The sequence below is a fragment of the Schistocerca americana genome, chromosome 2 (assembly GCF_021461395.2).
Source record: "Schistocerca americana isolate TAMUIC-IGC-003095 chromosome 2, iqSchAmer2.1, whole genome shotgun sequence".
In the NCBI taxonomy this organism is placed as follows: domain Eukaryota; kingdom Metazoa; phylum Arthropoda; class Insecta; order Orthoptera; family Acrididae; genus Schistocerca; species Schistocerca americana.
The window spans coordinates 171,699,298-171,843,476 of NC_060120.1; the positions used below are offsets into that span (position 1 = coordinate 171,699,298).

The 144,179-nt window shown below is 40.5% G+C and overlaps 1 protein-coding gene across 1 annotated transcript; it reads right to left on the reverse strand.

The window, feature by feature from the left end:
• Positions 1-17,193: 17,193 nt before the first annotated feature.
• On the reverse strand, positions 17,194-103,841 carry LOC124594922 (tetratricopeptide repeat protein 39C-like). Its single transcript, XM_047133414.1, has 10 exons — positions 103,314-103,841; positions 92,552-92,689; positions 75,876-76,080; positions 75,436-75,622; positions 75,014-75,217; positions 74,257-74,425; positions 44,629-44,827; positions 40,179-40,430; positions 26,824-27,044; positions 17,194-18,860 (listed from the first exon to the last, which is right to left on the reverse strand). Exons 1-10 carry the CDS (start codon positions 103,467-103,469, stop codon positions 18,747-18,749), a joined length of 1,845 nt encoding a protein of 614 aa, XP_046989370.1. The 5' UTR covers positions 103,470-103,841; the 3' UTR covers positions 17,194-18,746.
• Positions 103,842-144,179: the final 40,338 nt, after the last annotated feature.

A 144,179-nucleotide genomic window follows, 5' to 3' on the forward strand; every position in this document is an offset into this window, starting at 1 on the left:
TAATAATATCCTTGTTCCTTGCTTGTGGTAAACTCAAGCGACGTTCCACTTGGGGCTTTGCCATTTCTTTGGCCAACTTCATTAGAAAAAGACGTCTCTCTGTTTTTTCAACAGCAACACAGAAGAGTCTGTAGGCATTGAGTACAGCTAGATCAACAAGATCATAAAATACTGCTAATGGCCAACGTTTTGTACCCTTTTTCACAGAATAGTAAGAGCTCATTTGATCTAGCGTATCAACAACTGATTTTGTTGAGTTGTAATACAACACTACTTCTGGTTTTCGTTTCAAGTTGTTTTCTTTGGGCACTTCAAATGATTGATGTTGTGTTGATACGAGTAGCACAGCCTCATTTCTTTTTGGAACATACGAAACTAATAGGGTTTTACCACTGTATGCAAATCTGGTAGTGCATTCTTCCCTAGTTTTTGAAGGCAAAAACTCTTTTGGGACTTCTTTTCTTGTAGAACGTAGAGTACCTATGAGTGTCAACTTCATTTTCAACAATTCTTGGCCAAGGTCATAGCTCATGAAAAAATTGTCAGTGGTAATATTCCTACCACTGACAGCCAGATGATGCACTAAATCTAAGACCACTCTCTTGCCTTGATTCACTTCTCTCACATCACCACTCCTTCCAGTGTACATTTGAAGATTTGTCAGATAACCATGTTCACAGTCTACTGCGCACCATATCTTGATGCCATACTTTCCTGGCTTTGAAGGAATGTAGACCTTGAAACTGCACCGACCTCTGTATACACAAAGATGTTCATCAACAGTAATGTTGCTGGAAGCTATAAATGATGTTTGACATTGCACGGCAAACAAATTAAATATTTCCTGTACAGCTTCAGCCTTATTTCCAGTCCTCTTTCCTTTCAAGTCTTGTGATGCGGTCGTCAAAACGAAGTGAACGCAGAATGTCTTGATATCGCCTCCTCGACATAGTAGCACGGAATAGAGGAGTGCCATATTCAGAGTCCCAAAATTCGTCAATAGGTTTCCCCCGGCTCTTCTGTACGCCATACAGAATCAGCAAGCCTAAAAATGAAAGAAGCCCGCATCTGTCTGTATCACGCCAGTCAACTAATTTTCCAGACACTTTCAATTCATTTCTTCGTTGATTTGTGAACTGAACTATTATATCCAGCAATTCATTAGTAATAGACTGCCTGAAACAGTCAACAGCTGAGCTAACACTAACTGTACTAGGAATACCTGCTGAAAATCGTTGTATGTTGCGGATTGGAAATCTACGAATTGACCCCTGCTTACCAGTACTGCACTTTCATCTTCTCCACTGTCATCATTTTCAGCAAGAATATCATTTTCTTCTAATTCATGTAAACAAATTTCATCACTTTGGTCTACCTGTGTCTCTGTTCCATCATCTTTGGCGTCACCACCTTCTGAATCACTACTGCTACGAAATGAGTCTTCCATAGCTTGTTCTACACTATAGCCAGGAGCAAAACGTATTCCATCCATGCTGAAATTACACTGCAACAACAAACGTACAACGAATGTACAAACGAACTTCCAGTTTGAGGTTAGTTCTGAGTAACACCTGAATTCAGTGTTACCAACTCAAAATACCTAAGAAAGAGATTGATAGTTGATAATCTATACATTCTATGAATGTTACATATAATCTATCTGGGGTCATAATTGACCCCAACAGTAGTTTTTGTTAATTATTGATTTAAATGTTGCGTCAAGCGCTTGAAAAATTTTTGTGAGAGAACTACAATACTGTGTGGTAAAAGTCATAAAATTCTGGATTTTTACAAGAAATAGAAATATTATTTTATTCATAGTAAAGATGATTGGGGTCACCTATGACCCCAGAGTGAGTCCTAGGGTTAAAGTATGTTCCTCTGACTAAGGGCTCACCTTCACGGGATGTCATGTTTCCAAGTAGAGAAGGAATTAGCATATTTCATCAAAATACAAGAGTTATTAGAGATAAAGTTAGTGAACTGCTTATAGATGTTGACTCTGAAAGTATTGGTATATCAGAGCACCACTTAAATAATTTGACAATTCCGAGGCTTCCTTTACCAGGACACAGACTAGCTGGCTATTTACAAGGAGTTCCTTGTGGGGTGGGGGAGTGGCTATGTATGCAAAAAACAGTATTCTGTTTGTGTCCGTAGGCGTATCATGGCACTGCACTGAACAGATATTTGAATGTTGTGCAGGGGCAGTTGAATTTAGTGAAACTAAATTTCCAATTGTTGTTATTTATAGGTCCCCTAACTCTGCATTCAGAGCATTTTTGTTCAAGCTAGAAAGGGTTCTTGATTCATTTTGTAGGAAGTAACAGAAATTAGTTATATGTGGTGACTTCAATATAAATTTTGTATATGATGGTGCAAGAAAAAGGATGTTGGTGGATCTCATAAATTCATATGATCTGATGCAGATTGTGTTTTTTCCAACTAGGGTGCAGGGGAACAGTAGCACAGCCACAGACAATATTTTTATTCATTCTTCATTACTAGATAGGCATTTTGTTAGTAAAAGGGTGAATGGCCTTTCAGACTATGATGCACAAATTTTAACACTAAAAGGCTTTAGTACTCAAACAAATGTCACATTTAATTACAAACTATGTAGGAAATTTAATCCAACAGCAATAGAGAGTTTTTTAAACCTTGTCAAGGAAGAAGAGTGGCAGGATGTTTATAGTGCCAATAACATAGATGATAAATATAATGCTTTCATTAACACATTTCTCATGCTCTTGAGAGTTGCATTCCAGTAGAACGTTCTAAATGTGGTACTAGCATTAATAGGCAGTCCAGGTGGCTGACTAGTGGGATAAGGATATCATTAGAACAAAGTGGGAATTGTATCGAAATGTTAGAAGTGGTCACAATCAAGCTACAGTAGCCCATTACAAACAGTATTGTAAGGCACTTAAAAATGTTATTAGGAAGGCAAAGAGTATGTGGTATGAAAATAAAATAGCTAATTCACAGGATAAAATTAAAACCATATGGTCAGTTGTGAAGGAATTGTGTGGTCAGCAGCAGAAGGTCAACGATATAAAGTCAGTTCACAGTAAAAATATTTCTGTTACTGATAAATCAGATACATGTACAGTATTTAACTATCATTTTCTGAGCATTGCCGGTGAATTAAAAGGACTCTCACGGTTATGATGGAGTGCCTAGCAGAATATTAAAGTACTGTGCTGCACATGTTAGCCCTGTATTTAGCCATATTTGTAATTTTTCCTTTGGGAATGGTCAGTTTCTGAGTGATTAAAGTACTCAGTAGTAAAGCCGCTTTATAAAAAAGGAGAGAGAGATAATGTAGATAATTTTAGACCTATTTCTATGCCATCAGTGTTTGCTAAAGTTATTGAAAAGGCTGTGTACGTAAAGATAATTGATCATTTTGTATCACATGATTTGCTATCAAACGTGCAGTTCGGCTTTAGAAGTCTAACAACTGAAAATGCTGCATTCTCTTTTCTCTGTGAGGTACTGGAAGGGTTAAACAATAAGTTTCAAATGCTAGGCATATTTTTTGATTTAACTAAGGCATTTGATTGTGTTGTTCACAAAATAAGTGATGTGGGGTCTAAATGGGGTACAGTGAAGTGGGGGTGCCCCAGGGATCAGTGTTGGGGCCACTCCTGTTCCTTCTTTCTATAAATGATATGCCCTCTACCATTACGTGTAACTCTAAAATTTTTCTGTTTGCTGATGATACTATCTGGGTAGTAAAAGGCTCGGTTTCAAGTAATGCAGTTCATGACGTAAGTTCATGGCTTGTAGAAAATAAACTAACGCTAAATCACAGTAAGACTCAGTTTTTACTGTTTCTAATGCACAATTCAACAAAACCTGACGTTTTAATTTAACAGAGAGGGCATATGATTAGTGAAACTGAACAGTTCAAATTTCTAGGTGTTCAGATAAATAGTAAGCTGTCATGGAAAGTCCACATTCAGGATCTTGTTCAAAGACTTAATGCTGCCATTTTTACTATTTGAATGGTATCTGAAGTGAGTGATCGTTCGACATGAAAATTAGTCTACTTTTCTTATGTCGTATGGTATTATATTTTGGGGTAACTCTTCCCATTCGAAAACGATATTTTTGTCTGAGAAACGGGCAGTTCAGGCAATAAGTGGTGTAAGTTCACGAACCTGTTCACAAGGCTGGGTATTTTGACATTGCCCTCTCAATATATATATAACTTACTGTCATTTCTTGTTAACAATATTAGCTTATTCCCAAGAATAATCAGCCTTCGCTCAGTTAATACTCAGTAGAAATCAAACCTGCATTTGGATTGGACTTCCTTAACTCTTGTGCAGAAAGGTGTGCAGTATACTGCTGCATCCTTTTTCAATAAGCTACCACTCAAATTCAAAAATCTTAGCAGTAATTCAAATCAAAACTGAAGCATCCCCTCTTTGGTCACATTTTCTATTCTGTCGAGGAGTTCCTTGAAATATTAAGCTGATTCTTGTTGTATTGTTGATTGCATTTACTTAAACTTATGGACTGACTTTTTTTGGGTTCATAAAGATTTATTTTTATCTGTTATTACTTTTATGTTGTAATTTCATGTACTGACATGTTCCATAACCTTGGAGATTTGCTCCTCAATTTGGTCCTATGGAACTTGACGTGTAAACAAAATAAAATAAAAACCTGACCAACAAGGCCTTAGTCAAGAAGTAGATGACACACACACACACACACACACACACACACTCTCTCTCTCTCTCTCTCTCTCTCTCTCTCTCTCTCTCTCCATGCAAACACAGCTCACACACACATGACTGCAGTCTCTGGCAGCTGAGGCCACACTGCGAGCAGCAGCAGCGTGTGTGATGGGAGAGGCAACTAAGAACTAAGGGGGGGGGGGGCTAAAAAGGAGACTGGGGTGGGGAGGGGAAGGTTAACAGGGGAGGGGTGGGGATGGTGAAGTGCTGCTGAGGAGCATGCATGAACAAAGTGCAGAGAGGGTAGGGCAGCTAGGTGCAGTTAGGAGGTTAGACGAAGGGCAAGGGAGAGGTTGGGATGGGGGAGGGGGGCGGGGGAGCAGAAAAATGAGAGACATAAAAAGAGTGGGTGCGTTGGTGGAATAGACAGCTGTGTAGTGCTGGAATGGGAACAGGGAAGGGGCAGGATGGGTGAGGACAATGACTAATGAAGGTTGATGAAGGTTGAGGCCAGGAGGGTTACGGGAACAAGGATACATTGCAGGGAGAGTTCTCACCTGCACTATTCAGAAAAGCTGGTGTTGGTGGGAAGGATCCATATTGCACAGGTTGTGAAGCAGTCACTGAAACGAAGAATGTTGTGTTGGGCTTGGGCGGCATGCTCAGCAACAGGGTGATCAAGTTATTTCTTGGCCACAGTCTGTCGGTGGCTATTCATGCAACAGACAGCTTGTTGGTTGTCATGCCCACTTAGAATGCTGCACATTGGTTGCAGCTTAGCTTGTAGATCACTTGACTGGTTCTACAGGTAACTCTACCTTTGAAGGAATAGAGGGTGTTTGTGACCGGACTGGAGTAGATGGTGGTGGGAGGATGCATGGGCACAATGAGAGGTAGTCGAAACCCTAGCCAAGAATGTAATTCAGTTGTTCCAGTCCTGGGTGGGGAATGCTTCTCTTTGGCCAGATGATGAGATTGTAGGAGGTGGCGGAGACTGGAAATATAAGGCACAGGAGATTTGTTTTTGTACAAGGTTGGGAGAATAATTATGGTCTGTGAAGACCACAGTGAGACCCGCAGTATATTTTGAGAAGGACTGCTTGTCATTGCAGATGCAATGACCACTGCTGCTATGCTGTATGAAAGGAACTTCTTGGTATGGAACAGGTGGCAGCGGAGGTATTGCTTATGGTTGGTAGGTTTGACATGGACAGAGGTATGATGTAGCCATCTTTGACGTGAAGGTCAACATCTAGGAAGGTGGCTTGTTGAGTTGAGTAGGACCACGTGAAATGGTTGCTTGGCTCATGGAATTCCCACAAGTGGCCTTACCATCAAATTACCTATCTCCGGCTGCCACTCCTCCTTCCACAATGATCTCCTTCTGTTCAGATTCTGCCAATCCTTAGCCCTCCTTCCCTGTCCCCACCTCAACCTGCTCCTTACTCCACCCAGTTGCCTCTCCCATCATGCACTGCTGCTGCCACTCGCAGTGTGGCCTCAGCTGCTAGAGACTGCAGCCATTTGTGTGTGTGTGTGTGTGTGTGTGTGTGTGTGTGTGTGTGTGTGTGTGTGTGTGAGAGAGAGAGAGAGAGAGAGAGAGAGAGAGAGAGAGATAATTTTTTGGCAAAGGCCTTGTTGGCTTAAGCCGAAAGGTTCTATCGTGACAGTCTTCTTGCTGTGTTTATCTGCGACTCAGCATCTCTGCTATATCATGAGTAGCAACTATCCTTTTTATAATATTGTTATATTCCTTCCTGAAATTTCCATCGTTTAATACTGAATAATCTAGGTAAGTCACATTATTGATTTCAAAAATATATAAGTTCATCTTTACACATGCTTGTGGCAGATCAACTCAAATGAAACACTGAAGCACATTAAGTGATGCTAAACACAGCCACATCCCAAATCAGTAGAGCTACTGTAAACATTAAATATGCCATTTTTTGTGTGCGCTGAATATGAAGTCCAGTCATTTTTGTCTTTGTCACTACTGCACTGCACAGTTACGGTATGAGAACTTTCTCACTGTGCAACTATTCCAGTGCAGCACAGATCCCGAGTTTCTAAAGTTGCAGCAAAAGCTGCAACTGCAGCAGTGGACCTGTTTCTCTGATAGTCCAGCAATATGTGATTCAGTAGTTAGTGATCCCTTGCCCTCGCCATTGAGAGACCTGAACAAATCAAATTGCTGTGTTCATCGTCTGCATGTCCCCAAGATAGCAGAGGCTCATTCCCTGTATTGTCGATGGACCCAAAAACATTTGTGTCGTCAGAAACATCGTCTGTCATCATGTTATGTTGGTGATGCCCAGAGCAGCAACCGATGAGATGCAGTGTCTCATTGTGTAACTGGACATTCATGTCATAATGGTCGATTTCCAATTGGGCACATGTACAGCCTGTAGTTGTAGTTCAGCAACCTTATGGATCACTTCATATTTGTGGTGATGTAGTCTACTGTTGACACTCCAGCAAATATCAATTTGTAACCTTTTCCTCGACAGGATGAATTGTTGACTAAATTGGACGGGGGGGGGGGGGGGGGGGGGGATTCAATATTTTTCAAAGACAATCTCACTGACGCCTACTTTCAGTTGCCAGTAGATGATAAGACAAAACAGTTTTTAGGGCTTAATATTCCATTTGGGTTTGCAAGTGCTCCTGCGATATTTTGGAGATACCTCAAGCAACTCATACAACTGTGTCAGTTGTTAAGACAATGTATCACTTATTGAGGTCATGTGGGAGAAACACCGGTGAAATCTCGAGATGTTGAGCTGCTCCAAGAAATTGGTCTGTACTGTCACCTTGACAAACATAGTTCTTTTGCGCTGTGTGTCATGTACTTGGGTTGTATATTAAGTCGACATGGGGTTGTCCCAATGCAGAATCACATTGCCACAATTGCTGACTTTACTGGCTCCTAAGAACCTCAAAGCACTACAGTCATTTCCCAGCAATGTACATTATTAAGCCAAGTTTATTCCAAGTGCGACCCACATTTCTCGTCCCTTCAATCGAATGCATGAAAAAGGAGTTAAATTTGTGTGGTCAGAGGCATGCAAGAGGGCCTTCATGAGTGCCTTTGGCACGTCAGATCATGGCGTGGATGCTGCGCTGTCCCACACGTATGCCTGTGGAGCAGAACAGCCCATTGTATTTGCATCAGAATCATTAAGTGTGGTTTAGGGGAATTATTCACAAACTGAGGAGGAGGTGTTGGCTATCAGATATGGCATTTAGAAGTTTCATGTGTTCCTCTGTGGTGCAAGTTTCACCTGATCACCAAAAACAAGTCTCTTTTCTCATTGTTTGGCCTCCATCTGAAACTTCTCGATAAAATGGTGCAGCAGTTGCAATAATGGATGTTGTTCCTCAGTAACTATATCTAAGAGATCCATTATCAACCCACCATACAGCAGTCCAATGCAGACACGTTTTCTGGTTGCTGTGTGGCCCAGATGGCACACCTAATAGGAAGGTGGTGGTGTATTTTGCCTTCCATATAAACCAATGACACATCCTCAACAGATTTCAGATTATGGAGCATGAATTAGTGGCAGAAATAACCTGTGATCCACTTCTCCTACAGTGTTGTCCACTGTATGGTTGGGGTGGTCAGAGCATTCACCGAAGGCTTTCTATTTTAGGCTAAGATCAGTTTCCAGTGATACAACTTTGAAAGGAATCAAGCATAATGAGAAGCAGGTAATAAATATTTTAAAATATCACGATTCTTATAAAAGTACAGTGAAAAATAATGTTAGGATATTGCATCAGAATACCAGAGGATTAATAAACAAAGTAGATTAGCTTCTTTTTGTGTAGGAGATTTAGAAACAGAGGGTGGAATAGATGTACTGTGTCTGTACATAATATGGTGACCAATATGGAAAAGGTAACGTAGGTAAGTAGGGACAACATGGAAAAGGGGGAGTTGCCATATATGTTAAAAGTTATGATGGTGTGAAAAATTTAGAAACTAAAAAATATTGTGTAGAGCAACATATGTGCCTGTGAGCTTTAAACTACATAATCATAATTTTATAATCGTAACTGTGTATACGTCCCCATTGGGAAATTTTCAACTATTTCTGAAAAACTTGGATTCCTTGTTATGCTATCTGTTGGACAGAGGGAAGCAAATTATTATTTGTGGGATTTCAATTTAGATTTTCTGAAAGAGTCTGACAGGAAGAATGATCTTGAAGTATTACTTCATTGTTTCAATTTGCCATCAGTTATTGATTTTCCTACTTGGGTAGTACAGGGGAGCAGCATATTAATAGATAATATTTTCATAGACCAAGATAAATTTAATTAAATAAAAGTTTATCCTGTTTGAGAATGGCCTTCCTGGTCATAATGCACAGCTTGTTACAGTATATGATGGAGCTCCATAAAGTAATGGAAAACGTCCTCCAAAATAGTGTGTTCAATTAACAGTTGCAAATTTTAGGGAAAGCTTGTAGCAGTTTATAAGATATAAGTTATTTCATGATAAATTTGTGAGAATTTTTGAAAGCAGTTTCCCTAAGAAAGTAGTGTAATATAATTGTAAGAAACCACATAAAAAACCGTGGCTTACTAAAGGGATAAAAATGCCTTGTTACCAGTAAAGAAAGATGTATCTAACAGCAAGAAAGAGTAATGACCCAGAAACAGTCAAACATTATGAAAACTTTGAAGCCATTTTGACTATTTTTTGATCGTGACTGTCTCAAGAAATATGTAAAGTTTAAGTGGTTTTTTTTTTTTTTTTTTTTTTTTTTTTTTTTTTTTTTTTTTTGTTAAATTACTGCTACCAGTAACGTAAGTATGACCTTATTGTAAAGTTGTTTTTGTACTGCCATTTAGCCTGAAGATGAGGTATTCCCTTGAACAATGTTGCTAAATAAATAAGTAATGCAATAACTGACAAGTTTGTGACTGGTAACAATAATTTAATTAAAAAACCTTTACATATTATGAAAACTACTGCGCTCTATGAAGGAAAGCTGTTAAAAATGTCCGGAAGTATATATACAGGGTGAGTCACTAACTATTGCCACCTAGAATAACTCTGATAGTATGATAGTAGCTGAAAAGTTTGTGGGACAAATGTTGCATGGGACAATGGGTGCCATAATATAACATTGGTTTTTTGTTGCTAGGCTGTGTTGCGTCAGATATATGAAGGTCAACTTTGTTGTTGTGGTTGTTGTTTTTATTATTATTATTATTTTTTATTAATGGGATGCTATAGTTTCGTACTTATTTTCTGATAGCGGCTATCAAGATGAATCCAGTGGTTGGTGTGTAATAGTAAGGTCTTTGAAGGTCACCGTAGGTCACAAAGGGGCCATGAATGTCCATTTACAGAAGGTGTTCGAAGTGATGACCATTGGTATCAATGTAGTGTTGCGATCTTCTTATCATGGATTGAGTGGTATTCTTTATCACTGCGGTACTTATCGAAGCACATGCTCTGACAATTCTCTTTCACGTATCGTGCAAATATTAAATATTCACTGAATATGGCATATCCATCTAATGTGCCATTGACATGTAAACACCATTCGTTGGTTTCGCAGTACAATACTAATAGGAATGGTAAGACTAGTATCATCGAATCAAGTGAATGTGAATGATGTATTCCTTCAAAGAACTAGTCGATATGCTTCTCATTTACGGAAAATGCCAATGAAATTCAGTGAGGGCTAGAGACTTATACGCTGAACAATATCTTCAACATACTCAACCTACACATCATACATTTAAATATGTGTATGATAAATTGAGAACAACTGGATCTGTAACACATCGAAAACATATCTGGCCACAGGAAAGTTACTAACGAGAAAACAGAAATTGGTACTCTTGCCACTGTGGTTTAAGATCCTTGTGTTAGATCACATCAAATCGCAAGGGAATCTGGCATGAGCCAGAGTAGTGTTGTCCGTGCTCTGCATCACCATAAATATCATTCTTACTATATCAGTCTCCACTGAGAATTACTGGTACGGACTGCACATGTCGCATTGAATTCTGCCGATGGGCTCAACTTCAGATTCAGAGGATGACACATTTATTAATTTGATTTTATTTACTGATGAGGCTACATTCATGAACCATGGAAATGTTAATTTGCGTAACATGCAATACTGGGCAACTGCAAATCCATGTTGGCTGCAGCAAGTTGCATACCGAAAACCATGGTCAGTGAATGTATGGTGTGGGATTCTGGAGGACAGAATTATAGGCCCCTATTTCATCGAAGGAAATCTTAATGGTAGGAAGTACACCACATTCCTGCAAGAAACATTAGGTCTGTTATTGGAAGAAATACCTTTAGGAACAAGGAACAGGATGTGGTATCAGCACGATGGGTGTCCGGCACATTTTTCGCTGATGGCTAGAAATGAGTTGCAGAGACAATTCTCAAATCGTTGGATTGGACGCAGAGGAGATGTGTCGTGGCCGACTCATTCATCAGACTTGACACCTCTAGAGTTTTCTTGTGGGGATTTGTAAAAGACATTGTTTTATAAAGACGTTCCAACTACACCTGAAGATATGTGAGAGAAAATTGTCAGAGCATGTGCTTTGATAAGTGGTGATGTGGTAAGGAATACCACTCAGTCCATGACACGAAGATTGTAGCACTGAATTGATACCAATGGTCATCATTTCGACCACCACCTGTAAATGGACGTTCATGCCACCTTTGTGACCTTTGTTGACCTTCAAAGACTTTACTGTTACACATCACTGGATTTGTCTCAATAGCCTCTATCAGAAAATAAGTACCAAACTTAAAAAAAAGTTGACCTTCCTATCTCTGAAGCAACCCCACCTAGCAACAAAAAACCATCATAATGTGGTCCCCACTGTCCCATGCAACTTTTCAGCTTCTGTCATACTTTCAGTGTTATTCTTGGTGGCGATAGTTAGTGACTCACCCTGTATTATGTCCGAGACTCGCAACTCTGGTAATAAGATTAAAACAACTGGAATATCGTTGGAAGGGAAACACAGCAACCGAGGACACAGGACAACTGTATTACCGACAAACTGAATAAAAGTTTCATTGACAAAAAGTCAGAGGTTGAAACATTTTTAATAATCATTTTTTAAATGTTGTGGAGAAAACAGGATCCACATGCTCATTAGTAAAGGCAAAGCTATATATGGAAGAGGAAATACCTGAGCAATTTGATGAGACTAAAATTCTACCCACCTCTCCTGACATTAGGTAAATAATAAACTCATTCAAATACAAAAGCTCGCTGTAATTGTTGGCATCTCTAGCAAAGTACTAAAAGCTTGTTTCAAACAGGTAAGTTACATTCTCAGCTACCTATGTAATAGCCCACTGAAACAGGGTATTTTTCCTGATAGATTGAAATATGCTATTTTTAAAGCATTGCATAAAAAGGGAGATAAGGCCGATGCCAACAACTACCACCCAATCTCGCTTCTGACAGGTTTGTAAAAAAGTAATGTATTCAAGAGTAGCTTCACATACTTGAAAAAATAAAGTAGTAACAAAATACCAATTTTGTTTTCAGAGAAGGCTTTCCAACAGAAAATGTTATATATATGCTTCCACTGATCAAGTATTAAATGCTGTGAATAATCAAACATCAGCAGTTGTGATTTTCTGTTATTTCCCAAAGGCCTTTGACTGTGTAAATAATGGAATTCTTCTTGATAAGATTTGTATTCTGGTGAGAATTGAACAGTGCACAAATGGTTTAATTTTTACTTAGCGGGAAGGGTACAGAAAGTTGAAATAATCAGTTCACATGATGCACAAATATCAGCTAGTTCCTCAAATCAGCGAGGTATCAAGAATGCAAACAATCCTGTCGGAGGAACATCTGCAACTGAGCATTATACCAGAGGTTGAAAATACTGCTACAGTTGTAAGGTTCTTTTATTTAACACATGGGCTCTTATACACCGATCTTCAGGTGTCATGACTTGATACTGTGACCCCGAGCACCGCAGTGGATGAGTACAAGATGCCGTGTGCTACCAACAAGCGCAGAGCATGCTTTGCGCCCATTGGTAGCACACCGCTTCTTGTACTTGTCCACTGTGGCGCTTGGGATCACAGCACCAAGTTACAACACCCGAAGATGGGCGTATAAGAGCTGGAAACCGATAATGTATTAAATGAAAGAACCTTACAACTGTAGTGATATTTTCAACCTCTGGTACCAAGAATGGGGTTCCACAAGGTTTAGTCTTGGGTTCATTTTTGTTCTTAATATATTTTAAGGACTTGCCACTCTACATTTATGAAGATGCTAAGCTAGTTCTTTTTGCTAATGATACAAGTATAGTAATCACACACAACAAAAAAGAATTGGCTGAGGAAATTGTAAATAATGTGGTTCAGAAAATTATTTTAGAAAATTGTTAAGAGGTTCTCTGCAAATGGACTGTCGTTAAACTTTGATAAAACACTGTACACACTGTTTTTTACAGTAAATGACATAACACCATTAATAAATATAAAGTTTGAAAGAAAGTCTGCTGCAAGGCAAAATGTTCCTCTTTTTATTGGTGTGTGCACTGATGAGGGATAGAAGTGGAAGAAACACTTTGATTATCTGCTTTTGAGTTCAGCTACTTATGCTATTAGGGTTATCGCAAATTTTGGGGATAAACATATAAGAAAATTAGCTTCCCAGTCCTACTTTTATTCACTGGGGCTATTTTTATTCACTGCTTTCATATTGCATAATATTTTGTGGTAATTCATCATTAAAGAAAAAAGTATTCATTGCACAAAAGTGCATTGTCAGAATAATAGCTGGAACCCAGCCAAGATCATCTTGCAGACATTTATTTAAGGAACTAGGGATATTCACAGTGGCTTTGCAATATATACAGTCACTTATGAAATTTGTTACTAATAACCCACCCCAATTTAAAAACAATGGCAATGTGCATTGCTTCAACACTAGGAGAAAGGCTTAATGTCACTACTTTGGGTTAAATGTAATTTTGGCCCAGAAACGGATGAATTATGGTGCCACAAAACTCTTTGGTCACTTACCAATAGCATCAAAAGTTGACAGATAACCAATCGACATTTAAAAACGGATTAAAAGAATTTCTGAATGACAACTCCTTCTACTCAATAGATGAAATTTGAGATATGAAGTAGTAATCTTACAACTAAAATAAAGAAATAAATAAAAAAACTTGAAGTGTGGCATGTAAAGAAATCTTTTGTTAAACTGACCTGTTCCACTTCATGAAGAAGTCTCATATTCAGTATTAATCTAATCTAGTGATGCTGCCCGGAATGGCACACCTATTTTCCCTTGCAGCACAGGCTTAAAGTCACCCAGGGAGCCATTTTGCGGGCTACGGATGGTGATGAATTCTGGGCGGTAGTTCCTCTCATGCTCTGTCCCAGATAATGAAGCTCCTCCACACTGTGCGTTGGAAAATATGCAGAATGAAGGCAGTATCACCATGTCATGTACTGGACTGGTGTTGATACGGTCATTGAACACACTGTCCTGAACTGCCATTCTGCGCCCACAACCAGTCTGCCCCACTGCAACAGTTCAACCCATGGCAGAACCCTGACCAGTCATGACACGTTGATTTCTCTGGTCCATTCTGGGGAGTGATACAATAGCTTGTTGTTGATGCCCCCTCTAACTTTCCATATGCCACACGGATGGCTACAACTACTATGGCAGCTACTGTCTGCACTCTGCCCATCATACTTGTGATAGAGGAGGACCCTTCCACCCTGGTTTCCGATAGTGGCCCTCATTCACAGCATCGGCATTGCAGGATTTTTGTTGGCACAGTGGCACTGAGCAACCGACAACGTTCCTTCCCAAGATGCAGACGCCTGAACTACTGATGACAGCTGACTCTTGGGAAACACTCACCAGCTTTCTCGATTCCTATTGGTCCAAATATTTCAAGGCTAAAATTTTACACGGGCACAGACCCCACACTTTGTTCAAACTGTGGTGCACAATTCTGCATGTCCCCTGTGCATGCATGCAGCCATGTTACTATGTAGGTACCCCAATCTGGGCTCATACTTAACCTCAGGTGAACACAAGTCATTGTTAATAGCAATGGGGGGGGAGGCAGATGTATGAGGCTGATGCCAGATGGGGCAGCTGGATCAGCACTGGAATCAGCTCTGCCCGCAAAATGACATACCATGCCCTCATATTCTCCACTGCCAGGTGGGCATGGTGCCTGTGACCACCCAAGGAACCAGCCCCAACCTCTTACTACCACCACCACCACCACCACCACCACCACCACCACCATCACCATGACTACTACTACTACTACTACTACTACTACTACTACTAACTCCACCCTTGTGTTAGGCATTGGAAGGAAGTCGATAATGATCAGAATTAGGAGCCGATGGAAGTCACCCCCCCCCCCCACCCCCCTCACGCTACTTCCACTACTTCCAGCTCTCATTCATCATTCCCGCCATCTGTCGCTCCTTTACCTCACCATCAGTGGAGGTTGAGCATTATTGGCCTGTGGTGCCCATGGAGTCCGGCCTGTTGGTCCCACCTCCGACACTTCCAGCAGCCACTCCCATGCAGGCTGGTAAAAGTTGTGCCCGAGATCATCAGTCTGCCAAGACTCTCAGAGATGGCACTGCCTCCCATCCCAGCCAGTCACGATAGGGATCCTCCAAGGCTACCTTTGGCAGGCTTTCCGGCAATCCTCTCTCCCTTTCCTCCATGAAGTTTGCAACAGCTAGACACTTTTGACCCTATGTTCAGGTGAAAGGGGGCAAGGGATATAGTATCCGAGGATGATTTGGCTTCCCTGCCTAGCCCAAGTATTAATAGAGAGACAATGTCAGGAATACTCAGGCTCCAGGCGAAAGCCACAATGCATGCAGCTGCAGCCACTGCAGTAAGCACATGAGGTGCTGATGCGCTCTGACAAGTGTTGACCGGTAAACCACAGCCTGGCAATTGCAGCCAGTCTCTTGCAAGCAACTGAAGCCTCATGTACACGCCATTGGATAATAGAGTATTTTGATCTTGCCTGGTTAATGTTTTTTGCGATTTGGAGTTTTCTCTGAATTGTGATATATGGTTAGATGAATCGGTTATGCTCTGGACTTGTGTGGTTATTAATTCCCCTTGTGATCACCACCAGAACTGCCTGTGTTCTGTCAGTCTCCTCATTACCACCGGGGCGACTAATCATAAACTGCATTTCTACCTACACAGAGTAAGATAATAAGGGATATCAGAAGAACTAGTTTGGTCGAAAAAGGAATAATTTGTGTTCACACTATTCTTCTATTTTCACACAATGATATGAATTTTCTGAACTCCAGCATCGATTATACTGCAGGTTTATGTAGGCCAATAAATGAAACAATGCATCAGAAAAAAAGAGCAGTTCAGTAGCAAGCTAAAGCACTAATATTGAGCAACAGTATCTGAATTAGTAAGCTGATGCAGTACTGTTACTTTCTACGATTTCTGTTTGAGTTTTTTGACAATTCTATGAACAGATGCAACTGACATCAGCCCGAAATGCTAAGTGGCACAACAGTTTAGGCTTCTTTCCAATGTTACTTGTAACTCATCTAGTTCAGTCACATTCAAAACTCAGCCGTCAATGTCTGAGGACTAGGCTAAGTCATATGTGCTGATCGGTGCCTGCCTCCTTATTATTGGTTCATTTGCAGTGCCAGGTGTAGTATGTGCAACTGTATGTGGAACACCTTGTATTTTGACAGTGCTCAGTGGCTTCCCAAAATCTATAGGGAGAAAAAGGTTAATGAAATTATTTTAAAGCTGTTCTTGATGCATTTGTATTGTGGTGTAATATATCACTTTGGTAAATTGGCATATTAACCAATGTCCACCTAACTGAAGAATGATAATCTCAGCAGTTAAAGTATTTTATTAGTTTGGAACGGCAAATTCTTTATAAGTTTTGTTATTATTTGGGCATGTAAACTAGTACATCTTTATGATGGGACAACAGCGGCACTTCACTACACGTTGTGGTAATTACTATCTTGGCCATACTGTGGTGTCTTGGCTTGGAGAGACACAGTGTGACATTAGATCAAAAGCATGCCATGGCAATGGAGATGACACAATTAATGACAAGAAAGACTCATTATCTGTCAAATTATCTGACAAATCAGCCTCAGCTGTCAGTTGTTACTGTTGTATAGAGTTCGTACAATACTGTGTTGGGTATACACACTGTAACTGTACTGGCAGGTTTTTTTTTTACATCCACAAACTGTAATGGAAGATGCAATATCGATATTATTAGAAGTAGTACTTTCTATTATTTAGCAGAAAGTATCAAAAGTTTCCAGAGTCCAGTCCAAGAGCAACTGCAGTGGAGAAGTCAAAAACTTATTTTTATGATTTGTATTAATTCTTAATATGATTATACTTTCTTAATAAATGAATACTGTTATCTCAATTTCTACATTCAGACAAATTTTTATTGACTGTTATGAATGGGAACATCAAGTTAAGGAAATGTCATTTCACTTTTTTGTTTCATAAAGTAAAATCATAAAAATTAGGATAGCAAAAATTATAAATAACACACACAAATATATGACAGGAATGACACGTACTTCTTCTCAGAAACCGTGATATGACTAGAGATTAGACTATTACATAAAATGTGCAAAAAAATGGATGCCTACATTTTTTATCATACAAAAAACACGTCAATTGTAGAAAAAGATGTTAAATAACAATGGTTTTGGTAAAGACCATATCACAATTGTATATAATAACAACCACAGTTGTAAACAGTAACAGATTTGTGATGTTAATATTATTGACAACACACCGGTAATATGCAGGTATGTCTACATGGTACTGAACAAGGAACAACAATTTATATTCTTGTACAAGCACGTACCTCATTTTATTAAGGGACATTTTCAGTGGCAAAGTGTGTTGCTTATGCACTACATGTGCCCATTACTGTTGCTGGAACTACTTTAATGGTGGAAAAGTGCAAATGCATTTCATGTACTGTACTAATAATGGTATGTAGTGATGGAAAACAGAAGACATGTGGAGCTTGCGCTATGTACTTTGCTGCTGAAAATGTTTCAGAATAAAGTAGTATATATACTCTGCTTCTTCAGTTGCACAGAGAAACTTTACTGTATAACCAGTATTATAAATAGTAAATGAGGATAACAAGTCACATGTAATATAGAGATTATCAATCATCTTACTAATATAAATAAATAAAAAACTAATACTGTTGAAAAGATATAAATAGTTGATGTAACATTTAATTTCAATAACAGGGACCAAATTACGCAGAACACTGTAAAACTGTCTGATAAATATTATAAACAACACATATCAAGTGACAATGCATTCAACAGTACAGAGTACAGTTATGTAAAAAATAAATAAAACAAGTCTTCCTTCAGTTAAAATGTCACAAAGTCTGGAATTCTGCACAATTTTTAATTACATGTCAACATTGTAGTAAGTTATAGTTGGCATGAAATGTGAATATTTGACAATACAATGCAAAAGAATTACAAAGTTGGATAATATAAATACCTCCAAAGGAAAATATGTCAAAATTTTCTGATGTAAAATCACATTTAGGCCCATAATATATAAACAGTAGCAGCTTTGATATCATGCACCCACAACATATGTAGTTCATTTGTCAATAGTCATGAGACTGTTTATGTAAAGGTGACCGACACATTTTCATGTAAAGTTTTACTAAATACAAAACACGGAGTTCAGTTTAACATGAGACAGTTTACCATTCACACTGAAATTTAAGATTACTAAAATTCATGACATATTGATAACATGAAACTACTGAGTACACAGGTTTCCTTTAAGATTGGTAATGTGTAAGTGTGATTTAGTTCCCATGTGCACAATTTAGTGGAAAAAAACACAAAATAAAAACCGGAAGCACATTGAGAGTGAATCAGTATGGTAAATTACAATGACTAATACTTGGACAGATTCAGTGCTCGTATTCATTCTTTAGAATACAATCAAAACTTTATTATTCGAGGCTTCTGAGAGCTGCATGAATCCGAACATTCAGTCTGTTCTCAAAATCATATGCCTTGTACTGTGTCTGTGCTCGATGTAACAACAGTTTGCCTTCCTCTAATGACTGAAACAAAACAAGAAAACACTAGATATTTTTAAACATTCTTCTAAGAAAAAATAGAACACAGTTAAACATTCATTCTTCAATAAATCCATGTTGTACATAAAAACATTGCACAAAGTCAAAACAACAAAGTGATGTTTAGACATACAGCTACCACACTATTGGCATCTAACAGCTGTTATTACAGCACTTACATGGTTTTACAACAATTTAAAAGAGATGGACTGAGCTGAAATTCATAAAAACATCAGATACTCATGTCCAATTTAATGTACTTCATTACTAGTTCAAGTTATGATTTGAAAATAACTTTTACTGGTAAGGCAATTAGGAAGAACACTAAAAAGCCATGGGCCGCAAGTGGGGAAAGATTATATTGTAAAAATAGAGAGAGATGTTGATGTGTTAGTAAAAACAACTAAACAGTCTGCTATGGTTAAACACTATAAATATCATTCAAATTTGTTGAATTATATTAAGAAATATCTCATCTTCAAGAAAGTAAGTTTCCACTGTACAAAACTGCGGAGTAAGAACAATTTGTGGTTTTCACTGAAGTTTTCTTCTAGGCAAGTGTTTAAAATATTAGATGTGTTAGGTTTAGATTAGATTAGATTAGTACTTGTTCCATAGATCATGAAGACGACACTTCGTAATGATGTGGAACGTGTCAGGATAACGAGAATAAATCCATTAATTAATGAGCATATGGCATTGGTGGCCGGGAGACCCCATGCGGGGCTGTTCGGCCACCGCTCCACAAGTTCTTTAACGCCACTACGGCGACTTGCGAGTAAATAAGGATGAAATGATGATGAAAGACACACAACCACCAGTCATCTCGAGGCAGAGAAAATCCCTGACCCCGCCGGGAACCGAACCCGGGACCCTGTGTGCGAGAACGCTACCACAAGATCAAGAGCCGCAGCTCAAATATCTTGAGTACTTCGTAAACATAGCAAGATCTCATTTAGATGTAGCCAATTACGAGCAGAAAGAAAACAGTTTTGGGTTGAAAAGTAATTTCAGTGAATATCTTAAAAAATTCAGCACAGTCTCAACAAAGGTTGTTGAAAATCTCATATTGTCCCTTAAAAACAAAGGCGTCTGGAGGTTGAGATGGAATACCCACCAAATCAATTTAAAAAGTTTATAGCATAATGGCTCATCCTCTCTCTCTCATAATAAACAAATTGTTTGATGAATATTACTTCCCTAATCTTTTAAAGTACGCAGACATAAACCATGGTTTAAAAAAGTTTCAAAAGAAGATATAGAAAATTATTGCCCAATTTCTCTACTCCTAATCATATCAAAAATATTTGAAAAAATTGCTGCTTTACAGGGATAAAGTTTCATTACACAGTACGGTATCATTTCAAGTAGGCAATATGGCTTCCAACAAGGTAAAAGCACAGTAGACGCCCTAAATAAGTTTACTGAAAAAGTTAGTTAATGTTTAGATAGGAAAATTAAAGTCGCAGGAATATTCCACGATCTCACAAAAGCATTCGACTCTGTAAATCATGCTCTGCTGCTTTTCAGTCTCAACAGGTGTACAATAAGGAATATTGCTTTGAAATGGTTTGAATCATATTTCATGGAGAGAAACAAAGTGCAATAATCACATAAAATGGAGCAGATTACTTCTCATTGGTGAGAACTATATCACAAGGTGTTTTCAAGTGTCAATCTTTGGGTCAATTTTATTCCTGTTCTATATAAATGTCTTGCCTCTCAATATAAATACTCATCTAACCTTGTTCGCATCTGCCAAATTCAGAATGAAAATGCTGACAATATACCACACAGTGCCATGAATATATTCAGTAACTTGGAAACATGGTTTAGTCTAAATGTAGTAATGTTAAACATTTCAAAAACCCATGTGATGAGTTTTAAAACCAAACAGTAAAAGACTGAAGAAATTTGTATTATTCATAATAATAAAAAATGGAAGAACTTAACTCCATCAAATTCATAGGAATAAACTTGATAGAAATATACAATATCTAGCAAATAAATTAAACAGCCTTACATTTACCACAGAAATTTCAGTCAATGCTACTCATGTAGACACCAGGAAACTAGCATACCATAGCTATTTTGAATCCATTATTAGATATGGCATAACATTTTGGCAAAACTCAGGAAATGTTATACAAATCTTGAAGCTGCAGGAAAGAATCATTCGTAATGTGAACTGCACAGCCAAGGGCATCATGTCAACTGTTATTTAAAGACCTAAAAACATTCTGCCATCTCTTTATATACTTCTCAGGTGATTTTGTATACAATGAAGCTGATCTATTCAAAGAAAATCATTTTGAAGACACATGAAATAAAGAAAACTTGATGCTCACCTCACATTGCTTCAAGTTGTATGCTCAGACTCCTCAGTACACAGCCATGAACATTTTCACAGCAAAATAAAAGGGTGCAACATAGTGAATGTGAAGCTAAATATTTTAAAAAGTAAGACCAGAGCATGGTAAAGATGGAGAAGAGTGGAACGGTTTGCACCCCAAGGGGTGTGGGCCAGGAGACGGAGAGCATTAAGCTTCTGCATACATGTAGTCATAAGGTAACGAATGTGGGGCAGCAACGTCAACTTATCAAAAATAAGGCCCAAGAAATGTGACTGTGCTACAACATTGAGGTGGTCGCTTAAATTAAGTTTTGGATTGGAGTGTATTGTAGGTCGATGACAAAAATGCATAACCTGTGTTTTGGAAGGAGAAAACTGGAAGTCAAGGGGGAGGGCCCACGCAGAGGCCTGTGTGTGGGCACTGTGGAGCACAGCTGCAACAGATATAAAAATCGTCAATGTACAAGGCCATGGTGATCAGAGGCCCAACAGAGGTAACAAGGAAGAGTGTGACACTTAGCACAGAATCCTGTGGGATACCATTCTCCCGAATCTGAGGGGTGCTGAGTGAAGTGCCAACTCGAACCCGGAAGAGCCAGTGAGATTAAAACTTGTGGATAAAAATCTGAAGGGGACCATGGAAGCCTCAGTCATGGAAGGTAGTTAAAATGTGATGGCACCACACCATGTCGTATGCCTTATGAAGGTCAAAGAAGACTGCGACAAGGTGCCGGTGGTGAGTAAAAGCCTGTGTGAGGACCGTTTCGAATCTGAGTAAACGGTCAGTTGGAGATCGTCCTGCTCGGAAGCCACACTGATACACGGACAAAAGGCACTGAGATTTGAGTACCCAACATAATTTGAATCTGACCTTGCACTACTACATCAATGGAATTTGAGAGGGGTGTGTTGAAGTATACAGTAGAGGTATATAAAGGACAACTGGCCCTGCAGAATGCCCAACGTGGGGGCCTGTCTGCCTGGCGGCAGCAGGGGAATGACAGAATCACCGGGACGTGGTCACTGTCACAAAGGTCATCATGGGATGACCAATGTAGGGAAACCATGAGGGCAGTGGAGGTGATTGTGAGATCGATAACAGAGAAGGGACCATGAGCGGCACTGAAGTGGGTAGGGGAACCATCAGTGAGGAGACACAAATGAAAGTCCATAATATGTTGGTCAATTAGGATGTCCCTACCCATTGAAGTGACACATTCCCACAGTGGGTGGTGGGCACTGAAGTCACCGAGGAGGAGAAACGGAGGCGGAGTTGCTGGATTAAGGTAGGCAGTGCAATGTGAGGAGAGCAGGGCACAGGGAGAGTACAGGCTTCTGCAAGATCTGGAACTGAAGGACAGCAGGCGACCTTGAAGCACACAGATGGTGCTTCTTGCGGCCAAGTGGTGGCAGGAGTCTTCCAGCCTGAGAGACGCTTGGGAGAGGGGTCTCGGGAGGGAGCCCATCACTGGCAAAGAATGGGGCACTTCTTTGAACGGCGAGTGGGACTGGCTCCTGGATTGGAGGTAGTGGGAACTGGAGGGAGGGGAGAAGGGGACGGGGTTGGGGCAAGGAAGAGGTAGGAGGAGGAAACAAAGTAACAGAGGCAAAAGTTGAAGATTGAGTGTCTCATACTTTTGGCGAGCCTCAGCAAAAGACAGGTGATCCAGGACTTGTATTCTTGGATCTTCTTTTCTCTCTTGTAAGCCAGGCAATCTGGTGAACAAAAGGAGTGGCTGTCACAGGTGGTGGAACACAGGGGCCTCCCTCATGGAATGGTGGCCACAGTTACCACACAAGAGGGTCTGCCATACAGCGGGAAGACATATGTTCAAAACACAAGCACTGCATAGGTGAACGGACGTACAGCTTCATGTCACATCTGTAGCACATAACCTTGACCTTCTCTGGGTGGTTACCCCCTCGAAAGACAGAATGAAGGCGCCAGTATCGGCACGGTTGTCTTTGTGACACTTCTGCACACGTCAAACAAAATGAACATAACACCACTCCTGATTAGTCCAGAGTTCCTCATCTGTTTGCAGGATGAAGTACCTATGAAAAACTACTCCCTCAACCGTACTCAGAGATTGGTGAGGTGTATTAGACGATCACAGGCATGAAAAGCTGTGGATGCGGTGGCAGAAGAAGCTTTGATCAACATGGAGCCCGGCCGCATCTTACTAAGAGACTCCATTTCACCAAACTTGTCCTTGACATTCCCCACAAAAAAACAATGGCTTTGTGGCAGTGGATGTGTCGCCATCTGTCCTAGTACAGATGAGGCAAAGGGGAAAGTGTTTCATCCCAAGACGGCGAGCCTGGCCCTCTTCCCATGGTGTAACCAGGGAAGGGAAGGTTGCACGGTAATATGAAGCAGCATACAATGATTCTCCACCATTCGAAGATACAGCTGTGTGAGAACAGCCGGATTTTTGCAGCCTGATACGCTTCATGCACCAAGCATCCATCCTGATACCACCCACTCTGACCGGGGCTCTCCCCATGGGCGTCATCCAGCCACAGCAAGGGCAGCCTGGCACGGCAGACATTGCTGGGCATTCTAATGTTCCAAGAAGATAAGCATCCACTCCTTGGAATTCATGGGTAGGGAAAAGCTTAGGTATCAGTAGTGTGATCCCCGAGTTGCCAGGGGGATCAGCCATATGAGTACATAACAGCCCCACCACACCGACTGGCTACACGTGCTGGTGACCTAGCAGGGTGGATGGGGGCTACAGTGGGGGAGATATAAGAGAAGGAAGGGGGAGAGGAATTCACACCGCAGATGCTAGGGAGGGAGTTTTTCCCCAAATGGCTCCCAATAAAAATACGAAATTTTGATTTGGAGGTCAAACCTCAAGCAGAGACCTAAATGCCAAAAAAGGATGACAGGACGGAACAGGAAAAAGGAATAAAACTGCAACCAATACAGGAAAACTGGTGGGTAGCCAGGTCGACATAAATCAGAATGCTGAGAGAGGGGAAAGAGGGGGCAACAGAGAAGGAGCAAGGAGAGAGAGAGGGAGGGCAGCGTAAAGGAAATGCAGCCAGGGAAGGAAGCTTTGGCTTGCAACAGTTTGGGGCCATGTACGAACTCATGAGAGAACCATGAACCCCCTGAGGGGTATCAAGATTTAAGTGAGTTTGAAAGTGGTGTTGTAGTCAACGAGTGATGGGGCACAACATCTCCAAGGTGCGATGAAATGGGGATTTTCCCCTATGACTGTTTCATGAGTGTACTGTGAATATCAGGTCTGGTAAAACATCAAATCTCTGACATTGCTGCGCCCGGAGAAATGTCCTGCAAGGATGGGACCAATGACGACTGAAAAGAATCATTCAACATGACAGAAGTGCAACCCTTCTGCAAATTGCTGCAGATTTCAATGCTGGGCCATCAACAAGTCTCAACGTGCAAACCATTCAATGAAATGTCATTTATATGGGCTTTTGGAGCCAAAGGCCCACTGGTGTACCCTTGATGACAGCACGACACAAAGCTTTACGCCTCACCTGGACCTGTCAACACCAACATGTGTATCAGTTCCACCTGCTTTTAATTCTTCATTTGTTGATGACTGTTCTCGGTGTCAACTTACTGCGTTGCTACACTGGCTGAAAAAATTGGTTGTGGATTCCGACACTGACTACCTTAAATGATTTAGCCAACAGAGGCACAGTTACATTTTACAGTACTTTAATTTCACTGTTCACAACCCTCTAATAATACACAGTTATATGCGTATGGCCAGTGCACTATTGTTTAAACCTTCCATAAGCCCCATTAATAATTTGCAGGCAAAACTCCACATATTACTACAATAGTTTCTTGTTGAACATCTAACAACAGTAAAACCTAACCACAAAATTCACAGTTCTTGAATAATAAACAGGTACATATGGAGCAGACACTGTCACTGTTTTTACACATGGTCTAATTGTTTAACACTTATTCCACAGTTAATTTGAGGCATTGTTTTTGTTCTAACCAGCACAGGTTACTTGTCTGAAACTCTGCCTTGGACTGACTGTCTCATGACCAAAAATCAGGCCCTTATATGTCATCACAATGATAGGTGCTGAAACTATACATTGTTTGAAGTGAAATTTACAGAAATTACATTTAAAACTTAACTCACTCAATTAACTGAATACGTTGAAAAATTTTGTCTTTTTAACAGTCTCTTCTACTGCAAGAGTTAGGGCGAATTATTTGTTTAAATCATGAAATTAACATATATAATTATGTACACAATACTTTTGACAGAACTGTTAATTACTTTGGAATTAATGAAGGACTGGTTTTGCTAACATGTTTTTGAATGGAGCTAAATAAATACTTAAAGATCACTAGTACTTCGTCTTCTAAATGTTTACAATTATTACAGAATTTATACTTTGTTATATGTCAACAATAAAATTTAAGTTATGAAACAATCACTGATTTCACCCTATAACAAACGATATTAACTAGGACTAGTCAAAGTAAATTAGAACATCAATTACATACATAAAACTAAGCACAAAATTAGATCTGGCGTTATATTCTTTAAAACTGAGGACCAATATTTTCCTTTTATGAAAATTCAGATTATATCCACGTATGTTAATGGTAAATGGTTAAAAGTAACAAAACAAATTTAAGGAGGCAGATGGAAAAACAAGAGGGGAATTAAAATTATCCCAGCTTGCTTCATCACAATTGGACTGTTGATGACTGGAAACATGTTGCCTGGTTGGATGAGTTTTGTTTCAAATTGTATCGAGCAGATGGATGTGTACAGCAATGGAGACAACATCATGAATCCATGGACCCTGGAACCCTGCATGTCAGCAGGGGACTGTTGAAGCTGGTGGAGTCTCTGTAATGGTGTGGGGCATGTGCATATGGGACCCCTGATACGTCTAGATACAACTCTGACAAGTGACATGTTTGTAAGCATCCTGTTTGATCTCAGCTGCATAGTCCATGCCATATCGTGTTGCAGCATTTCTGCATGCTCGTGGGTGCCCTACACAATATTATGCAGGTGTACCAGCGTCTTTGGCTCTTCAGTGTACATTACCTATTAAAAGCTGAGGGAATAAAGATGTCTATTATTACAACATTAGCGTAAGAAATTACCTTCATTAAAGCTGATTTTTGTTCAAAAAGGTGTGAATAGTGCAGTTACCAAATTTTTTGAGCTTTAAGCTTAACTGGTTGGTTGCAAAGCAACAACTTAAAGTAAGTTCAAAATGTTGCTTCTGGCCAACTACATCTATTCCATTGTTTTACGAACAGCATGTTACCTCAACGAAGAAGGAAGGAAAATAGTCCCAGCATCCTACCAACATCGAAGTCATTAATGAGTAAATCACTTGCACAAAGGAAAAGGAACTCCGTCAGTGTCTTACGTATTTATATATTTATTTATAACCATCCATTGATAACCATCATCTTAATGTTTATTTTACGTGATACAAAAAAACAATGGCTTTCCTAAATCGGAAAGGTTCAATGGCAGTCTGAGCCACAGTCTTCACAAATTCTCAAAAAGTTTCTGATCCAGAGAACAATATCATAGAGTTAAGGGATAATAAGACACCTACCTCAGGATTCCTGCACAGCAGCACACCCAGCTCATAGAGAGCAAAGGCAGAAATGTGATGATCTCCCACCAGATTGTCAACATCAACATTCTTACGTCTGGCCAAGCAAGTTCGGAAGTTGGCTATAGCCTCCTCAGTGTGTCCCAAACAACACTGTGCTGCACCCATCACCAGATGCCGTAAACCAGTCATTGGTTCCAGGCCTGTAGTTGACTGGCAGTCTGGGAAAACAACAAATTGTAACTGAGAAAAAAATTATACCATAATTTTAACAGAATGAGAATACCTCAATATTATTAATATTACACACACACACACACACACACACACACACACACACACACACACACATAAACTACAGCCTCATAAAAACAAAAATCTTTATGGGGCAATTCAAATGGACACATACATACAAATAACAGGAAGAAGTTATGTAGGACACATAGTGAGAAATTTAATTCTTTATTTAAAGTATTCTTACAACAAATGAATCCAGTTTTCTTTTACAAAACGTCATGAATAATTAGAGTGGAAGAAAAAAAGGAAGCATGTAGGGTCAAAGAATTTTGTGATGGCAAGATGGAGCTTTATTTAATGCACAGGGCTACTGAAGATCAATACTTAAAGGCACACTGCAAATCTGCGTAGTCTACCATATCATAAAATTCAGAAACAAGGCAATAAGCCAAAAAATGCAAGATTTCAAGACCAGATCATTGTAGAGACAATCTGGCATATGCTTGATATGATTAAACTAAGAATGGGAAAATGTTTAACCCCATGATGATAGCAGTGAGACAGATGTTGGATTCAAATAATTGGCTCCTAATTCCATTGTAATACACTGTATATTCTATCTGCCAACATCAATTATGACAAATCAACTTGTTAAGATTGTAAAAACCATTAGGTCATTAAAAAACATTATCTCTTTTTGTCATGAAGGTATTTCAACCAAAATACTACACAATAGTAACACATATTCATGAAAGTGGAAATTTTTGATTAGTCTCAAATTAGAGACTCATCTCCCTCCTTCCTGGGTCCCCAATTCTTTTTTTAAGAGAAAACTTATAACAGAGTAGTACATCACATTTCTGATGATAGCCTTATAACAACAGTTCAGTTTGGCTTCCATAATGACTTTTCTACGCAGAAAGCAATATATGACCTGTTCTGGTAGAACTAAACAATAAAATTTGTCAAGCTGAAATTTTCTGTTATCTTGTGAATATGATAAGAAATACAGGGTGTTTCGCAATTCATGTTACACACCTCTAGAGGCTGTAGAGGGGTCTTTGTAGCTCAAGTTTTACTTAGGAACCCATTCCGGAAACATCATCCAGTGACGCTATACAACATCAGAGTTGTAGATGGTGGCACCTGTAAATGTACGTATTTATTGGGTGATTCCATGATGATGTTACAGACTTTTTAGGATGATGGAGAAGGATAAATGTATTAATTTGAAGTAAGGGTCCATGTACAGGAAACAAATGAGTCGAAAGTTATAAGCAGAAACCATTCTGATACCTCTGACAGTGTAATAATGTACTGGTACTGTTGTTGCTAAGAATGTAGGGTGAGCAGCTTTCAGAGGTGGTAGTATGGACTGAAACAAGGTAAAAAGTCCAATAAAATGGAATCTAAAATGCATAACTTAAGTGCTATGAGCACACAATAGAGGAGATGTGTTTCACAGCAGCGAAGATGAAAAAGTACTCATAGTTCCTCAGGTATGCATTTTAGAGCCCATGTTTATTGGACTTTTTTCTTGTTTTGGTCCATATTACCACCTCTGAAAGTTGCCTACCTGACAACCTTAGCAACAACAGTACCAGTATACGTATTCCACTATCAGAAGAATCAGAATGGATTTTTGCTTATAACTTTCAACTCGTTCATTTCTGGTACAGGGGGCCTTGCCTCAAATTGATGCATTTATCCATCTCCATCATCCTAGGAAGTTTGTCACTTCATCGCGGAATCACCCTGTACACAAACACATTTGCAGACGCCTATAACTTTGACACTCTGTAGCCTTGTTGGATGATGTTCCCAGACATGAGTTCATACGTAAAACTTGAGATCTACTAAGTCCCCTCTACAACCTCTTAGAAGAGTGTAAAAAGGACTGTGAAACACCCTGCATTACAAACCAAGTTCAAACGAATGAATGAATCAATCAATCAATTGCCCTAGGGCTGCCTGACCTTTGCCCTCAGGTGCTCCTCCTCTGCAGACTGTTTACAAGTATCTTGAGTACATCATATGTTGTGGACACTGTACAGATCACAAAAAATCTGTTGAAAGGGTAACTGTCAGCAGGGTCCACCAGGGACGCATGTCACACTCAAAAGCATTAACAGTGGCACCGCCACCACAGAGACTACATTGCATCTACCGTCACATGGTCACCGAGGACCACTGTGACATTTCTCTACTTGCATATTTAGGTCATGGCTCAACCTCCAGAATGCAGCTCTGCTCATCCCTCTGTTCTGAGCTCAATGCCAGCCACACCACAACTCATCAACTGGAGGTGATGTCGAGCACATGCAGGTCGCTGCTCACTCGTGCCAACCTTGTCCTGCCACATCCAGTGGCTCCATCTCTCTGATACATGGCTCGCATCTACACTTCACAGCAAGCATGATGTTGCTACAGCAGCCACCAGGGGAAATACTCCACAATGGGACTGGTGTTATTACTGTGACTCTTTGACTCTACTTGTGATAGTGACCAACATCACTATGGACTTTGATTATGTTACTCATATATGATCAAGGACGATCTTTCAGTTTTTATTCAGACTCTGTCTTAAGTGTAACTTAACTTCTGGTGTTCTGTTAATAAAGTACTGGTAGACTACATGGAAATCGTCACTGTTATACCCTTATGAGTCAGCTCATGGTTCGCTGGCTCCAGTATCACCTTACAGTTTCATCTGCCACCCATCTGCCACTGCCTTCCTCCAGCTGTGGCTGACACTATTGCACCCATGGCGGGTTCTCTTCTCAAAAGTGGCACTGGCCCATAGTCATCTGGCATCAGAGCAACCAGACCAGGTTACCGCCATGACCTTCCCACACATTGCTCTCCCAGCCGCTTCAGGAAGATGCAACCTTACTCACAGGGATAGTGAAACACTTCATACAATCTACTTCTGGTTAACTGTGTCTCTATATAGTTTTCCTCACTTCCCCTGATGTTTTGTCCTCCATTATTTTAATTTTCCTGCAGTGTCCATCATTTCATGTTCCTATGCATGTCTCCTTGTGTTTTCATTCCTGCAGTGTAGATCACGTCCCCATGCACACAAATTCTTGTACTCCAGTGCACACCAGTTTTCAACTAGTGTGGCATCTCTGCTGCCTCGAGTGTATCGCCACTATTTGAGTACGTTTCCCTTCCCTTGCCGGCACCATCACACCTCTGGCCATCCTCCCCCTACCGAGCCCGACGCTTGCATGCCGCTTCACGATTTTGACTGGACAATGCAGCCACAGCCAGCCCTTTTCCTGAATGTGGCGCAGCACCTTGTGCCCTGAGCACTGCAGCCACGATTCTGCCATTTGTTTTCTTTTCAGGCACACTCAGTGCCAATGTCCTCTTGTAGGCAAGCTCAAATTGTCCACGCCTCTTTGGGAACCACTTCACAACCTCTGGGACTGGATTCCTTGCCTAGGTCACAGCCACCGAGCTTCCCCACATGCTGGTTCAGTGAGGAACGCACCCCTTCTTTGTGGACACCTATCAGCCCTGTCAATTTGGTACTTCTGTCTCCCTCCATGGGGTAAGGGGAGGCAAGATCTTGTATCCACCATCAAGATGGCTTCTCTATCTTTTCCCCAATGGGGAAGGGATAATACACACATCCATTGTTGACCACTTCAGCTTTCCTGCTCAATGTCCATGCCCTTTGGTAGCCTGTCCTTGGACCACAGGCTCTCCTCCTCCAGAGATTGTTTACAAATATCTCAAGTCCACCAAATGCTCTGGACACTATACTGATTACAAACAATCTGTCATGCTCACCAAGCAATGCACACATCAATAATAGTGCAGGGACTAATGTGTGTCCATGGAGTGCCACTGTGGTTTTTCTCCAGCTGCTACTTAATTAAATCGTGACACGCGCTCGAGCAGGCAATGCTCATTGATCAGCTACATGCTTGAAGCTAGCCACGCCATGACCCATTGAGCTCTCGCTCAGTATGCCAGTTGTGCTAACTCTGATCCCTCGCATCCCTTGACTCCGTTCCTGTGATGTCTCGCTCGCCCCTCTACAACAAACCGCACTATGATGTCACTCCAGCAGACACCTTGGACATAACTCCAGCAGCAATCAGGGATGATATTCCACAATGGGACTGGTATTACTACAGCAGAACATTTGTCTGTCTTCTTGTCCTAGTGACCATCATGACCGATGTCACTGTGGAATCTTTTTGTTGTGCCTACCTGCGACTCAGCATTTCCACTATTAGCAACTTTTCTTCTTGTTATATTGGAATTTGATTCTGTTACTCATATCTGATCAAGGGGATCTTTCATTTGTTGCTCAGACTGTCTTAATGTGGAAGTTAACGTCTAATGTTGTGCTATGAAGTACTGGCAGTCTACCTGAGAATGGTCACTTTATTTATGTGCAGCCTTAGAGCTAAGGAAACACACTCAGTCACCAGTGGAGATTGTCGGTGCAATATCAGAGCAGCCAGAAATGAAACATATTACCATCAAAAGAAAATTAATAAGTGTCTTAAAAGAAACAGTGCCAATCTATTACAAATATCAAGAATTTTGAGAACATATCAATTATCTGGAAAAGAAATGCCTGGAACTTCATGCGAGCAAACACAATGGGTAAGTATAGTTCTAGAGATACCACTATAAAGTAAATTTCTAACTTTAGTCTCTGCAGTAACAAAGCTTCAAATGAGAAATTCTGATACCAAGAAGCACAAAAACATCCTTACTTTATACCAACAGCCACTGAAAAGACCTATCTCCAACCATCTGTGAAAATATATGTGTAAATCATACTGTGTTTACCAATGCCATGTTAAATGCAGTAGTAGAAAGTTTCACTGTAGAAATAAGTAAACTGAAAAAAGATGATCTTGTTGAAATCAATGGCAATAGTGTCTATAAAAACAACAGCAAGGCTGCACTTCAAAAATCTAACAACTTACTGCCTGAACTGTGCAATACAAGCATTGTTGCAAACTTGGTAGAATGACATGATTTACAACAATCACCATGTATTAATTGGAAAAAAAAAACACACACACACAAAGCCAAAGGTCAGCGCCAAGCAACTGTGTTATAAATATGATTGCTCGATATAACTAAAAATGAACTGCCAGGTAAAATCAAACAATGCAAAATTCAGGACGCACTGTAACAATATTATGAAAAGGATAGTTGCTTTTCACCATATAGCAGAGATGCTGTGTTGGACAGACACAACAAAAAGACTGTCAGAAAGTAAGCTTTTGGCCAAAAGGCCTCCTTCAAATTACACAACATACACACGCTTGACCACTGTTTCTGGCTGCTGAGACCAGACTGCGAGCAGCTATGCATATGAGAGAGGCAACCAGGTGGTGGTGGTGAGGATGATGCCACGGAGGTGAGGGGGAGGGATAGCAGGTTAGGGGTGGGGAATGATAAAGTGCTGCTTGTGGGAGCATTAAAAGATGAGATGGAGAGAGGATAGGGGAGCTAGTTGCAGTTGGGAGGTTAGACAGAGGGCAGGGAGTGGAGGGTGAGGAGGAAAGGAGAGAAGTAAAAATACTGAGGGTGGATTGGTGGAATAGATGGCTTTGTAGAGCTGGAATGGTAAGGACAATGACTTATGTAGGTTGAGGCCAGAAGGGATACAAAAATGTAGAATATATTGCAGGGAGAGTTCACACATGCACAATTCAGAAAAGCTGGTGTTAGTAGGAAGGATCCAGATAGCAGAGGTTACGAAGCAGTCACTGAAATGAAGAACGTTATGTTGGGTGCCATGATCAGCAATGGGGTGGTCCAGCTGTCTCTTGGCCATAGTTTGTCAATGTAGAATACAGCACAGTGGTTGCAGTTTAGCTTGTATATCACATGACTGGTTTCACAGGACTACCTTTTGTCATGCCCTGAAATGAAAAATGTCCTACCCACTATCCTTTCCACTCCTCCCACAGTGGTATTCTGCTGCCCACCGAACCTACACAACATCCTTGACCATCCCTACACAACCCCTGCTCCCAACCACTTGCTTCATGGTTCCTATCCTTGTAATAGACCTAGATCCAAGATGTCCCATATATCCTCCCACCACCACCTACTCCAGTCCAGTCACAAGCATCACCTATCCCATCAAAGGCAGGGCCACCTGTGAAACCAGTTATGTGATCTATAAACTAAGCTGTATGCCACATGAATGGCCGCTAACAAACTGTGACCAAGAAACAGCTGGACCACCCAGTTGCTGAACATACCACCCAACACGACTTTCCTTCATTTCAATGACTGCTTCACAGTCCGACCCATCTAGGTCTTTCCCACAAACAACAGATTTTCTAAATTGCACAGGTGGGAACTCTCCTTGCAATATATCCTACATTCTCATTACCCTCCTGACATCAAACTTCATTAATCATTGTTCTTACCCATCTAAGTTTTGTGTGTGTGTGTGTGTGTGTGTGTGTGTGTGTGTGTGTGTGTGTGTGTGTGAGATGTCTAATTTGGAAGAAGCCCTTTTGGCTGAAAGCTGACTTTCTAACAGTCTTTTTGTTGTGCCTACATGCAACACAGCACCTCTACTATATGGTAAGTAGAAACCATGCTTTTGATAATATTGTTAAAATGAACTATGGCGAACATACATACTGTAGTAAACATGAACAAAAAGGGAAAGAAGGCAATATTAAGAGACCCAGATGATAAACCTGGTAAAGTGGAGGATCCAATTACTACAGATTCCAATAAAACTTCTGTAGTTTCCTTTAATTGCTCTTATAAATAAGTACCTATCTATGGAACACAGCTTTGAAGGACCTGGTAATACAACATACTATTGGAAAAACAATAACTCAAATACATATGACTCCTGGAGTGGTAGACCAACAAGAAGGGATAAAATAATTGAAGATTATACATTTAAATATACAATATGGTAGAAACAAACTTGAGTTATTGTAGTTATTTGTGGAAGAACATTCAACCACACATGTTGCATATCAGCGCTCTAATCTCCATAAGAATAACATGTACCGGAAGTGAGTTTTTCTGTAACACTGGTTAAGTAAATATACGACACGCTGAAAATTTCTAAGTCCGAAAACGAGGTCACACGCAGGACTAAAGACCTGAAATGATGTAATACAGATTAAAAGGTTACTCACTACCAGTTATTAAAGGTAGAATAATGCCAACTTTGTTTATGAACATACTGTAATTAAAAAAAAAATAATTTCTTGAACATTACTACAAGTAGGTAGAATTGAAATGGAGCCATAGTGTAGTTTGTCAGATTGATTCTGATGATATTATACTGTATTTGTGATGAAATGAATTTGCTTTGACCTTTAAGGAAGACTGATCTTTATAATTATCTAAATGAACCGTAGAATTTGCATTCTTGGTAACATTTCAGTTCATTTGAAAATTCATCTGGTTCCATTTTTATTGTCATTGTCAGATCTTAAAAAAGCATCAACACAAAGGACATGCAGTACTAAACTGTGTGTCCATGTGTTGTCTTTTTTTAATCTTTTAAACTAAATTGAAGTACAGCCATGACTGTGAATTCTACAGTATATTTGGTAAGTTACTTATTAGTACAATAGATATGAACCTCACTGATATATCAAGCTCTCATAATTTTATAAATAAGATGAGTATAGGTATCAAAATAATTGAGACAAGCTCTATCACAACAGATTTTGCAAAACTCAGGAGAAATATTAAATTACAGTAGCTCAGATTTAAATTTTCTGACCACTTTTGTCACATGACAGAGTCCCTAAATTTAGCTAACCCGAAAATAATAAAACTGTTCAATAGAAAGAAACTCTGATTAGCTGTAATACCACCACCTTTAAAAGTAAGCCAACACAAGAGTACAGGAATACTTTTTACTAGGTGAAAAGATCCGTCAAATAATGAACAAGTTTCATCCAACCCTGCTGAGACACTACAATAACTGCTGTTCTGTCAGAGACATCAAGATGGTTTTAAGATACTGCAAAACTTGAAATAATGCTTGGCTGAAACTTCCACTCATTATGAATGGAGCCAGGCAGGTATATATGATCAACCTTCTCCACAATGCAATTAATCAGCAGATTTTTAATGAAAAATGTAATAAGGTAAGAAAACCTTTAAAATAGGACTATCAAACATTGGGAAAAGAAAGCACAGCAAAGAGCTAAACCAGTCTGATAATCTAAGTAAGTATCTTGGGAAGTAATTGATGAATGTAAAGCTGTCAAAACAATGAACACAACAATTACTCTTTTTTTTTGCCCAACCAACTTATATTAATACACCTTCATGCCAGGACTCCATTTCACCCCACACAATATACTGATTTTGAATTTGTGAAGGCAAATGAGCAGGAAGTATGCAAAGTAAAAAATATGTTAAAAGAAGGAAGTACCAAATGACTTCAGTTTATTGGGAGAATTTTATAAAAGTGTAAGTCATCTATAAAGGAGAATACGTACAGAACACTTGGGCAACCTATTTTTGAGTACTGTGCAAGTGTTTCAGGTCCTCAAAGACTCAGATTAAAGGAAGACATCCAGTACTGGTACTGGAACTGTACTGGTAGGCTTAATCAACACTTGAGTGTAGCAGACATGCGTCATGAACTCAAATGGGAATCGCTGGAGGGAAGAAGACATTGTTTAAGTGAAACACTACTGAAACAAGCATACACCTCACATAAGGACCATGCAATGTTATGCACATTTAGGGGAGCTAATCGGCTGCCCAGTAGTGCTGTGAGGTAAGATGAATTTGTTGCACAGTTGAACACCAGTGGGTCCACGGCTCAGGGTGCACTGCAGCCAGCCTGGCTAGATGACTGTTTCTGGTTAGCATGATGACTGTTTCCGGCTAGTATCACTGGGTATGGGCAAATCCTGGGAGTTGGGAATTGGCACAGCTGTCACATGGATGGCCGTTGTCCAGGAGACAATGCTCCAAAAAACTGTGTAGTGCCATACAATCTCAAAAATAGAATGTCAAATCAAACACTTTTCAACCACCTAAATTTCCGAATTGTTTCATTGGGCTATGAGGCAGGTGATGTTTGAAGTGATCGCTATCTCAAAAAAATTCACGGATACCAGTCTTTAAATGCTGGCCCCTATTCCGACTGGATCAAATGATGGCATCTTCTTGCATGTCGGTCAGGGAGTCTGAAGATGGTATAATACATCGCAGAAACTGGTAGCCCAATAAAACAACAATTTGAAAATTTAGACAGCTGAAAGGGGTTTGATCTGACATTCAGTACTGAAAAGCAAAGGTCCCGCAAACCATCTGTCGAAAGGTGGACATACAGAGAATCTTAAAAGTGGCTAAGTTACAGGGCTCTTTGAAATCCAACAACTCACAGTAAAATATTAATGCACATCTGAATACATCTGCAATCTCAGAAAAATTAGGCACGTCTGATGACACAACAATATTTTCAATATATTTAAAATGACAGAAATTAACATTTCACAGCTTATACACATTTTCACAATCAACCTCTGCATTAACAACTTTTAAATGCTTCAAGTGATTTCAACAAATGGTATCTCAGACAACAGCACTGCAAGATAGCTATCATCCCTGAAAGCCACTCATTTGTAACCATTTTATATACTGACTAACACTGTCTTTTTATATCTTTTTTATTACATAAATGTTTGTCAGAACATCGTGTTATCCACATTTACACAGCAAATGAAGACGGCATCAACACCTCATATTTTGCCGTACTCATGTCATTATGTCTGCAGCTTGGGGTCTTGCGGTAGCATTCTCGCTTCCTGCGCACGGGGTCCCGGGTTCGATTCCCAGCGGGATCAGGGATTTTTCCTGCCTCAAGATGACTGGGTGTTGTTGTGTCATCTTCATCATCATCATCATCATCATCATCGTTCATCCCCATTACAGTCAGAGGAAGGCAATGGCGAAACACCTCCACTAGGACCTTGGCTAGTACAGCAGTGCGGGTCTCCCATCGTCCCCTACACTCCTCGGAGTATGGGACCTCATCATCATCATGTCATTATTTAATGAACAGTTTATTATTTTGCCAGTAACTTGATTTAAATGTTATTTGCAAGTGCTATTAAAAAGCTGTGCTGTTTAAAAGTGGTAAATTGCTTTTGTTAGCAGACACCACAACTGAAGAGAAAACTGAAAGATGCTTCAGTTGAGGGGCATAAATAATTGTTTAAACAAGATTTAACTACAATTATTTGTCAATTTAACATGAACACACTTGTGCAAGAATGCTGGGTTATTTATTTATGCACAAACTATTACTTACATTTACTGTAAATGATCTGAGCGTAATCAAATGTTTATTTCTTTTACTTGAGTATTGTTGTAATATATTAGTTTAATGTGAGAAAGTGGTCATGATGAGACAAATCATGGTTGTAGAGTGTAAGAATGATGTGGGCATGGCCTTCAGCCAATGGAAAAGCAAACAGTAGCCGAACACTACAAGAGTCAAGAGGAGACTGTGACTTTTTGAGGGAGGAACTCAAGGGAACAATTCTGAACACTTGGTGTTGAGTGTAACATGCATGATTCAGTCATATAAGTGATTGATTCTGGGTGGTGAATGGCTCCCAAAATCTCTAACTTTTGGAGAGACTCTGAACTCACAAGAGGTCTGAATGTGCTGCTCCAGAGTAGGACTCTAATCTATTTCCATGTGATTTATGGAACTGACAATAGACAAAGAATGAATTACTATTTTTTTTTTGTATCATATGCGATAATTTGTAAATCATCAGGTTAAACTTTGGAATGTTTTGAGCTGGTGAATATTTCATATATTGTGATTATGAAATGGACTTAGCTTTTGTGTATCTTCAAGGACTGTTTAGTCTGGGGGGACTTAGCTTTTGTGTATCTTCAAGGACTCTTTAGTCTGGGGATTTTATTACCATTCTCATAACTCTTTCAACATAGCTTTACTGCACTTGATAAGGAAATTTTTTTGTCTGAATATCATACGGCCACTTCCTGTTTACCTCAGATGTCCTTTCTTGAATAAACATTATTCAACATAATTCTCTGTTGTCTACATCAATTACAGATGTTAGAATAAAACCCTTGTTATTAAATTATTCATTTAACTTTTATTTTGTATTTTTGTGTATTTTGTTAACTTGCAATTCTAGCCAATGCACAAACTATTGGACTGAAGGATCACAAATACAGGTTATTATTTTCAATGAATTGGTTGCGAGACATGAAAGCAGACATGTGCGGCTTGACCCTAAGGCTAAATTGAGCTATTCTTTTCATACAAAGCCATTGATTGTCCAAACACCTAAGGAATGAGCAATATCAGGTGAAGTCCCGACTGGTTTGCTGATGTGGGATGCTTTTAGGGAGAGCAACTACTCAGCAGCAGTTGCAATTGGAATTTTCTCATCTGGGATATGAGTATAATCCCTTTAGAGTTGCAGCTGTAATTTTAATACATTATTCCAGGAGCGGAGATCTTGACGGTGGCATAGCAGCAGTGGCATCCATGGGAGTGCTGCCCACTAGTGGCAACTTTTGAGTTCATCAGCAATGACACTTCATGCAGCAGCAGTATGGCAGAAGCAGCCAGCATGACCAATAATTTATATACTTGCGCTCAGTACTACCCAGGACTGCAGCAGCTGAATCATATTCTCCGTCAGAATTTTGGCAACCTCTCATCGTGCCCTGAAATGAGGAATGTCCTACCCACCATCCTTCCCACCCCTACCCCAGTGCTATTCCGCCACCCACTGAACCTACACAGCCCCTGTTCCCAATTCCTTGCCTCATGGTTCATATCCTTACAATAGACCTAGATGCAAGACCTGTCCCATACATCCTTCCACAACCAGCTACTCCAGTCCATTTACAAGAATCACCTATCCCATCAGAGGTAGGGCTACCTATGAAACCAGTCTTGTGACCTACAATTTAAGCTGCAACCACTATGATGTGTTCTATGTGGGCATCACAACCAACAAGCTGTCTGTCCACATGAATGATCACCAGCATGCCAAGAAACATGTGGACAACCCAGTTGCTGAGCACACTGCCCAACACAATGTTCTTTATTTCAATGACTGCTTCACAGATTGTGCCATATAGATCCATTGCACCAGTACGAGCTTTTCTGAATGTGCAGTTGGGGAACTCTTCCTGCAATACGTCCTATGGTCCTGTAACCCTACTTGGCTTCACCTATTGTCCTTTACCCACCTATCACCTTCCCTGTTCCCATTCCAGCACCAGCACTACACAGCCTTCTATTCCACCGATGCACCCACATTCTTTTCACTTCTCCCCTTCCACCCCTTTTCCTTTGTTTAATCTTCCGAATGCACCTATCTGCCCTAACGTCTTTCCACCTCACACTTGTATGCTCCCACAAGTGGTATTTTACTGTCCCCCACCACTACCCTGCTATCCTCATCCCAGCTTCATTCTTACCCCTCTCCCCCCCCCCCCCCCCATCCTCTTCTCCCCCAGATGCTTCTCCAATTATGTGCAGTTGCTCACAGTCTCCAATTATGTGCAGTTGCTCACAATCTGGCTTTGGCAGCCAGAGATAGTGGTTTTTGTGTGCGCGCGCGCGTGTGTGTGTGTGTGTGTGTGTGTGTGTGTGTGTGTGTGTGCGCGCGGCAACTGTATCATAATTTCAAATAATTCAAGTTCACCAACATACTTCAGTTTTCATTTTCTTACATTAGGGGGTCATCTTTTTAAAATATTTCATTTGAATTACAATCAACAGAAATGCAAGTGAAATTAAAATAAACCATACTCCTTGGATACCTGAGAATCCATAAATTAAATAATGCTTTGAAAGACAAATTTCTTTTCTAATGCCACAAGCAGATATTTCAGATGGCATAAATGGCTATGGAAGAGACATAATTATCTAGACAAAGGCAACAATTTTTCACTACAAAAGCAGGGGAAAAAAGAGTATCAGAAGAAATGGCTTCAAAATTCACCCACAATAATAATTGTTCCACAATTAGCTACAAACATCCCAATTTTACTCATAATTACCCACAGCTTCGTTCCATGCATGTAAATGCTACTGTGCTGGAGAGACATTCAAAAATAACTACCTTCCAGTAGCTGATGAATGTGGGTTTGATCACAAGATGGCAAAGCATTCCACAAGAAGAGCAGCTCAAATGCCAGCAGGCAGCAGTAGGCAGTATCAAATACTGGTGTAGTTGTACTAAAATGATGCGTCCGTCGTATGATGAAAATCTCAAGTTGGGAGCTTGAACGGTGGTTTCCAGAGGAAGCCAGCAAAGGAGCTTCTGCTGTCAACTGAGCAGCCTCTTCCAAACGTCCTGCTGCACCTGCACAGACTATAAACAGAGAAAACTTGAAAGATGGAGACTTTTTCTCACATGTAATGCATTCAAAGATATAAAAAATACATGAGAAAACTACGTAAGGAAATGGAATGAAAAATCAAAATGAAATGTTTAAGGAGTAAAGGTAAAAACTCATTGAACAGTTTAGGTACTGAGTTGTATAGGTCAAAAGGTGGGTGCCCCTTCCCCCCCCTCCCCCTTCCAAACACATACCCACATCCTGGCTGACTACATTGTGCCTGCAGTGCAGCTCGACAGGTGTGAGGGCATTTCGGGTGGAGTGAATAAGGGGAGAAAGTAGGCAGGGAGTGGTAGAGACAGTTGGGGAATAGTGGCTGATGGCTAGGTAGGAGAGGCAACAGGTGCACATAACAGCGATGTGGCACTGGTTAGTTTGCTCTGGTCCAGTGTCAAGAGAGTAACGTGCAGTGCACAATGACATGGAGTAGTAGACTGGTAAGTGGAGATAGAACAGATAATGAGGCAGCCTGTGGAAAGAATGGTTGGAGTGCAGGATGAGTGAAGTTATGATTAGTGGGCAAGAGTTGGGTAGGGGTGATTGAGGTCAGGAGGATTACAGGGTCAAAGGATGTGTTCCAAGGACAATTCCCATCAATGCAATTTATTGAAGCTGATGTTGGCAGGGGATGGGGTTTTGAGACAGCCATTGAAACAGATCATACTGTGCTCAGCAATGTGCTTTGTGGTTGAGTAATCAACTCTGATGAAGGAAACAGTTTGGGAGTAGCCATTTATTCAGGTGGAGAGCTGGTTGGTGGTCATGCCTACAAGAAATGCTGTGCAGATATTACAACAGAGCTGGTGGACTGGAGAAGGACATGCTAGATGGGTATATGGAACTAGTCTTGCACCTCGGCCATCCACAGCGATGCAAACCATGTGGCACAGGAATCGGAATAAGTTTGGTATAAGGCTGGACTAGGATATTACTTAGATAGGGTCACAGAATACCACATTGGGAGAGGTGAGAAGGATCGTGGGTAAGGTGTTACTCATTTTCAAGGGTGATGACATGTAATTGAAGTCTTGGCGAAGTGTGTGTATCTCCTCCCAATCCACTCCGCCACATCATTTTTTGCTATGCAATATTTTCCCCAGCCTGTAGCCAGAATGAGCTCACCAGTGCCACATTTTTGTCCCATGGACGCGATGCCTTCCTTCCAGCTGTCAGCCACCCTTACCCAACCTGCCTCCTAATCCCTGCCTTCTTCCTCCCCTCATCTAACTCATGTTAGAGAAACCCTTATCCTAGACAAGCTGCAGTGCTGGTACTATGTAATCACACAGATGTTTCTACAAATGTGTATGTGTACTCTACAGCTCTAAAGAAGGATTCATCTTAAAACTAGCAATGTTCTCAGTCTTGTGCATGAGCCTATTGACTACTCAGACCTCAGTTATTCAGTGAGTTGTGACCATCACTTCCTAAATTATTTATATTCCACCAAGGACTTTCCATTACCAAAGCAAATATTTTATACTGTTAACCTGTCATCAAAATAGGAGCATCTACTAACGAGCCGTCAAAGCAAGAACTACTGCAGCAAGGCTGACAAATCCAAATGTCAATTTTGATTGAAACCGGAGGTTTTTTGGCATTTTGTAAAATTTGTTAATAGTGCATTTCCTTCCTTTCCCTTCTTCCCTTTCCTTTTTTTAGCTGAACAAAACAAACCAAAACTGAAAAGTTCAAGATTAAACTGTACTTTTAATCTAGTGTCTGTCAGGCCTGATTTAGTAGTTGCTCTTTTGAGAAGGAGACATTTTTGTCATCAATACAGTCAGTATTTTTGTTTTCCGTCCACATAAATAGTTTTACTGTTTTTTCTATTAAATCAGGTTTACATATAACACATGAAAATATTATGTACTTTATCAATAGCCAGTGTCTTGGTCTCCTATGCTGATCCATGTTTCCAAGTCTTTATCTGCCTGGCTTCCCTCACCTTAACCTTGGGTAGAAAGAAGTTCATTATTTCAACATTAAAGAATCCAATGCTCTACTCTCAAACATGGTTTGATCATTTATTTTATCAACAATAAGGGAAAGCTGAGGTTCCTGCTGCTTCTCTTGAGCAGAAATAAACATACATTACATTCAACACCAGACCACAGTGTCAATAACCTGTGATTTATTGATCACTTTTTGTTCTTAAATGCCTTATATACACTACTGAAGGGTCTTCAGTTCTCAGTTTCATAATACTGTACAGAAATACTTAAAATAACTACAAATATTGACAAAGTATACTATCTTAACAAAGTATAGGGTATCTAAAATAGTAAGGCAAAAGTTAAATTTAATAAATGAGGCAAAAAATTTAACACCCAAGTAATCAAGGCTACCTTAATCCAAGTCATTTTAGAACATGCATTTAGGAGAGTAACTGAAATAATTATGAACTCACCACAGGACGAAACAAACTAAATCATCTGAAACATGCAGATGCCACATATATCTGCGGAAAACGTATTGAGGAACTTGGCAAGCAAGCATTCTGGTCTACACATTAATCTCACAAAAGCAAAACTCTTAGAAATTAACAGGATAAACAATAGCTAAGAATAAAAAGTACTTCATCTGATACACATTGCAGTTCACAACTGATATCACAAAGAACACTTGGACAAGAAGGGTGGGATTTTGTCTGGAGAGCAATTCACTTTTGTGCCTGAAAAGAAGGTAAATCTGCCATTAAACTGAGGGATGGTGAGAACACTGCAGTGCTGTGATTCTCTTGGAGGATGTATGCCCTTACCTTCTTCTGACTTTTGAACTGATTTACCTAGCTGGTTTAACAGGCACTGAACTGTTATACAGCTTGGCATTTTTCATATACACAAGTCATTGTAAGAGGTGAAAGGAATGGTAACAGAAAAAATCCTTTTACAAACTGGGAGTTCAGTCCTGGAACTTTGTATTTTAGCCCAGAAACTACCCATAGATTTACCGAGCCACCTATCTAAAGATAAAAATCTAATTCTATATCAGTGCTATTCCAATGTAAACATTGGAAAATCCAGGATGGAATAATGACAATATTATGAGAGGACAGACTGCCACTCACCATATAGTGGAGATGCTGAGTCACATATAGGCACAACAAACAAGTGAGCTTTTGGCCAAAAAGGCCTTCATCAAAACTAGACAACGAACACGCAACAAATTCAGGCAAACGCAACTCACACACACATATGACCACAGTCTCTGGCTGCCGAGGCCAGACCATTCTGAAGTGACTTGAATGATTGGGTTTTAAACCACAAGCAGGAAAACAAAATCAGAAAGCCATAGAGGGAATTAGCAACAAACTACACTAAATGTATATATAAGAGAGAGGAGAGGAGAAAAAGATACAAGGAATAAAATGGGAGTAAAAGGTGCATTATCCCAATCTACATCACTGTAATAGGCAGCAGTGTAACATTACACTACACCAGATGGCGTTGACTACAGATGGATAAAAACGCAAGGAAAAACATGAGGACAATGGAAAAATATTTAATATTAATAAGTTCAAGTGGATAATTGTTATAGTCAACAACAGTATCAGGCAGGCGCCTACAGAAGAGTTGTAAAAGCACACAGCACTGTACTGAGAGACTAAACTGGCAACAACTGTTGTCAGGCCTGTTGGTCTAACAATAAATCATGCACATGGAAACCAAGAGGTTGCGGGATTGAATCCCAGGTGAACAACGGAAATTTTCCAATCTGGCTTTAACTTAGCCTTCACCTCTTTGTGACATGAAGATTTACCCGAAATGTGGTTTGGATTCCAAGTGAAACTATAGGTCACTTTTACCTATTAGGATTACTGGGGTAGGTAGGGACACACAAGATTCCAAAGTGGCAACCAACTGAACAACTTGTACAAGGTCATTGAGCCACACAAAAAATTTATTACAGCAATTGTCTGCTGCCTTTTACTTCAGTTCAGTTGAATCAAAATGACAGAGTTTGTGGAGTGGTGACAATTTTTTGTGACATTAGGCAGTTGTGCGACTTTTGTAATGGCTGGGACAGCTTTGGCTCTAAGGCCTTTCCAGAAAATTTCATGCTCAAATATACAAGATTTAACAAAAATATGTTCTTCAAACAAATGTTAACATAATATTCATTTACAAAATGCTACTAAATACCCATACCCTATGGCCTGTGTGTTACCTGCTGCAAGGTATGTGTAGAAGCTTTTAGACCAGCGAGACCGTGTTTTCAATTGCATGAAGCAGCGATGGGCATTATTCCAGTCCAGCTGTATCAGGTGACACCAGCCCACTTCATGCAGGCAGAGAAGCTGTATTTCTCGCTGGGGTGATCTCGTAACTGCAGCTTGATAGGCTTCAAGAGCTCCATCAATATTTGACTGTTGAAAGAAAAATAGGCCATTTACCTTGAAATAGGGCTTGATTTTGGATTACCAAATAGCTATTAGAGAGTATTTCCCAATCAAGACTGAAAAAGGATCTTGCATTGACATTTCCATTATGTATTCACAAAGTTATCATGTTCAAAATCATGATTTTTGACATATTCATTGCATCCACTAACTTAATAATGTAGTGAATAAAAATAATAATTATTCCCTAATAAGAAGTTAAAATAGATGATGCCAAATGGATACCTAAAAGGTCTATTACTACAAATATACTCATTATTTAAAGTAACTACAATATAATTAGTGTCTATTGGCTTTCCCATTCAATTCTATTAATTATTTCTTACTTTTTCTACCCACATTTCAAGTATTTCCATTTTGTATTCTGTAAGCATATCTATATATTGTCACGTAGAGGAAGGTGTAATTCGATGAATGACGAACACTAATTTCACTTAAGGAAGGTTTATTCAGCACTTGGCACATACAAGAGCGTGGAGTGAACTGCCTCCAGCCAGAGCACATACAGTTACAGAACATTCCAGTACAATGATTCTTGACATTCGTGGATACTTCCAGAAATTAAAATTTTACAGTCACGGTGAGTTTTGAACTCACAACCCTCCATGCAACAGTCCACCATCACAACCACCACACCACGGTGACAGCACCACTCAGCCTCTTCTGCGACATTGCTCCCTCCTTAAGAGAACAGTGTCTCGGTGTTACATCCTCCTAGTCTGGGAACAAGTCATCGGTCCTGCACACTCCAACTCCCAATGACTGATGCTCGCCCTGGTGGTGATCTTCTTAGAACTTCTTTTGCCGCTACGCTCTTCATCACCTTTCTGCTTGTTGCCTGTTGCTGGAGCTCCAAATTTACGCCAGGTTGCAGAATCCTTATAGGGCTTCATTCGAAGGGTGGACCGTATCTCTAATCTTTCGTCATCTTGTGTCTGGGTCAAAATCTTCAACTTCATAAGTAACATCAGACAATTGTCTTACAACTTTATACGGTCCAAAGTAGCGCCTGAGGAGCTTCTCAGAGAGACCAACCTTCCGAACTAGAGTGAAGAGCCAGATGAGGTCACCAGGCTGGTAGACAACAGGGTGGTGGCTCGCATCATACCTTCGGCTATTGTTTTCTTGAGCCTACAGCGTGCGGAGTCTAGGTAATTGCCAAGTTTCCTCAGCTCTGGTTAACACCTGGCGATGTAGTTGTCATTCATGTCATTAGGATGTAACGGAAACACAGTGTCCATGATTGTAGTCACCTCACGTCCATGCCCAAGGAAAGAGGGTGTATCCTGTGGTGTTTTGTTTGGCGGTGTTATAGGCAAACATCATGAAAGGTAGCACCTCATTCCAGTTGCTCTGCTCAACATTGACGAACACTGATTAGATGTCGGCCAAGGTCTTATTAAGGTGTTTGGTAAGCCCTTTAGTTTGCGGATGTTAGGCAGTCGTCATGTGATGACTAAAGTTGCACGCATGGTTTATCTCTGTCACAATTCGACTGAAAAACTTTCTCTTGATCTGTAATTAATGACCTTGGGGCACCGTATTTTAATACAATGTCTTCTATGATGAATTTGGCTACCTCGGATGCTTTGGCCACTTTCACAGCTTTTGTAATGGCATAGCGTGTCAGATAATCAGTGCAAACAATAATCCATCTATTGCCACTAGTAGACATTGGAAATCATCTGAGGAGGTCAATCCCAACACACTGGAAAGGCATTTCGGCTAAAGAATCTTGTTGAGCACCACCCCAGATAAACTTAGCATCAGATTTTAACAACTCTTGGAGTGGCCTGGCTTTGATACAAAAGTCTTTGATAAAACAACGGTAATGAGAACATAATCTGAGGAAGCTTCTCACATCTCTAACACTTTTAGGAATAGGAAATTCCATTATAGATTTCACATTTTCTGGGTCTGGCTGCACACCTTTGTTTGACACAAAGTGTCCAGGTATTTTGATTTCTTTTGCTCCAAAGAGACTGTTTATTGGATTAAGTTTCAGTCCACCTTGTTGGAGACACTTAAGAACAGCCCTCAGTCTTTTTATATGCTCATCAAATGTCTCTGAGAACACTATAATGTCATCTAAATAACAAAGACACATCGTCCACTTCAGGTGACTTAGAAGATTATCCATCATCCATTCAAAAGTTGCTGGTGCATTACACAAACCAAACGACATTACCTTAAACTCATACAGGCCCTCAGGGGTGATGAATGCAATTTTCTCACGATCAGCCTCATCTACTTCGATTTGCTATTATCCCGAGTACATGTCCATGGTTCAGAAACACTTAGCACCCTTCAGACAATCTAGTGTATTGTCAATTTGTGGAAGAGGGTAAACGCCCTTTTTAGTTATCTTATTAAGCTTCCTGTAATCAACACAAAAGCGGCAACTGCCATCCTTCTTCCTGACGAGAATCACTGGTGATGACCAATGGGCTCTGTGAAGGCTGAATGATGTCATTCCTAATCACTTTCTCTACCTCGTCGCAAATTATTTGACATTCTGTTGCTGACACACTGTATGCTCTCTGGCTTATTGGTTGATGGTCTCAGGTGCTAATCTGGTGCTTCACTGTCGATTTGTCTAATTTGCTCTTCACCCATGGATTGAAGCTTTCAGAAAACTTTTGAAGAATGGCAGGTAGCTTCTTCTGTTGTTCTTTAGTGAGATCTTGTGATAGTCGAGCTAGAAGATCTTGTCTCATAGTGGTAGTGCTAATTTCACCCACAGACTTGGTATGGGAGGTTTCTATGACGCGCAGCTGTTCTCCAATTAATGGCTCAGTGTTTGCTACGCACATGCATCTTGGAAGGATCTGCAGTTCTCAGCGACATAACTATCCACAATTCACCAAATCCGTTCTTAAACGAGATGACAGAGGCTGGGATAACGAAGTTATTCTGCAGTGGTATGGTTCTCTTACATTCCACTGCAAGATCCATGGGTTGATGCATGGCATGACACATGGCAGTTACCTTTCTGGCGCTGACTGCAGGAATCATCACTTCATCCAGCACACAGTCTACACACACTCTGATGCGCATCTTCCTGTCCACAGTAACTCATCTTGTCTAGCATAATCTTCAAGCGACCACACTCTACAATTGCCTGAGAAGCGTTCAAAAAGTCCCATCTGAGAATGATGTCATGACTACACTCTTTTAGGATGATGAATTCTAAGGGCTGTGTTGTTGTTGTTGTTGTTGTTGTGGTCTTCAGTCCTTAGATTGGTTTGATGCAGCTATCCATGCTCCTCTACTCTGTGCAAGCTTCTTCATCTCCCAGTACCTACTGCAACCTACATCCTTCTGAATCTGCTTAGTGTATTCATATCTTGGTCTCCCTCTACGATTTTTACCCTCCACGCTGCCCTCCAATGCTAAATTTGTGATCCCTTGATGCCTCAAAACATGTCCTACCAACTGATCCCTTCTTCTAGTCAAGTTGTGCCACAAACTTCTCTTCTCCCCAATCCTATTCAATACCTCCTCATTAGTTACGTGATCTACCCACCTTATCTTCAGCATTCTTCTGTAGCACCACATTTCAAAAGCTTCTATTCTCTTCTTGTCCAAGCTTTTTGAAAGCTTCTCAGGCAATTGTAGAGTGTGGTCGCTTGAAGATTATGCTAGACAAGACGAGTTACTGTGGACAGGAAGATGCGCATCAGAGTGTGTGTAGACTGTGTGCTGGATGGCTAGAGTACAAATGTAAGGATATAGAGGCTTGTCTCACTAGGGGTAAGATAGATACTGCCTACAGGAAAATTAAAGAGACCTTTGGAGAAAAGAGAACCACTTGTATGAACATCAAGAGCTCAGATGGAAACCCAGTTCTAAGCAAAGAAGGGAAAGCAGAAAGGTGGAAGGAGTATATAGAGGGTCTATACAAGGGCGATGTACTTGAGGACAATATTATGGAAATGGAAGAGGATATAGATGAAGATGAAATGGGAGATAAGATACTGCGTGAAGAGTTTGACAGAGCACTGAAAGACCTGAGTCGAAACAAGGCCCCGGGAGTAGACAACATTCCATTAGAACTACTGATGGCCTTGGGAGAGCCAGTCATGACAAAACTCTACCATCTGGTGAGCAAGATGTATGAGACAGGCGAAATACCCACAGACTTCCAGAAGAATATAATAATTCCAATTCCAAAGAAAGCAGGTGTTGACAGATGTGAAAATTACAGAACTATCAGTTTAATAAGTCACAGCTGCAAAATACTAACGCGAATTCTTTACAGACGAATGGAAAAACTGGTAGAAGCGGACCTCGGGGAGGATCAGTTTGGATTCCGTAGAAACACTGGAACACGTGAGGCAATACTGACCTTACGACTTATCTTAGAAGAAAGATTAAGAAAAGGCAAACCTACGTTTCTAGCATTTGTAGACTTAGAGAAAGCTTTTGACAACGTTAACTGGAATACTCTCTTTCAAATTCTGAAGGTGGCAGGGGTAAAATACAGGGAGCGAAAGGCTATTTACAATTTGTACAGAAACCAGATGGCAGTTATAAGAGTCGAGGGGCATGAAAGGGACGCAGTGGTTGGGAAAGGAGTGAGACAGGGTTGTAGCCTCTCCCCGATGTTATTCAATCTGTATATTGAGCAAGCAGTAAAGGAAACAAAAGAAAAATTTGGAGCAGGTATTAAAATTCATGGAGAAGAAGTAAAAACTTTGAGGTTTGCCAATGACATTGTAATTCTGTCAGAGACAGCAAAGGACTTGGAAGAGCAGTTGAACGGAATGGACAGTGTCTTGAAAGGAGGATATAAGATGAACATCAACAAAAGCAAAACGAGGATAATGGAATGTAGTCAAATTAAATCGGGTGATGCTGAGGGGATTAGATTAGGAAATGAGACACTTAAAGTAGTAAAGGAGTTTTGCTATTTAGGGAGTAAAATAACTGATGATGGTCGAAGTAGAGAGGATATAAAATGTAGACTGGCAATGGTAAGGGCTGTGTATGGCCACTTATACCAACACGAATGATACATCTTCCTGTGGGTTTTACGTATTTCCCATTAGCCACCTCCAGTAGACATGTCTTGTTGTCGATGACGAATACGGTTTTTTGCAACTGGTGATGCTACTTCTCTGAAATAAGTGAATATGATGCTCCAGAGTCCACAAGAGCTTGGGCTGGTCGGCCATCCATGAGGATATTGACATAGTTTCCTATCATTTTTGTAGTGATCGACGGCAGAGGATTTTTCTCTCTGGCAGCCTCACCTCCAAGGAAGGTCGCACCCATTAGTTTTCCAGGTTGCGGGGTCTAGGTGATCGGCTGGAGCTTCTAAACGGCAATGGAGATCTTGTTTGGCATGTTGGGGCTAGCTTGTGTCGATGGTTACCTACATCGTCCTGCACCATCTTCTTGTTTATCTTCGTCGTCCTGGAGTTGGTGTCGGCTAAGATCGGTCTGCTGTCTTCTGGCGCGGGCATCATCAAATATCCGCCACATGTCCCGGTTGTCCGCAGTGGAAACATACTGGTTGGTTATCCTGGGTGCTCCAGACATCAGTCTTCCTTGGTGCTGAAACAGGTTATTTATGCGGTATTGTAGGAACGTAACTCTGCCTGGGTCTCGACTTTTTCACTGTTTTAAAGGGAAATGAAGGACGAGAGATTGGGTTCAATGTGTGTTCCACTTCCTCCATTATGACCTCTTGAAGCGTCTCAGATTTTTGCTCGCCATGCAACCCAAGTGCCTTCTGAACTTCCTCTCTCACCATCTGATGATGAACACTTGTGAAATTAGTTTCTTCCTCCATCAGAGACATTGATATGATGGTCAGAAGCCGTTCAAACTTCTTGTGTGTAATTCTTTTTTGATGCATTGTCCTGATATACTGGCACCATTTTATGAAGTAGTCTCCTTCAGAAGTAGGGTTTGATACATGTCCTCAGCAACACCCTTCATGAGATGTGCAACCTTATCTTCCTCCTTCATTTTAGGATCCACTGTTTTACACAGCTCCAAGACATCTTGAATGTAGGATGCTGTAGTTTCTCCTGAATGCTGTGCCCTGCACTTTAATTTATCTTCAGTCTTGCACTTCTGTTGTCGTGTGTCGCCAAAACACTTGCGCAGTTCTGCCTGGAATACTTCCCAGTTTGTGAACTTCTCCTCGTTGTTCTCATACCATTGCTTGGTACTGCCCTCCAAGTAGAAAAATACATTAGCCAAACACACGGTGTCATCCCATTTGTTAAATTTGGCTATACGCTCATCATAACGTCCTCTTCTTCTTCTGTCTCTGATAGATTGCAATCTGTTGAATATGGCTCGAACTTCTGTTTCTCGCCTTGTAAACATTGGTTCTGTCACGGCCTGATGGGAGCCACTGTGCCACTGATAATGTGCGAAGTTCCAATACCCAGCGCCTCCACCAGAATAATTTCACATAGAAGAAGGTGTAATTCAACGAATGGCGAACACTAACTTCACTTAACGAAGGTTTATTCAGCACTTGCACATACAAGAGTGCGGGGTGAACTGCCTCCGGCCAGAACACATACAGTATATATACAGTTACAGAACATTCCAGTACAATGATTCTTGACATTTGTGGATACTTCTAGAATGTACTCGAATCGAATATAGAAATTAAAATTTTACAGTCAAGGTGAGTTTTGAACTCATGCAACAGTCCAGCATCACAACCACCACACCACGGTGACCGCGCCACTCAGCCTCTTCTGTGACAATATATTATAGAGTAATTTCAAAATCCATACACAATGATGCTGAATAAACATGAAAATCTAATCTGGTTAGAATACAACAAGTGCTCCATCTAGCCATATGTCAACCCAGTGTGTGAACTATTGCGGTATCCATGAAGCAACCCCATTTCTTCAAATAAAAATAATAATTATAATAAAATAATTTTCTGCACAGTGTTGTGGACTGCAGCCAACAGGGAAAGGAGAGATCCTATAGTACATTCGATAGTTTGACAAATTATAAGTTCAGTTTGAAATGTACCTACACTGTATTACAGCAAGACAAAGAATATTGTTTACAGATGCTTGCTCACTAGAACATAATGTTGACCCATACAGTGTGTAACACATCACACTCTCCCACCACTCATTAATAATATGAACAATACAGAAACACTTCACAATGCTTTACATCCACCCACAGTTACCTCCCTCTGTTATTTGTATATTAGGCAGAAAATTTGAGCTTGTACAGTGGACAGCTGTTAAATATTTGAAGAAAAATCAGTGGCAGCTGTTAAGAAAAGTCACTATATTTTGATACCACTTTTGAACATAAATACAGAAACATCACACACACACACACACACACACACACACACACACACACACAAATCATTAACTCAGAGATGATTATTCAGTGTCCAATTAATTAGTCTCTTGTCAAATTTGCTTCCGCAGGGAAGCGTGATAGGACCTTTATTGTTTACAATATACATAAATGACTTAGTTGACAACATCGGTAGCTCCGTGAGGCTATTTGCAGATGACACGGTTGTCTACAAGAAAGTAGCAACATCAGAAGACGCGTACATACTCCAGGAGGACCTGCAGAGGATTAATGCATGGTGCGACAGCTGGCAGCTTTCCCTAAACGTAGATAAATGTAATATAATGCGCATACATAGGGGCAGAAATCCATTCCAGTACAATTATGCCATAGGTGGTAAATCATTGGAAGCGGTAACGACCGTAAAATACTTAGGAGTTACTATCCGGAGCGATCTGAAGTGGAATGATCACATAAAACAAATAGTGGGAAGAGCAGGCGCCAGGTTGAGATTCATAGGAAGAATTCTAAGAAAATGTGACTCATCGACGAAAGAAGTAGCTTACAAAACGCTTGTTCGTCCGATTCTTGAGTATTGCTCATCAGTATGGGACCCTTACCAGGTTGGATTAATAGAAGAGATAGACATGATCCAGCGAAAAGCAGCGCGATTCGTCATGGGGACATTTAGTCAGCGCGAGAGCGTTACGGAGATGCTGAACAAGCTCCAGTGGCGGACACTTCAAGAAAGGCGTTACGCAATACGGAGAGGTTTATTATCGAAATTACGAGAGAGCACATTCCGGGAAGAGATGGGCAACATATTACTACCGCCCACATATATCTCGCGTAATGATCACAACGAAAAGATCCGAGAAATTAGAGCAAATACGGAGACTTACAAGCAGTCGTTCTTCCCACGCACAATTCGTGAATGGAACAGGGAAGGGGGGATCAGATAGTGGTACAATAAGTACCCTCCGCCACACACCGTAAGGTGGCTCGCGGAGTATAGATGTAGATGTAGATGTAGAAGTCTTTTTGCCTTTATGAAGAGGCAATGCATTTATAATGATAAACTAGTGAAGACAGCAAAGAATCATGAAGGTAAAAAGGCGAGAGCTAGTAGAAATCCTTGGGTAACAGAAGAGATATTGAATTTAATTGACGATAGGAGAAAATATAAAAATGCAGAAAATGAAGCAGGCGAAAAGGAATACAAAAAAATGAGATCGACAGGAGGTGCAAAACGGCTAAGCAGGGATGGCTAGAGGACAAATGTAAGGATTTCGAGGTGCATATCTCTAGGGGTAAGATAGATACTGCCTACAGGAAAATTAAAGAGACCTTTGGAGATAGGAGAACCACTTGTATGAATATCAAGAGCTCAGATGGAAACCCAGTTCTAAGCAAAGAAGGGAAAGCAGAAAGCTGGAAGGAGTATATAGACGGTCTATACAAGGGCGATGTTCTTGGGGACAATATTATGGAAATGGAAGAGGATGTAGATGAAGATGAAACTGGAGATATGATATTGCGAGAAGAATCTGACACAACACTGAAAGACCTACATCGAAACAAGGCTCCAGGAATAGACAACATTCCATTATAACTACTGGTAGCCTCGGGAGCCAGCCACAACAATACTCCACCATCTGGTGAGCAAGACATTTGAGACAGGTGAAGTACCCACAGACTTCAAGAAGAATATAATAATTCAAATCCCAAAGAAAGCAGGTGTTGACAGGTGTGAAAATTACCAAACTTTCAGTTTAATAAGTCAGGGCTGCAAAATACTGACATGAATTCTTTACAGACGAATGGAAAAACTGGTAGAAGCTGACCTTGAGGAAGGTAAGTTTGGATTCCATAGAAATGTTCGAACACACGAGGCTATACTGATCCTACAACTTATCTTAGAAGACAGAGTAAGGAAAGGCAAACTTATGTTTCTAGCATTTGTAGACTTAGAGGAAGCTTTTGACAATGGTGACTGAAATACTTTCTTTCAAATTCTGAGGATAATATGGGTAAAATACAGGGAGTGAAATGCTATTTACAATTTGTAGAGAAACCAGATGGCAGTTGTAAGAGTCAAGGGGCATGAAAGGGAAGCAGTGGCAGACAAGAGAGTGAGACAGGGTTGGAGCGTATCTCAGATGTTATTCAATCTGGATACTGAGAAAGCAATGAAGGAAACAAAAGAAAAATTTGGAGTAGGTATTAAAATCCATGGAGAAGGAATAAAAACTTTGAGGTTTGCCGATGACATTGTAATTCTGCCAGAGACAGCAAAGGACTTGTAAGAGCAGTTGAATGGAATGGACAGTGTCTTGAAAGGAGGATATAAGATGAACATCGACAAGAGTATAACAAGAATAATGGAATGCAGTCAAATTAAATCAGGTGATGCTAAAAGAATTAAATTAGGACATGAGATACTTTAAGTAGCAGATGAGTTTTGCTGCTTGGGGAGCAAAATAACTGATGATGGTCAAAGTAGAGAGGATACAAAATGTAGACTGGCTATGGCAAGGAAAGTGTTTCTGAAGAAGAGAAATTTGTTAACATTGAGTATAGATTTAAGTGTCAGGAATCACTTTCTGAAAGTATCCGCATGGAGTGTAGCCACGTATGGAAATGAAACAGTGTAGACAAGAAGAGAATAGAAGTTTTCGAAGTGTGGTGCAACAGAAGAATGCTGAAGATTAGACGGCTAGATCACGTAAATAATAAGGAGGTACTGAATAGAATCTGGGAGAAGAGGAATTTGTGGCACAACTTGACTAGAAGAAGGGATCAGTTGGTAGGTCACATTCTGAGACATCCACGGATCACCAAGTTAGTACTGGACGGAAATGTGGAGGGTGAATATCATTGGGGGAGACCAGGAGATGAATACACTAAGCAGATTCAGAAGGATTTAGATTGCAGTAGTTACTTGGAGATGAAGAAGCTGGTACAGGATGAAGCAGCATGGAGAGCTGCATCCAATCAGTCTCTGGACTGAAGACCACAGCAAGAAGAACAATGAAGCAAGATTTAATGATATCCACAACAACCTCAATTTGTGTTTGATTATAAATGTCATTATTGAGGATTTTCAGTCGCCCCCAAACAGTCAATACTGCTATGCACCTTCTGCAAATGGTTGGTTGGTTGATTGGGGGTTAAGGTCCTAAACAGCTAGTTCATCACTACCTCAATCCAAGGGTAGTTTCTCTGGAATTTGTGACATCTGTGTAGTACATATTCTAATGATGAAAGGATGAAGGAGGGGTAAGATCAAGGCATTGAAGACAATGCTAATGCCGTAGCTAAAAAGGAATTTATGGATAAGTCAGGGTGTATACGACCCGGGACAACCGGGAGATCCGGGAAAAACCCGGGATATTTTTAGAAATCCGGGAATTTTTCATTGTTTTAGTTATCAGTTAAATTTTTGTAATTTCGACTGGTAAGAACCAATACTCTAACAAAGGATATTACTTATCCGCTACTGCAGAATAATACTTCAACAATAAAACATAAACGAGAGGAAAAAGGAAAATAACTTAAATTGCAAAGGAAATGCGCCATATACAACAACGACACACAGTGCTCATGCAAGCCGTCTGCCAATTGAAAATGTGTCAAAGGCTTTAGGAAGACTATGCAGTGCTTCATAACAACAAATTGCCTCCAACGAGCGTGAAGTCGCAACTGTTTACATTCGATTTGTTTTAGCAGTTATGCACGGGCTCATGCGCAGTTGAGTCACGTTTGAGTAGTAGATCCTCCCGCTTCTGGCAACAGGAATGTGGCTGTGGGCTGTGCAAGCAGTCGCAGCAAGCAGCTAGATGCTACCCGGAGAAGGGGGTGCCAAATTCATATTCTTGAGGAAAAAAACTTGTTTCACAAAGCACCTAGCATCCAGCTCACGTTTGCCTATCGATTATTCATACGATTTGGAAACGCTTCCCTGTTGGTTTTTGAACATTTTCGAACACATTTTAAGTTGATTTCTGAATGAATCATAAGTTGACTTTTGAATGCATGCATAGTGTACGTGATGTCTCTGTCAGGAGAATCCTCGTCACATCTAGAAATAAACTTTCCACAGACAACAGGGGACGGGGCTATACGAGGTGAAGGAGTAAAGCCGAACGGATGGATGCCAATCGCTGTCTGATTATGTGGTTGATTGGGTTTGCGAATGATCAGCGTTGTTATAATTACTAGCGAAATCCATAGATTCGGACTACCAGAATGGAAATAAACGACTGACAGGAATAACAGGTGAGAAAGATTACGTATTATCTTTTCGGTGTATCCAAGAAAACGAAATTTCTACAGAAAATTTTTGGCCAGATCGCTACACTAATAAGGACCAGTAGTACAGTCCCCGGCTAGCAGCCGCGTTGAGTTCTATTCTGGAAATAACGCGGAAAACGTGTTGTTCGAACACGTAATAACGCCTAACCGGAAAATAATCGCAGGATAACTAAACCTGTGATTCTGGAAGGGTTAGTGAAGTTAATCGGCGAACAAATTTTGACAGTGACAGCAATAGCTACAGAATTGGTGATGACAAGATTGTTTGTTAGGACGAGGAAGGAGAAGAAGTGGGTACATCACACCAATTATGGAAGAATAAGACGATTCCAAATTTATATAAAAATTTCATAATACTACTTTTCGATCTCATGCTTGAGAAGCTGGTGCGTATGAATGAAATGTGAAACTATTTCCTAACATAAAGCTTTTTGCTTGTAGTAGGCCTAATAGGCATTTGATATTGGTACTTGTTGGATTATATTCTGTCGTGTTATAAAAATGGCCATTTGTGCCAAAAGTCTCGTTTATTTGGTGTGTTACAAAATTGCTGCCATATTATAAAGGCCTATTTTGTTTTATCTAGCAGACAGTGACAAAATAGACGTAATCAGATCGAGAAACCACACCAGTCTTGGGTATTATTTGTATTAACAGCTTTTCAGTATTAGATAACGACATTTCGATTTTTCATTTAGCAAAACGTTTGACGAACTCTGATGAGGTAATAGATTCTTTCGCAGAAAGGAAATCACGCCATGTAAAGCTGTAGCAAGATTAGAGAGAAAAAAATGCTAGGAGCTAAGATTTGAAGAAATGTGTAATTTCTTGCTTATCTCTTGTCAGTATTGGTTTTATATAACCTATATTTAATTTTACGTCACACAAAACAGCAAGTTATTAACTAATAGGCAATGAAGAGTTCAGATTTTCTGAAGAGTTCTTGTTCCCTCGATTACAAATAATCCCATCCGCTATTAATTGCGAGATTTTTTTAAAAAGAGGAGCAGGCTGTCAAACCGGCCGACTGGGAGCAGGAGAGGCACCACAGGACATTTCAATTTCCACTCTCCTGAATATAGTTTGGACGTGCGGTAGAAAAATGCTTTATGAAGAGGCGTGGCACTGCACTTTGGCATACTTAAGACCAAATAATATGTCTCACATTTCCTCGAATACATATGTCTTATGTTTCAGACTTTTCAGAAAGATGTGCGCTACAAGATGAACATATTTTGAAAATTCGATTTTTTTAGTATTGACCCGATTGACCCGGTTCACAAATGTTGTAGATCCGAGGCTGATCCACAGAGTAATCTGAGCTATAGTGGGTCGTCTCCACGTGACCCGTGTTTACGTTTAGTGATTTTGCTGTTTCCCCTTCGTTTACTCTCACGTCAAATGAAAACAAAACGGACATCTGTGGTCGGGAGCTATAAAGTGAATTAAAACACATTCACATAATTACGGAAGGCTGAAATATGTCATTAGTTTCAGATTTTATTTAATTCCACCTTTCTGACAGTCAAGCATTAATCGCCCTGCGGAACAATGAAGTTATTTTTGTCTGTTTGCTAAAGAAATTTGACTTTAGTTAACCTTTTCCGCAGAGGCAGTCAATGTATTTGAAATGAAATGTTTAATTCCACAGTACTGGCTAGTTTCAACTGTTTGCTGCATTTCAAGTGCACATTTTCATTTTCAAGCACGTATGCCATTATCCCATAATAAAGAACCAAACATGATATAATACAGTACAGATGCTCCAAGAAAATTTACATCCCGAAAACCACACTGAAAAGCTTAATATCAGGTCGAGGTCTACTTCATTGGGAATCTGGATATATGAATGTGCCCTGTAAGTATTCACTTTACATGTGCACAATTTAATATGGTTCACGAAATTCCGATGCTCTTGCAGTACCCTGTGGTGTCTTCTTTCTTTCATGACATAATTTATGATCTTTCAATGTTTTACACGTACATACATACGGGCTTCCTACGTCATGATAGCTACCCAAGCCTGGTGTCGCCTGTTATCTGCGCTCTCTGACAACTCCTGAAATGAACCTATTTCCAACAGGTCGCGTGGGAAGTATTGCGAATGTTGGTTTGAAAAGCGTTACTTTCAAAGTAAATATCCTTTTACGTAAGTTGAGCTATGTGCAAGAATGTACCATGAATCACAGAGCGTTTGACTCTCATTTAAAAATCAACTTTTTGATGATGAACCATTTAGAAGAATTTCGAACCCTGAAGATCAGACATTTATGCCATTATTAAAAATTTTACAGGCACGTTTGTGTGATATATCTTAAAGTGTAACACACGCAAAAAAGATCAACGTATATGCGAAAGCTTAGCTTCTCTTGCAGCCTGAGACCAACATTATATATGAAAGCTTTGCTTTCTTGTAACAACACTATGTATATTAATTTAAACTATTAACTTTCCCTGTTTGTGTGTTTGTGTTACATAACAGTGATGTTGCTGTTGGCTGATTGCATCACGTGTCCTATGCTCTGAATATCTGCTGTCATCGGCTGGCGAGATCACGTGACGTGAGCTACGAACTTCTTACAAAAGCGCATCGAAATCTTGATTTCAATGATTCGGAAAATAACATGCGGTGTTTGGTGGAATTCCAATGTCTGTTTTCATAATATGAAAGTACGCAGCATACATGTTGCTGCACATCAAGTATATTTCCAAAATGTGTCTTTTTCCCTGAGTTTTGTTTTCTAAAGTGCAGGGAAATTGTACAATCGTGTATAAAACCATAAACATTCAAATAATTGATAAGGGAAAATATATTGTCACCTGGGAGAAACTGTATTTTTAACCGGGAAATCCGGGAAAAATCTGGGAATTTTTTTCCTTGTCCACGTATTCACCCTGGTAAGTGTACGGGCTGGTACTTAGGTCGAAGCAGACGAGAGGTCTCCCGAGGCTCATCCAATGGTGAGAAAAGGCCTCTCCTCCCTGATTCTGATGAAGTGCAAAGGCTGTTACAGAGCACGAATGTCTTCTAATCAGCGTATTCAGAACAGTGAAAGTGAGAAGGCTAAAAATGTGATGGATATCAGTTGGACCACCAATAATAAAAACAAGAAGAAAGAAATATGTTAGGAAGCATGTAGACATCCTGAGACTCTGCATATAACAGGAATCATCCCATTCATAGCATCCCAACCATCATTCAGTGTAGTCAAGGTGTTAAAGAACAATCCACTATTCAACAAGGTGCTACCTCTAAAATAGGGTGTGACAGAAAGGGAGACAAACCAAATCTACAAGCAGTAAAAAATAGTATGAGAGGGATGAAAGAGTGTGCCCATCAATGAATTAGGGTTGGGGCTCCCCCAAACCCAGCAAGCAGTGGAAGATGCCCCAATCACCATGACCTGTCCTGGAGGTAGCTTAAAATATTACATCCGAATATAAAAATCACTTTCACAGAGAAAATGGGGAACCAGTTCAACCACCCATGAAAGGAAAGCTTTACTTAGTTTTGAGGGCCAGAAGGAGGTGACCTTCCACTAGGATATGAGCTGTTGTCTGCAAGGCCCCAAAACTACAATGTTGGGGTGGCTCATTATGTAAAACAAAACTGTGTGTTAGCCTTGGATGACCAATGCAAAGATGACATAGGACGGTAGATTCCTTCCGGAGGAAAAGAAGGAAGAGCATCACGCAGCAGCAGTCTACTTGACAGTGCAGAGTTCATTACAGGAGGCAGTAGCAAACCAGATGCCACTGCATCTCTGAGTGAGCAGAGGTGTTATCTGCACTCGCAACTCTGCCTCTGGCATTGGCAAAGAGAATTGGGGGGATGTGAGTAACCACCATATGGTCGGCCAGTTCATTCTCTGAGATACCCATATGACTTGGGGCCCTGAAAAAGACAATCGAGCAGCCAGTATGACTAAGTTCCGTGAGAAGGTCATGATAGCTAGGTGACAGGAGTAACATCAGTCAATGTCCTGAACTCTGTTCATTGAGTCACCACACATTAAAACACATTCAAGGGAGGCCTGTTTTATAAAGTCTAGAGCTCTGTTGACAGCTATCAGGTACACTGTAAAAACCGCTAAATGTTTCTGGCAACAAATGATGTTCCAAGCTGGCAGTGGATCTTATCTGCAAATGAGGAACAGGGGATGAATAAGAGTGGTATACACTGAAGTACCCTGTATTCACCACATATGCTGTATATTGACTTTCAGAGAATAAATCTACATGTACATGTAACTGTGATTACCTCAGTCATTCTTAATTTGTTTAGTGTGATGTTGCTCAGTCACATCACACTGACAGATTTACAGTGGAGTGCCTTCCTGAAGGCACAGATCATTACTGAAGATTTTGTGTTCTTGTAATACCCTTGTGGAGGCTTCTTCAGCCTTTTGGTCTTTATGTTTACCTTGTGGGATAGTCACATGACTAGCAAGCACTGTGATACACATCCATTATGTAACCGTGATCTGTTGGCCGGAGGCTTCATCTGGTGCACCTTAAGTATAAATGTTTCATGGTCTGCATGATAGCTACCAACATGACTGAAAACATCACTTTTCTCATTTGTTGGTATGCACATGCACGTAACTCTATATTTCGTCTTACACATCTCTATAGATCACATTGAAGTTGGGGTATTTGTCACTTAGGTAGAGGTATGAACACAAGACAGTCTGTGTTCCCTTCATCTCTGTGGAATAAACCAAAATGAATCTCAGAACAAACTCTTCATCAAGAAAGCATCTGAGAGAGAGAGAGAGAGAGAGAGAGAGAGAGAGAGAGAGAGGTGGGGGGATGGGTGGGTAAGGGGGGGGGGGGGGGCTGTGTGCCCATCTAGTGAACAAAGTTGAAGGACATCATTTAGAACTTACAGTCCCTCCCCTCCAACTTCATCAGCTGTGGGACAGTTTAGGAAAAGAAGGTATCCTACTTTTATTAAGAATGCCATTAGATGGAGCTTCCAAAAACCTCTGCAGTTTACTAGACACACAATGAGGACAAAATTGCAGCATTCCACACGAGAAGAGAAAATTATTTGAATTTTTAAAGTACCTTATTTCTGGAATGAGCTGTTTACTCTGTAGTGGAGTGCATGCTGATATGAAACTTCCTAACAGATCGAAACCGCTTCCCACGTTGGGATTCGAACCCAGGAACTTTGCTTTTCACATGCAAATACTTTAGCAAGTGAGCTAGCCAAGCATGACTCACAATCTACCCTCAAAGCTTTACTTCCACCAGCTCCTCATCTCCTACCTTCAAAACCTCACAAAAGTCTGTGGTTATCATCATTTAAAAATAATGGGCATGACATCAGTGACAATCACCTAGCACAGAAAATACAGGGTAACAATAAATTAAAATTAATTAAGAGGAGCAATAAAATGTGTGATAACTGACAACACTAAAAAGAAAACTGCCGTAAGGTGTTAAAGACTGGGAGCGGTGAAATCAATTTGACAGAAAAACTAATTATTTCTTCCAAAATTTTTTGGATCAAAACTGGGGCTTTTCCATCAGCATGTAGCCACTCAAAATAGAGGATAAATCCAAACCCAGACCATTTGTTGATCTCTCATACCACAGGATCAGAGTGACCATTTATTCTCTTCATGTTCTTCCGGAGGACAATTTACCTATGTACAGGATCTGCATCTCATTTCATTATTTGACAATCTTCTTTACATGTTTAGTGATTTGCTTCATATTCAGTAACCTTTCTCTGTACTTAGTCATCCTCATTCTTTAATTAGGCATCCTCTACGTTCAGAGGCACGTTCTTTGACAAACTTTCTTGGTTGTTTGGTGACATTTTTGTGTCTGGCAAGCTTCTCAATCAGTTCGGGGACCTCCCTTTGTGACTAAGAAAGCTGAGATATTTTTACTTCCCCTCTTGTTTTGCCACTGCCTCCATAAATTCGTTTTTTTTTTTTTTTCATCTAATTACCATTAACATACATGAGTATAATGCACATTTTCATAAAAGAGAAAGGTTGGCTCTCGGTATTAAAGAATATAAGACCATATCTAATATTGTGCTTAGTTATAATTGATTTTCTAATTTATTTCCACTATTCAAAGTTAATGTTTTTCATTATAGGGTTAAATCAGTAACTGTTTTGTAAGTTAAACTCTATTGTTGACTTATAAACAAATATAAATTCTGTACTAACTATAAACATTTGGAGGAACAACTAATAGTGTTTTTAAAGGATCTATTTGGCTCTATTTGAAAATATGTAAGCAAAGCCAGCCCTTAATTAATTCCAAAGTAATTAACAGTTTTGACAAAAGTGTTGTTTGCTTAACAATATCTGTTAATTTCACCATTTAAACAAATAATTCGGCCTAACTCTTGCAGTAGAAGAAAGTGTTAAAAAGACACAGTTTTTCAATGTATTCAGTTAATTACATAAGTTAAGTTTTAATTGCAATATGTAGTTTCAGTGCCCTCCCCTCATGAACCATGGACCTTGCCGTTGGTGGGGAGGCTTGTGTGCCTCAACGATACAGATAGCCGTACTGTAGGTGCAACCACAACGGAGGGGTATCTGTTGAGAGGCCAGACAAATGTGTGGTTCCTGAAGAGGGGCAGCAGTCTTTTCAGTAGTTGCACGGGCAACAGTCTGGATGATTGACTGATCTGGTCTTGTAACACTAACCAAAACGGCCTTGCTGTCGTGGTACTGCGAACGGCTGAAAACAAGGGGAAACTACAGCCATAATTTTTCCCGATGGCATGCAGCTTTACTGTATGGTTAAATGATGATGGTGTCCTCTTGGGTAAATTATTCCAGAAGTAAAATAGTCCCCCATTCGGATCTCCGGGTCGGGACTACTTAAGAGGACGTCGTTATCAGGAGAAAGAAAACTGGCATTCTACGGATCGGGGCATGGACTGTCAGATCCCTTAATAGGGCAGGTAGGTTAGAAATTTAAAAAGGGAAATGGATAGGTTAAAGTTAGATATAGTGGGAATTAGTGAAGTTCGGTGGCAGGAGGAACAAGACTTCTGGTCAGGTGAATACAGGGTTATAAATACACAATCAAATAGGGGTAATGCAGGAGTAGGTTTAATAATGAATAAAAAAAATAGGAGTGCGGGTAAGCTACTACAAACAGCATAGTGAACATATTATAGTGGCCAAGATAGACACGAAGCCCATGCCTACTACAGTATTACAAGTTTATATGCCAACTAGCTCTGCAGATGACGAAGAAATTGAAGAAATGTATGATGAGATAAAAGAAATGATTCAGGTAGTAAAGGGAGACAAAAATTTAATAGTCATGGGTGACTGGAATTTGACAGTAGGAGAAGGGAGAGAAGGAAACATAGTAGGTGAATATGGATTGGGGCTAAGAAATGAAAGAGGAAGCCGCCTGGTAGAATTTTGCACAGAGCATAACTTAATCATAGCTAACACTTGGTTCAAGAATCATAAAAGAAGGTTGTATACATGGAAGAATCCGGGAGATACTAAAAGGTATCAGATAGATTATACACTCCTGGAAATTGAAATAAGAACACCGTGAATTCATTGTCCCAGGAAGGGGAAACTTTATTGACACATTCCTGGGGTCAGATACATCACATGATCACACTGACAGAACCACAGGCACATTGACACAAGCAACAGAGCATGCACAATGTCGGCACTAGTACAGTGTATATCCACCTTTCGCAGCAATGCAGGCTGCTATTCTCCCATGGAGACGATCGTAGAGATACTGGATGTAGTCCTGTGGAACGGCTTGCCATGCCATTTCCACCTGGCGCCTCAGTTCGACCAGCGTTCGTGCTGGACGTGCAGACCGCGTGAGACGACGCTTCATCCAGTCCCAAACATGCTCAATGGGGGACAGATCCGGAGATCTTGCTGGCCAGGGTAGTTGACTTACACCTTCTAGAGCACGTTGGGTGGCACGGGATACATGCAGACGTGCATTGTCCTGTTGGAACAGCAAGTTCCCTTGCCGGTCTAGGAATGGTAGAACGATGGGTTCGATGACGGTTTGGATGTACCGTGCACTATTCAGTGTCCCCTCGACGATCACCAGTGGTGTACGGCCAGTGTAGGAGATCGCTCCCCACACCATGATGCCGGGTGTTGGCCCTGTGTGCCTCGGTCGTATGCAGTCCTGATTGTGGCGCTCACCTGCACGGCGCCAAACACGCATACGACCATCATTCGCACCAAGGCAGAAGCGACTCTCATCGCTGAAGACGACACGTCTCCATTCGTCCCTCCATTCACGCCTGTCGCGACACCACTGGAGGCGGGCTGCACGATGTTGGGGCGTGAGCGGAAGACGGCCTAACGGTGTGCGGGACCGTAGCCCAGCTTCATGGAGACGGTTGCGAATGGTCCTCGCCGATACCCCAGGAGCAACAGTGTCCCTAATTTGCTGAGAAGTGGCGGTGCGGTCCCCTACGGCACTGCGTAGGATCCTACGGTCTTGGCGTGCATCCGTGCGTCGCTGCGGTCCGGTCCCAGGTCGACGGGCACGTGCACCTTCCGCCGACCACTGGCGACAACATCGATGTACTGTGGAGACCTCACGCCCCACGTGTTGAGCAATTCGGCGGTACGTCCACCCGGCCTCCCGCATGCCCACTATATGCCCTCGCTCAAAGTCCGTCAACTGCACATACGGTTCACGTCCACGCTGTCGCGGCATGCTACCAGTGTTAAAGACTGCGATGGAGCTCCGTATGCCACGGCAAACTGGCTGACACTGACGGCGGCGGTGCACAAATGCTGCGCAGCTAGCGCCATTCGACGGCCAACACCGCGGTTCCTGGTGTGTCCGCTGTGCCGTGCGTGTGATCATTGCTTGTACAGCCCTCTCGCAGTGTCCGGAGCAAGTATGGTGGGTTTGACACATCGGTGTCAATGTGTTCTTTTTTCCATTTCCAGGAGTGTATAATGGTAAGACAGAGATTTAGGAACCAGGTTTTAAATTGTAAGACATTTTCAGGGGCAGATGTGGACTCTGACCACAATCTGTTGGTTATGAACTGTAGATTAAAACTGAAGAAATTGCAAAAACGTGGGAATTTAAGGAGATGGGACCTGGATAAACTGAGTAAACCAGAGGTTGTAAAGAGTTTCAGGGACAGCATAAGGGAACAATTGACAGGAATGGGGGAAAGAAATACAGTAGAAGCAGAATGGGTAGCTCTGAGGGATGAAGTAGTGAAGGCAGCAGAGGATCAAGTAGGTAAAAAGATGAGGGCTAGTAGAAATCCTTGGGTAACAGAAGAAATATTGAATTTAATTGATGAAAGGAGAAAATATAAAAATGCAGTAAATGAAGCAGGGAAAAAGGAATACAAACGTCTCAAAAATGAGATCGACAGGAAATGCATAAAAATAAGTCACAGCTGCAAAATACTAATGCGAATTATTTACAGACGAATGGAAAAACTGGTAGAAGCCAACCTCGGGGAAGATCAGTTTGGATTCCGTAGAAATGTTGGAACACGTGACGCAATTCTGACCTTACGACTTATCTTAGAAGAAAGATTAAGGAAAGGCAAACCTACGTTTCTAGCATTTGTAGACTTAGAGAAAGCTTTTGACAATGTTGACTGGAATACTCTCTTTCAAATTCTGAAGGTGGCAGGGGTAAAATACAGGGAGCGAAAGGCTATTTACAATTTGTACAGAAGCCAGATGGCAGTTATAAAGAGTCGAGGGGCATGAAAGGGAAGCAATGGTTGGGAAGGGAGTGAGACAGGGTTGTAGCCTGTCCCCGATGTTATTCAATCTGTATATTGAGCAAGCAGTAAAGGAAACAAAAGAAAAATTTGGAGCAGGTATTAAAATCCAGGGAGACGAAATAACAACTTTGAGGTTCGCCGATGACACTGTAATTCTGTCAGAGACAGCAAAGGACTTGGAAGAGCAGTTGAATGGAATGGACAAGTGTCTTGAAAGGAGGGTATAAGATGAACATAAACAAAAGCAAAACGAGGATAATGCAATGTAGTCGAATTAAGTCGAGTGATGCTGAGGGGATTAGATTAGGAAATGAGACACTTACAGTAGTAAAGGAGTTTTGCTATTTGGGGAGCAAAATAACTGATGATAGTCAAAGTAGAGAGGATATAAAATATAGACTGGCAACGGCAAGGAAAGTGTTTCTGAAGAAGAGACATTTGTTAACATCGAGTATAGATTTAAGTGTCAGGAAGTCGTTTCTGAAAGTATTTGTATGGAGTGTAGCCATGTATGGAAGTGAAACATGGACAATAAATAGTTTGGACAAGAAGAGAATAGAAGCTTTCGAAAAGTGGTGCTTCAGAAGAATGTTGAAGATTAGGTGGGTAGATCACGTAACTAATGAGGAGGTATTGAATAGGATTGGGGAAAAGAGAAGTTTGTGGCACAACTTGACTAGAAGAACGGATCGGTTGGTAGGACATGTCCTGAGGCATCAAGGGATCACAAATTTAGCATTGGAGGGCAGCGTGGAGGGTAAAAATCGTAGAGGGAGACCAAGAGATGAATACACTAAGCAGATTCACAAGGATGTAGGTTGCAGTAGGTACTGGGAGATGAAGGAGCTTGCACAGGATAGATTAGCATGGAGAGCTGCATCAAACCAGTCTCAGGACTGAAGACAACAACAACAGATTCAGTGCCTATTATTGTGAGGATGTATTGGGGCCTGATTTTTGGTCTGAGACAGTCAGTTCATGGCCGAGTTTCAGACGTGGAACCCATATTGGTTAGATCAACTAAAATGCATCAACTTAACTGTTAAGTATGCCGTGTGTTAAAGCAATGACAGTGTCTGTTCAATTCAATTTATTTGAAAGACTGTGAAATATGAGTTAGGTTTTTACTGCTCGTAGATGTTCAACAGTAAACTATTGTAGCAGTATGTGGATGTTTTCCTGCAACCTATTAATGAGGCTTATCAAATGTTAAACAGCAGTTAACTGGCCATATTAAATGTGTATATTGGTATAGCAACGCAGTATGTCGACACCGAGGACAATCAACTAGGAAATAAAGCAGGCGTACGTCACATATGGTGCCCCGGGTGAAGACTACTGTAATTGGGCACAATAAACTAGGACTCATGAACTTTGTACAGTGAACTCGAGTGGTTTACAGTACAGTTTTAATAAAGACGCAACAGCTAATCTGCACATGGGCTCCGTGGTCACCCTTTTGAAAAAGGGTTAAAGTGCTTGTGAAAAATACTAAATATTGAGCAAGTGAAATTTTCTGTCTAAAAAGTGAACTGCAATGTGCAGTGTAATTTAACTTTTTGCAACCCATGTAGGATTTATTCTTTTAAGCAAGACAGGACTTCTATAAAGTGATATGTATTTTAAAATGTAGTCTCTGTTTACCTAAAAAGGACATAAATTATGATGAAGATGCCTAATTGTAGATATTTTGTGCAACTGTACAATACACTGTATGTAAATATTTTGTATGGGGATTTTAATATGGCCAGTTCATAAGAGTATAAATTTGAAAAAAATATATGTACTGTAGTTTTGATACGATTTCTTATGTAATATTCTTTTGTGTGTGGAATTTGAACCCACTTTCTGGGGTCACTTGTAGTCACTGAACTGACCAGTTACCTATTTGCAATATATATCTGGTCAATCAAATGAGGGGCTGATGTGACAAACCAAGGTGGGATATTTTCACTTCCCCTCTTGTTTTGCCATCTGCCTCCTTAAATTCGTTTTTTTCAATTTTAACTATTTATCATTAACATATGTGAGTATAAATCTGCATTTTCGTAAAAGAGAAAGGTTGGCCCTCAGTTTTAAAGAATATAACACCAGATCTAATTCTGTGCTTAGTTTTATGTAAGTAACGGATTTTCTAATTTATTTTCACTATTCATAGTTAATATCTCATTACAGTGTGAAATCAGTAATTGTTTCGTAACTTAAATTTTATTGTTGACTTATAAACTAATTATGAACATTTGGAGGAACAACTAATAGCATTCTTAAAGGATCTATTTGGCTCTATTCAAAAACATGTTAGCAAAGCCAGCTCTTAATTAATTCCAAAGTAATTAACAGTTTTGTCAAAAGTATTGTTTGCATAATATCTGTTAATTTCATAATTTAAACAAATAATTTGGCCTGACTCTCACCACCACCATTTTTCAGCCAGTATAGGAACGCAGTATGTCAACACCGAGGACAATCAACGTGGAAATAAAGCAGGTGAACATTACACTTTCTCTGTTTGCCAACCTCACCTCACTGTTCGGGACCTCCCGTCTTTGGTTCACGATCATTTTTCCTATTTGGCTATTGCATTTCTGTATCTGGCACAAAAAAAGTTCTCCCATTTCATTGCTATCTTATTTGTTTTACATCAATCTGTACAGTATATTTAACAACCACTTCATGTCTGTTAAAAATAACACATCCTTTCTGCATAAAGCAGATGGGTCCCTCTAAAGCAGGTAGGTCCCGCTCATCCTGGAGCCTGCATGACCTGTACTTCCTTTTGAACCTTCCCATCATGAAAATTCAAGAATCAGTGACATCCTTCTAAGGTTCAGTGGTAAAGAAAACAGTGAAAATTCTCTTGAAATGTAATTTAATTTGCCATGACAACAATTTTTATCAATAATTAATCAAGAACACAAGTTTTTCTTCAGTTTGTTCCAAAGACAGCACTAGTTAGCTGCTGAGTCAGTCATCACAGTAACAGATATTCTTGGAGTAACAATGTAAATGATTATTAAGTTTCTGGTGTGCTCCTGTTTTCATATCAAGAATGATGCAGATCTGAAAATCTTTGTCCTATTAATACACGGCCAGACAAAAATTGCAACACCAAAATATTATTAATGTAGAATAATGACATGGGAACATATTTAAGTGACTAATGCAAGATCACAGGTTAATGCAATCATGAGATAAGCCATTGCATATGTGAAATGCTGGTACAATAATAACCAGTGTAACTGCCAGAAGGTTGAATGCAAGCATGCAAATGTGCATGCATTGTTTTTAGACTGAGATGCAAAAAGACTGCCCAGCCCAAATAATTTAGACTCTAAGAACAGAGCATTGCACATACCCAAGTTCAGAAGTGTCAGTATTCACAACTCTAGCTGTCTGTGGACTTCAGCTTGGTGTTTACATCATCAAATAGAAGCAATATAATAGTTAGGATACATTGTATGTCAAGATTCATCACAATTTGTTCACATCTGTTTCAATGGAGTGGATAGTGTGACAGTTATGAACATCAAGGACAAGTGTTCGAATCTAACTGGGGTCAATTGTCTATTCTTTTAAAAAACAGATAAGTGGTCATAGTAAAAATATTGAAAATGAATGTATTTATCTCTAATTACTTTGACTGCCATCTGGTGTGTGTACAGTTTTCAGCTAAGAGTAATGTGCCAGCTTACTGGCATATTTTTCTAAGTCCTTAAATGCGGTTTACACAAGCAAGTGGATTTGCCTTCCAGTATTTGTTGTTTGCAATTTAATACTAGTTCTTCAACTATGGTACGGTTATTTCATGATTAAGTGTGTCAGCTTCCTGTACTGGTAGCTGTACTGGTACCTGTAGACCATGTCAGATTGAATCACACCACAGCCCTTTTTATTGCATCCCAAATGTTTCATGCTTTATTTGTTTTGTTATTAAATTATATTTTCCACTTGACGTCTAAAAATAATCATCCTTGGAAGGTAATATTTATCTGACCTCCCATAACTATAAAAGTAATCTTCCTTGGAGGAAGATATTCGTTTGACATCCCATAAAATGTAGAAATAATATAGTAGCAAGTAGATTTGTGTTTCGAAATTAATATTGTTGGCCTAATAATTATGTATGCCTTTCACAGAAAACTGAAATAAACTAAAATGAAGAGTAGGCTACGTATAGCTTCAGTATTTTGCCCACATGCCATCAGCAAGAATAGCTTGGAGTCCTTCGAGGCATAGAATTGACAGTCAACACCATAACAATATCCTGCCTCAAATGACGAACACCATTTTCTGATATAATTTTCAAAGAGAGCAATTATTCACTCATGAACACACATCAGCAATTTTGAAGCAGACCTATAACATATACCAAACAGCTGATATGTTGCTCTTAGCTGAAAACTATAGAGACACCAGTTGGCAGTCAAAGAATTTAAAAATAAATACATCCATTTTCAACATTTTTACTATGACTATTTGTCTGTTTGTTTAAAGATTAGACAACTATAAAATGTAATCTTTTGAAAGAATGTGGAACCTAGAAAACTGCAAAACTCCTTTACATTTGTAAACCATCAGCCTATCTACTCAGCCATTGAAACAGATGTCAAACACTCATTGTTGTCGTAATTCTACCAAGGTTCAGTTCTTATATTTCTACCGTTTCTACACGCTCAAATAATGATTTTCAAAAGAAAATATGTGATGAGTTAACCTAACCTAACCTAACCTGCAGTGAACCTTGACACATACTGTATTTAGACTATTATATTGCTTCTATCTGATGATGTAACACTAAGCAAAAGCTCCACAGAGCCCAAGATCCATGAAAAGTGGCTCTTCTGAACTTGGGCATGCACAGTGCTCTGTTCTTAGAGTCTACATTATTCGGGCCGAGCAATCTTTTTGCCTCTCATTGTACAGGTGCCAGATGTCACTTTGTGGGGCATAGTTCCATGCCTGTTGCACTTGGTCCATCAATACAGGGACAGTTAATGCTGGTTGTTGACACTGGAGTTATCGCCTTATGACGTCCTCGCATGTGGTCAACTGCAGACAGAGCTGGAGATCAAGCAGGCCAAGGCAACATGTCAACACTCTATAGAGTACACTGGTTTACAACAGTGGATGTGGACGAGTGTTACCCTATTAGAAAACACCCCCTTGAATGCTGTTCATGAATTGCAGGCGTAACAGGTCGAATCACCAGACTGACATATACACTCCTGGAAATTGAAATAAGAACACCGTGAATTCATTGTCCCAGGAAGGGGAAACTTTATTGACACATTCCTGGGGTCAGATACATCACATGATCACACTGACAGAATCACAGGCACATAGACACAGGCAACAGAGCATGCACAATGTCGGCACTAGTACAGTGTATATCCACCCTTCGCAGCAATGCAGGCTGCTATTCTCCCATGGAGACGATCGTAGAGATGCTGGATGTAGTCCTGTGGAACGGCTTGCCATGCCATTTCCACCTGGCGCCTCAGTTGGACCAGCGTTCGTGCTGGACGTGCAGACCGCGTGAGACGACGCTTCATCCAGTCCCAAACATGCTCAATGGGGGACAGATCCGGAGATCTTGCTGGCCAGGGTAGTTGACTTACACCATCTAGAGCACGTTGGGTGGCACGGGATACATGCGGACGTGCATTGTCCTGTTGGAACATCGAGTTCCCTTGCCGGTCTAGGAATGGTAGAACGATGGGTTCGATGACGGTTTGGATGTACCGTGCACTATTCAGTGTCCCCTCGACGATCACCAGTGGTGTACGGCCAGTGTAGGAGATCGCTACCCACACCATGATGCCGGGTGTTGGCCCTGTGTGCCTCGGTCGTATGCAGTCCTGATTGTGGCGCTCACCTGCACGGCGCCAAACACGCATACGACCATCATTGGCACCAAAGCAGAAGCGACTCTCATCGCTGAAGACGACACGTCTCCATTCGTCCCTCCATTCACGCCTGTCGCGACACCACTGGAGGCAGGCTGCACGATGTTGGGGCGTGAGCGGAAGACGGCCTAACGGTGTGCGGGACCGTAGCCCAGCTTCATGGAGACGGTTGCGAATGGTCCTCGCCGATACCCCAGGAGCAACAGTGTCCCTAATTTGCTGGGAAGTGGCGGTGCGGTCCCCTACGGCACTGCGTAGGATCCTACGGTCTTGGCGTGCATCCGTGCGTCGCTGCGGTCCGGTCCCAGGTCGACGGGCACGTGCACCTTCCGCCGACAAAATCGATGTACTGTGGAGACCTCACGCCCCACGTGTTGAGCAATTCGGCGGTACGTCCACCCGGCCTCCCGCATGCCCACTATACGCCCTCGCTCAAAGTCCGACAAAATCGATGTACTGTGGAGACCTCACGCCCCACGTGTTGAGCAATTCGGCGGTACGTCCACCCGGCCTCCCGCATGCCCACTATACGCCCTCGCTCAAAGTCCGTCAACTGCACATACGGTTCACGTCCACGCTGTCGCGGCATGCTACCAGTGTTAAAGACTGCGATGGAGCTCCGTATGCCACGGCAAACTGGCTGACACTGACGGCGGCGGTGCACAAATGCTGCGCAGCTAGCGCCATTCGACGGCCAACACCGCGGTTCCCGGTGTGTCCGCTGTGCCGTGCGTGTGATCATTGCTTGTACAGCCCTCTCGCAGTGTCCGGAGCAAGTATGGTGGGTCTGACACACCGGTGTCAATGTGTTCTTTTTTCCATTTCCAGGAGTGTAGATTTGCCGTCAAGGTGCATGGGATAACCATGAGAGCACTCCTCATCATACACAATTGTATCCCAGACCATAACTCCAGATGTAGGTCCAGTGTGTCTAGCACGCCGACAGGCTGGTTGCAGGTCCTCAACTGGCCTCCCCCTAACTGCCATCGCTGGCACCAAGGCGGAAACAACTTTCATTCTGAGGTCATCAGTCCCCTAGAACTCAGAACTACTTAAACCTAACTAACCTAAGGACATCACACACACCCATGCCAAGGCAGGATTCGGACCTGCACCATAGCGGTCGCACGGTTCCAGACTGAAGCACCTAGAACCGCTCGGCCACTGCAGCTGGCATTGAAGTTGCAAATGGCAGTCGTTTGGCATCATTGCAATGCACCCTACAGAGTCTGGCTTGGAGCTCTCCTTGAAGTAACTGATTTGCAACAGATTGTTGTGTCACTGTGGTGGCAACTGCTGCTCAAATTGCTGCTGCAGATGCAGTACAATGCACCAGAACTGTGAGTCAAACACGATGGTCTTCCCTCTCGGTAGTGCCACATGGCCATCCAGAGCCCAGTCGTCTTGTGACCATACATTCTCATGACCATCACTGCCACCAATCATGAACAGTGGCTACATTCCTGCAAAGTCTTTCTGCAGTATCACCGAAGGAACATCCAGCTTTTTGTAGCCTATTCACACGACTTCATTCAAACTCAGTGAGGTGCTGATAATGGCGTCTTTGTCACCTTAAAGGCATTCTTGACTAATTTCAATTCACTGTGCCCAGTCTCAAAGGTAACTAATGTTCATGACCATTACAGTGTACTAACACCACTCTTATGCGACCTGTGTGAAATTTAACCAGACATCATCTTTCAGATGTAGAAACACACCTACCAACTTTCGCTTGTGCCACAGAACTCTTTCTTCGTGTTGCAATTTTTTTTCCGTCAGTGTATTATATGCCATTCATACATTTTTCACCTGTGACGTTCTTCATCTGTAGGTATGAAGGACACTATGAAAAATATTTACAGTGTAAGATACACTACAAAGGTGGTTCCATTATCCCTCAGTTAGAATATAATTACACTGTGAAAGAGTATCAGCCTGCTTCTCAGACTTAATCAGAGCATTTGCAAAAGTAAATGAAGTGCTAATCAGAGGCTGTGCACATAAATAGGACTTTAACACTGAATAAGACCTATGCAAACATCATAACTAAAAAAATTAATAAAGAAATACAAAATGTAACAACAAGAGCTGAAACAATTCAATACTGTGGAGAAGATAGTTAATTTTACCTTTAGCCTCTCTACTCTCCCTTTGAAAAAAAGAAATAATGCAGATTCTCCGTAGTCATCCTGTGACTCCATGATTAAACACTGAGCAGCTTCTACACCAGCTTGTACATTTGAGCCATCAAGTGCGAAAAACGGACGGACTATTGTGTGATACCAGAGAAGAGCAAGTCTGTAACATAGCAGGTAAAGCTAGTGTATGTAGTCACATATGTTTATGGAGCATCTGTAGTCATGCATGTTTATGGAGCATCATACTACATTGGAAACAGACATTTTAATAAAAAGGAAAAATTTATGTATGATTCAGAAAATGATAACACTGATTCTTAGAGTAGCATATATCAGCACATTCATGAGCGTATTTGTTCACAGCACTCTCTCAGTGAATAACTCTAGATTGTTGACCTGTCTCCAGTATTATTAATTAATATCTCTCCCATAAAGTATGGAGACTGGAATAACCCATCACATTACAAGTAGTTTTGTGGTTAGAAGTGCAAAGAAGAATAGGCAGATAAAAAATAATACAGCATGGATACGAACTAACAGATATGACAGTGGCTCCACCAGCTATGCTGTTCAGTCCAGGCAGACATCTACTTCACATCTGTCACAAAATTCCCTTGCAATTCTGGGTTAGAGAAGTTATTAGAAGTTACAAATAAAGACACAGATGAATGCAGATCATTACATATTTAATAACCCAACTTCACAATAAAGTAATATCAAGTACAAATTTTACAGTGCTTAGACTTACGATGCAAGTGGAGCCCTCATGTCATGGCCTTGTCTAGCAAACATAAGTGCAGAGATGCCCACTTGACGATCACCTTCAAATCCCAAAAAATGTATCAGCTTCAACAATGAAGGAGGGAGCAATGAAATACATAACTGAAATATTCCATAGCCAAAGCTTACTGCAGACATCAAACGAGATACTACATCTGGAGGAACAATATTTCTGGAACAAAAACATTTATGTTAAAATATGTTACAATCCTGTTACACAGCTTGTCATGGCATAAACAATACACGGATTTTATTCCATTTCTGCATTTAATTATGTCTTCTCATACTACCTCAAATTTAGTAATACAACAAATTGCTTACAGTAAAATCAGTCTCATTTACAATACTAATTAAAAAATACATTTTTTTTCTATATATGTAACAACTTACGTAGGTTTACAATTAGCATGTGATGCAACTGAAGAAAGAGCAAGAAATGAATTTCTAAAGCCATTGCGACCATTTGGCGAACAGGATGAGCTGCTGTATGATGGCACTGACCATTCTGACCCAGGACTTTGCAAGTTTGGATTGCTGCATCCACGTGTAATAACTTTCCACGAAGGAAACTGCGAACCTATAATAATATTGAACACTAAGCTAAGCAAAATGTTTGTGTGTGTTTCCATACTAAAGCAGGTAAACGAATAAAAGTTTTGATGCTAATAACTATTTCATCTTTATATCTAAAAAAACATGCAATCTGTTCTTTGCTTTAACCTTAAACTTGTTACACCTACAGTAGTTGTGGATTGGTAACACTGATATCTACCAAGCACAAAACAATTCTACACATTAACAGAACGAAAATTTTGTAAAAAATTTCTTACCTGGTACATCATCATTACCAAATGTTCTTCGATACAGTTGCAAAATTTGACTGTATGTATGCTGATATACCTTCCAGGCTTTGCGCAATACCCAACCTCCTTTCACATAACCTGTAATATCTTGCTGTAAGAATGTCAGTAAAGCCACACACACTTGAGAGTCTGCGAGAATAATTTGTTCTTCCAGCTTGTCAGCTGTATTTTCCTGCAATGCAAAAATTTAACATTATTATTATTATTATTATTATTATTATTATTATTATTATTATTAATTGATTTCAATACAAAAAATAACTATTCATCATTGCAAATGAACTGCTTGAGATTCAAAACTCATGCCACCATTTCAACAATTGTTTTAAATGTAACTGAAGATTAAAATTATAAGGCGAGAGCAGTAGTACACCATAATTTTATGGTTGATTTTCCCTTCCATACTCCTGGAAATAAAACAATGTCTACCACAGGCCTACTTTCAATTTACTTTTAGGACACATCATCAAGTGCAGTTAAAACTAATCAATTTGAGATATTTTTAATATTTCCCATCAGAAAGCAATACAGAAAATATGGTGATAATTGTAATCGATCTTGCACCAAGACAGCTATTAGCAGATACCTCTAGGGTTTCACCAGAAGCACCTTATGCAAAAATGCTGATCATAATAAAAAAAAAGGGGGGCCCAGCATCAAGCTATTTCTCTCTCCTCCCCAAGGAAGGAACTGTCAGTTCCAAAAGCTAGGTTGCGTGTCACTTTTACTTTTATATGTCAGTGGGTGACAGTATTCGTTAGGCCCTTCACCTCATTGTTATTCCGAATTGCACAGCTTCACTGTCTGTTAATACAGCATAACAGACAAGGCAACAGAGTCCTACCAAATATTTACTATAGGTGTGGTATCAAAAAACTATCTGAAAATTGTGAAACTGTTTTAGATCACGTGGGGCACTGGTTTCTACCTTATCTATGCTATGTTCAATAAACTAATGAGAAAACTCTATTTAGTATGCACCTTACTAATACAAATGAATTACAACTTTTCATAATGTTACAAAACAGTTTTTTTTAATAAACCAAAGTATTCCAAATTGTTATAATTTAGCAGGATAATATGCACTTTTGGCTTCGAAATGGTTTGTGTACAGATGAAATCCGCAGTCTTTATGAAACAGCATTACAGGAAGGACTACCATGAAAGTATGCAAATGCAGTGTTAGGGTAGACACATAAGAAAGTCATAACAAATCATTCAGTGCCACATTAAGTCAATACAAATAACAAACATAGAAAGCAGGTGCTAACAAGTGCGTAATTCACAAACTTTTTCGCCTTTAGATCAACAGAGTACAGAAAAAAGGTAGCAACAAAACTTAAGGAAGAGAAATTGTCTTAGAATTTCTGAACTATTTGTTGATCTGCCCACTAGTGGCCCTTTCTCAGAATAGGTGAAAGTCTTGTCTCCAGCCTGATTAGAACCGAAAACTAACACACTATTCACTTGAAGGCTGAACACTTGTAGCAATGCAAGGGGTACCCAATTTTTTTTATAAAAGTCAGTAAATCACTCAACGGACAGTATTTTTCAGTACAGGTATTTCGTTTATTCCAAACAAGTGTCAATTCGTGACGTCGTCGTCCAGACACAAGTTGACTGTAATTTGACTCCATTTTAGCAGACTAATAGTATCTCTCGGGATAAATTTTATTGATTATGAAATACAAGTTCTTGAAGTTTATTCAGAATTGGAAATGTTTAATTAGTAGTTGCATGCCATAATTTATCTGTTTAAGATAAAAGTGTTTTCATTTTTGTATTCATAAAAAAAGTGTGAATTTATGTGTGGCTTTTACTCTGAGACGAGTTATCACTTAAAGTGAAAAAGTGCACGTGTGCAATTCGTTGACCTACATGAATTTTATTTTTTTAAAATTTTGACTTGGATGGACACAAATCTAGTTCCAGTTAGGTTGGTTGGTTGGTTTAAAGGTGGGAGAAGGGACCAGACTATGAGGTCATGGATCCCTTGTTCCTAATGAAACAATGCCACAAGTTTGAGAATAAAATAGACAAAACATATAACATAAAATGGAAAGAAAGGAAAAGCCACAAGAATGAAGGGAAGGCAATGAACACTAAAGGGAACAAAAGAGGACAAGAAAACAACAGAGAGACACTAGAAACAGAAAAGAGTAAAACATGAAAGCAGATCACAGTGGCTGGCCAACCACGAGAACAAAAAGGGAAAGCCAGCCAATCCGCAATACATTAAAACCTCCATCCTCAAAGCACTAGGGTAGAGGACACAGAGGGACAAAGGACATGCACTAAAACCTACGTAGAAGTATAAAACCCACTCTCACAGATAAAATGTAAAACCAAACCTGCTGTGGAGGCATTGTTGCCCAACACCAAAGGCAGGGTGCTGGGAAAGTTAAAAGTCTGCCGCAGAGCGGCTAAAAGTGGGCAGTCCAGCAAGATGTGGACGACTGTCATTTGGGAGCCACAGTGACACCAAGGTGGGTCCTCGCGATGGAGCAGGTAACCATGCTTTAGCCACATATGGCCAATGTGGAGCCGGCAGAGGACAACTGATTCCCTGCGTGTGGCCTGCATGGAGACTTCCACACATTCATAGTCTCCTTAATGGTACACAGTTTGTTGTGCATGCTGTTATGCCATTCCGTCTCTCAAAGCCGGAAAACCCTGTGGCATAAGACAGAACGCAGGTCAGCTTCGGAGATGCCTATCTCCGGAAAAGTGGTTTCCGCGTCGCCTGTTTGATCAGCCTGTTGGCAAGTTCGTTGCCAGGGACTCCGATGTGTCCTGGGGTCCACACAAACACCACAGAATGGCGGGACTGTTCCAGGGCATATATGGACTCCTGAATAGACACTACCAGAGGGTGGCGAGGGTAGCACTGGTCGATAGCTTGTAGGCTGCTCAATGAGTCAGTACACAGGAGAAATGACACGCCAGAGCATGAGCAGATGTACTCAAAAGCACGAGATATGGCTGCCAGCTCTGCAGTGAAAACACTGCAGTCAACTGGCAAGAAGTACTGGTCAATATGTCCTCCATGAACATATGCGAAGCTTACATGGCCATCAGCCACTGAGCTGTTGGTGTAAACCACTTCAGAGCCCCGTAACACGTCAAGAATCGAGAGGAAGTGACAGCGGAGAGCGGCGGGGTTAACGGAGTCCTTAGGGCCATGCAAAAGGTCCAGACGAAGCTGCAGCTGAGGCGTACACCATGGAGGCATAAGTGAACGGACCACAAGTAGAGGTAGTAAAGGGAAGGACTCCAGTTCGGAGAGAAGGGACTGCATGCGAACCGCAATCGTTAGCCCCGATCTGGGCCGCCGATGCAGGAGATGGACTGCCGCAGGCGGGAAAAGGAGACGGTAATTCAGATGCTCAGGGGAACTATGAATGTATGTTGCATAACTGGCAAGCAGTTGCACACATCTGATCTGCAGCAGAGGGACACCAGCCTCCACCAGTACGCTGGTCACCAGACTCGTCCTAGAAGCTCCTGTCGCTAATCGAACCCCACAGTCGTGCACGGGGTCGAGTAAATGCAATTCTGAAGGCACTGCCGAACCATATATCACACTCCCATAGTCAGTTCGGAATTGGACAATGGCTCTGTAGAGCTGCAGCAGCTTACAGTGATCTGCACCCCATTTGGTGTTGCTCAGGCAACGGAGGGCATTGAGGTGCTGCTAGCACTTTTGCTTAAGCTAATGAAGATCAGGGAGCCAAGTCATTCGAGCATTGAATACCAGTCCTACAAACTGATATGTCTCCACTACAGTGAGTGGATTGTCATTAAGGTAAAGTGCAGGTTACAGATGAACGTTACGATGCCGACAGAAATGCACGACACACGACTTTGCGGCTGAAAACTGGAAGATGTGAGCCAGAGCCCACGACTGCGCCTTGTGGATGGCTCCCTGGAGGTGCCACTCAGCAACAACAGTGCTGGAACAGCAGTACAAAATGTACAAGTCGTCTGCATACAGAGAAGGTGAGACGGAGGGCCCGACAGCTGCTGCTAGACCGTTAATGGCCACTAAAAATAAAGAGAGATTCAATACAGAGCCCTGTGGGACTCCATTCTCCTGGATATGGATGGAACTAAGGGAGTCACCAACTTGGACATGGAAAGTACGGAGCAACAGGAAGTTTTGGATAAAAACCAGGTGTGGTCCCCGGGGACACCACTCATACAATGTGACAAGGATGTTGTTGTTGTTGTGGTCTTCAGTCCTGAGACTGGTTTGATGCAGCTCTCCATGCTACTCTATCCTGTGCAAGCCTCTTCATCTCCCAGTACCTACTGCAACCTACATCCTTGTGAATCTGCTTAGTGTATTCATCTCTTGGTCTCCCTCTACGATTTTTACCCTCCACGCTGCCCTCCAATACTAAATTGGTGATCCCTTGATGCCTCAAAACATGTCCTACCAACCGATCCCTTCTTCTGGTCAAGTTGTGCCACAAACTTCTCTTCTCCCCAATCCTATTCAATACTTCCTCATTAGTTATGTGATCTACCCATCTAATTTTCAGCATTCTTCTGTAGCACCACATTTCGAAAGCTTCTATTCTCTTCTTGTCCAAACTATTTATCGTCCATGTTTCACTTCCATACATGGCTACACTCCATACAAATGCTTTCAGAAATGACTTCCTGACACTTAAATCTATACTCGATGTTAACAAATGTCTCTTCTTCAGAAACGCTTTCCTTGCCATTGCCAGTCTGCATTTTATATCCTCTCTACTTCGACCATCATCAGTTATTTTGCTCCCCAAATAGTAAAACTCCTTTACTACTTTAAGTGTCTCATTTCCTAATCTAATTCCCTCAGCATCACCCAACTTAATTCGACTACATTCCATTATCCTCCTTTCGCTTTTGTTGATGTTCATCTTATATCCTCCTTTCAAGACACTGTCCATTGCGTTTAACTGCTCTTCCAAGTCCTTTGCTGTCTCTGACAGAATTACAATGTCATCGGCGAACCTCAAAGTTTTTATTTCTTCTCCATGGATTTTAATACCTACTCCGAATTTTTCTTTTGTTTCCTTTACTGCTTGCTCAATATACAGATTGAATAACATCGGGGAGAGGCTACAACCCTGTCTTACTCCCTTTCCAACCACTGCTTCCCTTTCATGTCCCTCGACTCTTATAACTGCCATCTGGTTTCTGTACAAATTGTAAATAGCCTTTCGCTCCCTGTATTTTACCCCTGCCACCTTTAGAATTTGAAAGAGAGTATTCCAGTCAACATTGTCAAAAGCTTTCTCTAAGTCTACAAATGCTAGAAACATAGGTTTGCCTTTCCTTAATCTTTCTTCTAAGATAAGTCGTAAGGTCAGTATTGCCTCACGTGTTCCAGTGTTTCTACGGAATCCAAACTGATCTTCCCCGAGGTCAGCTTCTACTAGTTTTTCCATTCGTCTGTAAAGAATTCGTGTTAGTATTTTGCAGCTGTGGCTTATTAAACTGATTGTTCGGTAATTTCCACATCTGTCAACACCTGCTTTCTTTGGGATTGGAATTATTATATTCTTCTTCAAGTCTGAGGGTATTTCGCCTGTTTCATACATCTTGCTCACCAGATGGTAGAGTTTTGTCAGGACTGGCTCTCCCAAGGCTGTCAGTAGTTCTAATGGAATGTTGTCTACTCCCGGGGCCTTGTTTCGACTCAGGTCTTTTAGTGCTCTGTCAAACTCTTCACGCAGTATCGTATCTCCCATTTCATCTTTATCTACATCCTCTTCCATTTCCATAATATTGTCCTCAAGTACATCGCCCTTGTATAGACCCTCTATATACTCCTTCCATCTTTCTGCTTTCCCTTCTTTGGTTAGAACTGGGTTTCCATCTGAGCTCTTGATATTCATACAAGTGGTTCTCTTTTCTCCAAAGGTCTCTTTAATTTTCCTGTAGGCAGTATCTATCTTACCCCTAGTGAGATAAGCCTCTACATCCTTACATTTGTCCTCTAGCCATCCCTGCTTAGCCATTTTGCACTTCCTGTTGATATCATTTTTGAGACGTTTGTCTTCCTTTTTGTCTGCTTCATTTACTGCATTTTTATAGTTTCTCCTTTCATCAATTAAATTCAATATTTCTTCTGTTACCCAAGGATTTCTACTAGCCCTCGTCTTTTTACCTACTTGATCCTCTGCTGCTTTCACTACTTCATCCCTCAAAGCTACCCATTCTGCTTCTACTGTATTTCTTTCCCCCATTCCTGTCAATTGTTCCCTTATCCTCTCCCTGAAACTCTGTACAACCTCTGGTTCTTTCAGTTTATCCAGGTCCCATCTCCTTTAATTCCTACCTTTTTGCAGTTTCTTCAGTTTTAATCTACAGGTCATAACCAATAGATTGTGGTCAGAGTCCACATCTGCCCCTGAAAATGTCTTACAATTTAAAATCTGGTTCCTAAATCTCTGTCTTACCATTATATAATCTATCTGATACCTTTTAGTATCTCCAGGGTTCTTCCATGTATACAACCTTCTTTTATGATTCTTGAACCAAGTGTTAGCTATGATTAAGTTATGCTCTGTGCAAAATTCTACCAGGCGGCTTCCTCTTTCATTTCTTAGCCCCAATCCATATTCACCTACTACGTTTCCTTCTCTCCCTTTTCCTACACTCGAATTCCAGTCACCCATGACTAATAAATTTTCGTCTCCCTTCACTATCTGAATAATTTCTTTTATTTCATCATACATTTCTTCAATTTCTTCGTCATCTGCAGAGCTAGTTGGCATATAAACTTGTACTACTGTAGTAGGTGTGGGCTTCATATCTATCTTGGCCACAATAATGCGTTCACTATGCTGTTTGTAGTAGCTTACCCGCATTCCTATTTTCCTATTCATTATTAAACCTACTCCTGCATTACCCCTATTTGATTTGGTGTTTTTAACCCTGCAGTCACCTGACCAGAAGTCTTGTTCCTCCTGCCACCGAACTTCACTAATTCCCACTATATCTAACTTTAACCTCTCCATTTCCCTTTTTAAAATTTCTAACCTACCTGCCCGATTAAGGGATCTGACATTCCACGCTCCGATCCGTAGAACGCCAGTTTTCTTTCTCCTGATAACGACATCCTCTTGAGTAGTCCCCGCCCGGAGATCCAAATGGGGGACTATTTTACCTCCGGAATATTTTACCCAAGAGGACGCCATCATCATTTAATCATACAGTAAAGCTGCATATCCTCGGGAAAAATTACGGCTGTGGCAAGGATATGATTTCGTTAAGTCATGTCGCATGCTTTAAGTAAGTCAAAAAATACGGCAACCAGGTGTTGCTCTGGAAAAGGCTGTTTGGATGGCAGACTCGATGGACACAAGATTATCAGTGGTAGAGCAACCCTGGTAGAAGCCGCCCTTACATGGAGCCAGCAAGCCACGTGACCCAACCCAACTGCTGACATACCATACGTTCAAGCAGTTTACAAAGAACATTGGTAAGGCTGATGGGCCAATAGCTATCCACATCAAGCAGGTTTTTACCTGGTTTGAGCACCGGAATGATGGTGCTCTCCGTCACTGGGATGGAAAGACGCCATCGCACCAGATCCGGTTGAAGATGACGAGAAAATGTCGCTCGTAGTCAGATGAGAGATGTTTAATCATCTGGCTGTGAATGTGATCAGCCCCAGGAACTGTGTCAGGGCAATGTGCAAGGGCACTGAGGAGCTCCCACTATGTAAATGGGGCGTTATAGGATTCACTGCAGCGTGTAGTGAATGAGAGGACATTCCCTTCCAGCCGCCGTTTGAGTGTGCGAAAGGCTGGGGGGTAATACTCCGATGCAGAGGCTCGAGCAAAGTGCTCGGCAATTGTGTTTGCGTCGGTACATAACTCGCCTTTATGGTAACAATGGGGACAGCTGTTGGGGCCTGGTATCCGAAAAGACGCTTGATCTTTGCCCAGACTTGGGAAGGTGATGTGTGGCACCCAACGGTGGAGACGTATCTCTCCCAACACTCCTTCTTCTGTTGTTTGATAAGGTGGTGAACACGGGCACAGAGCTGTTTAAAGGCTATGAGGTGCTCCAGGGAAGAGTGCCACTTATGCCGCTGTAGAGCTTGCCGACATTCCTTAATTGCTTCAGCAACTTTCGGCGACCACCAAGGGACTGCCTTACACCTTGGGCACCCTAAAGAGTGAAGGATCGCGTTTTCTGCCATGGAAACAATTGTGCTAGTCACCTGCTCAACCATCACATCGATGTTACCATATAAGGGAGATTCAGCGGTGACAGCAGAGGAGTTCCCCAGTCCACCTTGTTCAAAGCCCATCTGATGCTGGGGCAGTGACAGGAAGATGGGGAAGTGGTCACTACCACACAGGTCGTCACGTGCTCTCCAGTGGATAGATGGGAGAAGTACTGGGCTGCAAATTGATAAATCAATGGCCAAGTAACTACCATGAGCCACACTGGATTGTGTGGTGGCCCCAGTATTTGAGAGGCAGAGGTCGAATTGGGCCAGTAAAGTTTCGACATCTCTACCTTGGCCAGTAAGCACGGTGCCACCCCACAAGGGGTTATGGGAATTAAAATCTCCCAAAAGTAGGAAAGGTTTAGGGAGTCGATCAATCAGTGCAGCTAATATATTCAGGGGTACTGCACCATCTGGTGGAAGATATACACTGCAGACAGTTATTTCCTGCGTCATCCTTATTCTGACAGCCACAGATTCAAGAGGGATTTGAAGGTGCACAGTTTCACTACAGACCGAGTGGATGCTGGGCAGAGGATGCTGTTTTGATCAAGACTGACCCGGATTTCATTTTGGACAAGCCCTCCACCTCCCCAAACTTGTCCTCTAAATGCTCAACAAAAAACTGAGGCTTCATCATCATGAACGATTCCCCATCAGCTCTCGAACATACAAGGTGCTGGGGTGAATAAGATCCGCTGCCATTCTTAGCCTGAGATTCCTCCCATGGTGTGGCCAGGGAGGGGAACGATTTGGGGTCATATTTCTGTGCATTGAATTGAGCTCGTGATCGCTTAGAGACTGCTGGTGGTTCACCACCAGCAAGAGATGATAGACTACGCTTCATTGCGTGTCATCCACCCTGATGCCAACCCACTTCGACCAGGGGCCCTCCACACGGGCACCACCCAGCTGCAGCAAAGGCCACCTGCCAGGATGGCCGTTGCCGGGAGTCCCGATGCCCCAGGGGGATGGGCATCTGCCCTTGGCATATGTGGGGAATTAACAGTGCAGGCATCAGCAGAGCGATCCCTGCATGGTCAGGGGGCTACAACCAAAAGGGTACATGGTGGCCCTATCACAACGGACTGGCTACCATGCTGGGTATCAGGTGCAAAGAAGTCCTTGGTCATCGTCGATGCAGAAATTGACACTGCATACATAGTGCATGGTGGAAAACGTATCCAAGAAGGTGTCCTTGCCCAAGAGATGGAGAATGGGTAGGACTGCAATGCGACAACGAGAAACTGGGCTAAAGATCTCAATGCACGATGGACACGATGCACCTTGTAAGGCACCCTTCCCCAATTGGCAAGCTCTTCGGGAAAAATTTTGAAGAATGGGGTCAAACCCTACAGGAGACCATCACATAAAGGCCAAAACATGTGAAACTCCTTTAGGCAAGAATACCTCAGGGCTATTCTAACTCCCGGACCCGCCGGAGCGGGGGGGGGGGGGGGGGGGGGGGGGGGCAGTTCCAGTTAGACTTTACATGAGATATCACGTTTTTAGAAAAGAGTCGTTTAGCCCAATAGGAAAAACAAACTTGCGTGCTCGATTTAAAATATGTTACATGCCAGTGCGTAATCGAGCTGTCCTGTAAATCACATACAATATTTTCCAATGTGCTTCGACTTAATGCATTAAGTTCGAAATTAATTTTGAGACAAGTACTGATTTTGACAAAAATGAACTGAAAGTTTATATAAAATATTGAGCTTCAGTTTAAATTGAGACACATATCACCGTGTTGATTACGTTGTCTAGCAACACTTTAATGTAGCTTAATTAATAAGTCCCACTTCACACACAAAATGTTACACGTGACCGCATGAGAGCATGAAAGTGTTTTTCTTTCCATAAATGCCAATAAACTGGCAGTTTCAAAAGTTAAATCATCAACTGTTGTGTAACTTCATTGTATCACTAAGGAACTTTTTATATCGTGTCTCTTCATCAACAGATCTCAAAAAGCCGGGACAAAAAAGAAGACGACTACAAGAAGAGGCATCGGTACACACTGTAACACTAAGGTAGCATAAAACTGCATCAAATAGTGCTTGCTTGTCCCAATGATGGCTAAGAAAGAGATTTCACAATGTAAATGGTAAAATAAGCTGCACTTTCTGTCATTCATTCTATAAAAACCAGAGAGATGAAAAGTATCGTCTACTCATAATGATTACAATGTTACTGCTGGTGATGCTTCGTCAATAATAGCAAAAAGTGTGTGATGAATGAGCTTCTCAGTTTTCAGACAACGTAAGTAAGAAAGAAATCAAAGCAACAAGAAGAGGTTACCCTAGGTGAGAATGGAATGAAATTTCTATGCAGTATCTTGCAGTTGGTGTGTTTTCCTCAGAGTTTATTTTTCGGCTGTTTCACACTAATGACCCCTGTAGGCTACTACATAATTCAGAAGGGACTTTTTGAGGTGTAACTATTAAAACAGACTGCTTTTTTAAACATAACAGTACTTGTAGCTGGATCTGACCATAGACAACACTAACTGTAACTTTATTTTACCTTGCAGAATATTTTTGAAAGTCTTAATAAGTCTTCATTGTGAAGCTCAGCAATGACGGTAGTTTAAGGATATGAGTCAAAAAGAGAGGAGAAAAAAAGGTCACAATTCAGTGGGAATGAAGCATGTCAGTTTATGTGGGCTCAATACAGTTTAATCTTACTTCAATAAGCCTAATTACAAAATGATTGAGCAAAATTACTATTTTAATTATCATTGTTACTATGACTGCCACTGATTCCAGTTCAATGTATGAGATCCTCAATGACATCTGGTCTACTTATTGCCACAGGATACAGACCTCTGTACCATCTGTTTCACATAGTTTTCAGAGAAAGCATTTAGTATCATTCACAGGATGTCTTCTCCAGTGTCGACAGTATGATTGGGGAACACATATACGAGAAAATTGAGGTTTCATCTCAAGTTTTCCGTTAGATCTGGGGCAAGCCTGATGGCCATTAGAAAGATCCAATTTTATGTTTATGTCTACTGTCAATACTGAGTCTTGTCCAAACAATCTCACATGCACCATCAGTTTCAATCTTGGAGGACTATGAGTTTCTGCTCTATTCAACAAACACACTATCTCCATAGCTCTTCAGCTAGAGACAGGCAAGTTTTGTGTAAATTATAATGTGCCAAATAATGTGAACTCAGTGATTTTTGCTATCAATGGAAAGTCAATCATTTTTACAAAATATTGCGAAATTTTCCCCATTCCTGCACACAAATCTTATAAATCTGAGACAGCAACTTACTGATATTGTCACATTATAACCAGAATCAAGTCATTATCTGAAAGCAGGTTTGTCAATGAAGTACAACACTTCACACTGAAAGCAAATTTATTATGAACATTAATGCACAGCCAGAATGGAACTGACCCCCTGGACATAGAGTGCAACTGTTTATACAAACATCGAATACCCAGAATGCTGGTATTTATAACAACATAAAACATTACAGAATATAAGAACATTACAAATGTAAGATATTTCATGAATCTTCCAGATGTGATAAATACTTAATAATAAATAATTGCTGGTGGTCAGGTTTGAACTACCGACACGCCTTAGCGCGCTAGGCGGCAATGCTAACCACTACACTATGCTACACAGCATCACACTACATGCATCACAGCTTGCAGCATTGCTCCCTGTCCTGGAGTAGCAGCAACCCACTGTTTCAATAGTCCTCTTCTCACTGGACCCAACTACAGCACCCTGGATCTAGATCTTGTCAATGGCCCTCTGTATGGCACTATTGGTGGATGCTCTTGCTCTGGTTGTGTGTTACATGCTTTTCACTATGATGATCATCAAATGTAGCCCCTTCTATCAAAGTTTCGCATTTGTTGAGCGGGTCTTAAGTTTCCTTGAACCTCGCATCATTGATCTGGGCTGTAGTAGGGCTTCGTATGGATTGTATTGATGATGTCTCTGTGCTTTTGGCTTCTTGATGAAGGGTCGTAATCCTTAACTTTATATGTGACACCCAAAAAGCAATGAAGGGCATGATCAGGCTCAAAGTAGTGCTTTAATAACTTATGCACAGGCATTAAAGTCCATACCAAGTCCCCTTGGCTCCATCTCACTGGATGGTGTTTGCCATTACAGCACTCTGAGTCTTTGTCCTGGGTATCCAGGATCTGTATACAAAGCCAGCTGCATCGCTTCTTTGGTCCTGGTGATGAGGTGTTTCATGTAGTCATCCTGAATATCATCTGGTTGAAACTGGAACAGTACATCCATTGTCATTTCAGCCTCGTGACCATCAAGCAGTGTGAAGTCTATAGAGCCTGGCTTCTCTGTCTTGTATGCGAATGTCACAACAGCTTGTATTATATCCCAATCACTCTGTTCAAGATCAACATGACTGAGAGCATATCTGCAAATGTTTTACTGGCATGTTCTGCAAGATCTTTCATCTGCAGATTGTAGGTAGTTGTCATCCTGTATATGATGTCGCAACACGAAATTATATCTGGTACTATTCTCATCTGAAAAATTTTTCCACGGTCAAGGATCAGCACACTGACTGCGCCATGCTTCAAAATGATGTTTTCTACAAAGGAGCTTCGCAATTTCTGGAGCTTCATCAGTCAGCACAGCTTGGGTAACACAGTAGAGGAGAAGTAGTCAGTGCAGATTATTATCCAAAATGCCTGTTTGTTGAGTTCAGAAACTTTCTCAAGCGGTTGATTCTGATTTGATGCAGAGATGATGATGCAGCAGGCAAGATTAGTAACAGATGCTAGAATTAAGTCCAAAGCACGTGCTTCTGTCTTTGGGATTCCTTATGACTTACATAAAGTCTAACGATCAACAGAGATCTGGCCAGTGACCTGTATCTGATTCTGTATAGTCTTCACAAATACCAGGTGACCAGTTGTTGGAGTGTCATGGAAATGCTTCAGGACAGCTGGCTACAGATGAGCTGGCACTAGCTACAAATGAGCTGGCATGAGGAGCACCTGTGTCCAGCCGAATGGATCATAGTTACTCTTACACAATGCTCTATTTATTAGCTCAAATCCTCCTCTGGTCGGTTTCTCATTCTTCGAGGCTTGTATGGTTTTCAGCACTGCTACACCTACCCTCTGTTCAGCAACAATGTCATTTAATGCAGCAATGACAGAGATTTCATCCATGGTGCTGTGTTCTGCCAAATAATACCTTGAAAGGTAGTCAGCACTCTTGGGTTCAGGTCTGCTTTTGTGTACAACTGAGGCTAGTCAGCCAGTGTATAGGATGGCAATCCGTCACAACAATGAATGGTTTGCTGAATAAATATGGCTGAAATTTTGATGATGACTCAAAAAACAGCATGCCACTCTTTCTCGATTGTATAGGAGTTCATTTTGGACTTGGAGAGTTCTCTGGAAGCATAATCTATCATCTTTTCGACACTGTCCTTAATATGTTCTAAAAGGCCTCATCCCAAAACCGCTACTGTTGGTGTGAAGTTCTGTTTCAGCATTATCGCTGTACAATGCTAGAACTGAAAGTGATATTAGTGTCTCTTTAAGGACAATGGAAGGTCTCTCTTGTGCCTCAGTAAAGGATAATTTGGTGTCTCCCTAGAGTCGATCTTGTAAGGGATATGCCTTTGTGCAGAAATCCTTTATGAATCACTTGTAATCCAAGCAAATTCTGAGAAAAACTACTCACATCACAAATGTACTTCACAATCCACTAGATACTTCGATGGCGACTGCACCTTTCAACACAATCAAGCACCTGTTCATAATGCACTGCCTGTGGCAGAATGGTTACACGACAGTGACATCCCCGTAATGGACTGGCCTGCACCGAGTCCTGATCTGAATCCTATAGAACACCTTTGGGATGTTTTGGAATGCAGATTTCGTGCCAGGCCTCACTGACATACATTGATGCCTCTCCTCAGTGCAGCACTCTGTGGAGAATGGGTTGCCATTCCCCAAAAAACCTTCCAGCACCTGATTGAACATATGCCTGCAAGAGTGGAAGATGTCATCAAGGCTAAGGGTGGGTCAACACCATACTGAAATCCAGCATTACCGATGGAGGGCACCACGAACTTTTAAGTCATATTCAGCCAGGTTTCCAGATACTTTTGGTCATATATTGTAGGTTAGAAGAGGGAACTGCAGCACGAGTAGCAATTTATCCCTTCAGTGTCATCATCATTCAACCCTAGACTTTCCATTGTTTGACAATGCTTTTTGAGTGCTAAGATATTTTAGTGTTATCTCAAAAATTCAATTTATCTCCCAAAATGCCAAAAGTATAATTTATGCAATCAATTAATTAATGAGTAAGATTAATTTCACTTTAGGAAAAAAAACCAGTGGTAATCATCTGTGAGTTATCCAAAGTGCTCAACTGTATCAACCAGTCTTTACTATTACATAAAATGAAAATACAGAATTACGCGTAGTTCCTTGCAGCAGTGTAAGTCATTTCTGACAAAGAGAAAGCAAAGGATTATCACAATATCCAGCGAAGGAAAGTACTTCTTGAAGTGGAGAAGTGTTTCAAAAGGGTTACTATAAGGCTCAAACTTAGGCCCAATCCTTTTTCTTTTTTTACATAAATGACTTACCCACAAACATACATTATCATTAAGTGTTATTTGCTGATGATACATCAGTACTGACAGAAAATAAAAACACAGAAGAAATGCCTGAAAATGTCATTAACACTCTACAAAACCTATCTGCCTGGTTCCATCTAAATGGTATAAAGCTAAATATCAAGTTGGTGCATAAGTTTGTAGCATTTTTGTTTTGCACATTGGTATTCTGCTTGCTATGGGTTTATTTACTGATTGTCATTGTTTAATTTGTAGTTCACTGTTACTATTTGAGTTTACATACTGTCATTTGGCGACAGTGGAGCTGTGGTTGCTAGAAAACGGAGTGCCAATTGGAGAAATCAAAACATTTCCAACATATTCTCCTGTTTGAGTTCAATACAGGGGTAAAAGCAGCAGAGGCAGCCAGAAACTTTTGTGCTGTGTATGAGGCTAATACCACAGTACATAGCATTAAAAAAATGATTTTCTCATTGTACAGAGGTGTTTCGACATTAGTGACTCATCACATTGACGAAAACCTTCAGGGTTTCTTTAAGATTGTTTAAAGACATTAATCCACAATCTACATCAGTATTCACAAATGTGACACACTGTGATCATTACACCATCGTGCAACATTTGCATGCAATGGGGGAGGTTCAATAATTGGATATATAGGTACTACATGCTCTAAGCCAAAATCACAGGAAGGTGCCCCAGTATTAGCAGATGGCTGTAAAGAGTGAAGGAGAATATATCATTGGTGACTAAAGACTCTGTTATGTGTATCTGCTGTGTTTATCAATCTTGCAGAAAAACACTAAGAACTTATGCACCAACCCAATATTACAAACACAAAGCTGTCAGTTCTAGTATAATATATTTGTCCAATGAATACCCGTTTATCATCTGCATTTCTTCTTGGTGTAGTAATTTTAATGGCCAGTAGTGTATTATGATTATAAGCTGGTGAGTCTCCTGTACACTAAGTCAATTATGTATGTTATGAGACAATAAAATTATGATTCTACATTACATCCTCCAACACTTTCTCAGGCTCAGATTCACAAGAAAGTAACTTCTGCCTAGTGCTGTTCTGTTCTCAATGACTAGACACTGTTGAAGTAGTAAACATTTTCAAAATTCACCACTGAAATATAGAGGCTGTGCCAGGAGAAATGGTCAATATTCAGGGATATGACAGGAATTATAATTTGAAACAAAACAGTCTAGTGAACATGGTCTCTAAAATGCATACCTTAAGAGCTACAAGCACTTGTTTAGTAGAAGAGATGTTTTTCACAGTAGCAAAAACGAACAAGAGCTCATAGCTCTAAGTTATGCACTTTACAGCCCACATTTGCTAGGCTTTTTCAGTTTGAATGACCATTCCTGTTGTATTCTTGAATACTGACCATTCCCTGTGGGACACCACGTGTAACTATGTAATAATCACTGTTAACTTTCACACAGTTTTGACGCTCTTAATTCTTTCAATTTTTATTTTGTTTCACTTCTATCTACAAAGACTTCCCTTGACATAATTTGGATAATTTGCCGATTCACACATTTAAATTGAATAAGTGTGCCTGTATTAACAAAACAACAGCACTAACAAATAGCATTTAGCTTCTTATGCACTCTTTGTAATTAAATAATAATGTACATACATCTTATTCCTCAATCGTGTCATCAAATGTTTGCAATACATTTGCTGTGTCCATCTAAGTAAATTGATTGAGTTTAATTTATGTTACATTCACCCAGCATTGTACTTGTTTCCAAGGCTCAAAATTGTAAAGGGATATTACATAAGCTTACCATTCCTGTATCACCGCCAAAAACTTTGTTCTTTACAGTCTTCAGCCACCCAATGTCCTGAGCACAGCGTTTCTCCATATCACGCAAAGTTTGTAAGGACTCTTGCAGTTTTTCCTCTTCAAATGTCATCAGTGCATTCTACATCAAGAGATAAAAGAACATAACAAATTAGTTACCTAAATATGTTTACAAACATGGTTCAACAGAAACATACAATACAGGCATCAACTTTGACTCATGATGTAACAATGTTGTGTTCTGTGACATTATGGATAGGGTGTGTACATGAAGATGGCATCTGGTAGTACATCATAGCACTCTACTATTGAATTTCAATGTTTCAAAATATATAGACATAGGCCTAATTATGTGTACTTCTGCAATCAGAATTGGTTGCCATAAAAGTTTTCCGAGTATTGTACCACATCATAATGTATAAAAATGGAGAAAGCAACATTTCGACCATTGTTAATGGCCTTCTTCTAGGTATAACGGTGTGCTTTAGCTGTGAGGAATCACTTATATTTTATCATTGCCACTCACTGAGAATGACATTATAATTTTGGAAGATTGTAATTGTGATTGGTCACTTGAAATGAAAAGACCAATCACAACTACGATCTTTCAAAACTTGTTCATCGTGTTGTTATTAGTGACTGATTGCAATTGAAGCTAGGTAGTGGTGAATGCTTTGTTTTGTGGTTTGGAACTGTTAGTAGCTGTCATGGATATGACAAATTCACTGAATGCTGCTATGGGTGAAGTTATGACCAGTACCATTGACATTCTGCAACTATATGGCTTGTGGATGAATTTGTATAGTGTCACAAATGTGGTAAATACATGAAGCTGACAAAAGTTGCTGCTTGATTTTGTTTTATTCTTGCTTATTTTGAAGGAGTGTATGATTTAATTTATGTTAATTTTATTTTTTATTTGTATTTTGTGTTGGGCATTGATGGGTGAGTGGTTTTTTGATGGGCAGATTGTGATACAGAGAGGTTAGGATAGAGGGTCTTCTTATTTTGTGTTTCAGTGTTCTGTTCATTAATGAGTAGTGGCTTTTTGGCTAAACTTAAGTATAAGTCAGGGTCAAAGAAAATTTGCCAATGCTAAATGGGGACTGTAGAAGCAATTCTTGCAGATTACGTAAGAACTAGTGTCACAAACTGATGGAAGTGGTGCCTCTTTCAGTAATGCATGAACTAGCATAGAAAAAAATTGGACATGGTGCCTGATTGATCTGTAGCACACCCTATAGCCTAGGTGAGGTGGTGAAGCCAATCAATGTGAATGGGAGAAAACTGGGAGTGGCGATGGATCGGTCTGTAACATAGTGCAAAGTCTAACTAAAAGGTTCAGATGTGACAGTTTGGTTGTTCACAAGCAGGAATCACAATATTTGGTGGGGTGCTATAGAATGATCAGATTTCAGAGGTGGTGGTTAGCCAAAAACTAAGAGTACAACTTACATTTCACAGAACACCCCATTTTATATTACAGAATTCTTAACTATATTTCATTTTGCCACTGCATTTATTTATTTTCTTGTCATGACAATGTTAATCAAATGCTATTTTCTCATTTGTTCTGCCATGTTGTCTCATCAGTCAACACATCCATTGCCAACAACTATTACATATTTTGTATATTTCTCATAAAATATAATTTTAAGCACACTGTAAAGCAATTTTTATGATTTATACCAGTAGATGTATTTCTTACCCACATTTCAATACCTTACAAATGATTGTAGTATATGTGAATCCCTTAACAGGGTCCAGATGTTTTCTTAAGCAGTTGTTTTATTTCCCAATAGTCTGGATTTTTTGTGTGTGATGGCAGATATTGATTGGCAAGTACATATTTTTGATTTTTTTGTTTGTTTCAAAGTGTTTCACATACTTTTATTTGTTGTAGCAGCTTGTGATTTGGTTTTATATGTAATTAATATTAATGAATCAACATATGAATTTGTGGCTTGGGTGTGGCAGTCAATAATATTTACTTAGGGATAAGGGTATCGTGAAATTTGTTCCAGCTATATAGGTCAAGTGAAGATTTTGATACCAGCATTTACAGCAAGGTCTGGCTATTTCTCTAGCGACTTTTCCAATACCACTTTTGCAGATTCACTTGTTCACTGGGACTGTAAAGTTCAATTTCCCACCTAATTCTTTATTTGCCTTTATTCCATACCCACATGGGGTCAGCATGGTTATTATCAGATTTGATGTTCTTAATTTTATTGGGGGACTGGATGCCCTTCCTGTCAACATCCCTGTAAACCTCCGCCCCCCCCCCCCTCCTCGGAATGGAATTTTTTTCGGGCGGGCTGATTTGACTTTGAGCTGGTGCACCACCTGAATTGCAGAAGTGGCACACTAACATCTGTGGCTATTTAGGTAGGGGACATTTTTTTGATGCCTATTGTGGTTATCCAGTTGAGTATAGTTCAGTTCACATAATCAGATTAATTGTAGGTGACAATACTGAATTGTGTGGTTTTTATGCGACCTTTACGTAATATTGGCATTAATGATTTCTTGCATGTTTCTTTGTTTGAGTGCATGTGCCAGGTTATGTAATGCCATTTGTTTTGTTTCTCCCCATCCAATTTCCCACCCTCCCAATTTCTGTGAATCTCCTGTTAGCCTCATGCTTGTCTTGAAATTATTATGATTAAATTTTGAATTTTTCTCTCTTTTGTTAATTGCAATGAATTTGTGACATTATGGGTGCCAAATTGGATAGAGGTGATATGGCTGTATCCACCATCTTGATAGACCAAAAATCAAAGCTGATGGCTAGACCAAAAATCAAAGCTGATGGCTAGTATCAGACATTTTTGTATTTCTAACAAGTTGTATGCACTTAACTAAAATCTGCCACAAATAACAATAATCACATGAGAAACCAGGAAGAAACACAACAAACAAAATTATTTCTTTACACTACACATTAATTTACAAGTTAATGAAAGTCATAGATGTAAGTGGTAGCACTGCATGCTTTTGCAATGGCAATCATTTTCAGTTTTGCTTCATAAGTGGACAGGGAGGAGTGGGGGAGGGGGGGGGGGGGGACTTCTCTATACACTCATAAGCATGATGATAGAATACATATTTCAGCATGCCTCAAGCTGATTTTATCCTCACATCAGGTGAGACTAATATTAATAGTTAAACTCTCTATGTACAATATATTTTATTAAATGTATATTATATGTAAGGTCACTACAGTGTCTATTTACTCACAAAAATATTGGGTGAACTGAAACTACCAATAGTGGGTGTTGGCTTCATTCTGTGACATAATGATGATGTGGTGCGTGACATCATACAAGTGCACACAGGTAAAGAACAGAACAGTTGGTTGGGGTAACAGAGCAATCTAGCAGTCTGTAGCCCAAGATCTAGGTTAGATTGATAGGCCACAATTTGGTGAAGCCAATGAATTCATTAGTACAAAGCCAATGAATTCGATTAGAAAATCACCAAAGAATGTGAATATGTAATCTCAGTTGTCACACTGTACTAATCTGTATTGTAACCGAGAACTAATTAAGGTTTAAAGGTGACAGTTTGGTTGTGAGTTGGCAAAATGGTGTCATTGTTTATTACACCTAAAGAGGTTTTGTGGAGATAGTTGTCATTGAGAGAAGCAACGTAAGCTAAAACTAAGTTTGATGGTTGGTAAAACCATCACGTTTATCACAGCAAAAAGCTTTTGTTGTTAAAAAATATTTGTACTGGCATACTTTCCTGTAGCATAAGCTACTGCCTGGGTAGATTGGAAGTTGACAGTTTTGGTTGGAGTTCCAATGCAAAAAATGTGTCATCCGAAGCTCTCTCTCCCTCTCTCTCTCTCTCTCTCTCTCTGTATTCATAGTTACATACATAGTTGAGGGGCATGCATGAAATGGAATCAGTGCTTCAACGACCGATTCATCAGTATGGCACGTTGCCCAAGGTCTATGCTCCGTAAGATGTGACGTCCGTGCCATCCACGTCGCCACGAAACAGGCACTTCAACAAGATGCAGCAACCGCATATTAGATGCTCTATCACTCCTAGGCTGGCCGTGTTAATCAGCACCATGCTCTGGCCAGTCCTGCTTGTACAGCCCACGGACAATCTCCACGCCATTCAGCCTCATTGCCTCATTTTTAATTGCCCCCGTTCTATACCAACTGTCAGGCAGTATGGTTTGCTCTACGCAAGTGCTTGATGTCTGCCCATGGGATTGATGGTGATGATGCAAGATTTATGACCTTACTTGGCCACCTCAACAGCGACCTATTCCTGGCAGCACCCATTCACAACAAATACGAAATGACTAAGGCTTTGCTGCTCCAGTGCCTCTCATGCTCCCCAGAACAGCAGCGACATGTAGTTATGCACTAAGAAACCTTCAGAGAAAACCCGCCAGCCACACTCTGGTGATGCCTACAAATACAGATTGATCCTACGCTGATGCCTGACTACATATTCTGGACACTGTGGCCATTGAAACTTCCCACATGTGCCCAGACCGTATTGCTATCACACAAGGATGAACCCCTCAATGCCAGACTCCGCCTCGAGTAGACATTTCCTATGCAATCCACCTCTGAGAAAACCAAGGATGACTTACTACACACTATTACACTGACTCATCTGTCTCCCAATGGCCACCTTGCTGTAACAGTGGATGCGAGTGACCTCACTATCAGTGCCACGTTACAACAGGAAATAACCAGCATTTCCCAATGTCTGCGGTTTTCTCTTGTAAACTTTCAGACACACAGGATAAGTGATCAACCTTTGACTGTGAGCTACTTGCCATGTACGAGTTCGTCCACTAATTTCAAGATGAGTACAGGGCGTACACCCCTTACTGTTTACATGGATCATTGCCCCCTGGCTAACATTTTGCACAACCTGTCTGATGATCAGATGGTAGAGCACTTGCCCGCGAAAGGCAACGGTCCCGAGTTCGAGTCTTGGTCAGGCACACAGTTTTAATCTGCCAGGAAGTTTCATATCAGCGTACACTCCGGTGCAGAGTGAAAATCTCATTCTGTCTGATGATCCCTTCCCCAGGAGGCCTCCTGTCTGCCTCAGAAATTACAAGGTCTCTGGCATCATTGCAGTCATTGCCCCACAACAGATCAACACCGACACCTCACCTCTTCGCAACACTTCCCCTTCTCCTGTGCTCTGCACTATGGTCAAAGGGGCCTCTATGGCAATGTGATGACTATACGTCATCTCTGATTGAAGAAAAAGACATCGCTGCCCTGTGCAGTAGAGTGAATTATAATATCTGTCACCTTTTAGTATCATCAAACCTCTGACCGGTGTAGATCACAATGTAATTCTGTCCAGCAAATAAAGTAAGGGTTTGTCTTTCATGCTCTGTGTACCATTTATAACATGAAACTTCCTGGCAGATTAAAACTGTGTGCCCGACCGAGACTCGAACTCGGGACCTATAACATATTCACTGCCACTGGTACCACTTTCCCTATAGCTGCAATGCTTAAAAAAAATTTCACTGTTCTGAGACAAGAATACTCTTCTTTTAAGGAAGAAAGAATTACTTGCAGATATACCCAAATTGATACTTTACCATGTTCCAAATCATCAGATACAACAGGATAATTTCTTATGCCAAGCAACTGCAGTGAAAACAGCAAGTTGGTTGTGGGACCAGTGAGCAGTCTGGATATCATCTTGAGAAATCAATTAATAATTTTCTGCAAAGTCCACTTGCAAAACTACTTAATTATTCATCAAATTTAATTTATCTTTTTATGACAACATGTCTTTTAAAGAAAGGAAGTTGTTTCGAGACTTCTAGCACTGGTTGCCTCACATTTGAGGATTTTTCAGGTAACCTGTGTCATTTGCTTTCCACTGGCGTAAAGTTGCAGGCTTTTCCAAGTTGCTTTCTACAAAAAAAGTTTGAAATACACGTGTATCACAATATTCACAGTGATCATTAATAAAATCTTTATTTGCTGGATCACATGTTCCAGCACTAATAAGTTCATTGCAACTTCTTGGAATATGTTTTTCTGTTAATGCACCATAAATGCTTGAAAGCAAAAATTCCATGTTTGGATGATATTTTCAGAGACACTGTGAGGCATTTTTGAATATGGCAAAATATGTTTAGAACTTCATGTAAAGTATGTGGATTTCTTCACTTTGTAACGCCAGGGATATCTTCAATGAAAAGAGAGAGTGCTTCTGAGATAGGCATAAGGAGAATGCTTCTTCACTGATGTGAATCCAGAAGCCTTGACTGAACACAAACCATGTTTTGCTGGTTCTTGATGACTAATGTTACCTCTCTGATACAAATTTATCATTTTCTCATCTATTTCTTTGCAACTTGATGTCACATTTACTTTTTTCTTTAAAAATTTCTTTGCATCTCATACCATTTCTAAATTTAACTGTCTGGCCACAGCTCCCCATTTACTAAGGCTCTTAGGTAATGCTTTCTTGACTTTTTTCACTGTTTGTCTAATGATTGTCAACATGGGTAAGCTTTGTTAGGAGATTCATTATCATTGACTTTAATCATGGATTGTTTCTTCCTCTCCCGATATTTACATTTTTTTTTTTTCCTTTCACACAATTTTAATTTTTCCTTTTGCTGTTTGCTTTGTGGGGTGTCCTTTCCAAGATTAATTTTTCATTGTTGTCTTTTTTCGGCATGTCTCTCTTTTTCATGTTTTAGATACTCTTGATACCTCCCAGGATCTGTTTCAGTCGGTCGGTATGCAGCCACATGCGATGATGAACTCATCTTTAAATTTGAAAAGATTATTATTTTATTAATATTTATCACCAATATTATCAAAATGAATTGTTATATATTTGATTTTAGCAAAGAAGAAACCAAACACAATGACGATAAAGTAATTTTTGTGGATTATTAGTCGCTGTCATTTGCTGTGTTATGGTTGACACAGATTTTTGAAACGTCTTAATTTATAAACAACAGGAACCTTAGAAAAGTTCTCCCTATAATACAGTTTGGTCAGGTATTAACTAAGAATATTCAGACTTGAGAAATTTGGTGATCAATAATGGCTTCATAATAAAACCTTCCATTGCATTTTGTTAAGTGTGGCACAAAACAAAAATTGAATAAGAAAACTGTCTTACCTTCCAAATTAATATCCATACCCTTTATTTCTTTCCTAACAATGCCAGTAATGTCTTTAACCGATGCAAGGAGAAAAAATAAAATTTGTATGTATTTAAATGAGATCAAAAGAAAGCGTTCTTTCCCTTCTACTAAAGAGATTTATGATTTTACACTGCTATTTATAATGTTGGTCTGTATCTAATTACACAATTTAGAACTTAATCATCTTTATTAAACACAGTCTCTCTTTCTCCTGCCATTCAATATTGTAATCATGTGTGACAAGCTTCCTGCATTTCTACCCATCCCCATCATATATTTAAACAAACTTAATTGTCTTAAGGCAAATCTTTCTTTCAAAATGCTACAGGAATTAAAATTCTTTCCTACAGGATCTATAAGTTGGAATTACCATGCTAATTTTATTTTTCATCTATTTGATAAAATCTTCCCAGTGCTGTTTTGGTAATTTTATCCACACTGTCTCATAATATAAAAGTGTCCTTGTATGGAGTTAAATTAAGTAATTGTAGGTTTACAGCGTGGCACAATTTAAAACTTTGATATATCTCCTACTGTGTTATTCTAAGCAGCTTTCATTGTAGTTATTCAGTCATAATGATTTCCTATTCATGGACTGGAACAAAATTATCCAGAAAATCGCCCAAAAGCTCTGATGATGGCTGCAAAAGTGTGTTCTTGTTGTTGTGGTCTTCAGTCCTGAGACTAGTTTGATGCAGCTCTCTATGCTACCCTACCCTGTGCAAGCTTCTTCATCTCCCAGTACTTACTGTAACCCACATCCTTCTGAATCTGCTTAGTGTATTCATCTCTTGGTCTCCCTCTACGATTTTTACCCTCCACACTGCCCTCCAATGCTAAATTTGTGATCCCTTGATGCCTCAGAACATGACCTACTAACCGGTCCCTTCTTTTTGTCAAGTTGTGCCACAAACTCCTCTTCTCCCCAATTCTATTCAATACTTCATCATTAGTTATGTGATCTACCCATCTAATCTTCAGCATTCTTCTGTAGCACCACATTTCGAAAGCTTCTATTCTCTTCTTGTCCAAACTATTTATCGTCCATGTTTCACTTCCAAACATGGCTACACTCCATACAAATACCTTCAGAAACGACTTCCTGACACTTAAATCTGTACTCAATGTTAACAAATTTCTTTTCTTCAGAAACACTTTCCTTGCCATTGCCAATCTACATTTTATATCCTCTCTACTTAAACCATCATCAGTTATTTTGCTCCCCAAATAGCAAAACTCCTTTACTACTTTTAAGTGTCTCATTTCCTAATCTAATTCCCTCAGCATCACCCGACTTAATTCTACCACATTCCATTATCCTCGTTTTGCTTTTGTTGATGTTCATCTTATATCCTCCTTTCAAGACACTGTCCATTCCGTTCAACTGCTCTTCCAAGTCCTTTGCTGTCTCTGATAGAATTACAATGTCATCGGCGAACCTTAAAGTTTTTATTTCTTCTCCATGGATTTTAATACCTATTCCGAACATTTCTTTTTTTTTCTTTACTGCTTGCTCAATATACAGATTGAATAACATTGGGGAGAGGCTACAACCCTGTTTCACTCCCTTCCCAACCACTGCCTCCCTTTCATGTCCCTCGACTCTTATAACTGCCATCTAGTTTCCGGACAAATTGTAAATAGCCTTTCGCTCCCTGAATTTTACCCCCTGCCACCTTTAGAATTTGAAAGAGAGTACTCCAGTCAACACTGTCAAAAGCTTTCTCTAAGTCTACAAATGCTAGAAACATAGGTTTGCCTTTCCTTAATCTTTCTTCTAAGGTAAGTCATAAGGTCAGTATTTCCTCACGTGTTCCAACATTTCTGTGGAATCCAAACTGATCTTCCCCAAGGTCGGCTTCCACCAGTTTTTCCATTCGTGTTAGTATTTTGCAGCTGTGACTTATTAAATTGATAGTTCTGTAATTTTCACATCTGTCAACACCTGCTTTCTTTGGGATTGGAATTATTATACTCTTCTTGAAGTCTGTGGGTATTTCGCCTGTCTCATACATCTTGCTCACCAGATGGTAGTGTTTTGTCAGGACTGGCTCTCCCAAGGCTGTCAGTAGTTCTAATGGAATGTTGTCTACTCCCGGGGCCTTGTTTCGACTCAGGTCTTTTAGTGCTCTGTCAAACTCTTCACGCAGTATCGTATCTCCCATTTCATCTTTATCTACATCCTCTTCCATTTCCATAATATTGTCCTCAAGTACATCGCCCTTGTATAGACCCTCTATATACTCCTTCCATCTTTCTGCTTTCCCTTCTTTGGTTAGAACTGGGTTTCCATCTGAGCTCTTGATATTCATACAAGTGGTTCTCTTATCTCCAAATGTCTCTTTAATTTTCCTGTAGGCAGTATCTATCTTACCCCTAGTGAGATAAGCCTCTACATCCTTACATTTGTCCTCTAGCCATCCCTACTTAGCCATTTTGCACTTCCTGTCGATATCATTTTTGAGACGTTTGTCTTCCATTTTGTCTGCTTCATTTACTGCATTTTTATATTTTCTCCTTTCATCAATTAAATTCAATATTTCTTCTGTTACCCAAGGTGTTCTACTAGCCCTTGTCTTTTTACCTACTTGATCCTCTGCTGCCTTCACTACTTCATCCCTCAGAGCTACCCATTCTTCTTCTACTGTACTTCTTTCCCCCATTCCTGTCAATTGTTCCCTTATGCTCTCCCTGAAACTCTGTACAACCTCTGGTTCTTTCAGTTTATCCACGTCCCATGTCCTTAAATTCCCACCTTTTTGCAGTTTCTTCAGTTTTAATCTACAGTCCGAGTCGGCAACAGAAACCAAAACATTGCATTAAAGCAAGTGTTCAGTTCACAGTGCTGTGGAATGTGGGAAAAAAACCGCAATTGGCGTTCATAAGACGAAGAACAACACCTAAAATGCAACAGGAGCGTAATATGTAAAAAATTGTCCACGCAACCTGCCACTGATGATGCCTTGCAGAAAATAAAGGGGAAACGTGTATGGCACTAAAATTGTGTTTTATTCAGTTGCTGTCAGACGGCCCATAAGTAAAAATTATCGATATTCCGTAATACATCTACCTAATTTATTTTAATTGTTTCAATAGGTCTGTTTCTTCTAAATCATCTACCACAACAACATAAAGGAAATGTTCATTTAATCGTCCTAAATGCATATTTATCTCTGTCATTCTATTATCACAACCTCTTATTTAATTCGTACTGGCGTGGGGAATTAATATCCATGGTTCGAATGAACTTGGATTAAGATTTCAACCTCTTCTTATCAAAAATTCTTACAATGAAACCAAGATAATCATGAATCAACTGTAAACGTGATAACTTAAGTAATTGCACTAATGTCACAATATCAAAGTCTACGTATATGCATGTACCGGAACTCTATTGCTACTGTTTATGGCAAATGATACGTCACTGGCCAGTCACGACTGGATGGGCTGTGTCACCAAAGCAGATGTTTATTAATTATTCGATGAACATGGACTAGGCTACGGAACGCTGCTGCTATGACACCTACAAAAAAATCAGGCCAGAGGCAGGCTTCTTTTACAGATCAGTACTCACCATGAAAGTAACGAAACAATAGCCCGCTGCCATCTGCACATTGTCTTTCCTTTCACCAAACAACTGTTCAGCTTCTGTAATTCGATTATTTAGAAGCAACTGAATTCCTTCCCTCGCCAAATTCCAGTTGTAATCACTCTTTCCATTCACTTGCATTCTGCACCGTTGTATTTTACCAGCTACGGGGACCGAATTATTGTCAAACTATATAGATTTGGTTAAGACATTGGTAGCGTTAACTGTTTTCTGTGTTGAATGGTACTCTTAATAATATGAATACAATATCAGTATACGGCATGAGGTTCACCAACAAAATCTACATAGACGTTGATCATTTCGGCAAGTGGTCTTCAAATCATAATACCATTTAATTTCTGCTGGTCAACAAACATAGAATTTATGTCGTACTGTGCGATGTATGACCTCAAACTTGTTAACATATCCATGTATCAAACTACGGTGACATACTCCAACTACGTTTGTTTACTTGGCCTGACATACTCTTCTGTCACACAAGCCGAAAGTAACATAAACTTGCCAAAGATATTCCAACGTAGATAAAATCATTGGTGAACAGTAAAACTATAACTTTGATATTATCGATCACTATCAGAGTATTTTAGTTCTTTATTTATCCATAGATCCTTTACAAAATCTTTCTCTTATACACACGCACACATTGTCTCCTTCGGCTAGCTACAGGACCTTGACGATAGTTCCACCGTTCTATAGAAGTTCTATGTTGTCCCCTTGGTTCGTTTGAGAAAAAGCTGAGTGTGGTATCAAGAATTTCAAGAATTTTATTCATCATAGATCATTTTACAATGATATTGGCTTAGCTTACACCGACGAATAATGCATATAGCTTTAGAACATACATAATTAACTTCTTATTCTTGATGAATGCATACAAGAACGATCTCCGGAAGAAACTAAAAGGGGTCGTACTGAGCTTAAATTATTGTGGTAAAGATAACAAAACTAAGCATGACAGAGAGTTCACATGTAGGTCCACAAGTTTGTGAGGCAGGATTGATTGGTGTCTGGGAAGTATGATCTGGTGAATTTGAACTGCTTGTGATGTGACGTGTCAATGAGGTACCCGGGAGCTGTAAGGGTAAAATACATATCCGTAGGACATGTTCGACGGATACTTCCAAGCGTGTGCCATTGTATAGGCCATCCACTGTGTGATCTCCAACACTGGAAAAGAGTGAGTGTACGGCGGCTATAGTGGCAATCTGACGTGAACAGCTGTGCAAGTCTGTACACAAACATCTGATGATTGCCGTCGTATGAAGTGTACGGGCAGTGGATATTGGTGCAAGGGTTTAGTAACTGCTGCACCAACTGTGGAAGTTCGGCTGTGTCAGATAGTGATGCTAGCTCTAAGTATTCCGCTGGAATGCATAGAGACTCCCTATAAGCCATTTTAGCCATTTATGCACCAATACCAGGTTTGTATGACACTCAGAGGTCTAAGCTGAGTAAAGAAAATGCTTCTGTCCATTTTTCTTGGTGACACATTAGCAACGCCTTTAATGTTCCGTTCCACGATTTTACCACATAATTACTAGTGTGGTGATAGCTGATTGTGTGGTGTGGCTTAAAGCTGCACAGTTTGACCAATTCCAGGGAACACGGTGGATTCTAACTGGCAGCCTTGATCAGCTATAACACGGAGAGGGCAGCAACCCATGCACAGTACCCATAAAAGTCTTTGGGGTAGTTTCGGCAGAGATGTCAGTGATCAGGGTGCCTCTGCTCACTGTCTACATCTGTCTGTGGCTATGAACATGTGTATGTACCTATCTGATAGTGGAAGAGGACGACCAGGTCGTTGTGAATGTGTGCGAGTCTGTCTGGCTTGCCTTGGAAGTTATTGGCGTCAACAAGTATGTGGCAATCTAATTTACTCTTTTGGTACAGGTTGCAAGAATGTGCACGTGTGTGCATGTCTTTCTCCTTGGAAGGCCAAACAAAATGGTCTGTAAGAAATCTGCCCGAAGTGTTGGCCACTGGATGGGATAAGCCATTGATGCTGTCAAAAGCTGATTTGTAAAAGTTCTGTGAAATGTATGGGCATGGTTTATTCCGAGAGATGTAACACAGCAGTTTCAACTTAGAGTTGAGCAAAGGAGTCTGGTCTGGTGTACCCCCATAAATCAGTTGTTCAACAACTGTCATAGCAGTGTTCTGTGGCCTGCTTTGAAGTGAATTCTTTGTAATCTATAAACTCTGCCACATCACATACAGGGTGAAGAAAAAAATGCTGGACGTAGAGGCTGGCATGTGATACCTCATCCAGATTCAAGACAAAAGTTTATTAAGCAAAATCAGACTGGGTGCATTTTGAAAACAACCATATGAAAACGAGGAGCTGGCAACCTTGTCACACTGTGGAGCGCATCGGAATGTACAAAGGAACGTTCATCACCCCACATGGTTGTACTACCTGTCGCAGCGCAATAAGTTGAGGTCTGAGACATCAAACCCACATCCACCATGGAGCTGTTGTTCGAATCCTCCTCAGGTTCCTTTTTTACTTTTTGACGTCTGTTCCCTAGCTCTCGTATTTTATGAGCTGGACATCATTTTGTCACATGACAATAGCCTATTACATGTCATTTAGATCCATTAAGCTCTATGCATGTGTCTACTAACCACACAGAGCATGACCATAATTGGTCATGTCAACTTAATGTAAGGTGACTTCTACATGGAGTATAAACAGTTAATACGTTGATATCCTTTTGGTGCTGGGTGTATCCGATAAACGAGCTGCTGCTGCTTGTAAGAATGCTATAGGGTACCTTCAAAGGCTCCATCCACCTGGAGCAACGCCTTTGGGAAACCAGTAATCCTCGTCCACAAATAATGCACAGAGGTCCTCCAAGACTAGATGTACTCCACAAATAGATGACGCGACTCTTCAAACCATTCACCAGTCACCTCGGCAAAGTACCCTTGATATTGTAAGGCAGTTTCAGATATCTCAGAGACTGATTATTGAAGTGTTGTGCGATGAAGAACTGCACCCATCTGATTGCACATGAACTCAATTCCAGCTGCCAGAGGACCATATAAAAGTACAGTTTTGTGAATGTCTTTTGCACCAAGTGGAATGTAACAAACATTCTGTAAATAACGTGACATGTACTGACGAATCTAGCTTAATTCCTGAAAATATTTTAAATCTCCACATCAGCCGTTCTTGGTCTTAGCACAATCCACATGTTACCTGTAAATGTGGCTTTCAGGAATGCTTTGGCATAGAGGTGTGGGCTGGAACCGTGGGAGGAGTGCTTTCGGGTCATTACCTATCACTGGACAAATTGAATTCACTCCTCTATTGTATGTTTCTCTGCAACATTTTACATGAAACGCTAGGGAACGTTCCACTTGGTGTTTGGTGATGGTTATGGTTTCAGCATGATGATGCATTGCGAGACATTGGAATGAATGCGTGTAACTATTTAAATGAAGCATTTCTAGGTAAATGGATTGGTTGTGGAGGTCCAATGTTCTGGCCTCCATGTTCCCAAGATCTTAACCCATTAGACTTTTATTTGGGAACAATTAAAAAAGCAAGATTGTAGTACTTCACCCGTGGATGGAAACGACCTAATAGCTAACGTGCATGCCGCTTAAACAATGGTGGATGCAGCTGTGTGGCGTGGGGTCCAGCAAAGTATGATCCAGCGAGAGCCGAAGTGTTTACAGATGCAATGTGGTCACTTTCAACAGCCTCTCTTAAGCGAACGTTGCTCGTATGTGTATGTACCGGCTCTGTGAAGATAAGCCTGGATGTAAAGCATACAGAAGGGAATTATTGTGCATAGCGTTAGGTGCAATTTAGCTTAGCTTACCTATTGTGTTTTTGTACCTCATTGGGTACAGACCATGTTACTGAATCCACTATTATTTTTTATTGGCTTTATTTGTTTCATGGGCGAAACAAAGTGGTCATTTACATCTCTAAGAAGTTTATGTTACGTCTTACTATTTAAACAAAGGTAACAATAATGGAAATAAATACACAAGGTACTGCATTGTGGAGGCGTAACTTGGATACAATTTGATATGTTAACTGAGAAAAAAAATCTTTGATGCGAACTAGACTCGATCATCAGTGAGTCTCTGCATATCATACCTCACAGTGTTGCCTCGTTTCACTGAGCTAATGAGATAGCTCTGGCTATAGTGCACAGTTTATGCTACCTGTTCTTGGCCATGCTGTATGCAGTTACAGCATTGCCTCAGCCTCATTATTTCAGATCGAATTTCTATTAAACTTATTGGTGGGACTAGATTTTGCTAAATATATTTTTGTCTTGAATTGGGATGATTAATCGCTTGCTCGCCACCAAGTATGGCATTTTTCCTTCACCCTGTGTATGAGAAATGTAGTCAGCCACTAAATTTTCAACACCTTTTAAATGTCAAATGTCTGCCATAAACTGGCTTATAAACTCAATATGTAAAACTAGCTATGTGAGCACTTGTCACTAATGTTCTTGAATGCCAAACTAATGGGTTTGTGACCTGTAAAAATAGTCACTGGTCGAGTTTCTATTTGTGGTCAGAAGTATCTGACAGTCTTGTTAATTAATAACAAGTCTGTATTGTATGCAATTCTCTTCTGTTGGACTGGCGACAACTTCTTAGAGCAAAACTTGTGTGGCTACCAATGTTGAAAGCTGGTGGACAGTTGTTGATGATTTCCAACCAACTTGTGTCGACGGTTATGGCCAGGTGTGCGTGAGATATCAGGTGGGTGAGTAATGCTGATTCACGTAAACTCACCAGCAGGTCGGAAAATACCTTGTTCATTTTGGGTGTTCACTTAACAGGTCTGTATTTAGTGATCTCATGGCCCATGAGTGCATCAACGAGTGTTCTGTATACAGCAACAATTGCTGGGAAGTGACGGCAGTAAACATTTACCATACCCAGTGATAATCTCAGTTGCTGTCGTCTGCTGGCTTTGGCAGAGATTGTAGGCTGTAATCTTCTCTCCCAATTGGTGAATGCCGTCAGGCAAAACAGTATGACCTAGGTAGGTGACTTTGAGTCTTCCCAATTACGCATTTGTTTTCGTTTAACACTATTTCGTGGTCAAACAGTCATTGGTGTATCTTGCACAAGTGTTGTTCACACATTTGAGCTCAAGAGGAGGACATTAAGATGTAGTCAAAGCAAGTGAAACAAAATGAAAATCCTTTGAATACCCTATCCACAGAAGTTTATTTCTCCAGGTGGTGCTTTTTAGGCCAAAGAACATGAATAAAATACAAATAAACCGAATGGAGTGATTATCACAATCTTCGGAATATCATTAGTTGGTACTGCTATCTGTTTATATGCTTTTTTACAGACGAGGGCGCTAAAAACCTTTGCTCATGTGCAATCCTGTATATTGGGCACCGGATACCTGTATGGTATTGTTCTTGCATTTAAGGCTCACTAATCGCCATATGGCCACATAAGCCATCTTTCTTGTAAACAACATGTGAGGGCGAAAATCTAGGTTTGTCGGACTGGTGAATGATTCCAGACTTCAACATTTTCTGGAAGGTAACAAAACTAAGCATGCCAGAGACTTCACATGTACATCTTGATATTCTTATGAAATTTTTCAAGTACAAAGATGTATCACTGTCACAAGATGCTGAGCTCAAGAAAAAGGAAAGAAGCTAGAAGTTTCTGTCACAGATCCTGGGCATATGATTTTACACTAAGAACTACTGATCGATGACAATTAAATAACAATTTCTTTATTATTAAGTAATGATATTTCTTACCATTCTCTACTCTGTATTGTCTAACTTATGTTTGATTATGTAGTACGAATGATTTAAGAGATGAGCTTTAACTGTCTTTTTAAATATTTGAATTTCTGTTGTCTCTTTCATCTCCTTGGGCAATTTATTGTACATTATTCTTCCGTTGTAGAAAATGTTGCTTTGCTTTTTATCTGTTTACTCTTGCTAAATTTAAGTTTAGTCTGACACTGTACTATCATCATGAATGCTGTTGTTTGTTAGAAAACTGTGATATTCTTCTATATGTGTGTAACAGATTGGCACAGTTAGAATCCCCAACTGTTTAAACAGAGCTTTCGAGTGAACATAGTTACTATTTATTTTTAGTTACTATTCTAATGGTTCTTTCCTGTAGTTTAAAGACTGCATCCATATTCTGTGTATGTGACCACCAAAATAATTTCATACAGGAGCTAAAGATGGAGTGCATACAAGAACTATTATTGTTAGAGTATGCATCAATTACAACAACAAATTCCATATGTATTAGACCAATAACAAATATATATGTGCAGCTATTCTCATTGTATAAACATTCAATGGCTGAAACTACACACAATTGCTGGAAGAACCAATGGAGTACATTGCTGGATACTTCATATAGACTCTTAATATCACCAGGGAAACGTTTATTAGGGCACTCATTGAAATGTGGCTCATTGTCTGAATATCACCACAGCCACATGCACTATCAATGTAAAGCCCCACTTGTCAGTGTTGCATTTGCACACACATTCTCTAGTCGATCATCTGTTAAGCAGTATCTGTACCTCCCTAGTATATAACAGTTGGGCTGCCAATAAATTTGTTGCTCTGATTTTTCGTGGCTTGCCACTCACATTTCTATTCAGCATCCCAATTGAATCTACTGGAGGGCATATGGACTCCTTCTTCACACACTGGTATTATGGATTTAGGAAGTTTCTTAGGCAACAAGACTAAATTTCGACCAATGTGAGCTGGATATATGTTTCATACTATTGGCAGCCAGCATGTATGTGTGGATCTGATGCTGCCACTAATAGTTACCATAGCTAGATTCGAATGAACACCAGGTCTCTTCACATGAGAGCTGCAGAGCCAAACAGGTGTGCAAATATCCTGATGCAGAGTACTCCAACAGAAGGGATTCTCCATAAAGTGATATGTTTCCTAACCATGTACTACCTGCCAGCTTCCTCACCAAGCTTACTCATAGTGAACCTTAGCTGTGTTGGAAAGGTATTTTTGCTGTGTCGGTATACTGTCTGATGTCACACCAAAACATTTTGGCTTATCATGCGTTGATCTTAGCTGATTCTATACTATTAGAAAGGTGGAACAGACGTACTTCTGTTGTAGAAACATCATATATAAAGTGCCACTCTTAAAATATCCATAGAGTTTAGGTGTTCTTGACATTCAGATAGATCTTCACTCGGACATGACATTACTTTGTCATTTGTACACTGAAATTTCTGCCTGGTCAAGTTCAGCAGGTCTGATGTGACAGAGACTGAATATCACCAGAGAAAGAATGGAGCCTTGAGGAAAGCCACACCGAGTGCATGCCATCTGCTCTTCTTTTCACCATGGTGCACTTTAAATCACCGATTGCTCTATGAGCTGCTTGAGAGTTTACCTATAGTCTTACAAGGTACTGTTTTCAAAAACTTGAGTATAAGGTCCTCAGACCACATAATGTCAGATATTGCTGACAGGTCAACGAAAACTACCCAAAACTTGTTTTTTTCTAGTAACCAGTTTCTGTGTGAGCACTTGTTCACAGCAGCTTCTTCAGTGTCTAAATCCAGCTTGTAGTTCCATATAAGAATAGTATGTAGCAATAATACAGCGTCTGTTACACACTGATGCCATGACTCTAAGGGCAGATAATACTTTCTTTGTTAGCGTACTTTTGAGTGTGTTCAACTTCAGGTTACAATCAACATTGGTTCCTAGCAATTTTGTGTTTTTTATACAACCTATGTAGTTTTCATCTACATTTAATTTTACAGAATTATTTTCTTTCTTTCAGCAGGAATTCATGTCGTTTGTTTTCTTTATGTTCAGTATAGATTTGTTGTACAACGAGCACTTATAAATAGCCTTTAGGGTTTCATTTGCCTTCCTTACTAGGAATTCAGGTTTTTTTATCTGTAATTCCAATGTTTCTGACATCAGCTAAAAGAATTTTTTCCTTATGTCTAACATTATCTGCAAAGTCATTTATGTACATCATAAACAACATAGGTCCTAAGATGCTGTCCCAAGGGATTCTATGTTCACATCAAAAAAAGTTTTCCATCACATCAGTTCCGAGAGTTTGGGAACATGTACAGAAAATTGGAACAGAGATCAACACATACATCATTTCTGATCTTTTTATTGCTCATGAAAACCACACATTGCATGTTGTACCACGATACAGCGAGACTTCAGAGGTGGTGGTCCAGATTGCTGTACACACCAGTACCGCTAATACCCAGTAGCACATCCTCTTGAACTGATGCAAGCCTGTATTCCTCATGGCATACTATCCACAAGTTCATCAAGGCACTGTTGGTCCAGATTGTCCCTCTCCTCAACGGCGATTCGGCGTAGATCCCTCAGAGCAGTTGGTGGGTCATGTTGTCCATAAACAACCCTTTTCGCTCTATCTCAGGCATGTTCGATAGGGTTCATGTCTGGAGAACCTGCTGGCCACTCTAGTCGAGAGATGTCGTTATGCTGACGGCAGTCATTCACAAGATGTGCACGATGAGAGCGCGAATTGTCGTCCATGAAGACGAATGCCTCACCAATATGCCGCCGATATGGTTGAACTATCGTTTGGAGGATGGCATTCACCTATTGTGCTGCCATTACGGCGCCTTCCATGACCACCAACAACGTACATCGGCCCCATATAATGTCACCCCAAAACAGCAGGGAACCTCCAACTTGCTGAACTCACTGGACAGTGCATCTAAGGCGTTCAGCCTGACCGGGTTGCCTCCAAACACGTCTCTGACGATTGTCTGGTTGAAGGCATCTGCAATACTCATTAGTGAAGGGAACGTGATGCCAATCCTGAGCGGTCCATTCGGTATGTTGTTGGGCCCATGTGTACCGCACTGCATAGTGTCATGTTTGCAAAGATGGACCTCGCCATGGGCGCTGCGAATGAATTTGCGTATCATGCAGCCTATTGTGCACAGTTTGAGACGTACCATGACGTCCTGTGGCTGCACGAAAAGCATTATTCAATATGGTGGCATTGCTGTAAGGGTTCCTCTGAGCCATAATTCGTAGGTAGCGGTCACCCACTGCTAGTAGTAGCCCTTGGGCTGCCTGAGCGAGGCATGTCATCGACAGTTGTTGTCTCTCTGTATCTCTTCCATGCCCGAACAACATCGCTTTGGTTCACTCTGAGATGCTGGGACACTTCCCTTGTTGAGAGACCTTCATGTCACAAAGTAACAATGCAGACGCGATCGAACCGCGGTATTGAACGTCTAGGCATGGTTAAACTACACACAACACGAGCTGTATACCTCTTTCTTGGTGGAATGACTGGAACTGATCAGCTGTCTGACCCCCTCCATCTAATAGGCGCTGCTCATGCATGGTTGTTTACATCTTTGGGTGGGTTTAGTAACATCTCTGGACAGTCAGAGGCACTGTGTCTGTGATACAATATCCACAGTCAACCTCTATCTTCGGGAGTTCTGAGAACAGGGGTGATGCAAAACTTTTTTTGATGTGTGTACTTAGGATCTGCTAAATGTTGTACTAAAAAGTTTGCTTTATTTGAAACCTGTGTTACCTCTAACTTTTGTAAGTTGTATTTCAGATACGATTGCAACCAGTCACTGCTGGTTCCTCTTATTCCTAAAGATCCCAGTTTTTTAGTAAAATTTTATGGCTGTCAGTATGAAAAGCCTTCGGTAGATCTAAACATATACTTGTGGCACATTCATCCTTGTTTACAGCATCAAGTACCAGTCTTGTAAAACTAATGCTGATATGACACTTTTGCTACACTGGAAACCCAACTCTCTTTCACAGAGGATGTTATATATGTTCCAGTGACAGTAATGTGACTACCACCTACGTTCAGCGTCAACAAGCAATAAGCGCTCACAGACGGCAGGTGGCAGCACTAGCATTGGAGGGTATATAAAGCATGTTGCTGGGATGCATAAACAGTGCATTTGTTGTAAAGCAGGTACTGAGCGATTTGTCTGACATCCAAAAGGGCTTGATCACTGACTTTCAGGTCAAGGATGAAAGCATTTCCAAAATGGCTATGTTTGAAAATTGTTCGAATGCCACCATGGTTAAAGTAAACCATACATGGTAAAATGGCACCAAGGCCACTGTTGTGTACTGTGGGCCACAGATGACAGGGTTGAATGATGGCTGTGGAGATATGTATGGGCAAATAGATGTGCAACTGTTGAGCAGCTGACCGCCCAGATGAACCAAAGGGCTGCCACAAGTGTCTCCTCAATGGTGAGTCAAATCGTGTTGCTGTTTCTGCAGCAGGCATCTGGTTCATGCACCCATGCTGATTGCTGTTTATCAGCGATGAAGGCTGAAATTTGCACACTAATACCGAAACTGGACGTCCACTGAGGGGCAACAGGTGACCTTTTCAGATGACTCGTTTTATGCTCCACTGGGTAAGTGAAATGTCTAAAAGCAAACACGCTGCAACAATTGTCAGAAGGGTCCAGGCTAATGGAAGGTGTGTAATGGTCTGGGGAATGTTTTTGTGGCATTCTCTGAGTGATGTCGTCGTTCTGGAAGGCATAATGGATCAGTACAAGTATGCTTCTATCCTTATGGACCATGTCCACCCCTTCATGCAGTTTGTTTTTCCTTGGCAGAATGTCATCTTCTAGCAGGATACTACATTGTTCACACAGCTCACAAGGTATGTGCATGCTTCGAAGAACACCTGGATGAGTTTACCATATTGCTGTGGCCATCAAACTCCCAAGATTAAAACCTAATCGATAATCTATGGGACCACCTAGATCAAGCTGCTTGTTCCACCCTTAGTTGCGAAACCTAGCGCAGCTGGTCACGGCACTGGCTCATCATCCCTTCAGGACCTCCCAGAACCTCATTGGCTCTCTTCCTGCACACCTCCCAGTGGTCTGTGCTGCAAAAGGTGTTATTCAGGCATTTGACAGCTGGTCATCTCATTGTGTTGGACAGTGCATTTATTCAAGTAATTCATTGATATATATATATATATATATATATATATATATATATATATATATATATATATATATATATATATATAAAGGGGAACACAGTTTAAACTAATTCATGACCTTTAACAAGTGTTGACAGTTATAAAAAAGTGAATAGGTTGTAGCAAGCACCAAGTGGAAATACAGACACATTTTTAATAAATTCACTGAAGTTCAGGGCAAATTTTCAATGCAGAACAAGATAATCTTAAGTGGAAAAATAAATGACATGGATGTAGCCAATAGTAGTCTCATAAACATTCTTCACAGTCTTGGTATGTAACAACTGGTCAAGTGCGCAAAAAGGGTAACAAAAAGCTTAGCATCAGTAATCGAACATGTGAGTAAAAATCTAAACACGTGACATATGTATATAGTCCACCTTCCTCCAATGAATTCCTACAATTATAGCTTCTCATTACTTGTGAGGATAATGTAATATCCATTTTGATGAGGTCAGGCTTAGTATAATTAGGGAATTCCACACCCTCGTTGTTATAAGTATTTGTTGCTATTGCAATTTCGACATTTTGTGATTGTCAAGCAATGTTAAAGCCCACTGTACAAAGTTGTGGCTTGCTGAAACATAGTTCCCAGCAGTCTGAAAACAAATACATTTGGTAGTACAAATCTACTCACTATTCCACACACTATGTGAGCAGACATTATATTGCTAGTACAATAACATCAATCAGCTGTCAAAAATGCATTCACAAATTTGTCCATACAGTAGAGTGCAGGACAGTATATTCACTTTTATCGACAATGTAGGAAGTAACTGTTGCTGTGTCAACAATGTAGAAGATAAAGCCACATATCATACCTCACCTCACAGCATAAAACTTAAATTTTTACAAAAATTTTTGGTACAAAATATTTAAAAAATAGAAAATCTGCAAATTATACTGTTCCTAAAAATTAGGAAAAATTACTATTTACGCTATAAAAAACAGCTCAAAATACCTAAAATATTTCACACAAAATCCTACTTCCATAAATACACTAGTGTGCAAAACTTAAGAACTAATGTAACTTTTGCATGGAGTGTCACTTTCATGTGATATAGCTTGATGGAAAGTAGACCATACATGGAAAGAACTGCTAAAGTATAGTACAGAAGGTAACTGAGGGAAATACACACTAACACTTTTATTCAAAGAGAATAATTATACTATGATTTACGATGGTCTCCTGGACATTACAGAAAACGAGACATGATCCTTGATATAGTGTGATATCACCACAAATAACGATACATGATTTGCAACGTGGTCTCATGCTGGTCTTGAGGGTCCTATCGAGTTCTTGTGGTATTGCATTCCATTCCTCCATCAGAGTGGTTGATAACTACTGGGTGGTTGTTGGTGCATGTGGATGTGCTGCAATATGTCTACCCACAGATATCACAATACATGGTAGGGATCACATAGAAACAAGTCACGTCACTGACATCACAATAAACCCAACCAGAGCTCTGTAGCCTGCAACTGCTGTAGTGTATTGTGTTGTAATTGCATTTACGAGCGAAAATGATATTATTTATGGCAGTGTTAAGTTTTGTTAGTGACTGGCTACAAAGTACAGAGTTATGTCATAATTATCAGTTTATTGAGGAATTTTTAGAGTAAGTATTTAAATGTAAAATAATGGTTTTCTGCACTGTTGGCAGTTGTACTAACCACAGCAGCCAAGTAAGTAAGTTAGAAATGAAGGTTTTTTGGATCTCCTAAAAACAGTGAGACGAAATGAAAATGGATAAATGCTTGTAAATATGCAGAGTTGTCTTCAGCTGAAAATGCTCGTGTCTGCTCAATACATTTACCGATTCGGATTAAAAAAACGGTTTTGAAAAGTTAACTGTTAAATATTCCCTCAAAACGCAAGTTGAAGACAAATGTTGTTTCACTTCTAAATCTATCATCTCCCGGTGCTGATTTAGGGCATAGTGTTGAGCCTAATAGTGAAAGAAATATACAGGCACAAGAATGAAGCTACTGTTATGAAGAAAATATTTAACAGGTAATATATTCCCATCTAATGTAGAAATTACTAGTAGCCAAACGTTAAAAATTAACATAAACATTGCTGTAAATGTGACAATGTGCGGTTATGCCATAATTAGAAATTATGAAAACAGAAATAAAAGACCTTACGAAAACTAATGCAGGGGTACAGGATCGTCTCTCGATTTAGTACTCAGTTACTAAAATTAAAACGTTTCAAAAAGTGATTTATGGCTCTTTTTATGACTGTCAACAACAAGCAGTTATGAAAGGATCAAAAATGGCTCTGAGCACTATGGGACTAAACATCTGAGGTCATCAGTCCCCTAGAGCTTAGAACTACTTAAACCTAACGACATCACACACATCCATGCCCCAGGCAGGATTCGAACCTGCGACCGTAGCGGTTACGCGGTTCCAGACTGAAGCGCCTAGAACCGCATGGCCACTAGCGGACGGCAGTTATGAAAGGACTATGTACTAACTGGTCATCTAAGAAACTGCAAAGGCAGTGACTTTACATTACCTAACTATGACCACTCTTTGCCTACATATCATTCCCCAAAGAATTGTGACATTTTTGAGCCATAATGCAAGCGAATCCTATCAGGTAGTACATGCAAGAATTGTAAATAATTTTATACTTTAAGTGCCAACGTATTAACAGAAACTTGAGCTACGATTTTAGAACTGTCACCTTCTCAGAAGGAAGACACTTATTATCTACAGGAAAATGAATGCGACAGCAAGGAAGTTGAAGAGATTGTTTCAGAGATGGGAGAAATTTTTGAGAATTACACTGAATATGTAGGAGAAAATGTTCCAGATTTAACTCAAAATATTGAGAAGTTAGAGATAAGAGCAGGATATGTTGCTTATAGACTTAAATGCAAACACCCAAAATTAGCACATTTGTATGGTAAACTAACTGCTCATATCAGGAAAGAATTGGTTTTGAACAATTTGAGGTGGGTCTTTAATGAAACTTAAACTTTTATGGAATTCACTCTGAAAATTGAAAGAGAATTTCAACGATTCCACAGTAATCCATTGATCATAAACCAAATGTTTTTATAATGTCAGCGGACATTATAAATGAGCAGCATCCAGGAATGGAGGACTTCGCTATAATGTGTTTTGTAAGGATACACACTTTCATCAAAATCAAAACTACAAACAGAAAAAAATGCAAAGGTAGTAAGCAATCTGAGAGTGAACAAAAGATAGGAAGGGAATAAATGAAAAAAATTGTAACATAACTTTCCAGGAAAAACAAAGAAAACTTGTTACTACAGTTAAGGAGTTTAAAATGACGTTATAAGTGGTTTCTCGATACTACAGGTCCACATGGTGTAAGTCTGTATGAGCCTCTTCCCCCTGACAAAAAGTAGGGCCTTCTGAAATTGTGTAAGAGTTTGATGTTCTTCAGAAACTTTACACTACCATTTCACCAATCATAGAAAAATATAGTGTAACTAACAAAAAAGTTAATAACATTAATAATAACAATACACTAAAACATGGGAACTCTTGATTACATTCCTACCTGTATACAAGTTAAGCATGTGAGTGTGATGTGCCTATAAGCATATTACATTCTTGTCTAAGCCCAGTGATCTCTCTGTTAATACTAGCATGAAACAATCTCGTATCATCTTTCCAAGAATATCTTACTTCTGCAATTTTATTTTCCATCCTGGATTCCAATTCCTCTATTTCAGAACTTCATTAATTTTTGATTTCAACTCCCATTTTACTCACTTGAAAACCTATCTGACTCATTTTATTGTCAATATTAGTATTCATCTGACCAATATGTTTAGGAATACTCGCCAGCATATCTGAAGCACTGTCTTTTTGTTCCTCACCAACTGACATTGTTTCCTGTTTTATTGTAGTTACAGTAACAGGTATAAACGGGACACTGGGTTCCGATGCATTTTGTCCGCTATCAGTCCCATAATTAGCATGCATTGAATCTGGCAAACTGCTACTCGTATTAGCTTGTGACACAATAAAACTGAAACCACTACTCATTTAACCATTTACAACTTTAACTCTCCCGAAATCTACTTCCAGTTTCTCATCTACCATTCCCTGATTGTTTTCAGCCAATCTGCAAAGTTTCTTGGAACACACACACAAAACTTAAAGTAGAACACTACTTATCTTTGGCCTCGTCCGGCTGACTGCACGGCGAGATGAATCTGCGGGTCCTTCCACCAGGCTCAGCCTACGTTTGACCAGAATACGGGCCACCGCTTCCGCCACGGCTACCAACTGCTCCAGATGCCGGTCTGCTGGAGTAGAAACGCCGTCTCTCGTAGTTCAGCGGTTGCTGACGTCGTCTGCCATCATGTTCCACTTGCTGCCATTTCTTGACGAAAGTTCGTTTCACTGGTGCCTATCGTCCTACTACAGTTCCTTTACACATGCATGTGAACACTTCACGGGCTCACTTGACACTGCTGCTTTTATAAAGTTCCTACACTTCCGAACTTTATTATTGTTTTTCCCAGCCGATAAAGCATCAATTGTAGAGGGGCGGGTTACAATTGTGGTATAAATGTTGGATCACTGTCTCTCGTCGTACTGTGCACTACAAAAGTTCCACCTACCTCAGTACAGCATCTGATCACCAGCCCGTTTCTCTGCATATGTAGATACCGTCCAAATGACGTTAAAAGCAGCGTTGAAGAAAAACACAGTCAACACTTACATTTGCAAAGTACACGTAAACTCTGGTCGCAAGCTGTCCTGTACTATCTTATAACAAATTTCTGGTGGAGGGCGACCACTTCATCTCTCTTGGAAAAAATGTCAAAATTCTGCAACAAGTTCTTTATTTCTTTAAGTTCAAAATTAAAGAATTAGCCTTCAGCCCATATATATTTAAATGACTAATATCAATTTCCTCAGCTTACAGTTCATACAACCCAATGTACACGCAAGACAGTCAGAAATGTACTTAAGTCCGACCCGAATTATTACCTGATCTACAGTCGATGCTCTGCTACAATATATGACTTTCACATTCTGTCTTTTTTTCCCCAGTGGATTTCTAATAAAGAAACTGCTCGCCAACTATTCCATAGATGAATATAAAACAGGCTACGCGGAATTCTAGCAAGGCAGAAAGTTCACACGCGTTTACCTATCCAACAGATCACTTCACAAAGCTCAGATTTTCACAATCTGTCCGTAAATGCAACTGCTTTCACAGCAATACAGTCCGGATGCGAGAAACCAGTAAGTTCATCATTTTACTCATAATGAAGACGGACACATCCAACATGATCTGGACGTTCGATAGCTAGCCAACGACTCCCCTCAATGCTGCTCCTCTCACAGCCTAAACTAACTGCAATGCGGGGGAAATGCTTAACTTTGATTGGTTGTTCAAAATGACCAGCCAATCAAAACAATCCTTCGAGATCATTTTCACGCTAAAACTGTCCTACGCCAATCATTATTCACAGATGGATTTACATCACTTCATCATGCAAATACTAATAAAATGTTTTACAAAACCAAACGAAAAGAAAACTACTCTTGAAATAACTTTAGAAAACTATTATTACTCTGTAAACGGCCATCCTGGCTGCCTCCCTACAAAAGCACATGCCCTTAGACATTCGTCATTAGCAAGGTGGGGAAATTACATATTTCATTGCAACTTGCTTGCTTAACCCTTTCCCATGACATAGTTACGTAATGTTTAACATGAGACAATATTTAATTTTTTCGTATGTCCCACATACACACTCTCACTCATTCTCATTTAGTCACACAACGACACGTTAATTAAATGCTAATCTTTCCTGAATTTTATATTATGTGAATGAAAAATCTAACGTTTTGTGAACTTCAGTAATGATTCCAAATGATTCTAAAAGACAAACTGTTATGAATCCTAACTGACTTTAATCTTACAACTGTCGGTTTGGGGTGTTTTAGGTAATTTTCTCTAACTCTGAAAACTGCCAGCTAGAAAGCTGAGATTTTTACACAATCTTTTTTGAAATAACAACCGCTTCCTACGGCTAGGCTAGCGACAGGTGCGAATGAGTCATGCTAAGATACAAGCGGTTGTTTCTATCACCGCCAATGGCTCCAAGGCTACGAGCCGTACTGCAAAGTAGTTTACTGCAATAATGTTATTGCGTATTGACTCGCGACGTTACAGCTTCACACCAATTTCCAGCTTTCTAAGTCTAATATTTATCGCCTTCAATTTTTCGTAAAAACAACGATTATGGCCAAATTATTGCTCCTATCAGATTGAGACTTGTAACAGTTGTTTCTGACATTCATTTGCACATTCTGAACAATTTTTGTCTTTATACATCCATTATTTAGCGTCACTTGTTTTTTATTTAAAACGAAGTATGTAGGAAACATATTGTCCTAATCACTCTGAGTGTTAACAATTTAAACATTTTACTGAATCGTATGTTGACAAAGTTTGGAAAAGCTACTTTAATTTTTAACTCCATCCTTAGATTATGGCGCAACACTTTTATGCAACGCACAGGTGCGTTATGATGTTGTAGCGCTAGTAGTAGTGAACTGGGGTAAGTTCCAGCACACTTGCTCGCCTCTGTGCTGTATTTCTCAAATAATACAGCGCTTGTTTCGCAACACTCTTCGCTTTCTATAATATTGCCTTCAAGTTCATTTCTCTTGTACAGCCGTTCTACATACTCCTTCCACCTTTCACCTTTCACTTCTTTTCTAAGTAGTGGATTTCCATCTGAGCTCTGATGTTCATACAGCTGGTAGTAGTAGTAGTTGCTTAATTCATATGTAGATCTATTTTTACAAGGATATAGGACATGTCAAAGTATTTACAAGTTTCGACCAATTTAAAATAAGCTAATTCGTACACACATATATTTACAGACTTTAGTCATTAGATTAACTCCTGGTATACAATACTTTTTTTTTACAAATAACTTATTAAATAATGTAATACCACACTCTTCACTCATATCTCACTATCAGTCATTGCTCACACTATACACACATTGTTTCATAACACTTCACTCACTACACACACATACACACACACACACACACACACACACACACACACACACACACACACACACACACACACACACACACACACACAAACACACAACACACTGATGATCTCTGGGCCATTTTTTGTACTTCAACTTCTCATTTGCTATCCTGAAAAACTGAGTCAGCATTGCTCCATAATGAGTGAGATGTTGAGTTCAGAAAGAGGAAGAGGTGTTAGTATCGTGCTATGCATAGCTTGGGGGTAAGTATTTTTAGAAGGAAAAAACATAAAGTGAAGGTGTTATGTGGAATGTTGGATGTTTTATAATCATTATTATTATTTGTATAACATTTTTTATCAAACCCCTACTCTGTTGTATCTAAGTAATCCTTCAATGTATAAAATGTATTGCATAAAAGGTACTGCCTTTTTAAATAAGTGTATTTTTGCAATTTATTTAATCTCTTTTGGTAATTTATTGTACAGTTTTATTCCTTGGTAGAAAATGCTGTTTTGAGTTTTATGTTTTTATTTTTTCTTGGTAAATGTAAGTTAAGTCTGTATCTTGTTGCATGGTCATGGACAGAGCTGTTTGTGCAGTAATTACCAATGTAATTTTTGGTGTGTACAACTGACTGGTAAATGTATTCACATGGAACAGTTATAATCCCCAGTGTTTTGAACAGATGTTTACAATGAGCTCGAGTAGTAGTTTTGGTTATTATTATTATGGCTCGTTTCTTAAGTTTGAAAATTGTGTTAACATTTTGTGCATTTGTTCCCCAAAGACGAGTGCCGTAGCTAAGAATTGAGTGTACATTGAATAATATGTAACTAAGACACTGCATTTTACAGACTGATGATAGCATTCTAAGGGGATAACATGCTGATGACATTCTGTTTGCAAGTACCTTTGTGTGTTCACACCACTTCAACTGAGAATCAATATTCATTCCTAGAAATTTTGCATTTGTTACACAGTCTGTAGAGGTGCCATCTGCATTTAATTTAACATTGTCATTTTTCCTCTTCAAATTGAAATTCATGGTATTAGTTTTATGTTCAATGTCGCTTTATTGCTTATTGACCAATCATAAACTTCCTTGAGAGTTTCATTTGCTTTCTTGGCTAGGAGTTCTCAGTGACTATAATATTGCTGTCATCAGTGAAGAGAATTTTTTCACTTTGAGTAACACTACGGGGAAAGTCATTGATGTATATCAGGAATAGTATTGGTCATAATATGCTACCTTGTGGTACCCCTATATTAACGTATTTTGGTTCTGATAAGTATTTTACTAAATGTTTCAATCTATTTTAAGTATATGTTATCTCTGCTCTTTGTACCCTATCTGCTAGGTATGATCGAAACCAGTTAATAGCTACCCCTCTTACTCCTAATTCTTCTAATTTATTTAATAGAATCTTGTGGTCGACTGTATCAAAGGCCTTAGAAAAATCCAAAAATATGCCTGTGACACATTCATCTTTATTAAGAGCATCAAGTACAACTTTTGTGAATTCTACTATGACCGACTTCGTATTTTCGCCACTTTGGAAACCAAACTGTGATTCGCTTAAAATATTGTATTTATTCACGTAATTCACTAATCTGTCTTTCATAATTGCTTCTATTATTTTTGAGAATGCTGACAGCAGGGAAATGGGCCACTAATTTTCTGTCTTCTGTATTACCTTTCTATTGCTTCTCTTTTCTCCAAAGGCCTCTTTAATTTTTCTGTAGGCGGTATCTATCTTTTCCCAAGTGATATATGCTTATGTATCCGTATATTTGTCCTCTCGTCATTCCTGTTTAGCCGTTTTGCAATTCCTGTGTCATTTTTTAGCCGTTTTTATTCCCGTTTGCCTGTGTCGTTTGGTGAATTTTTATATTCTCTCCCTTCATCAGTCAAATTCAATAGCTCCTGTGATATTCAAGGATTTCTTCGAGGCCATGTTTTTCACCTATTTGATCCCCTGCTGCCTTCACTATTTCATCTCTTAAAGCTATCTATTTGTCTTCTAATGTATTCTTTTCCCCTGCTACTGTCAATCGTTGTCTAATACTGCCTGCGAAATTGTCGACATCGTCTGGGTTATTTTAAGTATCGAGGTCCCAACTGCAAAACTTCCTACCTTTCTGCAGTTAATTCAGTTTTTATGTGTTCTGCACTACTTTGCACATAGTGGTACGAATAAGTGGGCTAACAGTGATACAATACTTGTCGTCGTAAGAAAGCTGGACAGGAACATAAATGATTAGCGAGCAAGTTAGTACGGTAGACAAAATATTTACTCAGCTTGTATTTCTCCAGGCATACGAAGCCTCATTACAAATAATTCAGGAAGAAACAGAGCACAGCTATCACAGTGTGAACTAGGATGAGGCTCGCTGGACTAAGCACGAAACAACGTTGTTCTAGCGATGAGGCTCTAGGTGCAAGTAGACTGAGTTGCTGCGGTTCGATCGTCTTACAATATGTGATCAAAAGTATCCGGACACCCCCAAAAACATACGTTTATCATATTAGGTGTATTATGCTGCCACCTTCTGCCAGGTACTCCATATCAGTGACCTCATTAGACATCGTGAGAGAGGGGAATGGGACTCTCCGTGGAACTCACGGACTTCGAACGTGGTCCGGTGACTGGGTGTCACTTGTGTCATACGTCTGTACGCGAGATTTCCACACTCCTAAACATCCCTAGCTCCAGTGTTTCCGATATGATAGTGAAATGGAAACGTGAAGGGACACGTACAGCACGAAAGCGTACAGGCCAACCTCGTCTGTTGACTGACAGAGACAGCAAACAGTGGAAGAGGGTCGTAGTGTGTAATAGGCAGACATCTATCCAGACCGTCACACAGGAATTCCAAACTGCATCAGGATCCACTGTAAATACTATGACAGTTAGGTGAGAGGGGAGAAAACTTGGATTTCATGGCCGAGAGGCTGCTCATAAACCACCCATCACGCCAGTAAATGCCAAATGACGCCTCGCTTGGTGTAAAGAGCGTAAACATTGGGCGATTAAACAGTGGGAAAACGTTGTGTGGAGTGACGAATCACGGTACACAATGTGGCGATCATATGGCAGGGTGTGGGTATGGCGAATGCCCGGTGAACGTCATCTGCCAGCGTGTGTAGTGCCAACAGTAAAATTCGGAGGCTGTGGTGTTATGGTGTGGTTGTGTTTTTCATGGAGGGGGCTTGAACCTCTTGTTGTTTTGCGTGACACTATCACACACATGCCTACATTGATGTTTTAAGCACCTTCTTGCTTCACACTGTTGAAGAGTAGTTCGGGGATGGCGATTGTGTCTTTCAACACGGTCGGGCACCTGTTCACAATGCACAGCCTGTGGCGGTGTGGTTACGCGACAATAACATCCGTGTAATAGACTGGCCGACAAAGAGCCCTGACCTGAATCCAATAGAACACCTTTGGGATGTTATGGGAAGCCAACTTCGCACCAGGCCTCACCGACCGACATCGATACCTCTCCTCTCTGCAGCACTCCGTGAAGAATGGGCTGCCATTCCCCAAGAAACCTTCCAGCACCTGATTGAACGTATGCCTGCGAGTGTGAAAGCTGTCATCAAGGTTAAGGGTGGTCCAACACAATATTGAATTCTAGAATTGCCGATCGAGGGCGCCACGAACTTGTCAGTCACTTTCAGCCAGGTGTCCGGATACTTTTGATCACATAGGGTATGTCATGGTGGCAGAAGCTGCTCACAGTAAGGAGACGCTGGAGGTGTGGCTCAGCAGGTGTGCACCATTGGGTTCGTCAGATCCTGCACAACCGCTATTGGCGTCAGACAGAAACTTCTTTGCCAAGTGCGACGCCTGGGGGTTGTATCCATGTGTGATACCACTTAGTCTACAGTTCATAACCAATAATTTGTGGTCGGAATCAAAGTTCACATATGCCCCACAAATGTCTTAATGTTCGAAACCTTGTTACGAAATCTCTGTCTTACCAGTATATAATTAGTCAGAGACATTTTAATGTCACCAGGTCTGTTCCACATACACTACCTTCTTTCATTATCCTTAAGCCAAATGTTGGCGATGATTAATTTATGCTCTGTGCAAAATTCCGTCAGATGGGTTCCTCTTTCATTCTTTTCCTTCAGTCCATATTCACCAACTAGTTTTCCTTCTCTTCCTTTTCCTACTGTCGAATTCCAGTCCCTCAACACAATTAAATTTTCGTCTCCCTTAACTGTCTGAATAATTTATTTTAACTCATCAAACATTTCTTCAATCTCCTCGTCATCTGCAGAGCTAGTTGGTATATAGACTTGTACTACTGTGGTAGGTGCTGACTTTGTATCTGGGATACAGTAATACATTCACTATACTGTTCATAGTAGGTTACCGACATACCTATTTCCTATTCATTATTAGACCTAGTCATGCATTACCCCTACTGATACTGTATTTATAACCCTGCTTTCACCTAACCAAATGTCCTGTTTCTCCTGCTACCAAACTTCACTCCCCACTATATCTTACTGTAAACTACGCATTTCTCTACTTAAATTTTCTCACCTACCTAAATGGTTAAGTGATCTAACGTTCCATGTTACAATCTGCAGAATTCCAGTATTGATTTTCCTGATGACGAAATCCTCCCAAGCAGTCCGCACCCAGAGACCCGAATGGGGGAGTATTTTACCTCTGGAACATTTTACCCAAGAGGATGCTATCATCATTTAACCACACACTAGAGCTTCATGTCCTTGGGGAAAGTAATGGTCCTAGTTTTCCCAGGCTGTGTTGGCTGATGTTACAAGGCCAAATAAGTCAGTCATTCATACTACTGGCCCTGCAGCTATTGAAAAGGCTGTGTTCCTCTTCAGGAACCACATATTTGCCTACTCTCTCAACAGATACCACTACGCTGTTGTTGCATCTATGGTATGGTTATCTGCACCATTCGGGTAAGCAAGCCATCCCACTATGGCAAGTTCCGTGTTTTATAGGGAAATAAATGGCTTAGGAAAGCAATAAATGGCAGCCAATAGAAACGGCTGCAGGAAAAAAGGTGAAGAAATCAAGGGACAAATAATCATCGGAAGGGCTGAATCAGCATGCAGAATATGCAAAACAGCATTCGGGGAAATCAAAATCAAGGGTGGTAACATTAAGAATGCAATAGAAATTGCATTGTTAAATGCAGAGGAAAAAGCGGGTAGGTGTAAAGAGTACACTGAAGACCTCTATCAGGGGCAGTACTTGTCTGATGGCGTGATAGATGAAGAAACTACAGTCAATAAGGAAGATTCAGCATTAGACTCAGAATTCAGAAGAGCTCTGAAAGACATGGGATCAAATAAAGCATAAGTGATAGATAACATTCCATCGCAATCTCATAGGTCATTGAAGGGATCGGCAACCAAATGACTATTTCAGTTGGTATATAGAATCTATGACAGGTACTATCAGACTTTCAGATAAATACGACCCACACAATTCTGAAGGTACCAAGGGCTGATAGATGAGAAAACTGCTGCACAGTCAGTTTAATATTTCCAGCATTCAAGTTGCTTTCAAGAATAATATACAGCAGAATGGAGAAGAAAATTGAGGATCTGTTCGATGACGATCTGTTTGGCTTTAGGCAAGGTAAAGACACCAGAGAGGCAGTTCTGACTTTGTGCGTGTCAATGAAAGCAAAATTGAAGAAAAATCAAGATACACTATGGAATTTGTCGATCTAGAAAAAGCGTTCGACAATCTGAAATGGTGCAAGATGTTTGAAATTCTGAGAAAAATAGGAGTAAACTATGGGGAAAGACGGGAGACATCCAATATGTACAAGAACCAAGAGAGAACAAGAAGCCTGAAAGACCAAAAAGAAATGCTCGTATTAAAAAGGGTGTAAGACAAGAATGTAGTCTTTCGCTCCTACGGTTCTGCCTGCAGGGTGACCCAAAAGTCCGTTAACATTCGAAAATTCAGTATTTCACGGAATAATATAGGTAGAAAGGTAAAAATTAACACACATACTTTCATGACAGGGTTTTATTGAAACCAAAAAAGGCCACAAGACGACAAGCAGATGACGCTTCGCATGATACAAAAGCAATAATTAGCATAACAACTGATTTTTAGCAAAGATGTTGTTCCTTACAAGAAATGTTCAGCATGTCGGCCATCATCCATCAATAGAACCTATAGCCGAGGGACAATGTTGTGAACAGCACTGTTCACTATATCAGAAGGTATGGTGAGAAAGTTCCGCATGGTATCGTCCTTTAGTATCCCTAATGACGTGGGACGATCGCGTTAGACTTGCGACTTCAAGTAATCCCACAACCAATAACCACACGGGTTGAGGTCTGGCGACCTGGGAGGACAAGCACAACGGACGTAGCGGCACAGCACGCGATCCTCACCAACTGATGTGTGCAAGAGATATTTCACACGCGTAGCAATGTGGGGTGGAGCATGATCCTGCGTAGAAGTCGTTCCTTCCAGCAGGTGTTCATCAGCCAGCCTAGGGATGACCTGACTCCCTCTCTCACTACGGCTCATTTTATACACGATTCTCATGCAGCGTGACGTGATGCTGTCCAGCGCCATCTGTTGGCCAGTTTTGTAGTCGTTTTTCGTTTCAATACAACTCCATGTCATTCAGGAGTGTGTGTGAACTTTTACCTCTCTACCTACATTATTCTGTGCATTAGAGCATTTTCGAACATTAACGAATTTTTGGATCACTCTGTATATATCGAAGGGGCAATGACGTGAATAAAAGAAAGGTTCAAGAGAGGGATAAAATTGAGGGTGAAAGGACATAAGTGATAAGATCAACTGATGACATTGCTATCCCCAGTGAAAGTGAAGGAGAAGTACAGGATCTGTTCAATAACCGAGCGAGGTGGCGCAGTGGTTGGCACACTGGACCCGCACTCGGGAGAATGACGGTTCAAAACCACGTCCGGCAATCCTGATTTAGGTCTTCCATTATTTCCCTAAATCGCTTTAGGCAAATGCCGGGATGGTTCCTTTGAAAGGGCATGGCTGACTTCCTTCCCCATCCTTCCCTAATCCGATGGGACGCATCACCTCGATGTTTCCTCCCTTCCCCCGAATCAACCAATCAACGATCTGTTCAATGGAATGAACAGTCTAATGAGTATGGAATATGGATTGAGAGTAAACCCGAAAAAGGTAAAAGTAATGAGAAGTAGCAGAAACGTGAATAGCGGGAAAATTAACACCGAAATTGGTGGTCACGAAGTAGACGAAGTTTAGGACTTCTGCTACCTTGGAAGCAAAGTAACACATGATGGACAAAGCAAGGAGGACACAAAAAGCAGACTAGCACAGGCAAAGATGCTGTTCTGCTGAAAAGAAGTGTATTGGTTTCAAACGCAGGCCTTAATATGAGAAGAAACTTTTGAGAACACAAGTTTGGAACACAGCATTGTGTGGTAGTGAATAATGGACGGGGGAAACCGAAAAAGGAGAGAATCGAAGCATTTGAGATGTGGTGATATAGAAGAATGTTGAATATGAGATGGATTGATAAGATAAGGAATGAGGATGTTTTCTGCAGAATCGGTGAGGAAAGGGACACATGGAAAACACTGGCATGAAGAAGGAACAGCATGATGGGACATGTGTTAAGGAATCAGTTGATAACCTCCAGGCCCCTCCCGCTGGAGGTTCGAGTCCTCCCTCAGGCATGGGTGGGTGTGTTGTCCTCAGCCTTAAGTTAGTTTAAGTAGTGTGTTAGTCTAGCGACTGATGACCTCGGCAGTTTGGTCCGTTACGAATTCACACACATTTGAACACATTTGATAACCTCCATAACACTAGAGGGAACTGTAGAGGGTAAAAACTGTTGGGAAGACAGAGATTGGTATTTATCCAGCAAATATTTCAGGATGTAAGGTGCAAGTGCTACTCTGAAAGAAAGAGGATGGCGCAGGAGAGGAATTTTAAAAATAATGATAAAAATTTCTTTTTTATTGCTGTGACATCGGCGATTTTCCGGTCTTTACGTATGTGTCTTCCGTCTATCGAGCGGTTGTACATTTTGATTGCTAAAAATGGAGCTACTTCATCAGCATACTCCGAAAGGAAGCTAAGTGCTATAGAACCTGGACCAAAAGACTTGCCTTTATTGAGTGGCTTAAGTTGCTTCACTACACTTAGGGCACATACTTTCATATTATTCATGTTGTCAGCTATTCTTGATTCAAATTCTGGAATCTTTATTGTATCTTATTTGGTGAAGGAATTTCTGAAAACCGTGTTTAGTAACTCTGATTTAGTGGCGCTGTAGTCAGCAACGTTACCATTGCCATCACAGAGTGGAGGTATTGATTGCGTCATACACACTGGCGTACTTTACATGGAACTTTGATGAGGAAAATTAGCCCCTAAGGTTAACAATCAGCTGCGTGCCTATTATAAGACTTCTGGATAAAGGTTATTCTTCCAAAATGAATTTTCACTCTGCAGCGGAGAGTGTGGTGATATGAAAGTGAAGGGCTTTTCCAGAAACCGGTAACTGTCATTTTCTGACTGGCAGCGCGATGCCTGAAAAATCTCTCCATGTTTTAGAAACAGTCATGATCCTTAGCATTCAATATGGCTTTCCATAATGGCCTGTATCGCACATGAAGATGAACAAAGGCCTTTAGATAGTCAGGGAGTATCAGAAAGGAAATGAGCAGTAATGTCTCGGCACAGGGTAGAGTAAAGTGGAACTCAAAATTGCACAGAGGCATTTGTTGATTTCAAAAATATGTAAAGATAAGCACTTTCGAAAAACCTGCCTGTTGCTTGATTAACGTTTTCATACTTTGTAGTATAGTTTACTTTTTAGTTCAATAATTGTTTCATTCCATGCTCCACTTGAATCCAAACCCATACACTATTGCCAATATGCAGGTGGTGCAAAAATATTCTTGAGCAGCTTATTTGCGTAATCTTTCGAATGACCAGCTTGATTTATGAAGGCTCAGAAGGCAGCAGAGACGGAATCTTCATAGTTGTAGCGCTTGGCTTGTTTTTGGAACAAAGGTGATCTTTTTGGGTGTAAGCTTGTGAGTGTGTGGGTGCTATTCTGTCATTCTGCGCAGCGGATTAATCTGAGATGTACCCTTTACCCTGTGGCTCCTGCAAGATGCAATTTCCACCCCCACATTACTACAGAAGTCAGACAGACGCTCCTAATGTTCTAAAGAGAAATGCCTGAAAAACTTTCAGCAATAAATATCTTCTGGAGTCGTCCGCTGTAAGGAACTGACACAAAAATTTACAAAATTTCTTACGTAACTAGTGGGATACTTGGGTACTGGAGTAGTGCTAATTAGTGTAAGAAAAACATAAAACTAACGAAAATTGTTATTTTTTTGCAAAAGTTCTGAGAAATCACAATGGCACTTTTAGTTATGAACTGAACAAGTGATTTCCAGGTTCTTTTCGGAATGTGAAGTTACCTCTTAAGGATAGAATTCGCTATGAAATTTCTATACAATGTTTAAGATTGATATTGACTTGGCAGAATGGCTGAGAGCCACACCTACTCAACTTCAATAATTATCCATTAGAATGTTGCTAGGTACTGTCGAGGCTGTCGCATGTGAAATGCAGTGAAGTGTACTGTTGTGGAGGGAATATGGGGCTCACAAGAGCTGTAGCGCACAGTACCGTAAGCTGCGATGACTGCTGTCTGCGCCGCTTGCTGGTGACAAATAAGATGACTCTCGTTCTATCTGGATTGACCTTCGCCAATCAAACTCTCCCTACGCCTTGATGAAGTCAAGGACTCCTATTCACCCCTAGTCTAACTATTGGCATGGTACACCGGTCAGATAACCAGTCTACCACGATGCCACTCAAAAATTCGCTCGCAGGCGTTTAACTATAACTCTGTCCATTCACACAGCACAGTGTGGCGGCCAACATAGTGAACAAAGCTTAAATGCAAGGACTCAAGAGTCACACTCCGATTCGCTCTCGACACAGGTGCTCTCCCAGTGATGTACTGAGGAGAGACTTGTTCCTCGCTCTTTGAGTACACGTACGAGCGCACACGCTCTCGTTACGTGTTCTCGCTCCAAGAGAGACAACGGAACGGCCCCTCTCCATGCCAGACATGAAGGGGTATACCGTTCGGTCTCTTCCATTACTCCTTCAGCTCAAGGTGTCAGGAATATCGTCTGCCAATCAGCATTGCTCTTCTAAAATGGGAGAATGACATTTCATTTAAGGCGACCAATCCGGAAATCTGTAGCATCGGCGTTTGGTGTTTGCTGCCTCCCTGTGAAAACCTCTGAAACTGCGTGCTATCTTTGTAAAGAATGCGTAGGCTGGGCGCTCCCACAAAATGTAGCGGAATTTGCTTTTAAGCTGAACACGGGGTCGTTCTCCCTTTCGCTCGGGCAAACGCTGTCTGCTTCACGGGCGGTCGCCAGCCAACATAGATAGGTTGACTCGTCCTCTGAAGGGTCCAGCCTCCTGGCGTGTGGTTTGCCTTCCCCAAACTAAAAGCTTTTGTGACCGTCGTGTCTTGAATGTGTGTGTGTATGCCAGCCTCGAGTATTTCAACCTCGCTGCGCATTTGCGATTTATTTGTTATTTGCATTTCGTTTACATGAATTCATACAACGTTGACTTTATCTTATCGAGTTTGGGTTCGAATGACGTGCGGAATATGATTTTGAGGGCATAAAATGTAAGCAATGAAGGTCAGGAGACCACCACGTCTTACAAGCTTCCAACTGCACTTGATGCTTCTCTGCGCTTCCTGGAACATGGTTGGAGATTTGTTTTACGACATTCAACTATAATCGTTCTTTTAGTTCTTGTGATTTCTTGTTCTGTAAAGATTAGAGATAGATAGAAATATCCTTCAAAGCTTAAAGAAAAATTTAATATGTTAGCTAGGTCTCATACGCAGCACCATATGACTTAGCATGCACCAAACGCTAATACGTAGCGACCTTTATTTTTCACAGCAAACTTTCCGAAATTCTTGCAGTAGTTTACTTACTTCTAAAATATCACAATAAATATGAAAACTAACGAAATGATCGTCTGTTCATCATGACGCTGATGGATGAAGCTATAAGATGTGCGAGAATCAAATTTTTTTGCCAAGTAGTTTCATTACAATCGTTTGAGAAAGACTGCGGTTCGGAGAGCTTACGCGTCTTGCCGTTCACGGAATAAAGCCAGGCAGCTAACTTCCGCGCTGAATCATACTACATGTGATAGACCGGTTCAGCATGTAAGGCAGCCATCACCACCGTCTGCTAGCTCGCAGTCAAGCGCGCCTCTAGGGAACAGTAAAATTACATACCCAAGAGGAGTTACCCAAGAACCATGTAGGCTACAGAAGATTTTACAAGATAGTGTTCAAAGCCTCCCCCCATGAACCATGGACCTTGCCGTTGGTGGGGAGGCTCGCGTGCCTCAGCGATACAGATAGCCGTACCGTAGGTGCAACCACAACGGAGGGGTATCTGTTGAGAGGCCAGACAAACGTGTGGTTCCTGAAGAGGGGCAGCAGCCTTTTCAGTAGTTGCAAGGGCGACAGTCTGGATGATTGACTGATCTGGCCTTCTAACAATAACCAAAACGGCCTTGCTGTGCTGGTACTGCGAACGGCTGAAAGCAAGGGGAAACTACAGCCGTAATTTTTCCCGAGGGCATGCAGCTTTACTGTATGGCATGGAGAGCTGCATCAAACCAGTCTCAGGACTGAAGACCACAACAAACAACAGTGTTCAAAGTCGTTCATCACTAAAATAAAGGTATTGCTCATCTATAAAAGTCAACCATTTGGTGCTAAATAATGTAAATCTTCTAATACAGTTCCTTAACTTATCATAGGTAATTATTTAATTCCCTTATTATGCATAAAACGCTTCTAGTGAGTATATGGGCATATCTAACAAAAATTCCTTTAATTCAGTTGTAAACAGAATTCATTGTCTGTCAACATTTTATCTGTTCTGATAGGTAGTCAAAAATTTTCGTGCCAGACAATTTGACACCTCTTTGTCATAATGCAGATTTTCTTTCCCTCTTGTGTCATAGCTGTGAAGGTTTCTATTACAGTCATATAGAGCATTGGTTCTTGATTACAGAATGCATAAGTGCATATATTTATTGCGATGCAGTGGTCATTATTTGAAGCTTTCAGAATATGTTAGGCCATGAAGTCCTGGGGTGGGGGATGAGGGTACTCTGCATATAATTCTAATAGCCTTTTTTCGGGCCACAAAAATTTTCTTTTATCAAGGCTGCATTCCCCCAGAAGAGAATTCCATAATACATAATGAAGTGAAAGTAACCAGTGTACGTGGCCTTCATAGTGTTTAAGTCCCCAACAGAAGGGATCATTCTTACGGCACATGTAGTGGAGCGCAGTCTTTCTAGGGTCTGTTGGATATGAGAGAACCAGTTCATTTTATTTCCAATACACACGCCAAGGAATTTAGACACATGCGTTCTTTCTGATGGTTGATTTCCACGTCACATTTATATTTCTCTCATAAAATTGATCTTACTTAAATTTAGTAAAAGATCTTTCGCACTGAACCAATTAACCACTTCAGAGAGTATATTGTTTATGTACTCGTCGAAACTGTCATCTAATAGTCCACTCATTAAAATGATGGATCAGCAGCAAATAAAGTAAATTTACAGGGCAGGTCTGCACACACAGATAGATCGTTTACAGAGGTCGAAAACGACAGTTGCCCCAGATTTGAGCCTTGATGCTCACCACAACTGACAGGAGTCCATTCAGATTGAGCAGAGGTATCCCGTACACCACTCGAGCTATTTAAAATTACCTTTCATTTTCTGTCCTGGAGGTATGAATGTAGCCAGTTACTTGAAACACCCCTACTTCCAACTAATTTGGATTTCTGTATGAGAATATGGTGATCGACACAGTCAAAAGCTTTTGATAAGTCACGGAGGACACCAACTGCTATAATTTTTTTTAATTTAGAGACCCAAGGACTTCATTTTCAAGTGCAAACATTGCATCATTCGTTGAACAAGCCTTTTGAAAGACGAACTGGTTCTTGCTGATAACTCTTTTCCTCGTGAGGTGTTCAGTAATTCTACCATGCATTAATTTTTCTAGTATTTTAAAGAAAACTGTTAATAATGAAATAGGATGGTAGCTAGTGAGCTTTGTTTTATCACCCTTCTTGTATAGGAGCTTCACAATGGCGTCCTTGACACTTTCAGGAACAGTTCCTTGTTGAATTGAGGTATTAAAAATATGGCATAGACTATATCACTTATCCAGAGGCCTGAATAATTTAATAAGGTATTAGATACATTAACTATCCTGCGGAGTTATTACATTTTAGACACCAGATAACTCTTCGAATTTCTTGGGAGCGATCTTAAATATAAATTACGTGGGTTACGACGTAATACAAAATTCGAGGTACTTGTTGAAGCATGTCGTAAAAATTACGGTTCTCCTGTAGTCTCCATTCGAATGTCCATCAGGAAACAGTGTTGTTAGTAGCAATTGTAAACGTCTGATGACGATAATGAAGACACATTGTGTGCACAAAGGGCAGTTTAAGTGATATTTTGGTGATAACCTGCTTTGTGTGTCTGTTCTGTTTGTGTGTGTGTGTGTGTGTGTGTGTGTGTGTGTGTGTGTGTGAGGGGGAGAGAGAGAGAGAGAGAGAGAGAGAGAGAGAGAGAGAGAGAGAGAGGGAGGGAGAGTATGTACAGGTTACACATCTCACGTTGACGACATGATCCACAGCACATTGGCGTTGTCTCAGTAGCAGTTGCATTTCTAGCACAGGAGCACTAAACAATGAGCCTTTCTTTCGACGTTATAAATATCTCTGAATCCTTTATACCTTTTACTTACATCCACCACGTTAGTAAAACAATATTTAGAATCAGCGCCTGTGTTAATGCAAAACACTGTGCTATGCTTTAACCAGACCTTTCAGCAAAGTTTTGCTGTCGTCTTTTTGCTTTTGCTATTTCTGTGCCTATGTACAAATTCGCTTGAATTCTTCAGTATATCACGAAAAACATTAATAACAACATGCAAAATTTTCAGTGAAACAGTAGATACAAATATAGGGTGAACATTAATACATTCGACAAACTGGAAGGACGGATTCCTGACTGGAAAAGGATGAAAAAGGTCCTACGAAAATTTGTCCAGGAATGGATCGTTGCCACGGTACACTGGATGACGGATGAAACTTCCTCTGACCACGTGCGTATGCTCCTTGCGTGTTGCAGGCTGTGTGACTGGCACAGCGTACTGTAAGCAACAGAATGGTCTGGTATTCATGCCGGGATCAAGCCGAGATGGTGTTCGTGTACGGCCAAGCACATGGAAACGGTCGAGAGGCAGCACGGCTATACCAAAAGAAGAACCCTCACAGACACCAACTGCATCACACACTTCAAGTCCTTTTTGGGACTTTTTGTAATCATGGGTCCTTTCAGACAGACGAACGTGCAGAGAGCCGGTGGACGGTGCGTACACCAGATTTGGATGACCGGGCTCTACAGGATATTGAGACGAACCCTAGAACAAACTGCAGGAAATTGGCCCACCAACGTGGTGTAAACCAAAATACGAATTCGTGTATCCTGCGTGACAACTAGTACTGTTCCTGTCACCTGCAAAGAGTGCAAGGATTATCAACAGCAGATTTCCTTATACAGGAATGATTTTGTCGATGGTTTTTGCACCAGAGTATCACAATTAAGGGATTTCTGTTATCAGCAATTCATGAAGCGACGTGTGAAGGCATGCATTACATTCCACGGAGGCCATTTTGAGTATTCGTTGTGACTGTACGGTGTTCTGGGACGATGGTGGTAGGGACAGAGCATCGTGTGACATTATACTGAGTGCACTACCCGAAAATTACCTCGAGCAATTAAACAGAGAATCGAGATAAGAAACAGACCCGAACTATTCGACTCTGTAAGCGCAGAACAGGGAATCAGTGATTACAAGGCCGTTGCAGCATCCCTGAATATGGAAGTAAATCGGAATATAAAAAAAGGGAGGAAGGTTTATCTGTTTAGCAAGAGTAATAGAAGGCAGATTTCAGACTACCTAACGGATCAAAACGAAAATTTCTGTTCTGACACCGACAATGTTGAGTGTTTATAGAAAAAGTTCAAGGCAATTGTAAAATGCGTTTTAGACAGGTACGTGCCGAGTAAAACTGTGAGGGACGGTAAAAACCCACCGTGGTTCAACAACAAAGTTAGGAAACTACTGAGAAAGCAAAGAGAGCTTCACTGCAAGTTTAAACGCAGCCAAAACCTCACAGACAAACAGAAGCTGAACGATGTCAAAGTTAGCGTAAGGAGAGCTATGCGTGAAGCGTTCGGTGAATTCGAAAGTAAAATTCTATGTACCGACTTGACAGAAAATCCTAGAAAGTTATGGTCTTACGTTAAATCAGTAAGTGACTCGAAACAGCATATCCAGACACTCTGGGACGATGATGGCATTGAAACAGAGGATGACACGCGAAAAGCTGAAATACTAAACACCTAGAAAATCCTAGAAAGTTATGGTCTTACGTTAAATCAGTAAGTGGCTCGCAAAAGCATATCCAGACGCTCTGGGACGATGATGGCATTGAAACAGAGGATGACACGTGAAAAGCTGAAATACTAAACACCTTTTTCCAAAGCTGTTTCACAGAGGAAGACCGCACTGCAGTTCCTTCTCTAAATCCTCGCTCAAACGAAAAAATGGCTGACATCGAAATAAGTGTCCAAGGAATAGAAAAGCAACTGAAATCACTCAACAGAGAAAAGTCCACTGGACCTGACGGGATACCAATTCGATGAGCAAAACTATAGACCTACATCTCTGACATCGATATGTTGTAGAATTTTAGAACATGTTTTTTGCTTGCGTATCATGTCATTTCTGGAAACCCAGAGTCTACTCTGTAGGAATCAACATGGATTCCGGAAACAGCGACCGTGTGAGACCCAACTCGCTTTATTTGTTCATGAGATCCAGAAAATATTAGACACAGGCTCCCATGTAGATGCCATTTTCCTTGACTTCCGGAAGGCGTTCGATACAGTTCCGCACTGTCGCCTGATAAACAAAGTAAGAGCCTACGGAATATCAGACCAGCTGTGTGGCTGAATTGAAGAGTTTTTAGCAAACAGAACAAAGCATGTTGTTCTCAATGGAGAGGCGTCTACAGACGTTAAAGTAAACTCTGGCATGCCACAGGGGAGTGTTATGGGACCATTGCTTTTCACAACATATATAAATAACCTAGTAGATAGTGTCGGAAGTTCCATACGGCTTTTTGCGGATGATGCTGTAGTATACAGAGAAGTTGCAGCATTAAAAAATTTGCAGCGAAATGCAGGAAGATCTGCAGCGGATAGTCACTTGGTGCAGGGAGTGGCAGCTGACCCCTTAACATAGACAAATGTAGTGTATTGCGAATCATAGAAAGAAGGATCCTTTACTGTATGATTATATGATAGCGGAACAAACACTGGTAGCAGTTACTTCTGTAAAATATCTGGGAGTATGCGTGCGGAACGATTTGAAGTGGAATGATCATATAAAATTAATTGTTGGTAAGGCTGGTGCCAGGTTGAAAGTGTGGTCCATCAACAAAGGAGGTGGGTTACAAAACGCTCGTTCGACCTATACTTGAGTATTGTTCATCAGTGTGGGATCCGTACCAGGTCGGGTTGACAGAGGAGATAGAGAAGATCCAAAAAAGAGCGGCGCGTTTCATCACAGGGTTATTTGGTAAGCGTGATAGCGTTACGGAGATGTTTAGCAAACTCAAGTGGCAGACTCTGCAAGAGAGGCGCTCTGCATCGCGGTGTAGCTTGCTGTCCAGGTTTCGAGACGGTGCGTTTCTGGATGAGGTATCGAATATATTGCTTCCCCCTACTTATACCTCCCGAGGAGATCGCGAATGTAAAATTAGAGAGATTCGAGCGCGCACGGAGGCTTTCCGGCAGTCGTTCTTCCCGCGAACCATATGCGACTGGAACAACAAAGGGAGGTAATGACAGTGACACGTAAAGTGCCCTCCGCCACACACCATTGGGTGGCTTGCGGAGTATAAATGTAGATGTAGATATATGTTGTCGTTGCATGCACACCGCCCATTTCCTCACACATGTTCAAAGAATCTTTCTTCCTCTATTTCCAGTCAGATATCCGGCCCTGTGGTTTGTCGGTTTTATTAATGTTCGCCCTGTATATGAGGACCAGTCATATGGTTTTAATTACCACCTCAAAAAAGTCAAGCTGCGACCCAGACTTTTGATGATGGCAGTTATCCTCGTCTACGTGTTCGCCCTTCAATGCGACACATTTTTCCCATTGATGGATGCCTTGGCGGAGACTTGGGTTTTAGAAATGTGCGTTTTGGCTTATCAGGAACCGCTCAGCCTCAAGTGTCACATCATCGTCCTCCTGCGTAGGAATGCCTCGTGATCGGTTCTGCATCCAAGCAAAGAGGAAGAAGTAACTGCTGCTGACGGTTTAGCGGGCTTTTTGAATGGACGTGAGAAGTCACAGAAACCAGTAGGTGGCGGCCGTTCTCATGTTCAAAATATCATGCGAGACGTTGAAAATTGGCGAATCACTTGTACATTTTCCACAGTCTCTTCGATTATGTTACACCGATCATGGAGCATCAGGACACCTAGTCCCCCTGTGAATCAAAGACATGGACTGCCACCTTTTTCTTCGTCAAGCAGTCTTCTTTGGCCACACTGAAAGTGTATGCGTCTTCTAACCACTATCTCAAGTGACGGTGCATTGTCGCTGTACACTTCAACCAACTCAGCACGGACTGCTGTAGTGTTCTTCCCCTTAAAATACAGAAAACAAATTACCGCATGACAATCCTTTATCACTAGGCTCCGTCACTTTGTTTTTGGTCCTCTATGGGCGTCCTACGGTACTGAATGAGGGAATTTCAGTGTGTATCACGACTTCCGACATTTACCTGCAAATAAACAACACATTAATTACGCAGATTTACCTTTTCGTGGCGATAATTAACGCCGTTTGACTACTACTCGGTCACAGTGATGGATCACTGATTATGACAAAAGTGTCGCTGAGACTACTTTGGTAAGAAGCAAATTATTTTCATACTGATGTCTGGTGACAAGAGGTTCATGTGACTATCCAACTCTGTAGATATGTAGAATTTAAAAACTGAAAGAAACATTGTTCCAGTAATGCGAGATGCAGTTTACAGATAGCCTCACTCTCACGTACGACACAGCCCGAATACAGTTAGTAGCCACATAAAGTACTAAACAGCAGTATTTCCCTCAATAACAAAAGATTGTAGAAGGGATCTCTATTTTTTCCACATTTTATTGTTGCCACAAGTTACAAGATAAATCCACAGAAATTACAAAACTTGATCTCATATCACAAAGATTAAATTTCTCATGCACTGACAATGACTCATGTTCAAGCTTGAAATATAAAAGAGTCACAAAAGGAAAACAGTAAACACATCGTCATTGCATATTAAATACATCAACCACATATGTTCATTATTTCCCTTTTTACTATAATTTAAAAGGTTGTTGCCAGGTAATAACTAAATTTACTATTTTGATATCATATGCCATGAACCTGTTGTGATTTCTTGTGCTTATATGCTCATAGATGACTACAAGAAGGAGTTTCCTTAATATCGTGTGAGTGGTGTTAGTCTTTAAAACACAAAGTCTTCACATCTGCACATTCATAATTAAATGTCAAGTAGTTGCTCATTTTCGTTATTACCTCATCATGAATATTTACATCATAATCCGTTGTGTTACCACGACAAAAGCTTGCAATATAATCCCAAGATGTATGAAGTACAGTTCACGAGAACTACCTGAAAAAGAAGAAAAATGGTTTTATTTACAGGTGTCTTGTAAAGAGTCTCTGTGATTTAGAGTATGGATCCTATTGTCCAGTGTAAGCAGAGCTGGTTAGAGAAAATTTTTCCATACAGATTTTTCCCTTTTTCTCCCCCCTTTCCCTTTGTACACTTTCAGCCATGTCAGGGTTTGCTACTAACTGTGATATACACTGTATTTAAATCTTGCACTTGGGCGCCCCTGATGCCCTCTCAGCTTAGCGTCCCAAGCGGCAGCTTGTCACTTGGGCTTTAAACTGTCCCTAAGCATCAGTCATGAGATGCGGTTGGGAATGATGTAGCTAAAGAGCATTTGGGAAGCTGATGGGAATGCAACCGGATAGAATCATCCAAATAAAATCCATTTTAAAAGGAAACAGCTGACCCTTTCTTATTCGTGTATTGTTTAACTGTTTTTAGAACAATGAACGATTGAGGATAAAAGTACAGTACAAATGGGTTAACTTGAAAACTGCAGTTCATCTTCAAACTCTTAAATCTGAAAGGTTTCGGTCTCATTTGCAATTAATGGTGGCTCGAGAATCTTCTTTTGAACTGTGTTAGTGCAATTAAGTGTTGAAGAGAGAACTTTTAAGCACACCAGCAGATACGTTAAGAAGAAGAGGTTGAAATGTTGTCAACTGACTGACTGTTAGTTGAGTTTTGAAGTTAGAAACATTGGTAGTTAAGTTTCAGGTTGAAACATTTGTATTCACAAAGTAAGTTTTATTCACATATTGTATAGTGAGATAAAGTTCTACAGAAATTAATATGCCAAAAAATATTCTACTTAAGCTGCTAACCGCAGAAATTGACTGGCCATCTGGTAAAGTAAAGTAAGAAACTTGCTGGATTACCATGAAGGTACAGTGGAAGTCACAGACAAGAGATTAGTGAAGTCTGAGCCAATGGATGTTGCTACAGAAATAAAAGTCAAAAGGGAGGGCCGTTTTGTTTATATTGGGAAGCGAATAGTTAAGCAATGTGTATGATGCCATGTCCTATTGGTGATGAAGTGTATTAAAAGGTCACGAACAAGGAAACAGATAGTAATATGTAGCGATGTTTCAAAGCAGCAATTTGAAGTAACATCTAAGTATCAGTTGTTTAAAATCAGTACAAACTTTTTCTCCTTTAGTTGGATACTAAGGTGAAGATGTTTCAGCCCTTATAGCAAAGAAATTTGGATCGTATGTAAAGATTGTTAGTGGCACCAAAGTTAGTATTCAGACACTCACGGACGAGACAGGTACTAAAATAGAGGGTAGCAAAGCAAAAGCAAAAGAAAACCCAGAAGCATTGCCTAAATTAAATTCTTATGTCGCTACATAGATGAGTGAAATAAATATTAGTTCACTGACGCTGAGAAAGAGCTGAAACAGTTAAAACTGGACAAAGATGTAGACACTACAACGAATCTGTTTAACCATAATATACCTAAGATCCGACGAACAAAATACTATGCCCAGTGGTTGGAAGAACCATGAGACACACTCAGCTACAAGGAGGACAGCAGAAGCGACCCACAAAACTTGTGTCCAATATTCTTGATGTCCATATGTCGTAGAAACTTAGAATACATGCTGAACTCAAATGTAATGAGGTATCTCGAAAAGGATGACCTCCTCCATACCAACCATCATGAATTTCGAAAACACCGAGGAAGTGTAAATCCAACTCGCGCTTTTCTCACATGCCATCCTGAAAGCAAACGCTCATGGTAGTCAGATAAATGGAGTGCTTATTGGCTTCCAAAAGCAATTTTGCTCAGTACATGCATATGCTTATAATCGAAAGTGCGATCATATGGGGCATCTAGAAAGATTTGTGACTGAATTGGGAAAGGTACAGTGTGTTATCTTGGATGGAGAGTCATTGGCAGATGTAGAAGTAACTCTGGGTATGCCCCAGGGAAGTGTGTTGGGACCCTAGATGTTCATGTTGTGTGTTAATACATTCAGACAATACTAATAGTGTATTTGTTGAAAATCAGCATTGCATTTGCCTACTACAACCCAAAAAATCTGCATGACTGAAAACTGTATTTCCACTGGCCATTCCATGGATTAAAGGATGGTTAAGATATTGTACACAGCCTCACCCAACTGGGATTCAGTGGCCAAGGAAGCTGTGGAAATGTAATTAGCAGACAACCTGCTCAAGCAAGACACAGCTCAACGTATCATTCTCAAAGGAAACAGTGCTCTAGATCTTCACTGCTAGGCATTCCAAAATGTTAAATCCATAATAGCCAATCAAATACTTCGCATGTATAATGCATTCGATGACTCTGTGCTTGCTTTGCTTTACCCTTAAAGGACTAATGTTTTATCTATAGCTGATGCTGTTATTACCACAGTGTTATCTTTGACGCAAGCTCGTTTATTCCTCAGTGTAAAGTGCTGTACAAACTGGCAAGCGACTCACATTGAGAATGGTTGAAAGGTTGCCGGGCGAAATATTGGTGCAAGAGATATAATATTCCGAATGCACTCCCAAAAAAAGATGTAATATTATTTAGTAATTTCAGATTTTTCGCAGATGATGTAGTTAGCTATGATGAAGTACTGTCTGAAAGAATCTGTACAAATACTCTGTCAGGTGTCGACAAGATTTGAAAGTGGTGCAAAGACCGACAGCTTGCTTAATGTGTCCATAAATGTGGAAACTTGTATTTCCTAAATCGAAAAATCATAGTATCCTATGGATATAGTATCAGTGATTCGCAGTTGGAATCGATCAACACATACAATTACCTGAGTCTAACGACTTGTAAGGATAAGAAATAGAAAGATCAGATGGGCTCAGACTTAGGTAAAGCAGGTGATAGACTTCGGTTCATTGATACAATACTAAGAAAACGCAATCTCTCTACAAAGGGGAATGCATACAGAAGTAGCAGTGTAGTGGGAATTCCGGCAGAATATGCTGACACAGCATAAGTCAGCACTTTGAAGTGTCCTTAAATGATGCAATTGCACATATCATGTTTTGCTGATGTCAGCATCAGTACTTCATTATCTCCAAGGCCATCAACTATCATGACACGAAGCAATATGCCAAGGTCAAGGAGGGAGGGAATGGGAGGGGAACAGCTATCGTGTCACATCAGCATTTTATTATCTCCAAGGCCATTCCAAGAACCCTGACATCAGTATTGTCATATCAGGCCATGTTCCTAGACCATAGAGGGAAGGGGAGAGGAGAAGGACGTCTCGTTCGCTCCTGCCTTGAATGCCCCCATTTGGCAGCCAAATACAGTAAAGTATCTGAATAGGCAAAAAATTTGTCAGCTATGTTCACATTAGTGATTTCTATACACTCATTCAATTGGTAAATTTCATTTGAAGCTATAAATCATTCACCACAGAAAACTGGAATTAGCAGATAGTGTATTTCTCTACAAACAGTTAAAGAACAACATTTGCATATTAGATATAAATAACTAATTAGGAATTTATATTTGCTGAAAATGAGTTTTCCTTAAACAGTTTCCCACAAAACCTGAAAACGCGAAGTAAAGACAAGTCCTATTTCACAACCCACTTGCTCGTGTCACCAGGAAATGGCTGCACTACGAAAACGAGTGCTTACTGCAACCGGCAGATGATTGTAGAGCTAAAAAATGCGGCAGAGTCGTAGATTAATTATTTTCCATATCTAAAAATGTAAATGTCGTGTGACTAGGGCCTCCCATCGGGTAGACCATTCGCCTGGTGCAAGTCTTTCGATCTGACGCCACTTCGGCGACTTGCGCGTCGATGGGGATGAAATGATGATGATTAGGACAACACTCAGTCCCTGAACGGAGAAAATCTCCGACCCAGCCGGGAATCGAACCCGGGCCCT

What these genes read in the sequence shown, in the direction of transcription:
- LOC124594922 (XM_047133414.1), bottom strand. Translation starts at nt 103,469, where the DNA reads ATGCAAGTGAATGGAAAGAGTGATTACAACTGGAATTTGGCGAGGGAA. An exon ending in CATGCTAATTGTAAACCTAC is followed by an intron (nt 75,218 to 75,435) that starts GTAAGTTGTTAC and finishes TTTTTGTTCCAG; the next exon opens with AAATATTGTTCCTCCAGATG. An exon ending in GGAGAGTAGAGAGGCTAAAG is followed by an intron (nt 44,828 to 74,256) that starts GTAAAATTAACT and finishes TTCTTTCAACAG; the next exon opens with TCAAATATTGATGGAGCTCT.